Source organism: Ambystoma mexicanum, chromosome 1p (genome assembly GCF_040938575.1).
Source record: "Ambystoma mexicanum isolate Mex_15411 chromosome 1p, UKY_AmexF1_1, whole genome shotgun sequence".
Taxonomy (NCBI): Eukaryota; Metazoa; Chordata; class Amphibia; order Caudata; family Ambystomatidae; genus Ambystoma; species Ambystoma mexicanum.
The window spans coordinates 1,163,797,936-1,163,942,114 of record NC_090921.1 but is presented as its reverse complement, the minus strand read 5'-3'; the positions used below and the strand labels follow the sequence as shown (position 1 = coordinate 1,163,942,114).

General features: G+C 46.4%; 1 protein-coding gene and 2 pseudogenes across 1 annotated transcript; all 3 read right to left on the bottom strand.

Annotated features, from left to right (window-relative positions):
- Nucleotides 1-66,805: 66,805 nt before the first annotated feature.
- Nucleotides 66,806-67,727, bottom strand: LOC138531619 (T-box transcription factor TBX2 pseudogene; annotated as a pseudogene).
- Nucleotides 67,728-69,487: 1,760 nt separating this feature from the next.
- On the bottom strand, nucleotides 69,488-131,277 carry LOC138450717 (reticulon-4 receptor-like). The gene is made up of 4 exons (XM_069604856.1): nucleotides 131,205-131,277; nucleotides 112,519-112,671; nucleotides 77,475-77,726; nucleotides 69,488-70,866 (listed from the first exon to the last, which is right to left on the bottom strand). The coding sequence occupies exons 1-4, from the start codon at nucleotides 131,224-131,226 to the stop codon at nucleotides 70,595-70,597; spliced, it is 699 nt and encodes a 232-aa protein (XP_069460957.1). The 5' UTR covers nucleotides 131,227-131,277; the 3' UTR covers nucleotides 69,488-70,594.
- On the bottom strand, nucleotides 73,666-74,587 carry LOC138563661 (T-box transcription factor TBX2 pseudogene; annotated as a pseudogene).
- Nucleotides 131,278-144,179: the final 12,902 nt, after the last annotated feature.

Here is a 144,179-nt window from a genome sequence, read left to right as displayed (position 1 = left end):
AAATGTCAGTCCAAATGCCCTGTTATTGAGCTCTGATCCTTCACGAATTTCCTGCTAGACACACTAGAGGCAATATTCACAACATTTCCCCACCACAGGGAATGTTTCAGCCCATCTAGATACGTTTAACCACCTGGCAAAAGAACGAGTGGATGCCAGTGTACCTCTAAAGTCTAGTCCCACCAAAGCCAGTCTGCACCCTTGTACACCCCTCAAAATCACTGAAATCAAAGGTTCTACCAGATACTTTTAAAAGCGGTGGAGCAAGGCTTGCAGCTTAGAGGAGCTGTCATCACTCAAGTCCCTGCGTTCCCAACACAGACACATGATCTCTGATGCTGAGTTAGCTTACTGCACTTCCACAATTGAGGCAGCCTCTAGAAGGAGCAAAGCCTTATTCGAAGTAGTCCAGGACTGCTCCAAGCCCACACCTGTCCCTGAGGTGCCGGCTTCACTAGATGAATGCAACAGAATAAACAGCTTCTTCATTAACAATATTGATACATTCAGTCTTCACATTGATGCCTCAAAACCAGATAGAGCCCTGCTAGCCACCCACCCCTAGGCCCTGCCCTCCTGGGCAGACTTCACCCTCCTCTCTCATAAGGATCTCTCAGATACACTTGCTTCACTCAAACCCAGTACTTCCATGGTCAGCCTCCCTCATTAAACAACTCACTGGCCTAGCACTTAACACACTCCTCTGTATTGAGAAATCAACCCTCAGGTAAGGTGCATTCCCAGACATGTTGAAGACAAGTCTCATACGACCCCTTCTCAAAAAACACTTGTTTGACCCAGAGCACCTAGCCAACTACAGACCCATCACAAGACTCCCATTCAGCAGAAAGCGTATTGAGAAAGTAGTTGTGACCCAACTACTTGTCAAAATCGACCAGCTTGACCTCATCTGCGATTAACAGTCTGGCTTCCACCCCAAAGGCAGCACTAAGACTGCAACCATCCAAGTGGGGGATGATGTGCTTCAAATCACCAATACTGGGGACTCGTGTCTTCTAGTCCTCTTAGACCTCTCAGTTGGTTTCGATACTATGGTCGCCCCAGACCACATCTGAACTGTGTTGTGCCCTATGGTCGCCCCAGACTACATTTGAACTGTGTTGTGCCCTATGGTCGCCCCAGACTACATTTGAACTGTGTTGTGCCTTATGGTCGCCCCAGACTACATTTGAACTGTGTAGTGCCCTATGGTCGCCCCAGACCACTTCTGAACTGTGTTGTGCCCTATGGTCGCCCCAGTCCATATCTGAACTGTGTTGTGCCCTATGGTCGCCCCAGACTACATTTGAACTGTGTTGTGCCCTATGGTCGCCCCAGACCACACTCGAACTGTGTTGTGCCTTATGGTCGCCCCAGACCATATCTGAACTGTGTTGTGCCCTATGTGTTGTGCCCTATGGTCGCCCCAGTCCATATCTGAACTGTGTTGTGCCTTATCGTCGCCCCAGACTACATTTGAACTGTGTTGTGCCCTATGGTCGCCCCAGACTACATTTGAACTGTGTTGTGCCCTATGGTCGCCCCAGACCACACTCGAACTGTGTTGTGCCTTATGGTCGCCCCAGACCATATCTGAACTGTGTTGTGCCCTATGTGTTGTGCCCTATGGTCGCCCCAGTCCATATCTGAACTGTGTTGTGCCCTATGGTCGCCCCAGACTACATTTGAACTGTGTTGTGCCTTATGGTCGCCCCAGACTACATTTGAACTGTGTTGTGCCTTATGGTCGCCCCTAGACCACAGTGCACTTAGCCTGTCCCTGACGGCATTTAACCTGTCTCTGATTGCATCTAGCCTACATATGATTGCTCCGTCTAGCCTAGAGGTACCCGACTCTTGCAAACCAACTGCTCGAGCCTAAAACCAGGCCACAATGATACTAACCTTTATTTACCTGTCAGCCTTTTGGACCACAATGCCTAAAGTAAACTACTATCCGAGGCCCACACTACAGGGCTTACCGCCTGTGGATGAAGGACTCTTAACTCCCCCCCTAGAACCCAGCCATCAACTTTCACACTCACTTATTACCCACCAATCACTAACATACCTTCCCTGTGACATTGCAAATAGAAACGCAAAACTACGTTCAAGACTACCTAAAATTTACGAACCATTAGCTAGACTCAATACCTCTTGCAATAGAAGTAACGCTAACATCCGAAACACTCCTCCTGTAAAAATTGACCTCCATCGCAACAACCGCCTAAATAAGCAGCCCAACGCTAATAATAGCATACCAAAAAAGAAAAGTAATGCCACCCAGGCCACAGCAAAGCCGAACATCCAACTGAAGTGCGCCCTTATTAATGCCAGATCACTAATAGCACACGCTACCGAAATTGCGGATCTCATTCAAATAGGAGACTATGACATCTTCGCCATAACAGAAACTTGGCTGCACCAATCTGCAGGACCTGCCCTAATGCTTGCCTTACCCCAAAATTACACCATACTTAGAGAAGACAGAGTCAACTCTCGAGGAGGTGGCCTAGCTATTATTGCTAAAAATAATCTCACCCTGAAAATTGAATCAAGTTCAACGACTAACTCCTGCGAATCATTAACTGCTAAACTCCTCGCATCTCCCTCTCAAACTATTACTATTCACCTTATCTATAGACCACCAGGCCCTATTGGCACATTCGAGGAGGACATTTCCACAATCCTCTCAAACAACCTAAAAACTTCATCCCAAGCTATCCTTCTGGGAGACCTAAACCTAGGCTACAATGACCCTAAAGACCTGCAAGCAACTAATATCACTAATGTCATCTCAGAACTAGGCTTCTCCCAAAAAATCCTACAACCCACACACGAAAAAGGCCGTATACTTGACTGGGTTGCTGACTATAACTGCAATACAACGATTGTCGATATCACCTCACAAATCTGGACTGATCATGCACTGATAACTTTCCTCCTAAATGTTAACCTGGCCCTACCTATTGAAAATGCTCTGGCTCCCCCCTTGCCAACCAGAAACAAAAAACTTATAACTACAGAAAAACTGCTACCACTCATCCTCCCCAGATTAAACTCTCTACCTGACTTATTGGACACCTCATCACTAGTAAATGAATTCAACTCTTCCATGGCTACAGCTCTAGATACTATTGCCCCACTAAAACTGAGAAAGAGCAAGCCCAGAGCCCACCTAAACACCTGGTTTACTCCTCACCTCAAATCTCTAAGACTTGAAAAACGTAAATGCGAATCTGCTTGGCGACTAACCCCAACAGAGACAAACAAAATTACACTCATCAATGCCTCCAAGATTTACAAAAATGAAATAAAGAAAGCAAAAAGAGATAATTTCAACAACAGAATACTGCAGGCCAAATCTGGAACGAAAGAACTATTCCTTATACTAAAGGAACTAGAAAACCCTATTCCTGTCCAAGATAACTGTGACAAAAATAAAATATGGTGCTCGAACATCCAAAAAGCACTAAATGACAAAATTGCCACACTCCAAACAAAAATTGAGACAAAGAAACAGAATATTCCACCCTCAACTAACCCAAGAGGCAAACCACCAATCAGCACTAAACTAGACCATAAATTTAACTTCTCGAAAGTAACTATACTCGAAACTGAAAAGATAATACTTTCACTCAAGCCATCCAATTGCCGAGGCGACCTATGCCCAGCCCAACTAATAAAGGACGCGGCCAGAGACCTCTCCCCATTCATTTCTAAGCTTATTAATGTCTCCTTTGCTTCAGGCACTATTCCAGATAACCTCAAGCAATCCTGGGTCCTCCCCCTCCTAAAAAAACAAACACTGGACCCGTCCATCCCGACTAACTACAGGCCTATCACAACGGTACCCTTCCTGTTAAAAATCCTAGACAGGGTAGCCTACCTGCAGATCCAAAAACATCTGGAGCTGCACCACCTTTTCGGCACAAGACAATCAGGCTTCAGACCCCAGCACGGAACTGAAACCGCGCTCATCGATCTTAAAACTCAGGTTGATGAGCTGAGAGACTCTGGAAAGATGGCCCTACTCCTCTTACTGGACCTCTCTGCAGCCTTCGACCTAGTGGATCATGATGTGCTCTGCACCCACCTAGAATCAGCTGCCCATTTCTCCACACATGCCATCGCATGGATCAAATCATTCCTAACCGGTAGAACTATGAGAGTCTTCTCTACTTCTGCTGCTGCTGACCCTGTATCCATCACATGTGGAGTCCCACAAGGTTCTTGTGTCTCCCCCACTATGTACAACATCTTCACGAAGCCCTTGTTCGATGATCTAGATGATCTGGGTGTTACCTACACTAACTATGCGGATGACACTCAGATTCTCATACCACTTTCAGGGGATTATGAACAAGATTTGGCATTGGTGAACAAGACCTATCTCATCATTCAGGCATGGATGGCCACCCACGGGCTATGCCTGAATGATGACAAAACGGAACTTATCATACTGGGGAACAAACAAAACATCAATAGATTAAAAGAAGAATACTCCTCCTTCGTCATAGACGGCAACACTATCAAGGTGGCAAAAGAGGTAAAAACATTAGGGTTTTACCTTGATTCCCACCTTTCCCTAACCAAACAGGTGAGCGCAATGGCATCCAGCACCGCATATACCTGCAAGCTGATTAGAGCCGCAAAACCATACCTATCCACTGCCAATTGCCTAACCCTTGCTCGAGCATTAGTGCTGTCGAAATTGGACTATTGCAACGCACTATACTTAGGGGCCAATAAACATACGTTGCAAAAGATTCAAACACTACAGAACAATGCTCTTAGAGCTGCCTTAGGAATTCCAAGAAGGGAGCATATCTCAGAGGCTAGAAGACAATCCAACTGGCTCTCCACAGCGGACAAAATCAAACTCAAGACAGCTTCTCTAACTTTCAAAAGTATCAACCATCTAGCACCCAAATACCTAGCTGCTAAATTCAACAGAAAAATCTCCACTAGACCCACCAGAGAAGCATACTCCAACCAGTTAGTGATACCCCCATTTAAACTAAGTACGGCCGGAGGAAACAGCTTCCCGGTCAAAGCTGCCCAGCTTTGGAACTCCCTCCCGCCCGGCCTGAGATCTACCCAATCCTACGCTCTCTTCAGATCTAACTGTATCAACTGGATCAAAGAGAATGACCGATAGTCCCGCCCTACACTAACATAACTACTGTCCTACAGACGTACTATGCACATAATTATATACTCTCTATCTTCCTACTGCATATTTCCTGTACATATTATGTTATATGTTTATTTTATGCACAATGTATATTCTCCCTACTGTCCTGCATTATGTAATTTCTACGATGTATAACCACCACTTGTAAGCATGCGTAACCTGTAAAGTTTAAAGTATCCTTGAACAACGCGCCCGGTTACCCTCGGGTTTGGTACGCGCTATAAACATTAAACAAACAAACAAACAGTTCATCACCAAGTACTCCTCTCTCTCCTCGCTGACAGGATGGGCTTTGCTTGGACTGTCCTAAAGTAGTTTGCATCTTACTTATGCGGTAGGCACCAGCTCGTACAGATGGGTTCATTCAGATCCAACCAACTCCCAATCATGTGTGGGGTTCCCCAAGGTTCCATTCCCCACCTCCAAATAATCTTCAATCTATTCATGGAACTCTTGGGAGCGCTCTTAAATCACTCAAACAAAGCCACAGATCAGTACGCTGATGACACTCTGCTGTACCTTAAGGTCAGTGGCCCCCCAGACATTGCTCTCCTCCGCAAATGCTTGGCTACTACCCAAACATGGATATCAAAAGCTTATTTGTCCTCATTGGTCCCTCTACCAAACAAAAATGTGTGCAACAATGCATGTATGACAAGCGCCTGGAAGGATTCATCCCTCAGTTGTCAAACTGAAACAAATCCCTGGGCTTCTTTGTTAAAAGTAGACTTTCCATCCAAAAGCATAAAGTCAAAAAAGGACAAACCGCATGGCTACAGATCCACATGCTCCACAACATCAAAACCTTCATTCCCCCGAACGAGTTCCATATGGTGGTCCAGGCCCTCCTCATCTCACACATTGATGGGAGAAATGCCCTATTTATTGGGCTTCCAGCAACACACCTGGCCCCAAAGGCAGCACACCATGCTGTAGCCCATCTTGTTACGGTGCCCACAAATTCGACAGTATCTCTCCAATACTGCACACGCTTCACTGCCTCTCCCTCCCTGCCAGGTTCATGTTAAAAACTGCATGCATCACTCAGCTGGTAAGTCAGCTCAGCAAGTTGAGCACTAGCTAAATCTGTGTATGATTGTAGGTCTCGGGTATGAATTCCAGCAAGGCCAACTCAGCCTTTTATCCTTCTGAGGTCGATAAATGACTACCAAATTCAGTTGGGTTATATTGTATCTAAATATGTTTGAAAAAGAGCTATATAAATAATACATCATCATCATCACCTACAAAGCAGTCTCAAACAGAACACCAACATACTTGACAGCTAAACTCAACACCTCTGGAGGCTCTCGCACTTCATGTAGCAAAGCTGGCGCTCAAAGAGAAGACTCTCAAGCAGTCCTCCTACCATGCCACAGCCATCAGGAATTCAATCCCAGTAGAGGCTTGAAATGCACCTACCATACTCCGTTCTAACTAAAAACGTGACTCTTTTAAGAATACCTGTTGTATGAATACAAATCCCCCCCCCCCCCTCTCTCCTTCCACCAACTGTACTGCGTTACTGTATAAAATGCCAAGCCCATTTCTGGCACAATTCTGTTGTAAAGTGCTCCAATGCTCTTTAGCTAGGTTTGCACTATAAGCGGTAAGAAAAACATAAAAAGTCACAATGTTCATAGGTGTGGTTTTGGATACAGCAGTTACCATGATCCACAGGACAGAGTGGACAGGTCCGGGGGGGACTCGCACGCTCTTTGCTTGCAGGGACAATTGCTCCGTAAGAGAATGCAAATCTCTCCCGTTTATGATGTCCTTATGCATATCGTGTATGATATGTTAGTTGCCTTCATTACCATCAGTCTGGATTTCAGGCATCTAGAGGCATGGAAACTGCTCCCCTGAACACCTGTGAAACCAAGCTTGCAAATCTCAACTCCAACTCTCCTGCTGTTCTCATTCTCCTCGATCTCTCCTCTGCCTTTGACATGGTCAACCATTCCATCCTAATAAAACGGCTCTGTGACACCCTTGGCATCACTGACAGGGCACTGCATTGGGTGACCTCTTTCCTCACTAACCACCCTTCCCAGGTGCAACTGGGCCCTTTCTCCTCCACCACCAAATTCATCTCTACATGTGGCTTCCCCAGGGCTCTATCCTATCGCCATAGCTCTTCAATATCTATCTCGCCCCTCTTGCTCACCTGATCTCCTCTTTCTCTCCTCATTTCCAGTGTTATTCTGCTGACACACAGCTTTCCTTCAAACTTCCATCTACTACCTCCTCTCTGATCCATGACTGTCTGTCCGCCATTCAGGCATGGTGTTCAGCGAATGATCTCTGTCTTAATGCAAGTAAGATGGATATCCCCCTCATCGGGACACCTGCACCCTTTTTTCCTCATACCCTCTGGTCACCCTCTTTGGCCCCTCTACCCCCATCTTGTGAGGCCAAAAACCTTGGGGTCAACTCTGACTCTGCTCTCCCTTTCACCCCTCACATCATGGACCTTACCAAGAAGTCCCACTTCCAGCTCCACCTCCTCATAGGGATTCTTCCTTTTCTCACCTTCCCCAAGAAGCTCAATGCCGTCAGAGAGCTGGTCCTCTCCAGGATGGACTGCTGCAACTGCCTCTTTCTCAATCTCCCTCTTTCCTCCCTTCGCCCCCTTCAGCTAATTCAGAATAGGGTTGCAAGACTTATTCTTGCCCTCAAGCCCAGGGAGCATATCTGTCCAGCCCTAAACTCTCGCCACTGGCTCCCGGTGGTTGCAAGGATCAAATTCAAGACCCTCTGCATCATCCACAATGCCTTCTGGGGCCTGGGACCATGCTATCTCCAACTTTCCCTCACTAAATACTCCTGTGCTAGATCCCTAGGGTCCTCAAACTCCAACTCTCTGTCAAACGCTTCTCCAAGCAGAGAGTGTGTGGCAGGCCTCCCTGCTCCACTCAGACTTGAGCCGGTCCTCCTGAAATTCTGGAAATTGTTCAAAACTCTGCTTCTCTCTACCTCTTTCCCTCTCTCCCTTCCCTGCTAATCACTGCACTGCCACTGCGACCGCTGGCCTGATTCTCATTAACCTTAAAGGATCCCAGGCCCTTCTTCCCAGTCAATACCAGCACCCCTCCCGCCACCCACTGCACTGCATTTGTAGGCCCCGTTTTGGCGCCTCCATATCCCACCTTTTAGAGTCGCCTGTACTAGCACTTAGCCTGAGGTTCTCCTGCTGGGCCCTCCCCACCACTTGTCCACTCCTCTGCACCCCCTTCCATCCCCATCCCCTGCACTTCTCCTCAATGCACTCCACATCTGAATGCCACAAGGCCTACTAGGACCACACTGTTTATTTACTGTTTTGCCATTGTTATTATTTCCCCTGTTCCCTTCCCATTAGCCTTGTGGGGCTTTGAAACACATTTCTGCTGTACAAAGCGTCTTACAAATGCGTAATAAAATAAATAGGATTAGTCCTTCACAGCAGGTTCGTATGAGACCTGTTGAGGAATTCCCAAATGCACTCTTGTAAATGGGGACTGTTATGAGGTATTTGCATTAGGCCAGGGCTTTACGTGGGTTGGGGCTAGCAGGGGCTGACAACAAAAAGTGGGACTCAGTCGACAGCCCCCCCCCCCACCCCCTCCCTCCCGTCCCACAATGCTGCAGTGGGACATTATCTAGCGTAAATTGACACTTCCTCTCACGGGTCGGGAGAGCAAGTTTCAATTTGCACGACACTGTGGCTGGCACTTTTGTCATTCATAGCAGTGGCAGCCAACAGCATTGCGGCAGGAAGTGCCAGTTAATGCAACTTCCTCTGGTGACCCATTGTGAGGTTTGTAAGCCTCGCGAGGGGTCACCAGAGGAAGTGGCAGCCCCAAACCCAGGGTAGCATGGCTTATATTAAGCGAATGCTGCTCCGATAATCCAGATACGTTACCATCTCGCATGACAGGATTTGCATGGTCCGGACACTGGGCCAGGCAGACGTTTTTAAATAAGCTGCAATGTGACAGAATAACAAAAATAACAATAATCACGTGATTATGTTATATCTGGGAGTTGAAATCGAACTGCATGCAAATAAATGGTCTATGCATACGTGCCAGCCACTCACATGCTGCCAGGAAAGCACTTTGAGGGGCATAATTAAATTCGATCTTTCTTTGACACCTTTGAATGTCTGACCGTCCGTTATGCTGACTGACTAGGCCAACATAGCTCCTGTGTTGCATTGGACACACTACTTCAAAAAAATGGCCATCAAGTTTTCACCATGCCATGATGTCTTTTAAATGCGCGCCGGGATGCGCGTGTTAGCCCCTCAAAGGACTGAGAGCAGCTGCTGGCCGTCATGCCAGTGATGACGACGAAATCCCAAAATGGAGGAGTCACCCCGATAACACAGGCGGTGTCCTCCTCCTATCCTCCCCAGGATGAAGGGGAGGTGCCCGCAGGAAGCGCGGCAAGACAAGGGAAAGCCTGCGAAAGGGAGCAGCGCGGCAAATCGGGGACAAAGCCCACGAAGGGCAACAATGGAGAGGGGAGGGGCTACCCCCCTTTTATAACGAGCGGGCTTCCCACTGCAGGCAGCATCTAGCCTTGGCAGAGGGACACCCGCCTACCAGCAGAGGACTTCATTTTCGTTTTCCGTTCGTTGCAGAGGATGTTCGTGATGTTCCTGACAAGGTTCCAGTTGCGGAAAGGAAGTATTCCTGAGAGAGCGAAGTTCCAGTATATGTGGGGAAGTGGCGGCTGAAAAGCATAGGTAAGTGGGCTGCTGGTGGCCTGTTTGGCCTGTTTGGGGAGCTGGACGCCTGGCACGAACACCAATGCAGGGAGCGCTGCGCCTCGTAGAAAAGCTGCATGGTGAATGTCGCCAACTTGGGGCAGTTCAAATGAGAGGGAAGACCCGATATGGGTGATTGCTGTGTAGTTTTACTGGTTTATTTTAGCTATCTATTAAGTTATTTAGCGAGCGCGGTGCTGTATAGAAAAGCTGCACAGTGAATGTTGTCGAAAGGGTCATCCGCCATAATGTAGGCAGTTCGAAGGCCGGGGCGGACCCAATATGGGTGGTCATTGTGTAGTTTCAGATGTTTATTTTAGCTACTTATTAATTTATTTAACGAGCGCTGTGCCGTATAGACATGCAGCATGGTAAATGGCGTCGAAAGGGTAACCCGCCATAATAGGGGTGGTCACTGTGTAGGTATGTGCTATGTTATCGTGTCTGCTGCAGAATGTGCGGCGGCAAACATAGTGAAGTAGTGGCGAGCGCGGGGTGGTAAGGCGCCGCCGGCTAAGTTAGATAAGACAGGCTTAGTTGGGCGGGCGTTCCGAGTTTGTGAATGAGAAATGCAAAACTTTCGCCGCCAGTGGTACGTGCTGAGTCTTGGGAGCAAGAAGCCTGAGGGAGAGGCATTGTCCGGTATCTTCCGCGATCTTTTTAGGAGTATGGCATGGGGCACCAAGGCTCTCTAGGAGGGCGGCAAGAAGCCAGAGTTTGGGCTGTTTGTTCGCACCGTGGCGAGGTGTCGGGAAGTTACATTGGGAAGTAGAGGGATGTTTTGAGTTTAAGGGGCCTTTCGCACCGGTACATGGCATTGTTAGAGTAAGGAAGCCTAACATGTCGAATGGCGTATTTAAACTGTGTTAGTGGAAGCACGTGGTTTAGAAAGGTACTATGGGAAGTGCTTTTTCATTGTTTTTGACAAGTCAAGGATGGTCAGTAGTACATAGTTGACAGCTAATTTAAAGAATACGTACATTCGTGTTATTTATGAGCGCATGGGTTACAAAACTGTTGTACCACGCGAAGGCTGCCCTGGTTTAAATAAATGTGAAGTACCTGTTGTCTGTTGACATACCGAGGGGGGCAGGAGTATAACAACAGGCATCGCATTACAACATGCAGGGAATTTATTCCGGGGCTGCTCGTAGAGGGATAATTACGCTGATTAATACTCGACAGCTTGAGTGCCCGTGGAACGGTGCTGCTTACACGGGGACTTAGTGCGGTGGCAGGGGCTTATTAGGAAGTGAGGGTTGCCTTTGGAGTTATTCACGTAAGGTCTCCCTGTATGGCTCTGACAAAGGGGACTGCCCAAGGTGGACTGGTATTCACTGGGCGTGGTCTAATAAGTTTCATTGTGCGTAGATTGCTCCTTTGTTTCCCGTGGGTGCATGGGTAAGGTTTTGGAAATGGGGTCAGGAGTGTAAATGGCCGAAATAGGTGGCCGCTCGGGATCGGCTTTATATGCGGCAGGGGGGGTCTTATTACGTGCAATGGCGGGCAACCGCGTCCAAGTGGCCATGGAGAGAAATGGTTGGTTAATAAGTGGAGGTATCCAATGGGGCTGCAAATTCGTGCCTCGGGCGGAGGGTGCGGCTTCCCTGGTGAACTGGGAACCAAGGAAGGGTGATGAGCACAGCACAGGTTGGCACCCTTGAGCTGTATGGCCGGTGGCGGGCTGAGGGCGACATTACGATGCCAGGGGGCTAAAACAAGCATTGGGTGCTCCGCGGATCTTGTTTAAACATTTGCAGCTCTGGTTCCAGTAGATTTTGACCGTTTTCCATTGTTGGGGTTGGAGGTGTTTTGGGGATTATAGTAGGACGCGGTAGGCTAAGCAGCCAGGTTGATGGGTAAGCTGGTATTACAGGGGTATGATTTGCAGGTCACAGGTTCGAATTCCATCAAGGCCAACTCAGCCTTTCACCCGTACGAGCAGGGGAGTTGCTAGGTCTGGAAAAGACCCGGGGCTACGCTGATGTCAGAACTGTTGGGACTGGGGGCTAGCTAGACTTTTGGCTGTAGCTCCTGAGATTCTATCCGGGGCTACAACCAAAAGATCAGGGGCTATAGCCCCCTTAGCCACCCCCTAGCAACGCCCCTACGTACGAGGTCAGTAAATGAGTACCAATTGCAGTTGGTTGATAGCGTAAGTAAGGAAGGGGTCGGTAAAGCGCGTTGGTTTAAAACACCAGATAAATAACACATCATCATCATTTTAAAAGTGTGCCCTGTTTTTGGTCGCTAGTCATCTGTAGCAGTCCGCATGACAAAGGCGTGGGTGGCATCGGTCGGCTGTTTTGTCTGGTCAAGTGGCACAGCGAGTAGAGCGCTCGCTTGCTGACACAGGTTCGAATCCCGCCAGGGGCCAACTCAGCCTTTCATCCCTCCGAGGTCGATAAGTGCGCACCACACACCGTGGGTAATAATAAGCAGCGCTCAGATACCTGAGGGTCCGTAGCGCTTTAGATTGTGCATCTAGAAGATTCTTCTTTATTCAGCGATAAGGTGCGGTATCACTACCGGGTCACTGCGGGCAGGTTATACAACAGGAGGCATGAGGAATAAGGGGTGGTTACAGGTGATTCCCCAATCAAACTACTTGGCTTGGGGTAAACGGGCTGGATCATGTAACAAGCAGCAGATAGTAAAGTGAGCTGGAGCAGGGTCTCGACCACTGGGGTTCAGGTTGGACATAGAATCGCAGGAAGGTGGCCCTGGGTTAAAAGAGGTTAACTGCATGGCAGGTCCCCAGACCGCATGGGGCATTGGAGTAACTTATGCAGCTGCAGTATAACAGGCTGGTTATTTATTCCAGGGGGGGACCCCTTACCTGGAGGAGAAGTATTCTGATTACGGCATGACAGGGTGAGCGCCGGGAGGGGGCTGGCAGTACCCACGAGGTTATAATGGGCCCCTGGTTACAGGCACGGCGGCAGTAGCATATCGGGAAGCAATAGCTGCCTGGGAATATGATTATGTAGGTAAGAACAGATCAAAGTATATTGCTCCACGTGCACAGGCAGACGTAGGGCAGTACACTTGGTATGGCCAGGTAACGCAAGGTTTTCTTGACACAGGTTGAGTGCCCTCAAGGAAGTATAATGCCATGGTTTCATTTTTGAACGAGGGGTGATGTTACAGCGTGGGCTGGGACAGTCCTGTGGGCCAAAAAACGGTTCTCAAACTGGGTTGTATTAGGTTATTGTTCTGGCCCCATTTCCTCAGGGGAAGAGGACATCAGCAACATTGGGGTCCCACAATTTAGCGAACTATCGTCATGGGGTGCGGGCGAGCAATGCAGTGTTCTGACATGCGTCCGTAAAGGATTATTTCATGTGTACAGCCAGGTTTCAATGTGTGTTAGGTGATGCTTTTATTTGGCCGGCGGGACATCCCGCTAGCAGCGAACTGATTGCGTGCGGCCAGGGGAAATGCAGAAGGCGGCGGCCGTTGGTTTACCTTGTTTAATTTCAACGGCAGAGGTATTACTAGATGGCGACAGATTAAACTGCAGCGCTTTCCCGCGGAACTGCTCATTAGAGGGTTAAGCCTTTCAATTGGGCCATGCTTTACCCGGGCTGAGCGTTCCATAGGGAGCATAGTTTGTGCAATGGCAACTACCACGGGTTGCATAGGTTGGCTGTATTGCCGCTGTTGCTAGAGGCAACTCAGGTCTGCGGCTGGCATTTTTTGGGACATCTCATCATCTGTCAATGGGTCAGCAACACGGTAAACTAATACATTTCCTAGTCAGCAGAACTGTGGTACGCTTTTAACCGGGGCATGCCAAAGGGAGACTGGTGGGCCGAGCTAGCACGAACCTCCCTCTCGCTCGGCCAGAGCCACATAACACAAGAAGTGCCTGGTAGGAGGGGTAACTCTTTATGACAACCCTGGGTTTCAGGGCTGTGGCAGGCAACACGTATTGGGGGAAACCAGTACCTCGGGGGTTGAGGGTTCTGGGGACGGTTTAGGTACCCACAATCTGGGGTAAACCAGGACCTTCTGGGGTGATGAAAGGGTGAGCTTGACTGTTGGGGGCCCAGTGGGGTATACAGCTGTTCAATTTGCTGCCAGGTCAAGTCCTAATAATTAAAGTGGGGGTACTCATCAACAAACAATGTGAGTTTGCATTGCCAGTAATTAGCAGGTCAAGATCTAATAGTGTTTGGAAACACTGGCAGGTGGGCATTCTTAACTCCTAGGAAAGTCATGTCCCGCGAACTGTTTCGCACTTCTCGGACCGGCGCCTCTTGGGAGCCTAACGGCAGGGGCGGCTGGTTGTAGCAACAAGGGATCAGCTTGGCCCAAAAATGAAACGGCGCTCTCCCCACCTACGGACACCTGCAAGGGCAGGGTAGGCTCAAGCACAAAGGGTTGGGAGAGTTGGGCCTACTACGGTCTTGGTGCAAAGGAATAAGGGGAAGCAGGTAACTCCTGCAAGGGCAGGCAGAGGTGTCCCGGAGCAGGGCCGCCCTGGTTAAGGCGGAACATGATGGAAAGGTGGCAGGGGCAGAAGTGTCCTGGAACAGGCCCGCCCTGGTTAAGGTGGAGCGGGATGGAAAGGGGACAGAGGAAGAAGGGTCTCAGAGCAGGCACAATGCGCTTTTTGCAGGAAATATCTGCACAGTGGGGTGAAACAGAGAGCGTGTGGTCAGAGGTGATTCCCAGGGCAGAATTGGGTGGCACGGGGTGCCGGGGATGAAAGGGGCACAACTGCAGGGGCAGGTGTGCAGATTGCTAAGGAAACGGCAAAGCCGGACGTATTGGTCATCCACGTGGGAGGTAACGACCTGACAAGCCTGGGAAGGGGGGCTCTGATGCGGGGGATGATGGCCTCCCTATAGGAATTGGCAAGTCAATTGGGTGAAACAGAAATCATTGGGTCAGAGATAATCCCAAGGCCGGAAAGGAGGGGCGTGGATAATCACATAGCCGTGGAGAGGTCCAGACGAAAGCTAAATGGGGCAATGACAAATTCTGCAGGGGCAGGGGATTTGGCCAGATCAGGCACGGCTTGATTGATGTAATTTCCCCAGAGTATTTTCAGAAGGATGGGGTACATTTGTCACCACTGGGGTTGGGGCTATTCTACTGGATCCTTTGCATAAAAATCCTCGAAATGTAAGGAATATTTTCTGAAGGATGGGGTACATTTGTCACCACTGGGGTTGGGGCTAGTCTACTGGATCCTTTGCACAGAAATCTGGAAATGTGAGGAAGGTAGCAGGGGGGAGCCACAGTGGGCGAAAACCCACTGATGGCGTGGCAGTGTTTGGGCAACCAAACACAAGAGACAGACTCCGGATGGGCCAGGAGAAAGCCGGAAGGGTCTTCGCCCTTCTCAGACCAGCGCCCCTTGGGAGCCTGAACGGCAGGGGCGTCTGGGGGGAACAACAAGGGCTCAGCTTCCCCCAAGGAAACGGCACTCTCCCCGCCCAGGAACACCTGCGTGGGCAGGCGAAGCTCAGGCGCAAAGGGTTGGGAGAGTTGGGCCTATAATGGACTTTTGGAAAGAAAGGGGGAAGCAGGTTATTGGACACGGAGCAGTCGCCGCATCTTTTGAGTTATTTCCACTAATGTGCACATCTTTTGAGTAATTTCCACTAATGTGTACAGTGTGGTTTTATGTTATTGTGGAAAATAAATCTGCTGCCTTTTTATGCCAAAAAACAAAGCAGGACTCATTCTACACATTTCTTGGGGGGAAAGAAGAATGTGTTATTGCTATGTAATGGGTCCAAAATGGACGGATGCACGGGTTATGCCAGTGACGACGACGAAATCCCAAAATGGAGGAGGCACCCCGATAACCCGGGCGGTGTCCTCCTCCTATCCTCCCCAGGATGAAGGGGAGGTGCCCGCAGGAAGCGCGGCAAGACAAGGGAAAGCCCGCGAAAGGGAGCAGCGCGGCAAATCGGAGGAAAAGCCCGCGAAGGGCAACAATGGAGAGGGGAGGGGCTACCCTCCTTTATAACGAGCAGGCTTCCCACTGCAGGCAGCATCTAGCCTTGGCAGTGGGATGCCCGCCTACCAGCAGAGGACTTCGTTTTCCCATCCACCCTACAAACAGGACAAGCAAGGAGGCCTGATTGTCGATGTCGCAGGACGACAGGCGGTGTGGCGGTGTTTGGGCAACCAAACACAAGAGACAGACTCAGGATGAGCCAGGAGAAAGCCGGAAGGGTCCTCGCCCTTCTCAGACCAGCGCCCCTTGGGAGCCTGAACGGCAGGGGCATCTGGGGGGAACAACAAGGGCTCAGCTTCCCCCAAGGAAACGGCACTCTCCCCGCCCAGGAACACCTGCGTGGGCAGGCGAAGCTCAGGCGCAAAGGGTTGGGAGAGTTGGGCCTATAATGGACTTTTGGAAAGAAAGGGGGAAGCAGGTTATTGGACACGGAGCAGTCGCCGCTTCTTTTGAGTTATTTCCACTAATGTGTACAGTGTGGTTTTATGTTATTGTGGAAAATAAATCTACGGCCTTTTTATGCCAAAAAACAAAGCAAGACTCATTCTACACATTTCTTGGGAGGAAAGAAGAATGTGTTATTGCTATCTAATGGGTCCAAAATGGACGGATGCACGGGTTATCGCGGTGGAAAGAGAACAAGTAAAGAGAATAGGAAAGCATCTGTTATGCATAGTACTAGGCACGCTAAATAGGCATAGATGCAGGCATTCTCTGTTATATCCGCCTCACATCTGCCATGTGTGGTGACATGAGGCGCAATAAAGAATCCACCATTCCGGAACGCCAGCAGTTCGGAAAGTGATCAAGCAACTGGTGAGACGCGTGTTCCTTTCCTCCTCACCAAAAGGCCTACATGACAGGCCCAGCACTACCCCGCTCCCTGCCAGCAGCACTGGCGGGGATGTCACACTGGGGGCGGGGGTGAGCACGCGAAATGCACACACGCGTGCACGGCTGACAACACGTTATGATCCTGCTGAATGAAAACAACACAGACATTTTTGGAAACACAGAGGAGCATATCTCCTCTACTTGTGGAAGTAAAACGAGCAATGTTTTCAGCCCATGCTCTACAAAGGCACTTGTGAAGTCACAGGAGGCGCATCTTGACTCCAGGTAACCCACACCTCGCCACAGCGAACAGGTGAGGAGAAGGGGTCACCCATTGCTCACAACCACATGAGTGAGCACACACACATTGGTCCAACATGGCCAGTGGACTATCCACACTGAGGCCCAGCACAACAGCAACAATGGCAGCGTCACTCACGCCACCAGCACCATCACATCAAAACCACAGAGGTGCCACAGCAGCACTACGACCTTTCGGCCCATACACACATCCATCATCAGTAGTGCCTCGCTGGATGATCTGGATTCAAAAGTTTGATATGGCAATGGATTGTAAGGACGTGACAACACCAAGAAAATTGAGATCACACCTTCTGCTCCATGTTGGTGACGACGTGCTACACATCTTAACTCTTTGGCTGTGGGCGATGGCGCAGATGTATATCAACTGGCAAAACACGCTTTGACGGCACACTTTATGACACAATTAAACCCTGATTACGAAACATTCAACTTCTGCACCACAGTGCAAACGGAAGAAGAAACGCTTGATGCATACCACACAGGACTCGGACGACTAGCACTATCCTGCAAATTCGATGACATCGAAAAGGAAATAAGGTGCCAAATAATCAACGGGATGAGCTTGGAAAAGCTGCAAAGAATAGTGCTGGTTGAATAAGGAATCACCCAGGCTGGAATATGGACCCCAGAGGGAGCTGTCACATGCAAGAGCTGCGCAAATGGGTACCACCCTACACAAATTACAAGTTGCACCAGCGACCGCAACAATAGCATAAATCACAAACCGTCAATCACCAAGGGACGAAAGCAGCGAAACCTACAATACACCAGAGTGGCAACCAAGAATCCCATGGCCGACCGAGTGCGGATGGTGTGGAGGAGCGTGACACATGAAAAGCAATTGCCCAGCACAAGGGGCCACGTGCAGAGCATGCAGCAGAAAGGACCACTACACATGCGTCTGCAGATCATCAGGCCCGCCCCAACTCATGCAACTGTAGCCGCCGAAACCTCTCCCCAAGAAGATAAAACATGCCGACACATGTTTGATGGTAAGCAGGGACAACTCTTCAACAGACAAATCCAGGGATGAGCGTGAAGAAAGCATGAAGAAGCAGCAACGGCTGTGGAAGCCGGGCGAACAAGGAGAAGATTCATGATTCACTTCATCTCTTTACTTCACGTCATTTATACCACGCATCCTTGGCCACTTGGGCGTTAGGGCACAAACATAACAGAAACAGCAACATAAAACACAGAGAGAAGAATCCTAATGTAGAGCCAGACACTGTGAATCAGAGCAGGATCTATGCAAAGAGCCAGGTCTTCAATATTTTCTTAAAACTAGTAAGCAGTGTATGATCCTGCAGATCTGGAGCAAGAGCATTCCAGGCTGCCGGGGCTGCAGTAGAAAAAGCTCCCTTTTCCATATTTTTAGATTTGCTTCTAGGAATGTTCATTAAGTTCTGGGGGGCGGCTGTTCGATTTCTTCGAGATCAAGCCTTGAAAGTAATTTGGCATTAAATCGAGCCAGCATTTCATGGTTATTGTTAATAACCGAAAATGGATTTGGGATGCTACGGGGAGCCAATGCAAGGACCTTCTTGCTTGAGAAACATGATTGCGGCGGGTCAATCCAACTACTATTCTGACAGCCCTGTTTTGCACCACTTGAAGTCTATTAATAGTATTTTTGCTAGATCCAGTGAGGAGGCTGCCACAATAATCCATCTTTGATCCCATAATAGCTCTAGCTAGGGTCTCGACATTTGCTTGAGTGATAAAAGGGCGCAAATGAGTGAGCAGTTTAATAAAGTAGATTGCCGAGGAAACCAGATTTCTCATGTGAGCTTGCAAATCTAGATGTTGGTTGAATACTACACCTAAAGTTTTGACTTTCTTCTGTGGTTTGATGATAACCTTGCCAAGATGAAATTCAGAGTAACATGATCCCAGCTTCTTGATAATAGATTGTGTACCAATCAACATGAATTCAGTTTTAGCAGTGTTTAGGGCTAGGTTGTTTTCTATCATCCACTCTTCCACTAGGGAATAAACTCTGTTGAGTTCCTCCTCATCTCAAGAATGGGAGCCTGCCAAAGAGACGACACACTGGGTGTCATCGGCGTAATTGGTAAACAGCACACCCTCTTGTTCTAAGGTGTTGAAAAACAGGGCAGTAAAGATGCTATGGATACAAGAGGACAGGCAGGCCCCCTGGGGCACTCCAAACGATCCAGTCACAGGGTCTGCTGTTGCCTCATCTATGAAGACACGGCTGATTCGGTTGCCAAGAAACAAGATGGTCCATTGAATTGCTTCAGGCGAAAGGTTAGCTACTTCCCCTAGTGTGTCAGCCAAGATTGAATGATTGACCAGGCGAATGCAGCTGACAGTTCTAGGAGCATGAGCATGGAGGCTGCACCCTTATCCATTCTTTCCAAGAGTCTTGATTTTAATTCTAGTAAAGCGGTCTATGTACCGAAACCCTTTCGAAATCCAGATTGACGAGGATTTAAAATAGGATAAGAATCAAGGTGTTGGGAGATTTGATTATAAGCCACACAATCTATGATTTTAAATTAAAAAAGGAATATTCGTTATTGGCCTCTAATTCAAGGGATTGTCAGTAGCCATGCCTGGTTTTTTCAGGATTGGCGAAACCCAAGCTTGCTTGATGTTAGAAGGTACTTGGCCTTCTGAGAATGAGGCATTAATAAAGTTGCAAATGGCCTCCAATAGAGGCATAGGGCAGGTTTTTATGATTAAAGCGGCACATGGGTCTTCCCTACAACATGTAGTTTTAAGTTGTTCAATAATACGGGACAGATCCTGCACTGATATACAATTAAAGGGAAATTGAGGTATCGATGGACGTCTTACAGATAAAGCCTTCCCTATGATGGTCTGCGATATGGCCTTCTTTTGGGCTATATTTTCCCTGATGGTAGAAAGTTTGTTTTGCATAGAGTCCTGTATATCTTGGCACCAAGAGACGCCTGTCTTTATAGAGTGAACTGTGGGTTCAAGGCCAGTTTTGTTTTCTTTTAAAAAGTTCTTTAATATTAGATTTGGCATTTGTTATTTTAGTGTTATGAAAGGATTTTTTTGCCATAACAATCGCTAGTTTATAGGCTTTAGCCATTGCTTTGTATGTGGCCAGATGCTGAGCAAGAGGGTTTTTTCCCCAAATAGAATATGACTTTGTCATCAGAGATTTACTCTTTTGTAGTTCTGGTGTGAACCAATCTTTACTGGTTCTTTCAACTATGGTTTTACATTGTTTTATGGGTGTCAATGTGCTAGTAATATAACTTAGGTTCGCAGTGATAATCTGTGACATGGATGCAGCTGAATCCTCCTTAGAGAACTGTAACCCTGGAGCTAACAGCGGCAAAATCTTCTCCTTGGTCATAAGGTTAGTATTTCTAACCTGAGGACCCAACATGCGTGGGCATTGGAACAAGGAGTATCACACAAAAAAAAGAAAATGCGAAGACCCAAGTGCCTCGTCAACATATAAGGCCAGGAAACAATGATGACGATTCACAAAGGGGCATCTTTGAGCGTGATGCTGACTGACATGTTCTGACGATTCCACAGCCAGAACTCAGAGACCCTACTGTTTGCCTATGGCAGCAAGACACCACTTCCGGTGGTGGGACATTTCAGAACTGTACTGAGTAGAGGAGAAAGGACAAGTCAATCAGAGGTCTACGTAGTTGAGGCCGGCATTGAATGGCTGCTCGGTTGGGGGTCAGCTAAGGAACTAGGACTTGTAAGATTTATGTGCGACATCACTGACTCTACGGACATCACTAACCTGCTTGCTAAACACCCAAGCATTCTCCAAGGCATAGGATGCCTGAAAGACAAGCTGATAAAGCTACATATCGACCCTACAGTTCAGCCCGAGCAATACGCCACAGGAGAACTAAGTTCCACATGGGAGACCCAGTGGCAAAAGAATTACAGGAACTGGAGAAGGCCAGCATCATTGAACAAGTAACCGGCCCAACGCCATGGGTATCCCCGATGGTTGTCACAAAGAAACCCAAACAACCAGGAAAAGTACGGATATGTATAGACATGCGCCTACCCAAAGCAGCCATTAAAAGGGAACGGCACATCACCCCAACTCTAGATTAAATAATCACAGACCTCACAGGGTCCAAAGTCTTCTCGAAGCTAGACCTACATGCTGGCTACCATCAGTTGAAGCTGCACCGTGATTCGAGATACATAACATTTTTGACTCACCTGGGCCTGAGACAGTATAAGAGATTAAGTTTTGTAATATCGTCGGTGGCGGAGGTGTTCCAACAAGCCATCCAGGAGGTAATCCAAGGAATTCCGGGAGTGCTTAATGTCAGCGACGACATCCTCATCCATGCCAACGACAGGGAAGAACACATGCGCTGACCTAGAGATGGTAATTAACAGACTGCAGACAGCAGTTCTCACAATTCACTGTGACAAATGTGAGTTCCTGAAAGAAGAAATACCATTCTTCAGGTACGTCTTCAACATTGAGGGAGTATCTGCCGATACCCACAAGGTGGCAGACATAAAAGGAGCCTCCCCACCAACCACACCTACAGAGGTGAGCAGTTTTCTGGGCATGGCCACATACTGTGGCAGGTTTATTCCTAACCTCGCAACCATGTCAGAACCACTCGGAGAACTCACCAGATCCAACATCAAATGGGACTGGAGCACCAAATGTGAGGAAGCATTTGAACAAATCAAGGCATTGTTGTTGTCGTCGGACACAACCATGGCATACTACGATCCGACCCTACCAACAGAGCTATACATGGATGCGAATCCCGTTGGACTCGGAGAATAACTAGTCTAACAATCACAAACAGGTGAGACCACACCCATTGCCTATGCCTCCCGAGCTCTCACAACAACCAAACAACGGTTTTCACATATAGAGAAGGAGGCCACAGCGGTTCTCTGGGGCTGTAGACATTTTCACATCTATCTTTATGTGCGTAAATTCATGCGAGGTAGATGATTCAGAAGAGACAGAAGAACACATTTGTCAGATCCTCAACACCATGAAGCCTAAGGCGTTCAGCATTGCCGACATTGTGGAGGCCACACAGGCCAACCCATGTTGTGACATCGTGAAGAAAACAATAATGGCAGGAGAATGGAAGTTATTCCTTCACCACATGCATAATCACACGGCAGAGGCAAAGGACTTCCTCACTGGGATGTTCCCATTATGACAGGAACTGTCAGTCACCAGTGAGGGACTAATCCTGAGGGGCACACGCATTGTAATCCCCATCAGTCTACAAGACAGGATTGCCACACTCACTCACGAAGGACATCAAGGAATGGCCAAAACAAAGGCCAGGATACGACACCTAGTGTGGGTCCCCCAAATAGATGCTAAAATGGAAGAAACCATTGCATCCTGCCACCCATGTCAAATAATGGGGGCACCACCAATCCCTGAACCAATCCAGTCAGCCGAGTGAGGATCATCAAGGTGGGAAGCCGTCAGCATTGACTTCTGCATGGTACAGGAAGGGACATACCTGCTGGTGGCTATTGATGACTATTTGCGGACCCAGAGGTGGAGATAATATCCTCAACGGTGGCAGAAACCGTGATCCCAGCACTCGAAAAAATGTTCACCAAACATGGACTGCTAAAGTACTACAGAAGTGACAACGGACCACCAATCAAGGGATGGAACTAAATTTTATTTATTAATAATGTGATACAGTTTATATATAAACTTTACACCTATTTATAAAAAACATAACTTTAACAAGCTTAACAGAAGCAAATAAGCAGAATAAATTATCACATATTACTCTAAAGTAAATTGGAATATTAGTGAATGTATCTTTGACGATAAACAAACTAATTCACTACATAAGGTTATTCTACGGCAGACAGTAGTAATAATAATTTATTATAATTAATAATGACATGAATAAATAACAGTCTAAACATAAAAATGAATGAATAAAAAATAAAATAGGAAAAAAAAAATAGAACTAAAGATTGAGAACAAGGAAGGAGGAACAAAATAAAGACGCAGGTAAAAGGCGCAATGTAGCTGCGAGCAAATAATATTGACCTAGATTGTAATGCCCAGCAGACTTTCGATCCTAAGCCATATACTATACATTACAATACTTTTAGACTGTGTGAATTGACACTGCAATGCCAAAACATAGGTTCCTCAATAAATTCCAGATCGTGGACAAGTTTATCATAGTACAGATGATATCATTTTGACAAAGAAAGTCAGTAGATGTTTTGCTGTTTCGGAGATCTATACATTTTTGCACGCTCTGCAATATCTTTCAGTAGAGGACAGATGGCTATAACTTCCTTTATTTGCTGAGACTGGAAGATGGTCTAATCTCAGGAGAAGGAGGAAGCGTCTGAGTATGCTAGAAGGACACGAATTCATGTAATTCTGTGGGTTCTTAAATGAGTACAGCATATAGAGTACAAACTGATATTTTTTGAGTTTGCCCAGATGCTCATAATTTTCCAACCAGTCCTAGAGGTCGACAAGTTTGAACAAAGATATTTTCGTTGAGTCACTGGTTGCCCTCCATCTAGGAGTCCAACATATCTCTTTATAAAAGCTATCCATTTTCTTTTTAAAGAGGTTATTAGTGGACTCCTTAGAGATTTCTTGATAGATGGAAGCCATTAGCTGATTCGCAGGATTGTTGCTCAGCTTTCGATACATCTTGGCTCTTCTTTTCAACACAATTGATTTTAGCAAGACAAGTCCTAATTATAATCTGATAATCACCATTGGTATGCATTGAGGGAGACCTAGAATCCTGCTCCAAAATGTACCCTCAGCACTTGGAAGCATTTCAGGTTGATGGACAGCTGCACCTCCAAACCATAGAGGACAATAGGACAAGGACCTGTGTGTATAGCTGATGACTCCCCTTATAGTATATCCACAATTCTTGATGGTGAATTGATGGATCAGAGCTATTTGTACAGCTCTGTTTATATGTGATTATATACAGGAGGTGTGGTCACCTATGGCATCGAACTCCACTCCCAGGTATTTATATGTAGAGGAATATTTTATTTCATGATCATGTATGGTCAATCTGGGGCGAGCAAACTTTCTTACTGAAAATACCATGAGTTGAGTTTTGTCTAGATTGATAATTAGGCCATTTTTATCTGCGTATCCCCACAGCGCGTTGGTTGACCTTTGTAACCCACTGAATGTATGATCCAAAATTATGAGGGCGTTGGCATAAACAAGTCCAGGGCAGTGCTCGGCTCTGGTAGTGGCGGGGGCAGTTGTGCACTGCAGATACCGCTGTAGGTATGTCATGGATAAACAAGTTGTACAAGAAAGGAGCAGTCACACAGCCCTGCTTGACTCCCCTATTCTGGATGATTAAATCAGTGATATTGCCTTGGGAATCCAGCTTAAGTTTGGCGGTGGTGTTATGGTGTAGAAGCCTCAAGTAGTAGAGGAGTTCTTCTGGGCAGGCCAATAGTTCCAATTTCAGCCATAGTTTGTCTCTAGGCACTAGATCGAAGGCAGCTCGAAAGTAGACGAACAGGGTGTAGAGTGGCGGGTTGCCATTTTCCTTAGCCCTTATGCGAAGTAGATCTAAAATGATCACGTTTTGAGTAGTTGTATAACCTTTTCTAAAGCCACATTGGAACTGATTCAATATACCTGTTTTGTCAACCAACATCTCCAATTTCTCTAGCAGAAGTGACACAAACAGTTTACCTGTGCAGTCAAGCATTGAGAGTATTCTGTAATTACCGGATCCCATCCTGTGCCCATTCTTGAATATTGGAATTAAGAAGGAGGTTTGCCAGGAGGCTGGAATTTCGCCGGTCGCCATTATTTTATCAAACTGGATTTTTAGTAAACGTGCCCAAAATTCCAGGTTGCTCTTTAGAACTACTTTTGCCAGGACGTTCGGGCCCGGCACTCTAGAAGATTTGTAGCGTTTGATCTTGGTGATTAATAGGTCTGTTGAGACCAAAAACGGGGGTTCCGAAGGTACGGTGTTCGTGGCGCACTGCTCCTCCCCTCCAGATGGAAAATTGCAGGTTAGGAGAAAGTCTGTCCACTGTTGAGCACCAATTGGGTTGATCATTGAAGTTTTCCCGGTGCCCCTGGCTTCCCCCAACAGGCCCCAGAAGCTTCTGATATTCTTAGAGCACATAACTTGGACCATTTTCTGCCAGCGTTCGATCTTCTCCGCTCTTCTCTTTGACATGATCCCGGCACTGTATTTGTTCTTAAGTGACCTGCATATTGATTTATAGGAGAGCTGAGATGTGTGGGAAATTTTGGCTTTGCGAATCGTAGCCCTCAGATCTTGCTTTGCATCTCTTATGCTTTTGTCGAAGGGTTTGCTCTGTTTGCCATCTTTGACTAACATGTTGGTTGAAGATGAGGCATGGAAGGATAAACATGTGGTGATCCTCCTTTCGATCTCATTAATAGACAGTGTGGTGAAGTGTTGAGTAACATAGGTTGACTCTGCTTGCGCGGCCGCATTGTGATATTTTTTTCATGCCAGCTAATACGGGTCCCGGCCTGATTGAAATTCATGTCACCTATGGGTTTCACATACAAGGCCGTCTTATCGGCAATGAATGTTAGAGTGAGTGAGCTATGGTCGCTCCAGTTATTCGTGCTAATACTCATATCTGTGACTCGAGAAGCGATGTCAGGACTAACGAGTACATAATTGAGCGTGCTTTGGGCCCGGCCATTGCTCCAGGTGAACTTCCCAGGGATATCGCTGTGAGTCCTGCCGTTAGTGATTTCCAGATCCCAGCTGTAAAAAAAAGTTCACCCAGCCAAGACCTTCTGGATCTGCAAGGTTATGGGGCGTTTCGCTTGTCGATTTTTATAGGGGGTTGCTGGTGATTCCCTCTGCTCCTACCATATGGCAGTTGAAGTCGCCAGTGGTGATGACTGATTTGTTCCCCGTTATCAAAGTCCATTGAATAAGGAGGTTGTGAAGGGCCTCCTGGATGGCCTCGCTGATAGTGGCGCCGGGAGGATTGTATATAGTGATGAGAAGTATTCTTTCTATAACTTCTTCGAAAAGCCTTTCCGATTCAATGGCTATAATATTATCCTCTTGATTGGTTTTTATTCGGCTTGATTTTGTGGGCTGCCTGACTCCCACAATTAGCCCCCGTAAGGTTTTCCCCTTATTCCTCTTTTGGCGAGTGACTGGTAAATCAGGTAGCCGTTCAGTATGACGGGGGAGGTTAGCCAGGTTTCTTGCAGGCATATACAAGAATGGTCTTCTAAAAGGGAGAGGGATCTGTCAGGGGACAACAGGTGGCTAAACCACGGCAATTCCATGAGACAATGGTATGATCTCACTGTTTTTTAATAGCCAAAGGAAGGGATTGTGTAAGCCAGGACTGCACTCTCTGAATATCGGCAAGCTGAACTTGTTTGCCTATAGGTAAGGGAGAAACTGCAGCATTTTCTACGAGGCCTTTATTATCTGTCTTGGGCCGGCTTGGATCTGCCATTTCGGGGTCAGCATCAATCTCTATATCCACCACAGGTAAGCTCTCCTTATAAGTTCCCATCATTTGGGCAGAGGATAAAAACTTGCAGTGGATGGCTACAACATTGGGGTTTGTCGCGTGTAGGGGCTCAACGTACTCAAAGTCTTCAGATCTGAGAATTCGTAGCTGAGGCACAGAGTGGAGTCTGATCACGAGTTCGGATCTGGTTAACCAATTTCATTTACTTTGTTGGTAAAGGTTTTTGATAATACAAACTCGGTTACTTGAGTGATCAATTTGGTTATCCTTATCTGTAGCAAAAGGTTTGATTTCGTCCTTACCCAAAATAGCTGGTTTGGGATTTTTGTTTGGAGTCAAAGAGATCTTGTCGAGATCGTTATTTAATTGTGAAGATCCCAAATCGAGTAGCTCTTCTGCGTCTCTCAGGGACTTCTTCTCGTTGTCAGGGATGAGCCAGCTGGTTAGTAGTCCTGCACCATTAGCTCTTCGTTCTTTGGCCCTTGTGGCTTTCTTTTTAGCTTTTTTAGTAGGATTCCCCAAAGGAGCAGTTGTAGGCAGGGGGGAAGCCACCTCGCAGGGCTTCTTGCTCATTGCCGCTCTTCTAGCAAGTCTTTGTTAATTACGGGAATAAAACACAGCTGAGTTGCCTGCCATGGCAGAATCGGACTCAGGATCCAGCGCGGGCTTTGTTAGGCCACAGGCTGCTAATGTTGGATTTGTTGCATCCTTAAGTATTGTCGTTCACTGGGCCCCAGGGCACAAGGCTTAGAGTGTTCCTGTGGATGCGACCACACATTTACAGAAGTATTTTGAAAGCAAATTGTAGGGAGGCCATTGAAAACTGTAGCTCTGCCAGAGCGTTTGGATTGGACAGAGAGTTTTCACCATACTCCTTGCTACTTTCGGCAACAGATGCTTCATGATATATGGCTAGATTGGGGGATGCCGATAGTCTACTGGTGTGCTCTTCGAGGAATGAGACTCTGCAGAGTTCAAACCTTGGGGATTTGTCCCTGGTAGATTCATCGGAGGCGGGGTCATTGACCTCTGCATTGGTAGACACAATTCAAGAAGTGAGTTGTTGTCTATATCCCGGTAGTTGGTAATGTCCTGGGGAATTATATTGTTTACAATTTCTGGCTCCGCTTCTTCTGTATTTATAGGATCTTGTCACACTTGCTCACTGGTGGAAAAGAATGTGGTTATTGATCCTTTAGTAAGAGGCTCTTGTTTCTTTGTGATTTAGCTTTGCTCATTGTGCTACCGTTGGAGCTGACGGCTGATTTGTTGTTGCGCTTTCGCAGATTCTAAGTGGATTGTTGGCCTTTCTTAGAAGGCGGAATATAGCAAGCACGCTCAGGTTTCTCTGCGTTGTTTTCCGCTTGGTTTAGCCGGAAAGGAAGACGTGTGCTCTAAACTTCGAACTCTTAAGTTGGGTTTTGCTGTTCAAAGATATTATCCGCAGCCACCAGCTGAGACACAACAACTCAGTTCAGAAAGAAAACAGAACAGCTAAAAAATTACGAAGAACCACAGTCATCAGCTCGTCGCCTTGCCCCCTAACTCAGCAAAGAAGCCCCCACAGAATACAGAAGGCACATGCTTTCACCGGGCAAGAGACAGGTAAAAGCTTGGTTTGTGTCTACTTACTGAACGAGGCTCAGTGTAGGCTCACGATTCGGAGTCGTATTGTGAGGCAGTGCATCCCCCGACAACTGCACCATAGGTGGCTCAGCAACGAGCAGCGAGCCGGGCCCCTCTGCACTCTCAGCACCAAGGGACGAACACCAGCAATCGGGGTCAGCAGAGCAAAGCAGGGAAGAGTCTCGTGTTGCGTGCTACATATTCCTGTGGCTTCCGAACGCCGGCGCTGAGCTCCGAACACACTAGAGGAAGGCACCTTCCAACGCTCAGGCGCTCATCAAGCCATCACTGCGTACGAAATGCAGCTGTTTCCGACAAGCAAGAACTTTAGCATGGAACTAAAGAAATACATGGACAACCTACACATTCGGGACCACCACATCACGCTCAGGTGGCCGCAATCGAACAGGGATGTGGAGAGATTCATGAGGATGTTCAACAAAGTCCTATGCATATCCAGAGCCCAGAACAGCCCGTGGCGAGTAGACCTGTACCAATTTCTACGAAACTGCAGAGTGACTCCCCACAGCTCCACAAACATAACCCCAGCAGATCGCATTTATGGAACAAAAGTAAATTCATCCATACCACATCACCCCAACAGGAGTGTGGATAATCTTGACAGCGAACGCATACAATTCAAGAGAGTAGCGGCATACAAACACATGAGCATCAGGAGAAAGGCAAGACAATCCAAGCACAAGGTTGGCGACCAGGTACTGGTGTTACGAAACCCCACAAAGTCACAGTTAGAGACCCGTTACGACCACACACCATGGAGGGTAATCAGAACTGAAGGAATGATGGTGACAGCGACCCGAAGGCAAGAGACCATTGCCAGAAATGCCTCTTGGTTCAAAAAGGTACCAGAAGAGATGTGGACAGACAGGGAGAGACAGCCACGAGATGATGGTGAACACACACAGCACGCATCAAGACAAATGACTGAGGAGGACATTATGCAAAGCCGTGACACAGGTGACCTGTAAGAAGGTGAGGCAGCGTCTCCTCAAGTTGAGGGTGAGCCAGAAGGGGGAGGAGAATCGGAGGCAATGCCTCGGCAATGGTCCAATGGGTACAACCTGAGGGCATCCCCAGGGGCCTCAGGGAAGTTGAGAGACTATGAGTGGTGAAAACCCATGGGACAATGTTTGAGTTCTCATGTTTGGGTGTATGTACCTGTGCAGGACTAGATGGCACAGGGAACGGTATATGTTCTGGTTCATGTTTTGTTAATTGAGAAAAGGAGGAATGTATATCCGCCTCACGTCCCGCATGTATAGTGAAGTGAAGTGAGGCGCAATAAAGAACCCGGCCTGCTGGAACGCCAGCAGTTCAGGAAGTGATGAAGCAACTGGTGTGACGCGGGTTCCTTACCTCTCCCGCCGCGACAGATCGCAAACATCGTGGTAGTGCGTGCGCTACAGGGTCCAGCGCAGAAGAAAAATAGCCGCACGGCCTATTTCTTCCACCTTGTTCCTGTGTCAAAACCGCCAATGCACATCCTTCACTTTCACACACAAATAGTCTAAAAATGTTCTTATAGTTCGGCGTACCCAAAACTGGAGCCGAGCATAATGCAGTTTTCAATCCATCAAATGCTCTCTGACATTCCTCATCCCACTGCAAAGGCATAACTGCATCTTTTCTAGTCAAATTCAGTAATGGTTTCACAATTAACGCAAAATTACCAATCCATTGTCGGCAATATGAAGCCATGCCTATTATGGCTCTGACTCCTTTTTGTATCTTTGAAATAGGCATACAAGAAATACTTTCTATGCGTTCTGGCGTTAGTCTTCTCCCTCCTTTCGAAAGTAGGTAGCCCAAATAAGCTACCTCCTTTCGATTATACTGAAATTTCTTAAAACTAGCTTTATGGCCATGTGCCGCTAGATGTGACAGTAGTAATACAGTGCTTTCTTTACAAATCTCCTCTGTGTCTGCGGCTAGCAATAAATCATCTATGTATTGCAAAAGTACACAACCCACGGGTAATTCCAGCATGTCTAGCTGTTCTTTTAATGCTCTACTGTAAATACTTGGACTTTCCGTATAACCTTGCGGAATACGCGTAAATGTAAATGATCGTCCTCCTAATGTGAACGCGAACAAATATCTACTGTCCTTGTCCACTGGAATACTAAAGAATGCGTTTTTCAAAACTATTAAACTAAAATATTCTGCTGAAACAGGTATCATTGTCAATATTGTAGTGACGTCTGGCACTAGAGGAAATTACCGATCTACTACCTTATTCAATGTGCATAGATCAATTATGAAACGGTATGGTACCTCATTACCTCCTTTTTTATAAACCGGAAGAATCGGGCTGTTACATGTACTACCTGTGATTTCTTCTATTACCCCTAATTTCACCAAATCGGTAACAATAATCTTCAATCCTTCAATCCTGGAGATTTCCCTCCATTGTATGCCCACAATTAGATGGCCAACCTCCCTCTCACCTGCATAACGTTTGAGATGTGTGCCGCGGGCCCTCCCTGCGTGTTTGGAAGCAACTAGTTTAGTAAGGAAGATCAACAAGGCCGAAACACGTCTGGGGTTCCTGATGGTACTCTTGTTCAGAGGAGAATTGGCTAGCATGTTGGTGCTGAACTGTCCTTGTGGGTGGGACAAAAACTGATATGCAAATGGAGGTTTCTCCTCTGTGAAGGGCGCAGTGAGCTAAAGCGTATTTGTAGACCCCCCTGAGTGGAAGAAATTCCATATGATATGATATGATAGTTTATTTATATAGCGCCTATACACAATGTGTTTCAAAGCAAGGGAGGGAACAAGGGAAAATACAATGACATTCTTACAGGCCATGAACAGTAAGGATGTGAAATTAACTATTGTACTCGGCCTGATGACATTTCAGATAGTGCAAGAGCTAAGACAGATAAGGAATGGAGGGGGAGAGTGGGAAGGAAATGGAAACAGACAGGCGACTACCGTACTAGGCTTGACGACATTTCTGGTAGAGCCGGAGAAAAACAAAAGGTGAGGGAGAGGGGTGCAGAAAGGTAGGGGAGGAACAAAACAAGCGACTTTCATACTAGGCCTGACGACATTTCAGATAGTGCTGGAGGGGCAGTGGGGAGGAAAAAAACAGTAATGGGAGGGTGGAGGAAACAGACGAGGTTGCTATCATATTAGGTCCAGGGACAATTCTGATAGAGTAAGTGCATAGAAGAAAGTAAGGGAAGGAGATGGGAAAAGGGAGAAGGGAAAGGAGGAGAGAACAGAGAGTAAGCAGTCAAAAAGAGTGGAGAAGTAAGAGTGGAGAGCGAATACAATTGCAGAAGTCAGTAGTAACACATAATGTTGCAAGCCAGGATGCAAGATGAAGATGGGAACAGCATGATTCAGGGCCACCATAAGTACAAGATGCAAGGAAGTCCAGCATGAGAGTTGAGAAAGGGTGACGCACCGTGAATGAATGAAGTCCATAAAAGTCAAATCCAGCATTGGCCACAAGACGGTGATGGTGAAACCAGAATGTATCAGGACAGACTCCTGCTGAAGTAGGCTGGAGGGGTCTGAGGGGGAGCAGGGTAGAAGAATCAAGCAAAACAGGCAACACCTGTGTGCAAGAAGGGGGGGCACAAGGGACCATCACAGGGGACAGAGGGGGTAACACATGTTGGTGCATGCTTACCTGCTGTCTGAGCAGGGGGTCGGGCCATGGGTCCTCCTGGTCTGAACAGGTCCAAACAGGAATTGCCCTTTTCTTTGTCTGCCCTTCACTGCAGACGCCCAGGCGAGAGACGCCCTTGATCTAATAGTTAAAAGCAGTTAGGAAGAGGCAGGGCTAAGAAGGTGGGTGGTGCTTAGGCCAGGTGACCTAGATCCACTTGCACCCGCTCCCCATCTGCAAAGGGAAAGAGGCTGGAGGGCTCCTTAAGCAGGGAAAAAGAGCGGCAAGCAGGAAGGCACCAGGTGGCCGGGGCTTGCTAAGGGTAGAACAGGGTAGTTGACCCATGTTTGTTCTCAGTAGAGGGGCTCCCACACTCCTTTATATTTCATCAGTACATTTATTTTATGTTGTTGGATCTGCAGAATAGTAACTAGCGGAGGTCAGCAAGTGGTCTCATTGAACGCTGTGAGCCTACAGTAATCGGTAGCTGAATGGGCTTTCATTTGCCTGGTAAGGTACAAAACAATTTGGGTTCTCCCTCGGGTCCTTTTTTGTTTACATCAGGGATTGGTTTTCCCCTTTTTTTTCTTAATTGCTCATTCTTCAATCCTTGGCACTATGGTGAATGGGATCTGTTCTGTTGGTCAACAGTTGTTCAATCAACCAAAGCGTTTTTTTTTACCCCAGTGACCCGCCGTCTGCTTTTTTTAAATTCTACTCTGTTCTTGTATTTCTCAGAGTTATTTATTTAGCTGCCAACGAAAAATTAAGAGCACAGGAAAGGCTACAGCGGCTGAGGCCCTATGTCTCGTTTTTCATATTGTGTTCTGGTTTTGTAAGGGGATATTTTTGATTTTTATACTGTAAGGAATGTACCAAGCAGACTGTGTTGCGATATTCACTTCGTTATGCAGGCCGGACCACCCTTGAGCATTTGTACATGTTCTTTAGGCCACGCACATCTAGTCTTAGACCACATGCAAGTCATGCTCCCAAATGAGGGCCCACCTCAATTTCTTACCCACTTAAAGCACTGGCCTTGGGCCACACTTCCACAGGCTGCTGGGAAGGGGCAACGTAGAAAAGCCATTCAAGGGACCAAGAGCGAGTCATAGAATAATGACGGATGCTTCGCTTGCCTGCTGTGGAGCACACCTACCGGGGCTGCAGGTATAAGGAAGTTGGTAAGCGTTGAAGGAATGAGCTGCAGATAAATGTGCTTGAGTTGCAAATAATTCGGATGACACTAAAGAGAGTCCTTCCGAGCATTGCAGGAACATGTGAACAAATATGAACCCACAACAGTACGTCTACTATGAACGGAAACCAGGAGGGACTTGGTCCTGTGCGTTATCCAGGGAGACGCAGAATCTATGGAAATGGTTGATGGAAAACGACTTTCAATAGAACATCTCTAGGGGCAGGTGAATATAATTCCATACTCTTTAAGAAGGTGCAATGTTCAGTACCACGAATTGGAACTAGACAGTCTCTTCTTGAAGCAGCTGTTTCAGTATTGGGGAAAGCCAGAGATAGAGGTCTTTGCCACTCCTTCCAACGTGAAATGGGAGTGGCTTGCGAGCAAATTCTTTCATTAGTGCTCAGAAGGGGACTCCTTTTTGATTCCCCGGTTGTGTAGGTTTATTTAGCTTTTTTGCGTATATCTCTGATCCTGAGGCTAGTAGACGGGCAGACGTACTATGAGATATTTGTATCCCCTCGCGGCCTCCCAACCACTGGTTCACAGACCTGCAACAAATGTACATCCACCCATATTACAAGCTTCGAATACTCCCACACCTCCTCACCAGAGAGAAAGGTTTTCATTATTATAATTGTTCTTTGTGTTCTTCACCACAACCTTGCATCACTGCAATAATAATAATGAGGATGCAGAGAGGTGGCATTGTCTACATGTATACATCTGGCAGGATTGCATGGTGGTATTAGGGAGGTGGGGGTCCTCTCCAACCAGACTAGACACATCTGTAAAATGAAGTGAGCAGATTCATCCAGTGGTTCTCACCCCGGCAGATGGATCCCATGTTCGTGTGGCCCAGTGAGCTTCTACTGTATCTTCTCTGTACAGCCAAGGCCCAATTAGCTCAATCTACTCTAGGGGTCCACTTATCGACCATTCGATAATTTTCAGCCGGACAGCATTGTGCGTCTTTCCTATCAGACTCTTTATTCAAGCAGTTTCACTATTGACTGCTAAGGCTTTATCCAACTGTTGCTAAAACGGCCACTCCTTGGCAGCTCAATACTGGTCTGATGCAGATCATGAAGCACACGTTTATACCAATGTGTTCAGCTGCCATAAAGTTCCTGTTTTGGAAGCCAGTATTCATAGTGTCCATAACCTTGTCCAGGCGTGTCCGTGTTATTCGAGCACCCCTGCACACCCCCCGGCACAAAACCATATACAATCTTCCATCATGATAAGGTAGTGCTCGGGACCGACCCATAGCCACCTCAGACTTTCCTACCTTTTTCCAATGTCACTTCCCTTGCAGAGAAGATATTACACAGCCTGGATGTCGCAAGGGCACTACAGTACTACATGGTCAGGACTGAATACTTTTAGAAATCTGACCAATTGTTTGTTTAGCTTGGCCAGCTTGGAACGGTTCTGGCATACTCCAAGCAGGGAATCGCCAGTGGTTATTGGCAGGAATCCAGCATTGTCCCAGTTCTGCTGGAACAACTATCGCTGGTGCAGTCACAGCTCACCCAGCAAGGGGCCAGGCAGCTACCACTCCTTTACATGTTAATGTTAAAGGATATTTGTACCGTGCATTATCACCACCGGAGTGGTCCCCTGGTGTGCAGAGTACACATACAAGCGATTTGTCAAGTTGCCATGTGGAGAACACTGCACACCTTTACTCAACACTATTGCTGGGACGCCATTGAGGAAGCAGACCCAGCTGATGGCTAGGCCGTCCTAAGTCATCTGTTGCTATGAAGAAAAAAAACATAAAAGGACAGAGAAAGCAGAATGGAATGATAATAATTTGCCAAGATTGCAATAGATTGTTACATTGCTTTTGCTGTACATTGGTTATATGCATGCTATCGCTTTTATCTTGCTTTTTGAAAGTCATATAGCTCTGGTCATTCTGAAATATGGACTGACAAGTGGACATGCATTGAATGCATTGACGTATCTGACAAATGTGCATGTAATTTGCATGAGATTGCATGTTGTTGATTGTGCATGCGTTCTGTGGATAAAGTATAGCGGAACCCTCAACTGTAGACAGTTGCCATTGGTGTTGATAGATTTATGCTATCCCTGTTTCACTTTAATACAGCAGGGTGCTGCCCAAAATGTGGTCCAGTTGTGTCATAGTCAGCAGTCCATGCTACACTTGAATACTTCAAACTTTTATGCAGTGCTTTATATGGAAAAAAAAGAAGTGCAGGTACTCACCAAGCTACGAAGCCGGACATTCTGGTGCATCGCTTTCTGCACCGGCTGTTTCGACGCTGCACCTTGGGCACAGGTCCCTTTCAGAAACACCCTGTTGTTTGCATGCAATGCCCAGTGATATTAAATGATATGCCAAGGAGCACATACTTTGGTAAAGCAGTGTATCTGAAATCTTTTCACACATACTTCCAGTTTGTTATGCATTGTGTTAAGAAAGTATGAATATCTATATTAAATTGGACTTTCTTTTTTGCGTATCAAACTAGCAGATATTATAGCTGTAAACTAAGCTTCAGAGGGGGATTTTTTTTATTTTTGCTCGTTTTCATTGCCTAATAAGAAATTTCAGTCAAAAACGTTCCATCACAACTCCAATTACTTAAACATGTACATATTAGAATAGGCACAACAAAACATCTTAAAGTAATTTCCAATGCTTTCCAAATCAATCCCTGCTCCATCAAAGGACACCAATGGTAACAGGTGAAGCCCACTTAGCGTGACTTGTGTGCTGAGAGCACAGGAGCTGCATGTGGGTCTCTCCTTTTGATCTGCAGGGTGTGCCCTGAAGGAGACATTATGGGCACTGCGGGTGGTGGAGACCGGAGGAGGGCGAGAAAGGGCGCTGCCCTCCCCAGCAAAGGCTGCAGAAGCTTAGTCCTTTACGTTGTGATAAAGTGAAATGAAAAGCTTTAATTTTCACCTCGCAACATTCTTGAGTACGGGTACTCTATTTCAAGTATTGAGAAGTGCAGGTACTCAAATGCTGAAAAATAAAAAGTGCAGGTACTGAGGACTGGCCCATTAAAAGCATTGATTATATGTCACTAAAAAAGTTTTCTCTGCTAATAATGGAACAGTCACTTGAATTTATAAATACTGATTGCATGCAAAGAAATGTTCTTTTACTTCATATCTGTCCATGCTATGGTCTGCTGAATGGCTATTCACCCCCCACATCGCTTCAAAGCAAGAGCAATGGCAGAAGGTGCTATGCAAATAATAAGTAACTGCATGATATATGATGCAGCCCCGCAAGCATACCTCGTTCAGAATTGCTTGTTAATTTAGTCTGAACATGGGAATCAATGAAAAATCAGATGCCTCCGAACACAGCGGTTGCTTACCTGCAAGTCTGATTCTCCAGCATTGCTATCTTTCACAAATTCACATGTGCTATTATCATCCCTGGACCCCCTATCTTTCCTCTGAGAGGCAGTGTATGCTTGATGTTGGCGGTATCAAATTCTGAGGTGACCACCAAAGAGCAGAGATTATACGGTCAGCCTCATTGGTGGCAAAATGGTCTGACATAACAAGGTCGATAGGTGGTTAAGCTTTGCTTAGACTTCAATGAAGGACTATATGTCCACACTGAAGATTCCCACCCTGACGATGGGGAGTCATTCTAAGCATGTGAATCTGTGAACGATAGGATCTTTGCTTTTACCTTGTCAACCAAAGAGCGCAATAGCTCTTGTATGTAACATAGCTATGCACGCTTTTGTGTGCCAGCATGGCTGACTTTCTCATCGAACTCGCAAATGGATGAACGCATTCTAATGCGCAGACCCTGTCTCAACACGTGAAGAAGAAACTATCCTTTAGTCCAGAGGTCTGCCACCCACAGCTCTCCTCATATTTGGACTATGGCACCCAGGAAACCTCACACTTGACTGTAATGGCTAGTGCTGATATGAGCTGTATTCCAAAACAACTGGAGAGCCAAAGGATGCAGAGCCCCTATTCAGTCTTGCGTGACAGCCGGATGACTGCCTAGCATACTCTGAATGCAAAGGGGAGAACCAACCACTCTCCTTTCCAGCACCCTTTTTTTCTCCATTTCATTCATACCTAATGCTTGGCTTCTGTAACAACAATTTATGCAATTCTGCATATTCCCCAGGAATTGCCAGATCTCCGGAAATACGGTAACGTTTACCTGCTCAGCTTACCGTCATGGAGCAGCAGGTCATTTTTAAGAATTCGAACCTCATGACTTACTTATTTCACTCTCGTCTGCCCTGTCCTCCCACCAAACCTGCCCCGCCCCCTTAAGCACACCAGGGCCACAATAAAAGAGGGACGAAAAGCCAATTCTTTAGAGTATGGTTTTGAAAAGTATACAGTACGTTTTTCACAGATATGTCGGTCTATACCCGGCACCCACAGCGCCAGAGGCCCGCATGCCGATTGGCCCTCTTCGCCTGCCTGCTCCTCCTCTCCTGCCTTAAAGGGAGATGGGGCGACTGCCAGGTGTTAAGAGTGTTCTTGTAAATGAAGCGATCACACGACTGTCATCTTCTCATTATCTGGTTTATTAATAAGGAGAGTTCCCCACTGCGTCCGCCGCCCGCCTTCCTCCAGCTAAGTTCAAATCAAATCTTGGCTTGAGGAACGGGCCACCGAACAGCAGAATGTGAAGGTTGTATTAACCTTCACATTATAACATCTCCCCCCCTTAACACAATCACCATCATTAGATACAAAGGAAAAGCGGAGAATGAAACAAAAACAAAACAAAACATGAAATGCAGAATCACAAAAAAAAACTGCAAGTGAAAGGATACACGTCGTCTCATCTTCATTAAGTCATTGGGTTACATTGGTCTATATGTAACCTGTTCAATAATAATAAATGAAGTCTTCTTTCACCCGTGGCACTCTTCTCCTGGATCTCAACCCTGGGACATCATTGTTCATCAGGTTATTATGGTATGCAGTTTTGGATGATGTAGATTCTTCTTCCTCCATCATATCTTTCCTCTCCACCATGATGTTGTCCTCCAACATTTGTTTCACTCTTCCACCCGTTACAATAATGTCATCACATGACCACTTACTGCCATCTTCTAGTGTTACCGATTTATTTGAACAGTTCACTACTCTTTGTGGGTGACGATATTTAGATTCTCCTTTCAAAACTCTCCTGGGTTCTTTCACCCTGATCCAGTCACCCACCTCAATCTTCATCTCCTTCACATGTTTCTGTTTATCATAATATTTTTTGTATTTCTCTTGTTTATCTTTTACCCTCCTGACCACTGCATCCATGTCCACAGATTTATTCTTCTTCAACGGCAGCCAGGCTGGTCTCAATCTGTTTGTAGCAACTCTTCCCCTCATCATAGTAAATGGCTCTTCCTCTGTCGCGGAATGTGGCATGACTCTATAAGTCACCAAAGCTTCTTTAAGAGTCTCTCTCCAGGGCAAGTTATTAGCTACAGCCAGTTGAATGGTATCTTTAATAAAGCGATTCATCCTTTCCACCAACCCGTTCCCTATGGGATGGTATAGAGCTGTGGTTCTGTGCTTAATGGCCCTTTCTTTAAGAAACTTCTGTACTTCTATTGACATAAATTGTGCACCATTGTCCGATATCATCTCTTGAGGTTCCCCTTCTCTATTAAAAATTTCTTCCAGAAATGTTTTAACTTTCATGGCTGAAACTGACTCTTCCATTATGCCACATTCCACCCACTTTGAAGTGTAATCCATCAACACAATGATATAGATTTTGTAAGGTTCTAATATTTCAAATGGGCCTGATATATCAACAGCCAACTTCGTCCACACTGAGTCTGGTATCGTTACAGGCTGTAACGGTGTGGCTCTAGTCAGTTTACCTTTGTCACTCACTGCGCATGCAGAACATTCTTTTACAATGTTTTCTAAATCACTCCATATATTGGGTCAACAAAATGTCTCTCTGACTCTTCTTTTAGTCAGGTTTCTTCCTATATGTCCTTCATGCACTATTTCCATTATTTTCTCTCTTAAACCCAAAGGTGGAACTATACGATCTCCACGGTATATACACACCTCATCGCAAGACATTTCATCTTTCTTGCCTTCCCAAGAGACGATGTTTTCTGTTACTTATCTCCAATCACTTCTAATTGCCCTTCTTAGTTGCTCTTGCTCATCGTCCCTCTCGCTAGCCTTGACCCATTCTTCTTTGGAAAAACTAGGGTGTACTTGTGCTATCACACAATCCATTTCCATCTCCTCTTCCTTGGCCACTTTATTGGTTGAGGAACATGGCAGGCCGGATAAGCAGTCAGCAACTCTGTTCCTTTTGCCAGGGGTAAAACTAACTGTGAGATTGTATTGCATTATAATTAAAATCCACCTTCTGATGCGTGGAGACATCAAATGCAAATTCTTGGGACTTAGGATGTGTATGAGGGGCTTGTGATCCGTTTTAATTTCAATGGGACTTCCCCAAATCAACCCTTTAAAGTGCTCTAAGATCCACATCACTGCCAAAGCCTCTCTTTCAATTGTGGAATAATTTTTCTCCGCATCCTTTAATGTCCTAGAGGCAAAAGCAATCGGGACATTTATTCCATGTTGAACTTGTTCCAATACACCTCCTAAGCCCACGTTACTTGCATCAACTGATATGATGGATTTGGCTCTGCAATCAAACATCTTCAAAACAGGGGCCTTATTTATTGACATTTTGATGTCTTGCAGTTCTCGCCTGCATTCAGGTGACCAATCAAAATTCACACCCTTCTTCATCAAGCTCCTCATGTGGCTCGTCCTGTGCGTGTAGTGATCAATAAATTTGGAGTAGTATTCCGTTAATCCCATCAAGCTCCTCAGTTGATCCTTATTAGATGGGTCAGGCATTTCTAGTATCGTATTTACAAGACTTTCTTTAGGCCTTATCCCTTCTGCATCAATGCAATGACCCAGATATGTTACTTCCTTCTTTTTGATTCTACATTTCTCTATTTTCAATGTGAGTCCTTTTTGTTGTAAAATCTGTAGAACACCTACAAGTTTGACATCGTGGTCTTCTTCTGGTACAGCTGATATCAGAATGTCATCTTGAAAAAAATAAACACCCCTTAATCCTTCAAAGAGGTACTGCATCAATCTTTGGAATACAGCAGCTGCGGATGCCAATCCAAATGGCATCCTTTTAAAGCGAAAAGCACCTAAAGGGGTTATAAAAGATGTGAGGTGCCTAGACTCTTCTTCCAACACCACTTGGTGGTATGCAGAGGATAGATCGTGTGGTGAAGTATCTAGCTGGTTCCATAGTGGAGAGCATCTCCCCTATGTTAGGTAGCGGGTGACGATCAACCCATATATTGTTGTTCAAATCTCTTAAGTCCACACACATGCGAATTTCTCCCCCTGGTTTCCGTACAATCACAATAGGGGACAACCATTCAGAGCTCTCTATAGGCTCAATAATGTCTTGAGAGCACAGTCTTTCTAACTCCTTCTTCAAAGGTTCACGGGTACCAACTGGTATATTCCTTAATTTATGTACAACAGGCTTTGCTCCCTTTTTTAGAACAATGCGATGCTTGAAACCCTTGAGCAAACCTATTTGGTTATTGAATACGTCTGGAAAAGACTGCACCAAACTGGCATCTGAATTGCAGCATTTATCTGTGACACTCATGATGGGAATATTTTCTCCCGGATGGATTCTGATTTTCAAAGCCGCTTGTTCCCACCAGCCAACTATGGCAAACCCCTCGCGGGCAACATATAACTTGCAATATGTTTGTCTCCCTTCAAAAGCCAACTGGACCCACACATAACCAAGAATGTCAATGGGAGACTTGCCATAACCCGTCGCTTTGACTCTGCTGAGACATAGATCCTCACATTTTTTTTAAGAATTCTATGGAATGTGTTTTCATCCACTATGGTATATGGGGATCCCGTATCCACCATTACTTGTATGGTAATCCCATCAATAGACATTGGTACCCAGGAGCCAATATCATTTTCTTTAGACGAAAGAGTTAGAATTTGCACAACATCATCCATTTCTTTGGTGACTGCTACAGTATCATCAGAACCATGTGTCATTTCCACAGCTCTCACTCCCATCATGTTGCTCCTAGTAGGCTGGCGATAACCCCTGTTGCCACTCCCCCGCAAGGAATTCCGTCCTCTTCCTCTGAAATTTCTACACATTTTTCCGTAGTGACCCATCTGGCCACACTTGAAACACTCCATACCGTTGGCTGGACAGTCTCTATCCGGATTCACATGTTTGTGCCAACCACACCTACCGCAGTTGCCTTGGCTCCATGGTTGCATCTCCTTACTTTGTCTGATGCCCTTGTTCAGATCCGATCTTGCCAACTTTTTCACCATGGCAATTAAAGTCTCTTCATCTTTATTCAATTCATCACTTACTACTGCCTGAACAGGGCCTTTGTCAAACGCTTCTTGCTTACTTTGCACCTCTCGCATGCACTTGTCACCCAGCTCGATGGAACGTGCGATGTCCAAAGTCTGTTCCAAAGACGGATTCTTCGCCTGCCAAAGTCTTTGTTGTATTTTGGGGTCAGCAACATGAAGAACAATCTGATCTCTCAAATACTCATTTGTTAACCCAGTAAATTCACATGTAGCTATGAGGCCTCGTAGCGTCGCTACATTCATGCAATGGACTAATTTTTCAGTTGTCTCCTGGTGAAAAACCTGTACCTTTCTAACACCACATTAGTCTTATTTCCAAAATGTTTGTTTAATTTTAACAATGCAATATCGTATTTCCTTGAACTGGATGAGGAATCACCAGAACTACTTGCAGTATCGCCACTATCAGGTAATGTCCGAAAAATTCTTAAGGCTTCAGCCCCAATACAACTGAGAAAGGTGGCCTCTTTTGCATCATCACTGAACTTGGCGCCGCCAATGGCCTGCATGTAGACTTGGAAATTGTCTAGCCATTGTTCCCACGATAAGGTAGGAGTCCCAGGTTGTGGTAAGAACTTCTCTGGCGCTACTATGTTTTGCATGGTAAAATATTGGAAATGCCTTCTTCCTTTCTCAGTATCGTTGTTAAGATTTCTTGTTATGTCGTTATCTTTTTATAAAGTACATGCACTTTCCTCATATGTACTTAATCATTAGCAGTTAAAACTCGGTGGTGATGAATGTGTTCTGCCACAATGTACTTAATCCACTTGTATCAATGTCATTTGGCACTCAATTATCCTGACACATAAATACTTTTGTGTAAGTTGGCAGACTATGAATTTGTTTTATTATGGATGCTTGTTATATTGTTTCTACGTATTGTCTATCGTTGGTGCAACTCACCAGACACTGCAATACTATGCATTGTCGGAATCACGCTCGTTTTTTTTTTTTTTTAAATGGCGGCACGTACAGGACGCTGCAAGGTCCTTTTCTCTAACCACGTTACACCGTGCCTCGCGCTGTGCGAATGCAGTCACATCAACCGAAACTCTAACTGGTTTCAAAAAATGCTCCACTTATTTGCTAGGTATTCTCATAACTGTACTCGTTAACTTACTTTCATAGCACCTCTTGTTATTTCAAATTCGCATTCCTATTGTGTGCCTTTGTTCGAGCAAGATCCTTCTTATTTCGTGGATGTATTGCCCTTATCATCGGTAGTTGAAGGTTCTGTCCGCCCGCTCCTTATACAATCACGCCTCCGGAACTCTCCTTCATGTGAGGCAGGCGGCCATCCTCGTCGCCACTTGTTAAGAGTGTTCTTGTAAATGAAGCGATCACACGACTGTCATCTTCTCATTATCTGGTTTATTAATAAGGAGAGTTCCCCACTGCGTCCGCCGTCCGCCTTCCTCCAGCCAAGTTCAAATCGAATCTTGGCTTGAGGAACGCGCCACCGAACAGCAGTATGTGAAGGTTCTATTAACCTTCACATTATAACACCAGGCAAAGCCGCTGCAGGCTGGGCGAAGGCAGAGGGAAAAGGCCTCATCAACTCTCTGCAGCTCTTAGCTGCCGCTGCCGACTGCCATCACGGCCCGCAGTAACCTTCTCCCAGCCTATCAAGGTAAGCGACCGACACATAGAATGCGGCCGTTCTGCAGCCACCACCCACCTTCTGTCACCCAGTCAGCAACCCCCCCCTACATTACCTCCTGCCCGCGAGAGCGACACACCTAAGTGTGCATTCCACATGTCTCCAAATCCTGTCTAGATTTTTCAGGAATGCCCACCTGTCCTCAAGGATCACTTCCACACCTGGCGCACGGCGCATCACCTAGCCTAGACCCTATCTACCCCTGTCACATGTGACCCAGCCAAAGGAGTTGTGCAGAAGGACGCACACCACCATGTCACTGACACAGCACCTACCACGCCCTCTATCCCTAAGCAAGCCGCCCATAATAGCCACTGTGCAGCATGCCCTCCCGCCCCAGGTGAAAAGATCCATCTGCAAGCAAGAGAAACATTCCTCCCTCAGCAGCTCTACTCCAGGAACACTACCTACCCTACCCATGTTGCGCTTGGCACCCTGCCCAATCCTCAAAAAGGTGCTTCAGCCATTCTGCCTACCATAACATGCCCACCAGCTGCCACCCAGACGGCATCATCATTATCTAATGTTGTCATTGGAAATACTCACACCCAAATGTTGCCTCCTGTTACTGCCCCTGTGCTGTTTCATAACAGGAAAGTTGCACCTCTTGAGCGAAGGGCCCCTTTGCCATCACCCGCTCATGTAGCCTTTGTGACACATGGTCAAATTGCAGCTCCATGTGTATCGCTTATTCCAATGGCGCCAAATGCTGATGCCCACATTATGCCATCTACTGTGGTACCTAATCTGCCTCATTTTATGCCATCTGGCGATGCCCCCATTATTTCTCATAGCCAGAGTGCTGCTCCTCATGATTGCTTTGGCCTAATACGGTTAATAATGATTTGCCTGTGCCCAATACAGCTATTGATGATCTGCTTGGTCCAAATAGTGTGAATTCTGATCTGCCTTCGCATAATACTTTGAAAGTTGATTTGCCTGTGCCTAATACTGTTATTGATGATCTGCTTGGGCCAAATAGTGTGAATTCTGATCTGCCTTCGCATAATACTTTGAAAGTTGATTTGCCTTGCCTAATACTGTTATTGATGATCTGCTTGGGCCAAATAGTGTGAATTCTGATCTGCCTTCGCCTAATACTTTGAAAGTTGATTTGCCTGTGCCTAATACTGTTAATGATGATCTGCTTGGGCCAAATACCAATAGTTCTATACCTAGTCCCACCCATAGGGCTTCACCAAATGCTCCTCTCACCTGTGCCCTTATTAATGCCCGCTCTCTCCCTGCCCATGCATTGGACGTTCATGATCCTTTCACTAGTTGCAACATTGACCTACTGATTATTAGTGAAACCTGGCTCACCGAAGCGTCCGGCCCAGCCCTGGCCCTCGCCATCCCACCAGGCCACTCTATTTTTAGACAAGATTGTTCTCATTAGAAAGGTGGAAGGTTAGCTCTTATTACTAAAGAGACCATCCCTATTAGAAGGGAGGCAGGGGAACTTGGCCATAACAGTGATTATCTTCATCTTAAAGTTAACCTTTACCCTAACTGCACCATTACCCTCCATATTGTATATCGACCACCAGGACCAGTCTCAGACTTCCAAGATGGCCTGATTCACTCTGTCTGACAATCTGAAGAAATCCTCCCAATCCATTCTCCTGGGAGATCTTAACCTAGGCCTTAATGACCCAAACGACTCTGTAGTGATGTTCTTGAGTTCGGTGACATCATAGTCAGGTCTTGGAATGTATTGTCATGAATACGTTCATGGTGTTCTGAGAGGGACTGTTAGGTATTGGGAGTTGAGAGCTGGGAGTGCTGGATGGGTGTGGGGAATCCCAGTGTTTTCCTTTCTATCGTCCCCTATGTTCATGAGTTGTGCAGGACTGGACATTAAAGAACATTTAATTACCTTATCTGGTGTACGACCCACAATACTTCACTGGCGACAAGGATGGGATGGTAGGGCGAGCTGCGACATCAGCGCTGCTGGGGGAGTGCAGCAAGACAGGGACACCGCCCCCAATGCCCCAGGCTCCGGACCGTATGAAATACGGGACGATAGAGGGCCTGGGAGTTTAGGCGCAGGGTGGGGGGGAAACGGCGCGGAAGCAGTAGGGAGGGGTGTCCAAATGGCGCTGTCATGATCTCTGCTTCCAAAAGATCAGGACTTGCCCGACTCCCTTGGAAGCAGACCCATAACCCCGGTTCCGAGTGCCAGCCAGTCCCAATTGGGACCTTTTGGACCCTGTCCTGGCGCCAGTGGCACCAGGCTCATAAAGATGCCCAGTCCCAGCGCTGGAAGCGCCGGGCTCATAATGCTTGGGTGGACTTACTTGCAGCAGACCATGCTGCTTACTTACCTGCCAGTTGAACCCCTGATCCTCTTCTGTTTGGGACTACTTTTCCTGTTGGGTGGGGCAGGAGCCACTCCCTAGGTTCAGAACACTGGAACTCTTCTGGAAAGCAGGAACTCTTTTCTTAGGCGTGGCTGTGGAAGGAGACACCTAAGCACTACAGGAGGCTATTTAAACCACACCCGATGGATGAATCTTGCTTTGCGTTATTCTGCATTCTCTGCAGCAGAACGTTCATCTTGTCTTCTGCTTCTGATCCTGGGCCTAAGGGAACAAAGGCTTACCATCCTGGAATCCAGTCTTCAGCAGCACCTGTAAAGACAAAGAAAGAACAGGTTAGCACTACGGTCTTCAGTGGCAGCGCATCTCTTACCTGGTCCATCGGCTGTCACCAACGCCTCGCGCTGCATTCCGGCATCTGAAAGACAAAGGCTTACCTACTCTTCGCATGCTCCGGAGGTCTTCGCACTGCATTCCGGCATCTGAAAGACAAAAGCTTACCAGCTCTTCGCACGCTCCGGAGGCCTTCGGCGCTGCATCCCGCATCTGAAAGACAAAAGAAGGTGCGTTTAAAGACATTGGGCAACTTTATTACTCACGTGCCATTACTCCTTCCCACGCCGAATCCAGTGGGTATTCCAGCACCCTTCAGCTTCTCTAAAGCTCTGAACTTGTACCTGCAAGATAAAAGGGACAGTTAGTGCGCATCGTGAAGCAGGCTACAAGCGCTTACTTACGTGCTTCCAGGCGCTTCTATTCCTCACGCGGGTTCGATCCTCAACTCTCATCAGCCCGCCATCGGCCATCGCCGGAACCCTGCAAAACAAGAGATATCATTACAAAAGACTTTTAAGACATTTGAAGTGCCCAGAACTTACCGTTTGTGCAGTTAACGACAGACAGCAGTCCTCTGAGGTTATACCTGCCCAGCACAGATTTACAGAAAAAGGTAATCTCTTGTTATCACGATTCTTTAATGGAAAGACATCCCGGTATGACCAAGACCTCGGAAAAGATCAAGCGCTACTTCTGGTGGCCGTCTTGGAAAAAAGATATCAGAGACTTTATAATGTCCTGTGGAGTATGCGCCCAAAACAAGAGTCAAAAGGAAAAACCAGCCGGCCTCTTACGCCCTATTGACATCCCGCCTCGCCCTTGGCATACGCTTTCTATGGACTTCATCACCGATCTACCTCCATGCTCCGGATAAAATACGATCCTAGTAATCGTGGACCTATTCTCCAAGATGGCGCATTTCATTCCACTCAAAGGCTTACCAACAGCAGCAACTCTGGCCCGAGAATTTCTCGAAAACATCGTCCGACTGCACGGTTTTCCTTCAGTTCTAATTTCGGATCGAGGTAGTCAATTTACTTCTCATTTTTGGCGAAGTTGCTGTCGGTCGGCTCAAATTGATGTGAGACTTTCGACCAGCCACCACCCTCAAACCGACGGACAAACCGAGAGGACCAATCAAACTCTGGAACAGTATTTGCGCTGCATGCTACAACAGACTGAAAAAACTTGGAAAGATATCCTTTGGATAGCCGAATATGCCTACAATAACTCTGTCCACTCGGGAACTGGGAAGACCCCGTTTTTTCTTTTATACGGTAGTCACCCTCGAACCTCGGAGTTGGATCCACTCCAAGATCTTGGAACACCAGCAGTAGACCACCTGCATTCTACAATCACCCAAGCCTTTAAGGAAGCCGTTTCTCACCTTCAAAGGGCTAAAGAACAATACAAGAAAGGAGCAGACCAACATCGGAAGGAAGCCCCCCAATATCAAGTAGGAGATCAAGTCTGGTTATCCACCAAATATCTACCTCTAAAAGGACCACGCACATTCAACCCAAGATACCTTGGTCTCTATTCCATCACTACCATAGTAAATCCAGTAGCGGTCAAGTTTGACTTGCCCCCTCACATGAAGATACATCCGGTCTTCCACGTCTCTCTATTAAAACCCGTGCAACCTCAAACCCGACTAACTACATCTCCAAAACCTATTCTAGTTGATGGAGAACTCGAGTTTGAAGTCAAAAGCATCCTGGATTCCAAGATCTCCAAATCTAAACTATTTTACCTGATTGACTGGAAAGGCTACGGTCCCCAAGAAAGATCCTGGGAACCTGCAGAATATGTCCACGCGCCTCGTCTAATCAAAAGATTTCATCGAACATTTCCTAACAAGCCCAAACCCCCGGAGAAGCCCGGTTTGGGAGGGGCCTTGAGGGGGGGTGCTGTCATGATCTCTGCTTCCAAAAGATCAGGACTTGCCGTACTCCCTTGGAAGCAGACCCATAACCCCGGTTCCGAGTGCCAGCCAGTCCCAATTGGGACCTTTTGGACCCTGTCCTGGCGCCAGTGGCACCAGGCTCATAAAGATGCCCAGTCCCAGCGCTGGAAGCGCCGGGCTCATAATGCTTGGGTGGACTTACCTGCAGCAGACCATGCTGCTTACTTACCTGCCAGTTGAACCCCTGATCCTCTTCTGTTTGGGACTACTTTTCCTGTTGGGTGGGGCAGAAGCCACTCCCTAGGTTCAGAACACTGGAACTCTTCTGGAAAGCAGGAACTCTTTTCTTAGGCGTGGCTGTGGAAGGAGACACCTAAGCACTACAGGAGGCTATTTAAACCACACCCGATGGATGAATCTTGCTTTGCGTTATTCTGCATTCTCTGCAGCAGAACGTTCATCTTGTCTTCTGCTTCTGATCCTGGGCCTAAGGGAACAAAGGCTTACCATCCTGGAATCCAGTCTTCAGCAGCACCTGTAAAGACAAAGAAAGAACAGGTTAGCACTACGGTCTTCAGTGGCAGCGCATCTCTTACCTGGTCCATCGGCTGTCACCAACGCCTCGCGCTGCATTGAGGCATCTGAAAGACAAAGGCTTACCTACTCTTCGCATGCTCCGGAGGTCTTCGCACTGCATTGCGGCATCTGAAAGACAAAAGCTTACCAGCTCTTCGCACGCTCCGGAGGCCTTCGGCGCTGCATCCCGCATCTGAAAGACAAAAGAAGGTGCGTTTAAAGACATTGGGCAACTTTATTACTCACGTGCCATTACTCCTTCCCACGCCGAATCCAGTGGGTATTCCAGCACCCTTCAGCTTCTCTAAAGCTCTGAACTTGTACCTGCAAGATAAAAGGGACAGTTAGTGCGCATCGTGAAGCAGGCTACAAGCGCTTACTTACGTGCTTCCAGGCGCTTCTATTCCTCACGCGGGTTCGATCCTCAACTCTCATCAGCCCGCCATCGGCCATCGCCGGAACCCTGCAAAACAAGAGATATCATTACAAAAGACTTTTAAGACATTTGAAGTGCCCAGAACTTACCGTTTGTGCAGTTAACGACAGACAGCAGTCCTCTGAGGTCAAGAGGCCTGCACCCTTATCCAGTGAAGAAACTGGTTACGGCACCCTGCCCCGAGGCAGATGGAGAGCTCGGCGTTCACTTACCTAAGGTGAGGGTGTTAACCTTTGGGGTTCTACAGGAGAAGAGAAAGGGAAGAGGAGAGAGGCACCCAATAACCCCAGTTCATTAATCCCATATTTTCTATCTGCAGACATCTTACTCTTCGAGTCAGACATACAGTGCACAGAGGTCCAGCCCAAAGAGCCAACCGTGTGTTACACATCACCTTTGAAGATACGGCATTCACCCAGTCAAGACCGGCGCCTCTGCGGGAATCAGGTGAGCGTTACAGGCGCCCCGCAACACAAAAGGAGCAGGAAGGGCAGGAAATGGCACCTGGGGAAGGTGCGAGAAGTAACGGCAGGGGGCCGGGGTAAGCCCGGCCCCCAAGGGCAGAACAGAAGGGCTCAGGGGTATAAATAACCCTGTTATAAGGAGAAACAGGACAAACCAGGTAAGGAGCTCACCTCTCTCGGGCAAGCTCCTAGGACCTGGACAAGGGGAAAGAAGGAACATTTACCACCCAACCCACCCTACAAGGATAAGGGACGAAGGAGGAAGCAGGCAGGAGCCAGAACGCCGAGTACTTTCTTTCAGTACACAGTCCAAATAAGTCGTAGGCGGCATGTGCCCAGGAACGGAGGCCCAAGGGTAACAAAGGCTCGGAAGGAGCCTTGGGCAACTCCAAAGCTGGACACAAGGTGCCCAAAAGCTAATGATGGTGTTATTGTTTTTTGTTATGTATTTTCTGTACTGTTGTAGGTGACGTTGTGTGGCTACGCTACCGAGGGCTTTCACAAAAGTAGCAACCAATCTACCTGCCGAGTTCTGCCCTTGGTGAGTCTCCCAGATTGGGGGCTGACATGGAGGAAGATATGTGGGAGGAGCGCATAGTGTCCCGTTCGGGACGAGCCTGGCAAGAGAGCCTTTGTTCCAGGCAGATGACATTCCGGAATATCGTAGCACCGCCGGTGTCCCAGAGTTGGAGAGGGAGCTGAGTAGGATGTACACAGCGCTCCGGTCGGGGATGCAGAGAGGAAGAGCACTTCTTTTTCCTTTTGATCCTGAGCTGTGGCAAAGGAACATAGATAGAAGGGGCAACAGTCTGTGGATGTCCCGACCCAGGCCACAAGAAAGGTGGTCGCAGGAGGTAGTGGGGACTGCATTTATGAGTGGTCCTGCAGAGGAGACAATCAGTTGTGTCATACAGTTGGTTTGGGCTTTTAGTTCACAAGATGTGCCCGGAGTTAACTTTCCTCGTACACTGGTGGCGTCAAGAGCCAGTGGGGGGCTCCAATGCAGTCACATGGACAGCGGTTGGTGTGCCTGTGGAGCGTGCCCTGCGCATGGCGTGATCGAGGTTGCCAAGTGCGTGACCAGGAAGGAGTTTTCAGATGTCAACAGTGCCCGCAGAGTGTACTTGATAGGTGACGGAAGAACAGAGTTTGTCAGCAAAAGCACCAGTGTTGGACGAATGAGCCTGGAGAGCTGTGCGAGAAATAAGGGGTGTCCTGGACACAAAGAGGAGTGTCGTGAGAGGACGGAGTAATCTCTGGTTTGGCATGGAGTTGCCAGTGAGTGCAAATTTCTAGATGCTGCGTTGTGGTATTTTCGTGACCCTGGTGATCCTGGTTAGGTTTCACGAGGGAGGTACGTGTCATTGGGCTTGCAGTGTTGTTGTGTGAGTGGTTGTGGCCCACGTTTAGGGGTGTAGGATGTATCCCCGGGTTGGTGATTAGCAGGTAAAGTTGTTTCGAGTCCGTTGTCCGTATTGCGTGGTGTTATGTGGTGGCCTCCGTTCCCCTTTATTAGTCCTTATAAAAGTATTGTGTAATGTTTAGGGTGCATGCATCACGTTTCTTTTGATTAATGGGGATGGCACTTTATCATTAACAATTGGGAAACATAGTGTGGTTTTCACATTTCTCTGGGAGACTTTGAAGAAGAATGGTGGGAAATTGCACTCATCTATGAACATGAGGGTGCGGGGGAGGTGCTTTGGGACATGTTGCTGGGCAGAACATGAGCATTCTTTCAAGATTACGGGTTTGGGACATGTTGCCAGGTGGGACATTAGCAGTCTTTCATGGTTTCGGGGTTGGGATATGTTGCCGGGCGGAACATAAGCATTCTTACAAGAGTTCGGGATTTTGCTTTGAGTTTGCATTCATCTACAAACATGAGTTCCTGCGAGAAGTGAAAAACTTTGATGAAATGTCTATTATATGTTTTGTGATTTGTCAATGTTCCATTATGGACGTAGTGCGCATTGTTTGTTTCCTATTTCGAGTTGCGTGTGTGAGCATCAAGTGGGGTGTTCTGTTTGTTCCATTTTGTTGAGTTTAAGTGTATGCGAGTGTGGTGTAAGGAGTTGAACAATTCAGATAGGGTTATTGTTACATAAAGTGGGGCAGTAGTGTGTTCTGCCATTTGGCACATATTGGTTTAGGGTTGAGCCAGCTTAAAGCTCTGTTAAAGTATTACTGTTTGCGTTACAGTTAGTTCCCCTTTGGATGAAGGGTATCAGTTGCGAGAACTGGCATTGTGTGATGTTCTCCAGGGTTGTAGAGTGAGCAAGGTTATGCCCGGAGTAGGGTTAAGCTCCACGGAACCATTTTGTGGCGTGTTGTGATGTTCTCCAGGGTTGTGGAGTGAGCAGGGTTATGCTTGGAGTAATGTTCCTACTCTTGGCGTGTTGGTTCTGAGTAGGATGTGTTTATTTACTTTCCATGTATTGAAGGTGGGTGATCTTGGTGGAACGGTAGCGTCGAAGAGTGCGAGATGCCAGCTGTATGGTGAGTCGGGTGTTGCAGTTAGGTTGTGACAGTGAGTGGCGGTGGATGTAGTGTGTAGGATTGTTTTGTTTCTTTTGGTTCCCTTACCGGTCTGTAAGGCACTGTTGTTGCTCATAGAGGTATACAGTGGGTGATCCTGTCCGCTAAAGTTGAGGGTACTGCACGTGTTTAGTGGGCAGTAAATTCTTTAAAACCTTCCTGGGTTTCTTATATCAGGCTCAGTAGATCCCTAACATAAGGTGAGAAAACAACCTTAGACAGTTAAATAGGTTTTAGTAAAGGTAGCCTTTTTTATTTTTTAAGTGGCTTGTTTTGCAATTTTTTCAAACATATAGAGAAGACACTTCAACTCAAAGATTCGAAAAGAAATCATATAGAGAAGACATTTCAACTCAAAGATTCGAAAGAAAATAGGCATGTCAAGGCGCAGGAGTGCACAATGAGGAAACAGGATTTAGCATTTTCATATTTCAATCTACATGCCTCTTAGTAGCATCATGTTTAGAATACAATTTCTTAACATACAATACTTTTTTTCAAATTAATTGACATTTTCTGTATGAAAAAGATACACATTTTCTGTATGAAAAAGATACAAAAGTGATAGTGATGGCCAGCTAGTGCTGATCCGAGACCGAGAGAGACTGGTCCGACGTCTGTTAATCAAATAAAGAAAGTTCTGTGTGTTCCTGAGCTGTGGTCTTACAACAAGCTGCCCTTAGGAGCACTGACGTTTCGATTGATAAAAGGTTACAATCTTCATCTGGGGCCTTAGTATATTCAGGTCTCCCTGGGGGAAGAAAAGAAAGAAAGAAAGCCCACTTAAGGGTAGGGTACCAGAGTATTTCTGTAACTCTCACATGGTGTAGAAGGAAGTATAGTTAAAAGGCACTGCAGTAGTGCTGTTAAAAACATATTTCTATGAAGGGCTGGAGGCCCTAGCAGTCTAGCAACTGACCTGTTCCCTGCACCCTGGAGCAGTGTGGAACCTCCTGTGGCTCCAGAGGTGAGTGGGGGTCCAATGAACCTCGTGAGAGTTCTGGGGGTCCAGTGTAAATGCTGGTTTTAGTGGGCAACCTCGAAGTGATCCGGGTGCCTGGAGGTGTACCCTGCGGTAGAGGGGTATAACAAAAAAATTTGGTATAAAAAATGGTGGCCACCAGTTAAGATGTGTGGGTGGCTAAAAGTTTACAGTGGGCGGACATGAAGGGATTCATGTTGTAGCCCGGGGAAGGGACTATATAATCTGGGGGAGGCCAGCCTGGGTTAGAAGGAGGGTCCTCATGAAGTCTCACCTGTATGGTTTGGGGTCAATGCACGGTTCGTCTGCGTATGCCGTGCTCGTGTTGTCTGGGCTGTAGTCCGCAGAACACTGAAGCGAAGCTGTGTAGGGTAGTTATAGCTACGCGTGCGCGGACAGTAAGTGCTGGCTGTACTGCGCATGTGTGAAGCCTTGCCGCTATAGTGTGTCACTAAGGCGCATGCGCACAAAAATCGGCAACCAGGATGGAGCGTCCTTAGTGACCAGGTGCGGTACGCCGTTTGTGTATGGTTAACGCAGGCATGGCGACCAAAGGTATCTAACAGGTGGGGGCTGGGCCTTTAAACACATGTGCTCTGTGAATGTGTGGTCTGTTAGTACAAATGATAATATACATTGTATTTGGGTCAGAGTGACCGGCGCAGGCGCACATGTGTGGCCCTAGGTTCCCAGGAGCGGTGCGGGGACTGCTCTTGTGTGCCACTACAATGGGTGTACCGGTGATGTTACAATGGTCCATGGCAGTGTGAACTGAGAATATAATCTCAAGGATGTTCACATACTGTTTTGGTAGTCCATGGGGGAAGCTTCGTTGAGCCCTGCGGTGATGGTTTTAAGTTTAAATATCCACCAGGATTCTTTGTAATTTAATGAATTGGCAATGTTGGTAGTGCCTATGACCCGGTCTATAACCCACCATTTGAAGGAGTCAGGTGAATGTTGAAGTTCCAAAAAATGGGATACCAGGGGTGCAGAGTGTGTTTTGCACCTGATCCTGGATTTATGTTCACTGATTCTTTTGTGAACTGGTCTGGATGTTTGGCCGACATATCTGAGTTTGCAGGTGCATTCTATCAGATAAATCACGTTGGTAGTTTTGCAGTTGGTAAACTGGCGGAGCTCCCATTCCTTGTCTCCTATTTGAAAGGATTTCATTTTCTTAGTTTGGTTGCAAGCCTGGCAAGTGCCACATGGATGGTGCCCTTTGATTTCTCTCATGTTCCACAGTGTTGATCTTGTGGTTTTCCGTCGAGTTCTTGCATGCGTTAGGAAGTCTTTCAGGTTTTTATTCCTTTTGAGGGCCATTCTGGGTAATGGTTCGGCAGGTAGGCTGAGTTGGACAATGGGCCAGTACTTCTTAATCATACTTCTGAATTGCGAGGTATTGGCTCCAAAGGTTGAAATACAGGCCATAATTTTTTCTGTCCCTGGGTTGTGTATTTTGGGAGTGAGTAATACCTCCCTCGGCGTGTAGAGGGCCCTTTTCATTGTGTTTTTGAGCAGTTTTTTGGGGTAGCCTCTTGTCTCCAATTTCTGTATGAGCAGGTTGGCATGAAGTTTGAATTCTTCTGTATTAGTGCAGTTTCTTCGGATTCTCAGAAATTGTCCGTAAGGCAGATTCTGACGTAGGTTTTTCGGGTGGTGGCTGTTGTAATGAAGAATGGTGTTCCTGTCTGTTTCTTTTTTGAACATGGAGCACTTAAGGTGATTGCTATCAACACTAATTTTGAGATCCAAAAAATGAATACTCGTGTTGTTATGTTCCATGGTAAGTTGCATGTCCTCTGAGCAGTTGTTTATCCATGTGAAGAAGTTTAATAATTCATTATTCTCTCCTTCCCAGATGAAGATGATGTCATCTATGTATCTTCGCCATAGAACGATATTTTCTTTAAATGGATTGTTGGTGTTAAAGATGAAGCTGAGTTCATACTCGGCCATAAATATAATGGCCATGCTTGGAGCAAATGCTGCACCCATGGCGGTGCCGCAGATTTGTAGGTAGAATGTTTCATCGAAGCTGAAGAAATTGTTGGTGAGTGCTAGCTCTAATAGTTCCACAATGAAATTTATGGGTACTCTCCTTTGTGTCATGTGCAGGGTCAGATGTCTTCTGATGCATTCAATAGCTTGGTTTTGTGGTATACTTGTGTAGAGACTTTTGATGTCCATCGTGACTAGTTGGTTTCTGTTGTCGTCAAAGGGTTGGTTTTCAAAGGTTGTGATGGTGGTCATGGTGTCTTTGAGGTAGGACGCAGTTTGTTGACAGAGTGGTTTGAGGAAATGATCTATAAACTGACAAATGGGCTCCAGAATGGAACCACAGCCTGAGACTATGGGTCTCCCGGGTGGCATGGTGCTGTTTTTATGAATCTTAGGGAGTGCGTAGAAGGCTGGGTTATGCTTGGAGTAATGTTCCTACTCTTGGCGTGTTGGTTCTGAGTAGGATGTGTTTATTTACTTTCCATGTATTGAAGGTGGGTGATCTTGGTGGAACGGTAGCGTCGAAGAGTGCGAGATGCCAGCTGTATGGTGAGTCGGGTGTTGCAGTTAGGTTGTGACAGTGAGTGGCGGTGGATGTAGTGTGTAGGATTGTTTTGTTTCTTTTGGTTCCCTTACCGGTCTGTAAGGCACTGTTGTTGCTCATAGAGGAGCTGGTTCATGCTCAGTTGTGGCAGAGCTGAGGTTCTGGGGTGGTAGCCCGGAGCGAAAGGAGTGTGGGCTATTGATGATTGTGTTGATTACTTTAGTGAGCATTTATTGAATGCTCAAGTACGCTTGGGTGTGGCAGGCCTGAGGTCCCGAGGTGGCGGCTCGGGACAAGTGGATGTCCTTATTCCAATTTGGTGGATAGTGCTGTTGGTGCATTTGGTGGGAATAGATTAAGTATGGCTGGATAGTATTCCAAGGGAGGTTGCATGGATATTGAGTATCTTTAGGGCTACTGGCATTTAGGTGGTCTGGTTGTCCTGTGGCGATTCCTTTTGGTGTTGGTGCTGTGTTTTTCTTCACATTGTAGGCCGCTTTGTGGTGAATATTTGGCAGATTGTGTACGTGCATGTATAGTTGAATTTGTGCGGGTCACAGTTTCTCCCTTTGTGGTGATTCCAAGGGAGGGAGATTTGTGGTGACATCACAGTCAGGTAGTGGAATGTCATGAATACGTTCATGGTGTTCTGAGAGGGACCGTTTAGTATTGGGAGTTGAGAGCTGAGAGTGCTGGATGGGTGTGGGGAATCCCAGTGTTTTCCTTTCTATGTCTCGTGTTCCCTACCATGAGTTGTGCAGCACTGGACATTAAAGAACATTTACTTACTTTATCTGGTGTACGACCCACGATACTTCAGACTCCCAAGCAGCCTCCCTTAACAAAGCCTTATCCACCTTAGGGTTCATTCAGACTATCACAGAACCTACTCACACTAAAGGCTGTACCCTTGATTGGGTTGCCCACCATAACTGCTCCCTCAGGGTCACGGACATCTCTCCTCTTCCTTGGCTTGACCATCACTCCATTCAATTTGAAATTAACACCATGAAGGGATCCGACCAGCAACAGACCCCTCTCCACCTGGCACTTACAAGAAGTACGTGTCAGCTCACTAAGGAAAAGCTCAACGCTTACCTCCTAGTGCCGGCCTTTCAGGCCCCTTTTTCTAGTGACCCAGAAATTCTTGCAGATGCCTTCAAAGACATCATCACTCTAGCAGTCGGTCCCATCGCCCCACTCACCCAACGGAAAGCTAAGTGTTCCAAGCATTCCAACGCTTGGTTTTCCCCAGAGCTTCCCAAGAGCTTCCTGAGCTACGTGCTAGGAAAAGGACAGCGCTCTCCCATTGGAAAGTAAACCCCAATGACTCTTCCAAGTTAGCGTTTAAGATTATCTCCAAAGAATATAACTTGCCATAATCAAAGCAAAAGCCTCCTCATTTAATAAAAGCATAGCTAATGCTAAATCAGGCACCAAAGACATTTTTGCTTTCTTCAGGGAGTTGGAAACACCTACTCCCCCCCCAAACCACCTGCAGTTCACAAAAATGAACACTGGAGTAATAATATCCAATCTGCTATGCTAGATAAACTTAACACCTTGCAAAATAAAATCCTTGCCCATCAATAGGCACTCAGCCACCAAATTTCTGAACTACAAAGCAGGATTGCTGGTGACTCCCCGCCCTTCGCTTTCAAGAAAATGAGGGAACAAGAAGTCATCACCCTCCTTAAGTCAATCAAACCCTCCTTTTGCAAACGGGATGCCTGCCCGGCTTTACTTATTAAAGATTGTGCCCCCACCCATGCCCCGTTCCTTACAGCGTTCATTAATTCCTCCTTCCAGTCAGGCCATGTCCCTATTGGTCTCAAGGAAGCACGGGTATGCCCTCTCCTCAAGAAACCAGCACTTGACCCTACTGTCACAGGGAACTATAGACCCATCACTACGGTTGCATTCCTATTAAAGATTCTCGACAAAGCAGCTTATCTGCAATTTCAAAAATTCCTCGAGGTGAACAACCTGCTCGGGCTCCGGCAGTCGGGATTCCGTCCAGGACACGGCACCGAAACTGCTCTTTTAGACCTAAAAAATCAAATGGACGATTTCAGAGATGCGGGCAAACCCGCTCTCCTTCTACTCCTAGATTTTTCTGCAGGTTTTGACTTGGTGGATCATAATACCCTTTGCCACCATTTCTCGTCCGCTGCTAGCTTCTCCCCTAGGGCCATTGTTTGGATCCCCTCATTTCTGCAAGAAAGGGTTATGAAAGTCTTTCCTGACTCAGCCTGTGCCCATCTAAGCAACATAAAATGTGGAGTCCCACAGGGCTCCGGCATATCACCGACCCTTTATAACCTTTTTACAAGGCCACTGTTCCATATCTTGGATGCCTTGGGCATCACATACACCATTTATGCTGAAGACACGCAGTTCCTCAACCGCCTGACCGGTGACTATGAGGCCGACATGGTAACCCTTACCTCCATATACTCCACCATCCAAACTTGGATGGCAGAAAAATGGTTATGCCTTAACAGTGAAAAAAAAAACTTCTGTTAATTGACATGTGCGCCAACGGTGTTTCCGCACCCATTTTGTCTTAGCCATATCCCCCACCTTGTAAGTCTGACGGCCTCATTCCACGAATGGCGGAGAACCATGGCGCTATTAGCGCCATGGTTCATGCCGGTAAAATAACGGCACCGCCTTGGCGGAATGGGGAATTACCGCCCCATTCCAAGGTTGGCGGGGCAGTAATTCCCCCTTTCACCATTGCCCTTCCACATTTTCATTTTTGCCCCATAGGGCATAATGGGAATGGGGAAGGCGCTAATTACGGTACCGCAAATTGCGGTACCGTAATTAGCTCCCTGGGTCCCTTTATGGGTTGGTTTTTAAGGCCTGCAAAAAGCAGGCGTTAAATTCCCCAACCCGCAAAGGGACCTCGTAGTAAGGCGGTAAGGATTTACCGGTACCGGTAATTTACCGGTACCGGTAAACCCTTACCGTCATCCGTGTAATGAGGCCCTGTAAAACAATAATACAATTAACAATACTTCAATACTTTGCTTCTTTGTATGTCACTTCCATGACACTGTAGTTGATACTCTCCAACTTGTCACACTAACTATGACAAAATATGTAAAAACAATCATGCAACACTGCCTTTTGTCACGGCTTGTCCGTGTACACTATGCACAACAAACACAACAAGACAATTACATAACGACAACCATTAAACATATCACATATAACATTTAACATAAATCCTCCCTACCTGTCCCCTTTATCCTTGCAATGTTTCCCTTGGTACACTAGGCCCTTCTCTATTTCAATCCCTAACACATTACCCCCTACCCAAAAAAAAAGAAAAGAATGAAGCGTTTCTAAATTCTACTCCGAGTCTTCCCTTTATACAAGACTCATACTTATTCCACTTATTTTCCTCTTATATCCAAGAATAGTCGAGATAGCACTATGCAGCGCCGCCTTCCACCCCCTCGCACAGCTAGGTTCCAGTACTCCTTTTTCACCTTGTAATCTCCTTAACTCCTAATGGCCATATGTAGAAAGAAAAAGAGAATAGATTAAGCCCACAAGCTCTCTCGTAACTATATTAACCTTTACTCTCCTCTAATCCCCCTTCACTTCATCTGACTCCATGTACTACATCTGCATCCCTCCCCTAGCTTCGTTTAGCATCGCTCGCACTTGATACTCACGTGTCAGTCTTGATCCGAGAGCCTCTGGACCCGGTCTGTCAAGGCGCTGCTCCGCACTCAATGGCCGCACCCAGCTCCGGCGAGCAATACGGTGGGTTTTTTCAAAGCCGGGACCCGTACCCTCTCGCCCTACTGCATGCGCACGTCTAGGTGTACCAGTTGCCATAGGCGGGCAACTCTTTTGAGGGGGCAAGCCCTGGGTCTCCACTGTGGCCGGGGACGTCTCGTGCCAGAAGGAACGAAAAGATCACTATTGCATCGGGGTCACCAAATGAAAGTGAGCGTCCCCCAAAAATGCAGTGATAATTCCCCAATGGGAGTCAGTAATGGACACACCCCAGGAGGGAATGAGACCAAGACCAAGTGCGGGTGAAGGTAAAAAGTAAAGTTTATCCAAAACCAAATAGGGCAAGCAGAGAACTCTGCAAACTCCGAGAGCACTCCGCCCAAACATCAGAAAATGCACATTATATTACAAAATCACGTCATCTATGGCGTGTGCTATAGGGGATATATTGAATTATGGTCATTGGACGAAGGGGACAGGACTGTATCCATACTGTATGGGTGGTGTTCCCGGATTGGCTGGCATAGAACTGGTTACTTTGTGGAGAACGTGGCCCAGCTGGGCTCATCTGGGTGGGGTGCAGGGTTAGGCGATGTCCAAATCATGAAGATATATACTTTCTAACATTTGCCTTTGTGGCACACATACCTTGAACATTATTTATACATTTTGGCATATAAGAATTATATCACTGGACGTTTGACCTGGACGATAAAAGTGAGTACATGGGTCCAGGTACCTAATCTATTCACAATATTACGTTGACATATTCATCAAACATTCCTTTAGAGCCCATGAACAAATGGTTTATTGTTTGTTATCGTGAAGGGAATATATTGCCACACATGGTATTAGTTGTCTGGGGTGGTACACTGATGAGGGGCATGCAACTGTTACATCAAAGGCTTTGGGGCGAGGGGCTTTTTGCCTATATTTCTTTAAACAGAGTCTGTGGGTGTGGGGCGGGTTTATGGAGACATTGTATGACAAGGGGCAGGGGGTGGATACTTGGTGCAGGCTCAGCAGAAGGGTGAGAGGTTACATTTGTTAAATGAAGGCATCAGTAAGACAAGGGCCTTTAGCCATCAGTTCAGCATGAGGGGGAGCATGGTGCGGGCTAAGTGCGCGGTGCTGCTAGAGAGGGCAGAAAAGGCCCTGATGCTTGTTAAGCTTGGTTCAGTTCAATTAGGGGGTTTGTACGGGAATCATTAGAATGAGGTAAAGACAAGTTATTGCCACGTCATTTACAGCAAATAATAAGCAAGCTCTGATTACATTGTGTGCTATGCCTTTGCATTTATCATGATCATCGTGCTGCAGAATGGCTCTATTTACATTAGCCTCGTGACCTTGCCATTTATATTGAATCTTATACCATTTGAACACATTTGCGAGTATACATAGGGCCTCATCACGAGTTTGGTTGTAACCCATAAATCCGGCGGTAGGGCTGTTACCGCTGGATTTAAGGGTCCGCCAAATCAGGGCTTCGGCGGATTTCTCCCCAGCTCTGAGCTGGGGGGAAATCCGCTGAAAATTCGCGCTCATACTGCCGGCGGAATCCGCCGGCGGTATGAGCGCGAAATTTCCCCATTGAGCCCAATGGGGAATGGGGCATTCCCGAATGGGCTCAGTGGGGAATGGGGATTTCCAAATCCGCCAAACCCGTGATCCGGCGCTAATAGCGCCAGTAGGTTTGGCGGTAGGGCAGATAGAGCCAGTGGTATTAGCGCCGGTGTTGCCGCCCAACTCGTGATGAGGCCCCCAGTATTGAAAAATCAGTGAGCATACGGACCATACATTTTGCATCATATCGAACAAGTCACTTAGCATGTTATACATTAGCGAGGGTCTTTGGTAAGGAACGATGTATAACCAACAATATAGGACCTAGACATATGGATAATACGTTTATGTTCATTGCAATTGATTTAGACATGTTAATAAATAATCGTTCTGTTGCATCTCTTAGAATCGACCCCTTTATACACATCCACAGAAGGGGATATATAGCCATTAGAGAGGGGATTAGCATTGTGGGTGAAACAGGGTGGCACACAGTTGTAGGGTACGTATCTGTTACATCAAAAGAGGTGAGAGGTTGGGGGGTTACTCACAGTATATATCTTAAATGTAGGGTCTGCAAGTGATGAGACATGTTTGTGGAGATGCATTGTTCTTTCCAGACCCAAGCTTTTACCTGGTCATTCACAGGTCAGTGATGGACGAGGAAGACGAAAGATACATTGTTTGACTTGTAGCTTGTTCGCGCCTAGTCTTCCGTGAGAACAGGACTGCTTCAGGGACACGGAGGTGAGGAGGTGGGGGGAAATAACTGTCTCACTGTGTGCGTTTTCTCAAGGGAGAGCTGCAGCCCTGCTGGCTGGCTTTGCTATGAGGCCTGCTTTAGTATGTACAAAATGGAGTCAGGGTTTGGTAAAAATGGAGTCAGTAATCGGCCCTCTGAATGGGCTTTGCATCTATATGTGTCGTTCCGCGGCTGTCCGGCACCTCTGGCCACAGGCGCATGGGCAGCCGTAGAACGAGCATCATCTACAAGAGGGTCGGAATGGAGGGGAGGGGCCTAACAGACCTTTCCTCCCATACACCAGCTATACCAGCACCCAGTGTGGTGAGGTTGTCAAGCACCTAGACTCTGTGCCAGAACGTACATGGTCCCACTTGCGTAAAGTTGCAACAGAGGGGAAGCAAGTGTCACAAAATATTCTTAAGAATGTCCTGCACTGTGCTGACTCCTCAGGAAGAGTTATCGCAGAGGGAACACTCCTCAAAAGACACTGATGGCTCAGAGACTCGGGCTTTAAGCCAGAAATGCAGGCAGCCGTCATTAATATGCCTATTGAAGAGACTGTCTTTTTTGGTAAGGCTGTGGGTGAACAGCTGGAGAACATGAAACCATTAAAACACTAGGTCAAATTTCAAACAAGCCTTTTGTAAAAGGAAGAGTATTTAATATGCGCCAGACTTTTCATGCGCAAGGCTTCAACACCTGAAGTATAACAACCTTCTAAGTCTTCGCAAACCCGGGTTCAGACCTAGACACGGCACGGAAACAGCCCTTCTGGAATAAATAAATCCAGATGGATGAATCCAAAGAGAAAGGCAACTCGGCCATCCTCTTACTATTGGATCTCTCTGCAGCATTTGATCTTGTTGATCACTATATCCTCACAGAACACCTACCTCAGCCGCTGCATTCTCCACAAATGCCTCCAATTGGATACAATATTTTCTCTCAAACCGCACAAAGCAGAGTCTTTGCACCCTCAGCATTCGCGGAGCCAAACCCTATCTACTGCAGTGTATCTCAGGGCTTGTGCGTCTCTCTGACGCTCTAAAACATCTTCACAAAGCTCCTCTTTGACCGTCTTCATAACTTGGGTGTCACCTACACGAATTATACAGATGACACCAAGGTCCTCATTACGCTCCCCTGATGCGATGAAAATGATTTCAAACTGATTAATGAAATCTACCTGGAAATTCGGGCGTGGATGGCTGCCCACAGCCTATGTCTTAATGATGATAAGACGGGGCTCTTGATCATTGGATCCCAAGCACGTCTTAAGAGACTTGACACACGGTACACGACCTTCAACATTGACGGGAACACCATTTAAGTTGCCAATGACGTTAAAACCTTAGGCGTCTATCTTGGCTCCACGCTGTCACTTAAGAAACAAGTGAATGCCATTGCCTCATCGACAGCTTACACAAATAAACTGATCACTGCCTGCAAACCATATCTGTCTGCCAACACCTGCATCACGCTAGCCCGGGCACTTGTCCTATCAAAGTTGGACTACTGTAACACTCTTTTCCTAGGCTCCTCAGAACTGAACCTTAATAGATTCAAGGTCCTTCAGAATAATGCCTTGAGATCAGCATTAAACTTCCCCCGATCCAACCACATCTCCACTATCAGATGGGACTCTCACTGGCTACCCGTGCATGACAGAATTTCAGTCCGCACCTTAGTTATCACGCATAAATGTTTGTCTAATACTGCCCCTCAATACCTGACTGACAAATTCTCTAGAAACCATTCCACCAGACCTACTAGATCCATATACTCACACTGCCTCAATATTGCAAAGTACAAATTAAAAACGGCTGGAGGTTCGAGCTTCCCAGTTCTGGCTGCCAAATGTTGGAACTCTCTCCCTCTTACCATCAAAGCTGAACCGTCCTTCTGGTCACTAACACTAAAAGGACAGAGGTAACTCACAATCCCAATCTGCTATAACTTTTGTAGTCCAACATCTGTCATAATGTATTACTGGCTCTCTCTCTGGTGTTGTCATCCAAAATGTAACCGCTGGTGACAACTCTATGCTCTTACATGTATTATATGTATTATAATGTAACTCGACCAATTTGTAACCTTTGGTCGTCAAGTCTGACTTTATTTTGTACGCTACCTGTATGTTTCTGTATGTTTCTGTAACTCCTTCATAAGCTTAAGCACCCAGTTACCGCAGGTTTAGGTGCGCTCTACAAATATTAAACTAAACTAAACTAAACAGATCAAACCAATCTGGTTCAGGAATATCTGATACCTCATTTTACAGCCCTCAGAATCAATTGACTTCTTACCAATATCAGTGGAGCGGGTTTCGCCATGGTTGGGGGCGAAGCAGGGTTGCAGCCTCTATAGGCGCAGCAACCCCTGCCGCCAAATGATGGCCCAATTCACATTCCCTCCCATGCATCCCCAGTCAGTCAGACATGGATTGTCAACTGATTCCAATTTTGCTATTCTCTTGCTAAGATAGTGTTGCCATGTAAGCCTATTGCGCACTCAACTCTAGGTACAGGGGCTACTCTAGCCTTCATAGAAAATGTGCCCCTAAATGCCTTTTGCAAGGTTGCCACTTTCAGTTCAGGTACAGACTTTCACCCAACATTTCTGTCTAGACACGCATTCCAAGGGTGATACACAGGTAGGAGAAGCCGTGTGTAAACATCTTTTTGCAGCGCTACCTTCAAACAATCCGCCTCCTTCTACAAGTACTGCTCGCTAATCTATCCAAAGCAAGTGATTCTAAGCAGATCCACAAGACTCAGAAGGGATGCATTCCTCACCGTAATCATATTTCTGATGCTTGTATCTGCTTAGATCCACATGCGCCCACCATTCCTCCCCTCTTGGAGTTGAAGGCTCATGGGAAAAACATAGATCTTTCACACCTCATGGTCTCTACCTATACTCCACGCTAACAACTTACGCTCCCTCTTGTCTGGAATGAATAATCTAAGGGACCTCGATGTGTGAGGGGTCATGGTTACAGTGGACGTCACACTAGGGATAGTATTACACACACGCCCTGTCAACACCCCTTTTCTAACTTCGAAAAACTTCATGTGCAATACTCTGCAGCTTCCACTATATGATGGCCAATGCAAAGCATGGGAATCTAAGCAGATATGAGCATCAGAAATATGATTATGGTGAGTAACGTATCCCTTACACGTGGAGCATTCATTTATAGTACCTATCAACTCATAAAATGTGTAATGTTATACAAATGGTTTTTACTTAATAAATTAGTAAGCAATTGCAATACTTCATTTCAGGGAAAATACCTGATCCACCTAAATATATTTCAGGTATTTCAAAGATAATATAAGTAGATGTAGTAGTAGTAGTAAAATGCAAACATTCTTTTCTAGAGGGCAAGTTTTATGAAAAATAATCTCATATATAAAAAAAGGACATGCATTGTGATGGAATCTATGCATGCAAAGTTTGGTTAATATACAACAAAATAAATCAGTTAAATAAATGTATAGAAGATAAATGAATATAGAAAGTTAATATTTAATTCTAGACATAGTAATGATGTTGCTAATATTCTTAGTAATTTCTCTTGAAAATAACATGATTTTGTATTCAAATATAACAGATTTCCTTCCAAATTACATACATGCATATATACTATTTTTCTTTGGAATAATGTCTGTATGTAACTGTATACTGTATGTTCCATTTTAAGAAACAAGGGCATACTACATTGTATTGTGTAAGTATGTAATATGTACATATTCGATATGTAACAAAGCAGAGTTGTTATTTAACAAAATGTAATAATTCAAACCAGTGATGTCATTAATGATGTCACCAGTAATGTCATCATTGTGGTCATACGCTGTGCAATAAGGGGTGCAAAGTTAAGGTGGACTTGCTTCAAATGCAAGTGCTGAATTTCAAGGGTTTTGTTGCGTCAAATTTGATCACCTTAACTCTCCCTTAGCAAAGGTTTTTTCACTGAGGATAATAAATGTTTATATTTTGCACAAATTGCGTTTGTGATAGGCACCCCTTTCACAATGTCCCCTTAGTGCAATTACAATGGATGGCCATCATGCTATGAACATCACTACTTTATCAAATAGATTTTACGTACAAAAGACTAATCTAGCTACTGTACAAATCAATAGGCATTTTCTTAATATAAGACCAATGAATTGATCAGAATTATGGTTAACCACTTAATAATTAAAACACAATGGATATACCGGAATAATATGATGATCTTGTCTACAAATGATCACAAGTGGATAATACATGTTTCTATCTCTTTCAAATCATTGGGCCTCATTACGAGTTTGCCGGTCCAGAAACAACAGTACCGGTAAGCTTGCCGGTACCGTTGTTTCCAGACCGTCAAACTATGAGTTCTGCGAGCAGGTGCCTTCAAGCCCACCAGGTCTGACCTGGCGGGAGGAACGGCTCCCGCTCACAGACCTTGACGGATGCACTGGCACTGTTGCATCTGTCCTCCCTATTCCCATCGAGTCCAATGGTACTCGATGGGAATGGGTATTTTCTTTTTTCTCCCCAAAAAATGACTCTAGCGGCAGTCGTACCAGTATTTTCCCGACATGGCTACCGCCAGAGTCATAATGAGGCCCATTGTCATGTTACATGCACCCACACATGTTTTAAACTTGCACTGTTATCACCTACTCTTGATTTAATTGCAAAGTAACTTCCAGCCTTGACAAAGTGTGATCCCTGTCAAACGTGTGTCTGCACCACTTGCTTTATGTACATAAGTCACACCTCCAATAATGTATACCGTCTCACATGGGTACAATGAAACTCAACGAAACCAACTTGTCCTAAATCTGGTAGCTGGCATATATGTGCAATATATTGTATTCCTTACCCCTGTTTGATGCAACCCTGCACAAGGTATCAGGGTCGGAATGGGACAAGAAATAGGCCCGGACACCCAAATAAAAGTGGCCCACCCCTCGCCTAAAAAAAAGTGGCCCTCAAACCATCATCCGTGAATCGTGTCAATTCACGACTATCCCAAAAACTCATACCTGGATAAATTGCCCTTTGCAACTGTGAGACACTTTGTAATTTGTGCCCGGGACCATTGTATGCCCCAGTCCAACCCTGGCCCCATCATGGTCGTGGAAGCGTTTTTTGAAGGCGTCGCCCCCACATAATAACACGGTTTCGGATGGTTGAAGAGCCATTTCAGTGAAATTAAACCATAGGCTACCCCTGCCACCCCCCAGAGGTAAGCTGCCCGACATGGGCCAGGTTTGGGCGCTCGCCAGTGACATCAGCTGCTGCCCCACTGAATGAGGAACAGGACACACGCTGTAGATTATTTTAATGTGCAAACTATCAAACAATTCTGTCATTCAATACCACCAGCAACTACACAATACGTGCCAATGAGGATAACAGTGATTATAGGCACGTTTGGAATATTGACAGCGCACACTGTATTAATCATAATACACAGTGAAGGCAAGCACTTGGGTTATAAAGGAGCCTTGCGAATGCGTAATATAATAATTGCCCCAGTCACGCCATACATTGGCACAGCGCTATCGCCGATAGTCCCCTCACTTGTACATATGGAAGTCATATTCCTGAAAACATCCCAACTCTTGAAAGCACGGAATGCCACTCGATTGCGGGTACTTACAAAGCCGTGTTTGTCGGAGATGTTGGTGAGCTTCAGTTTGTGGAAGACCACAGGCTTGGCCATCCACTGCTCGCCTGTGGCTGTGCTGTCCAGGTGGATGTAAGTGCGCTTTGGCATCTCGGGGTCAGCCTTGCCGGCCACCATCCAGCACGAGTTGTGGAACTTGTAGCGGCAGTAGTCGGCCGCCACGATGTCCATCAGCAGGATGTACTTAGCCTTCTTGTCCAGGCAACTCACCCGTACCTTGAAAGGGGTGGGACAATGCGCGTGCAGGACTTGGTGATGACCATCTCGGTGCACAGCTTGTGGAATTGGTCCCAGAGCTCCTTGGACTGCAGTGTGATCTTGGGGTCATCCTCCACCTAGTCATCGGGCTCCAGTCTCTTGAGGGAGCACAGGCGGGCGGCGGCCGCCTGCTGGTGCAGATGGTGGCCCAGGGCCGAAGACCCTGAATGTAGGCCAGCCTCAGACAGGTCCTTACAGCTCAAAGACCGATTATCGGATGAGGAGCGCTGACCCCCGTCCTAATTGTGCTGACTCCAAGCTTGGGGCGACTCTGGCGCCCTGCTGGTCTGTTCGACAGTCCTTGTGTGCACCCTGATCCCCAGGGTGTACCAGGACAATATTCACTGTTCCTGTGTCTCACTGGCATCTCAGGATAGCCCAGGGTTTGCTCTTCCCAGCTGCGGTTCAGCTCCCCTGCTATTGGCTGGATTCCTCGCTTCCCGGATCTGTACCTTGGGGTCCCCGTCATCTGACCAGGTACCAGGCTGACCTGTGATCCTCCTCCCCAGCAGACTGGCTTCCTCTGCCCACAGGTATCCGTGCTCTCTCCTACCACTGTGCTTGCCCTGGGTCTGGTGCAGGCTGGCCCTCGACTCCGCTTGGTTTCTGCTCAGCTGCGGGCTGGATTCTTCTGTGCCAAAGGCTTGTGGCTTGTGCCAACATGTTTCAGCCTCAGGATCGGCCCGCCCAGTCCACTCCCACCCTCCCGCCCCCAGCCCAGAGCGTTAATGCACAGAGTGCACTTGGAGCCTGCCTGGAGGGAAGGTAGAAGCAATTTGCAACTGTTGCAAAGGCGCCCGGGCCCGGCCGGCCCGGGACTCATGTTACTTACAATTCACTGGGAGCGGGCTGGGCTGAGGCAGCCCCGGCCCTGCCCAGCCCGGCCACTCCCAGTGTTTTATAAAATAGTAACACTGCTGGCGCCATGGTGTCGTGGCATTTGGCTCAGGGGATGCCTACAGCAGGCACTCTGAGCACCGTGGAAATCAATGTAACTTACATTACTTAAAGTAATGGAACTTACATTAAACCAAACCGGCCCAGGCCTGGGCTTCAGGAACCAGCGCCAAGGGCCTTGCCCACCTCAAATGATTTTGGCTCAGCTACGGGCCGAATGGCCGACGGCCCAATCCAAGCCTGCGAGCTATCAAGTGAGAAGCTCCTCAGACTCTGCACCACTTGCTGCCCACCTATCTGCATGCATTTCAGAGGGCAGTGCAGAAGAAGCCTTTTTAGCCCTCTCTCTTCTCTGCACGCTTGAACATCATACACATGCTGTGAGCGGACAGCAACATTTAAGAAGAACAAATGGAAATAACAGATAATCATTAACCCAATCCCAGCTGCAAAAAATGTGTATCCGGAGCAAAGAGACCCCACCAGGAAAGAGATGTAAGTTAGATTAATCGAAGTAACAAACAACAATAGGAAGATGGAGAAAGAAAACAAAATGGTGGAGGTTTCAAGTAGAAACCCTGTGTGCCAAAAGAGAGGAAGTCCATGTGTAAAGGAGGAATTTAGCAAACATAGATTGGAAGAATTTGAACTTAAATCCTGCACATCCAATGGAGGGGGTTGCTGTAAAATCCACTCTTGCCATTTACCCCCAACATGTCCCCAACCTCTGTGCTTCTATTCTGGCCCCCGCCTCCTTGTACAAAGAGAGGAAATGCGATCTGTTGGTGCCACAATGAGCAAACGTCTTGGTAATTCAAATAAGGATCTTGGTTTGAATTGCCTACTGCAGCGTGAGCCATTCACAGCTTACTTCACACAGATGAAAGCTAAGAATGTACATTGTCAACACACCATCCCAGAATTGCCTTCCACATAGCACCAATGGTGCATTCTCTCTCTGCCAACCATGTTGGCCTTGTAACCAGTTATCAATACGTAGATTCGTCTTACCATTCCAATTTTTTAGAAATAGTTTCTTGCTGGCTTCCACACCCCAGCTCATTCAGGACTTTTTCAAATCGGGTAACTTACAGACATCATTGAAAGAAATCACATTTTTTGAAGACCAAAGATATGTATGTAACCTTTCTCCTTCCAAAAGGATGTGTACCACTGAGCCCTCTGCATCGTAGAAGAGGTGGATCTTTATCATACAACGAATGCCCCCAATATACTCCCACCACACACAACTGAACCCACACACTCTCTGCCATGTCCAGCATTGATGTATCAATTCAATGGATTCATCCCTTTGGTAGGAAAGAGCCGAGGAGCAGTAAAATAACATTTTATTATAGTAATGGTGGCTCATGTGGAATGGGTGGCAGAGGAGTTTGCAGTCTGCGCTATAGTGGCCATTTAGAGAGGCATTTCCTCAGACTCCACTTTGTTACAGTTGGAAGTGTTGAGCAATTGGAGGTGCTTGCATTGCATACATATCCGGTTGATTACGTCAAGAGCAAATGACATTGGGGGAGCATAGTCAACCAATTACACAAAGGAGAGGTGAGAGGTTGTGCACTGGTCCATAAAACAGAGGTCTGCAACCTGTTGTGGTTCTCTAGATATTTTGGCATTTGAGCCCAATGATCCCTCACCATTGACTATGATGTCTAGGGCTGATGGGAGTTGTAGTCCAAAACATTTGCAGAGCTGAAGGTTGCGGACGTGTGCCATGAAGCAAGAATTGGGATGGAGGGCCATCAGAGAAGATGCCGTATAGGTGCAGGCTTACATGATTACCGATGGGAGGGGCAAGAAGCAGGCATCTAGAGGAGACTGTATCACAGGCACACTATGGCAGGCCACAGTGGAGGGGAAGGGGAGTGTTTCAGGTGCTGATAAGGAGACTGCAAGAAACAGGTATATGCTCCATGATGAAGCAGAGATCTTAGATTTAGGATATTGGGAGGAGGTCTTCCTGAGTCAAGGCAGGGGAGTGATCTTCACAGATTAAGGTTAGTCATGAGATGTATGTTTTTAATAGCCAGAGGCAATAGGGGAAAGTACTACAGATGTGATACTGCCCAATAAGTTGCAGTGAAGCAGCCTCTTTATGTCAGACAAATGGGATATGGTCAGGGCCTGGTATCAGAAAAATGTGTGGAGTGAACAGCGTGGATGGCCCTTGTCAGGGATCCTTTCGGGGGAAAGGATAAGCGGAGGACCTATCCTCTGCTTTCATAGCCATCTCTTACATTATCTCTATTCAGCTGTGTTCCCCATCCCCCACCACTAACACTCCACGTCCGCCCTTGTGAGCTCCAGGAGGGGTTTCCCCTTCAGGGTCTCAGGGCTGGCGCAGGTAATGTGCATGCCATCTGCCAACTTGGTGTCCATCTTTTTCAGCCAGAGCTGCAAAGGGAATTATTTGCAGGTTCAGTGCCAGGGATTCCCACCTTGGTAGAGCTCCTCAAAAGAGGCCTCCAGGGGTTGCAGGTGGTCTGCCTCGAGGGTGCTCAGCTGGTTGTAGCTCAGGTCCAGCACACTCAGGCACTTCAAGTTGGAGAAGGTCCGCAGGGCGATGCTATCAATCTTATTAGCAAAGAGGTAGAGGATATAAAGGTGATCCAGACCTTGGAAGCTAAACTCGCTGAGAGCACCAACGCGGTTATTGACAAGGAAAATGGAGACGGTATTAGCAGGGAAACCTGGAAGAGAAACAAAAGGTTGTGATCAAAGCAGGCCAGTTATTTCCCCCTACACAGAGAGCAGTTCTTTCCCTCGTGCACATATTCTGCAACAATATCTAGACAAGCAGTGCACATCAGCCGACTAGTTAGCACCAACCGAGCCGTGTTGTGGCTGCCTCTCCCATAAAGGAGCGGAGATGTGATTTAAAGGGATGTTTAACCTGAAAACCTGGGTTTTAGTATCTGCTTCCACACTTGACCACATGTTGCGATCTTCTGGGAATTACTTTATCTCCCTGCACCTTCTTCCCATGGTTACAGTGGACGTCACACTAGGGATAGTATTACACACACGCCCTGTCAACACCCCTTTTCTAACTTCGAAAAACTTCATGTGCAATACTCTGCAGCTTCCACTATATGATGGCCAATGCAAAGCATGGGAATCTAAGCAGATATGAGCATCAGAAATATGATTATGGTGAGTAACGTATCCCTTACACGTGGAGCATTCATTTATAGTACCTATCAACTCATAAAATGTGTAATGTTATACAAATGGTTTTTACTTAATAAATTAGTAAGCAATTGCAATACTTCATTTCAGGGAAAAAACCTGATCCACCTAAATATATTTCAGGTATTTCAAAGATAATATAAGTAGATGTAGTAGTAGTAGTAAAATGCAAACATTCTTTTCTAGAGGGCAAGTTTTATGAAAAATAATCTCATATATAAAAAAAGGACATGCATTGTGATGGAATCTATGCATGCAAAGTTTGGTTAATATACAACAAAATAAATCAGTTAAATAAATGTATAGAAGATAAATGAATATAGAAAGTTAATATTTAATTCTAGACATAGTAATGATGTTGCTAATATTCTTAGTAATTTCTCTTGAAAATAACATGATTTTGTATTCAAATATAACAGATTTCCTTCCAAATTACATACATGCATATATACTATTTTTCTTTGGAATAATGTCTGTATGTAACTGTATACTGTATGTTCCATTTTAAGAAACAAGGGCATACTACATTGTATTGTGTAAGTATGTAATATGTACATATTCGATATGTAACAAAGCAGAGTTGTTATTTAACAAAATGTAATAATTCAAACCAGTGATGTCATTAATGATGTCACCAGTAATGTCATCATTGTGGTCATACGCTGTGCAATAAGGGGTGCAAAGTTAAGGTGGACTTGCTTCAAATGCAAGTGCTGAATTTCAAGGGTTTTGTTGCGTCAAATTTGATCACCTTAACTCTCCCTTAGCAAAGGTTTTTTCACTGAGGATAATAAATGTTTATATTTTGCACAAATTGCGTTTGTGATAGGCACCCCTTTCACAATGTCCCCTTAGTGCAATTACAATGGATGGCCATCATGCTATGAACATCACTACTTTATCAAATAGATTTTACGTACAAAAGACTAATCTAGCTACTGTACAAATCAATAGGCATTTTCTTAATATAAGACCAATGAATTGATCAGAATTATGGTTAACCACTTAATAATTAAAACACAATGGATATACCGGAATAATATGATGATCTTGTCTACAAATGATCACAAGTGGATAATGCATGTTTCTATCTCTTTCAAATCATTGGGCCTCATTACGAGTTTGCCGGTCCAGAAACAACAGTACCGGTAAGCTTGCCGGTACCGTTGTTTCCAGACCGTCAAACTATGAGTTCTGCGAGCAGGTGCCTTCAAGCCCACCAGGTCTGACCTGGCGGGAGGAACGGCTCCCGCTCACAGACCTTGACGGATGCACTGGCACTGTTGCATCTGTCCTCCCTATTCCCATCGAGTCCAATGGTACTCGATGGGAATGGGTATTTTCTTTTTTCTCCCCAAAAAATGACTCTAGCGGCAGTCGTACCAGTATTTTCCCGACATGGCTACCGCCAGAGTCATAATGAGGCCCATTGTCATGTTACATGCACCCACACATGTTTTAAACTTGCACTGTTATCACCTACTCTTGATTTAATTGCAAAGTAACTTCCAGCCTTGACAAAGTGTGATCCCTGTCAAACGTGTGTCTGCACCACTTGCTTTATGTACATAAGTCACACCTCCAATAATGTATACCGTCTCACATGGGTACAATGAAACTCAACGAAACCAACTTGTCCTAAATCTGGTAGCTGGCATATATGTGCAATATATTGTATTCCTTACCCCTGTTTGATGCAACCCTGCACAAGGTATCAGGGTCGGAATGGGACAAGAAATAGGCCCGGACACCCAAATAAAAGTGGCCCACCCCTCGCCTAAAAAAAAGTGGCCCTCAAACCATCATCCGTGAATCGTGTCAATTCACGACTATCCCAAAAACTCATACCTGGATAAATTGCCCTTTGCAACTGTGAGACACTTTGTAATTTGTGCCCGGGACCATTGTATGCCCCAGTCCAACCCTGGCCCCATCATGGTCGTGGAAGCGTTTTTTGAAGGCGTCGCCCCCACATAATAACACGGTTTCGGATGGTTGAAGAGCCATTTCAGTGAAATTAAACCATAGGCTACCCCTGCCACCCCCCAGAGGTAAGCTGCCCGACATGGGCCAGGTTTGGGCGCTCGCCAGTGACATCAGCTGCTGCCCCACTGAATGAGGAACAGGACACACGCTGTAGATTATTTTAATGTGCAAACTATCAAACAATTCTGTCATTCAATACCACCAGCAACTACACAATACGTGCCAATGAGGATAACAGTGATTATAGGCACGTTTGGAATATTGACAGCGCACACTGTATTAATCATAATACACAGTGAAGGCAAGCACTTGGGTTATAAAGGAGCCTTGCGAATGCGTAATATAATAATTGCCCCAGTCACGCCATACATTGGCACAGCGCTATCGCCGATAGTCCCCTCACTTGTACATATGGAAGTCATATTCCTGAAAACATCCCAACTCTTGAAAGCACGGAATGCCACTCGATTGCGGGTACTTACAAAGCCGTGTTTGTCGGAGATGTTGGTGAGCTTCAGTTTGTGGAAGACCACAGGCTTGGCCATCCACTGCTCGCCTGTGGCTGTGCTGTCCAGGTGGATGTAAGTGCGCTTTGGCATCTCGGGGTCAGCCTTGCCGGCCACCATCCAGCACGAGTTGTGGAACTTGTAGCGGCAGTAGTCGGCCGCCACGATGTCCATCAGCAGGATGTACTTAGCCTTCTTGTCCAGGCAACTCACCCGTACCTTGAAAGGGGTGGGACAATGCGCGTGCAGGACTTGGTGATGACCATCTCGGTGCACAGCTTGTGGAATTGGTCCCAGAGCTCCTTGGACTGCAGTGTGATCTTGGGGTCATCCTCCACCTAGTCATCGGGCTCCAGTCTCTTGAGGGAGCACAGGCGGGCGGCGGCCGCCTGCTGGTGCAGATGGTGGCCCAGGGCCGAAGACCCTGAATGTAGGCCAGCCTCAGACAGGTCCTTACAGCTCAAAGACCGATTATCGGATGAGGAGCGCTGACCCCCGTCCTAATTGTGCTGACTCCAAGCTTGGGGCGACTCTGGCGCCCTGCTGGTCTGTTCGACAGTCCTTGTGTGCACCCTGATCCCCAGGGTGTACCAGGACAATATTCACTGTTCCTGTGTCTCACTGGCATCTCAGGATAGCCCAGGGTTTGCTCTTCCCAGCTGCGGTTCAGCTCCCCTGCTATTGGCTGGATTCCTCGCTTCCCGGATCTGTACCTTGGGGTCCCCGTCATCTGACCAGGTACCAGGCTGACCTGTGATCCTCCTCCCCAGCAGACTGGCTTCCTCTGCCCACAGGTATCCGTGCTCTCTCCTACCACTGTGCTTGCCCTGGGTCTGGTGCAGGCTGGCCCTCGACTCCGCTTGGTTTCTGCTCAGCTGCGGGCTGGATTCTTCTGTGCCAAAGGCTTGTGGCTTGTGCCAACATGTTTCAGCCTCAGGATCGGCCCGCCCAGTCCACTCCCACCCTCCCGCCCCCAGCCCAGAGCGTTAATGCACAGAGTGCACTTGGAGCCTGCCTGGAGGGAAGGTAGAAGCAATTTGCAACTGTTGCAAAGGCGCCCGGGCCCGGCCGGCCCGGGACTCATGTTACTTACAATTCACTGGGAGCGGGCTGGGCTGAGGCAGCCCCGGCCCTGCCCAGCCCGGCCACTCCCAGTGTTTTATAAAATAGTAACACTGCTGGCGCCATGGTGTCGTGGCATTTGGCTCAGGGGATGCCTACAGCAGGCACTCTGAGCACCGTGGAAATCAATGTAACTTACATTACTTAAAGTAATGGAACTTACATTAAACCAAACCGGCCCAGGCCTGGGCTTCAGGAACCAGCGCCAAGGGCCTTGCCCACCTCAAATGATTTTGGCTCAGCTACGGGCCGAATGGCCGACGGCCCAATCCAAGCCTGCGAGCTATCAAGTGAGAAGCTCCTCAGACTCTGCACCACTTGCTGCCCACCTATCTGCATGCATTTCAGAGGGCAGTGCAGAAGAAGCCTTTTTAGCCCTCTCTCTTCTCTGCACGCTTGAACATCATACACATGCTGTGAGCGGACAGCAACATTTAAGAAGAACAAATGGAAATAACAGATAATCATTAACCCAATCCCAGCTGCAAAAAATGTGTATCCGGAGCAAAGAGACCCCACCAGGAAAGAGATGTAAGTTAGATTAATCGAAGTAACAAACAACAATAGGAAGATGGAGAAAGAAAACAAAATGGTGGAGGTTTCAAGTAGAAACCCTGTGTGCCAAAAGAGAGGAAGTCCATGTGTAAAGGAGGAATTTAGCAAACATAGATTGGAAGAATTTGAACTTAAATCCTGCACATCCAATGGAGGGGGTTGCTGTAAAATCCACTCTTGCCATTTACCCCCAACATGTCCCCAACCTCTGTGCTTCTATTCTGGCCCCCGCCTCCTTGTACAAAGAGAGGAAATGCGATCTGTTGGTGCCACAATGAGCAAACGTCTTGGTAATTCAAATAAGGATCTTGGTTTGAATTGCCTACTGCAGCGTGAGCCATTCACAGCTTACTTCACACAGATGAAAGCTAAGAATGTACATTGTCAACACACCATCCCAGAATTGCCTTCCACATAGCACCAATGGTGCATTCTCTCTCTGCCAACCATGTTGGCCTTGTAACCAGTTATCAATACGTAGATTCGTCTTACCATTCCAATTTTTTAGAAATAGTTTCTTGCTGGCTTCCACACCCCAGCTCATTCAGGACTTTTTCAAATCGGGTAACTTACAGACATCATTGAAAGAAATCACATTTTTTGAAGACCAAAGATATGTATGTAACCTTTCTCCTTCCAAAAGGATGTGTACCACTGAGCCCTCTGCATCGTAGAAGAGGTGGATCTTTATCATACAACGAATGCCCCCAATATACTCCCACCACACACAACTGAACCCACACACTCTCTGCCATGTCCAGCATTGATGTATCAATTCAATGGATTCATCCCTTTGGTAGGAAAGAGCCGAGGAGCAGTAAAATAACATTTTATTATAGTAATGGTGGCTCATGTGGAATGGGTGGCAGAGGAGTTTGCAGTCTGCGCTATAGTGGCCATTTAGAGAGGCATTTCCTCAGACTCCACTTTGTTACAGTTGGAAGTGTTGAGCAATTGGAGGTGCTTGCATTGCATACATATCCGGTTGATTACGTCAAGAGCAAATGACATTGGGGGAGCATAGTCAACCAATTACACAAAGGAGAGGTGAGAGGTTGTGCACTGGTCCATAAAACAGAGGTCTGCAACCTGTTGTGGTTCTCTAGATATTTTGGCATTTGAGCCCAATGATCCCTCACCATTGACTATGATGTCTAGGGCTGATGGGAGTTGTAGTCCAAAACATTTGCAGAGCTGAAGGTTGCGGACGTGTGCCATGAAGCAAGAATTGGGATGGAGGGCCATCAGAGAAGATGCCGTATAGGTGCAGGCTTACATGATTACCGATGGGAGGGGCAAGAAGCAGGCATCTAGAGGAGACTGTATCACAGGCACACTATGGCAGGCCACAGTGGAGGGGAAGGGGAGTGTTTCAGGTGCTGATAAGGAGACTGCAAGAAACAGGTATATGCTCCATGATGAAGCAGAGATCTTAGATTTAGGATATTGGGAGGAGGTCTTCCTGAGTCAAGGCAGGGGAGTGATCTTCACAGATTAAGGTTAGTCATGAGATGTATGTTTTTAATAGCCAGAGGCAATAGGGGAAAGTACTACAGATGTGATACTGCCCAATAAGTTGCAGTGAAGCAGCCTCTTTATGTCAGACAAATGGGATATGGTCAGGGCCTGGTATCAGAAAAATGTGTGGAGTGAACAGCGTGGATGGCCCTTGTCAGGGATCCTTTCGGGGGAAAGGATAAGCGGAGGACCTATCCTCTGCTTTCATAGCCATCTCTTACATTATCTCTATTCAGCTGTGTTCCCCATCCCCCACCACTAACACTCCACGTCCGCCCTTGTGAGCTCCAGGAGGGGTTTCCCCTTCAGGGTCTCAGGGCTGGCGCAGGTAATGTGCATGCCATCTGCCAACTTGGTGTCCATCTTTTTCAGCCAGAGCTGCAAAGGGAATTATTTGCAGGTTCAGTGCCAGGGATTCCCACCTTGGTAGAGCTCCTCAAAAGAGGCCTCCAGGGGTTGCAGGTGGTCTGCCTCGAGGGTGCTCAGCTGGTTGTAGCTCAGGTCCAGCACACTCAGGCACTTCAAGTTGGAGAAGGTCCGCAGGGCGATGCTATCAATCTTATTAGCAAAGAGGTAGAGGATATAAAGGTGATCCAGACCTTGGAAGCTAAACTCGCTGAGAGCACCAACGCGGTTATTGACAAGGAAAATGGAGACGGTATTAGCAGGGAAACCTGGAAGAGAAACAAAAGGTTGTGATCAAAGCAGGCCAGTTATTTCCCCCTACACAGAGAGCAGTTCTTTCCCTCGTGCACATATTCTGCAACAATATCTAGACAAGCAGTGCACATCAGCCGACTAGTTAGCACCAACCGAGCCGTGTTGTGGCTGCCTCTCCCATAAAGGAGCGGAGATGTGATTTAAAGGGATGTTTAACCTGAAAACCTGGGTTTTAGTATCTGCTTCCACACTTGACCACATGTTGCGATCTTCTGGGAATTACTTTATCTCCCTGCACCTTCTTCCCCAGACATGCAAAATTGAGAACTATTACAAACCTGTGAATCCTCAGTACCAAGCGATGCATAGGAAAAACATTTAAATGTTGAGCTTGGTGTAGATTATTATGGTCCAGTGTGTGCTCTTTTTTCCCACCTGTGTGCTCAAAGATTTCACCTGTCACTGCTGCCTTTCTCAACCCCAGCTCACCCACATTAGAACCCCTCAAGATGATGGAAATGACTCTTGCCCTGCTCTGCCACACTCATATGGAGTAATCTGCAGCCGGCTCCAGTAGTCCATATTACCCCAGTTTGACTACATTTCAACAGCAAATTCTATGCAGATCCCTTCACACCAGGCTGCTACAGTGGGGACTGGCTGGCAACTCCAGCTGAATGTGATGCTTGAATATTGTGAGCAATGGCACATAAAAAGCCTCCACCAGGGGCCAGATTACAGAATCTTTGCACCCTGCAAGGGCAATTTTGCACGGCATTGGCACTAGGGAAAAGTGTGTCCTTGTGCAAAAAACATTGTGGCAGTATTAGAAAAGGTTTGCACCATGACAAGTGCAATTACCTCGTGGTAATTTACTTAGACAAAATTATGTTGTGCTATTTTCTTGTTTTTAAAAACAAAATGTATTGTTAAGGTCGCCCTACCCCTCCATAACCCTTAATTCAATGGAGGCATCTCACCCCATACCCTTCAAGCCATCCCCTGGCGTCAACTTTCCCGCATCTCCATACCCCTTAATACATATATTTTCGTAGCTTCACTATAATTGTATTGACGTAAATTACCACCTTGCAATTTACTTTGATGAAGCAATAGTACACAAGAAAATGAAATCTCCTCTAGTACAAAGGGATGGCTCATTTTAGCAGAACACAGGTGAGGATACACTGCAGGTATGTGAACTTCACATTCACACTATTGAAAGTGTTAGATATACTTCTGCACCAGGGACCAGAGTATGGGGCTATGGGTTCATTCTAAATGGAAATAATTGTAGAATAGCCTGTGATTTAGAATGCGAAGGAGATCCATATAATGATTGGCAATTATTCAGCTTCGGTATCACCATTAATCTTAAACAATGTGAAGTTTATTTGTGGTGGAAAAGTAAACGTTTTCCAGAAATTAAAGGTGCTTTTTGCTCGGCTCCTGCTTTGTAAGAACCATATCAGATACGAAGCTGTTTGAAAACTGATCTTTCAAACATTCAAGTAGGTCAAGTATTGTCAAAAGTACATTCATAGTTGAAACATGCCCACTTGTTGCGGTCTTCCCTATGAGATTGCATGCTCTGGAATCTAACTATGGCATCTTTGATTAACAATTACCTGCTATAGAAGACATCGGTGCTCATTGTCAACAATAGTTGAAAGATTCTGACCAACCATTTGAGTGAACCAAAGAAAGGACTCCTCGATTAGATGGCATCAAGAAGTCGCCCAAGCGGAGGATTTTGCGCTGTACAAGACCATGTACCCTTACATTACATGTTGTTTAACCTTAACAGTACTTTTCGTCCTAACGTAAAGAAAAGGAGAGGAAATGCCTCGCCATGACCCAAGGTGCAGATGACGACAAAACAGAAGAAATCAGGACCGCTCAAAAATGGGTAAGGTATTTTACATTTGCTACACTGCATGCACGCCAAGAAACCACTGTGAAGCTTGAGGCATGGAGTGGTAACACTGGAGGCCAGGAAACCTTATGTTGTTCATTTTATTTTTTGTATTTGTAAAGCGCACTGCAGCCCAAATGCATCGAGGCGCTGTTGCAAGCAAGAGACTTAGTTACAGGTGCAAGGGATCGCTCTTTGGTTAAATTGAGCAGAACCTACGCAGAGAGTGCAGACAAATATTGACATGTACAGAGTTGCATAGCAATAATAGCAAGCAGGCATTGCGTTTACATTTCATTAGGAAAAGGAAGGACAGGCGATGGGAGCCAGCCGGGGATTCTGAATGCATCTGTGTACAAACAAGCGCGCTTTAATGACTTTCCTAAAGGCTAAGTGGGATTCCATGCTCCTAAGGTGCGGAGGAAGGGAGTTCCATAGCGTTGCAGCCATGAAAGGGAAGCTGGAGCCTCCAGCCCTAAATGTCACGGTTTTGGGAATGGTGACCATGTTCGTGCATGCAGATCGTGTGGGTCTGTCAGAGATGGGCTTAACAAATCTCTAGGAGAGGTATGGCGGGCCTTGTTTTGAAGACATTTGTGCGTGATAGCGAGGGACTTGAAGGCGATGCGCTCCTTAGCAGCTGCATTGGAATCACTATGATATGATGTGGCATTTATAACGCGCCCATGCACAAGTGCTTCAAGGTGCGACTGGGCAAGGGAGGGGAATAGAGGGAGGACAGGCAACGATCCTACTAGGCCAGGTGTCATTCAGATCGTGCAAGTGCATGGGAAGGGGGCAGGGACAGTGCAGTACAAGATGATAACAATAATTAACAGCCAGCATGTGGCAAGTGCAATACAAGATGATAACAATAAGTGAGTAGCGGCCAGCACGTGACAAGTGCATGGGTAAGTGCGGACAACAGGTGTCAGGGGCTGGTAGGGGGACTGTAGTCATGTCCTGGACTCCTGGTACTACATGAAGCCTGCAAAAAACATTTTAGACTCTACGAAGGGCGTGTTTTCAAACTTCTCTCTTCAAAACGCCTTTTAAAACAATATCAGTAAGTGTAGGACACCAGCAGGGTGGTCCTTAAGCATATCTGGGCCTAACTTAATGGTTACATGCAAAAAGGATTTTTTTATTTCGTCTTTTATATGCAACTCTCACAATGTGTACTGTTTCCAAAACCGTTTTATGCTCCCTGTTTCCAGGAGGATTACAGTCTTTTAGATAAGGCAGGCATTCTAAACCCTCAATCCATGCACACTTTCCCTTCGGCCAAGCAAATTTAAAGTGCTCCTTTTTTTCTTCATTTGGAGAATGATCTGTACTGTGGCTTTCTGATGAAAAAGTCTGTGGGACTTCGAAAGCTAATGCTTTGTTCCATGTCTGCATAGTACGTTCAGTGTGTGATTGAATAAAAGGGGCATTTGAGATATTGGTCTTGTGTAACCATGCAAATGAAATGCTTTTAACTAAATAAAAGTATTTTATTGAATACAATAAGAGTCAGATATCAGATTGAGGCTAACCATCGAAGGAAGGATAAACAAAAGAATATACAAACTCAGGAAATGCTTGCGGAGTCCTGAGTGCCTCACAAGATAAAGAAGTGGATGATTAGGTAAAATCCAGCAGAGTGGGTGTTCATTTTGGCAATATGCTCCTCGACTTCGGGCCATTACTACATAAGGTAATGCCCCCTGGCCCTCAGTTACAAAGTTAACGAAGGCCCCGGGGGAATTACCTTATGCGGTAATGGCCCGCATTGAGGAGAATATTGCCATTAGTACCCCGGTCCATTAGACCGAGGTACTAATGTTTTCCGTGGCGTTCCGTGGCAGCCATAGTAAACAAAGAAAATTGCCGCCATGGAAGGGCAAACGGGATTACACGTAGTCCCTTCTCCCCTTCCATGGCGGCCAGTCGTGGGAAGAACTCCGGCCGTGCGGAGCTACGAGCCTTCAGGGGCAGGTAAGGCTCGGCGAGGGCCAATGAGCTTGCGTTTTACAAGCTCATTGACCCTCGCCGGGTACTAGCCTTTGGAAGACAGAAATTAACATTGGTAGGCATAGTGGACTGTGGTGGAAATGTGTCATTACAAAGACTAAACATCATCATCATACTTGCTGTTAGTTCTAATACGTTTTCTTTTATACAATAGTCTGTATACCCACCCGCCTTGGGGCTGCTATTGTTCGATTGTCCTCTACCTTTGACAGAGTGCAAGTTCCCTTGTCGTGGGCTGCTAATGTTGCCATTGAAATGCCACTTGTTTATTATTCTGATTTCAGCAAGCATGAAGGAAGTAACAGGACTTGAAGGGAGTACCCATGCTTCTTGTCATCGCTTGCCAGGCAGCATATCAAGCAAGAGGTTGTGATCAGGATGAAAGGGTGAACCAGAGACATTGGATCCCTTAGTTTATTTGGTGCAGGGCTGGAGGGGGTGTATCTCTGTTCCAGGCCCAAAGAATCCTTATGATGGCCCTGATTTCATCTTCAAATTTAACAGCTGCATGGAGACTTAGAACTAGGAGCACGCATGGAAGGCAGAGTCCTCTGTGCATGGAATTACAAGGGGATCTGAACATGGACCTGGCAGCAATAAAACAGCAACCGAGAGGGCAAGGGGGTAGTCACAGAGGAACGCAACGAGCAGTGGGCAGGAAGGGCCATAGAGGCATGGATTGGGGGCCACAGAGGGAAGTTCAGGGGATGAACAGGAAGTAGAAGAGGCAAGGAAGATGTCTGGGCAGAGAGGGATATGAGGGCATGGAATGAAGACTATGCAATGAGGCAGCGCTAAACATTGGCTGGAACCAAAAGGTCTGATTTTCATTTACTCTTCAGAAAGATAATCCATAGTAGAGGTGGGGCACTGCTCGTGGACAGGTCTGGGAAGGTGATTTTTGTTTTTTTCCGGCCCATGACAGGGATTCAAACCTGTGTGCTCTACATAAGGCATAGCTGCCATAAATAACCCAATCAGCTATGCTTCCAAGACACCTTTCCATTAGCTTATTTTGACTGCCTGTTCCCAAACCACCACACACTAGTACATCCAGAGTGATCAGTGCTGGTCTTCTGTGATTAAACATGATTAGCTTTAGATCGCTGCAGGCATAGCTATGTGTGGGTAATGGGGGTGGCTATGGTGTTTACAATGTCACTTTAGAGGTGTGAATGGTGGGGGATTATAGAAGACGGGAGGGGTGCATAAAGCCGCATGCTGTGGATATCAATGAAGCAATGGTGACCATAAGATGAAAGTTCTTTCTGTCCTGATAGCACAGTGCTGTGGGGAGAGACAGGGCGTGTGTATTGGGGAAAAAGTGAGTGTTAGGGTTTGTGGTTGCTGGGGTGTAGAGGGGGAAGCCGGGTGTTTGAAGAGTGAGTAGTTCTGTTACTTTTTTTGTACACTTTGACCGCTGCACGGAGCACAGAGGTGCACAAGTACACGGGGTAGTTACTGATTGATATGCTTAGGCAAAGAAGAGGCTGTGACATATGTATGCAGAGGTGTACAGACAATGAGCGGGAGTGACTAGAAATACACATGGGGCTCAGCAACTTTGATGCTAAAACACAATGTATTACTCCTTTTGCCGAAATACACTGCAGTGGTTGAAAGATGCGTGACGGGGGCCAAATTAGAGGGTGAGGAACAAGGAATTGCCACGTCCTAAATAAGGGTAAACATGATCACATAAAAGTGCATCCTGCTATGTTCGGAAACGATACATTTCAAACAATGAAAAGGACTTTACAATGGTCAACAGAAATAATGAGGACATTTCCACTAAGAAATTATGATAATGCAGATTTAGAACCAGGTATTCCCAAACTAGATATATTAACTGCATGAAATTTCGTCTGTATTAGCGAGTGAACGAGTGTGGGATTCACGTCTCTTTTTTGGAGAGGAGTTTGATATTCAAAGACTGAGTTCCACCCACTTTGACTTTTATTCAGAGAATATCCATTAACAGAAATCATCTACATCACAAAATACTAAAACAAAATGGCGCTTAATCATAATACACCCTTAAAATACTCTGAACCTTCTTCTAAATGCCACCTTTACAAAACATCATTCAACAAATCTTCATCGTTACAAATCATGAACAAGATAATGGCCTCCGAGCATGGCCGTATATTATTTTTAACACAATGTGGCTTGAGCCATCTCTTTCTGAGATCAATAAAAAACTTGCAATTAATAAAAAGTTCTTATATCCTCATCTGTGCCCACCCCACAACCACAGATCGTAGCTGAAGTTCATTCAAGGTTTCAAAGGTAACACATTTCGCCTTATCATCAAAGTTGACCTTCTGCACTCGGGGAACTTCGGATGGAAAAATGTAAGCAATGATCAAGACCATAGAGCAATGTTTATGATGCACCATGCCAAGAAAAGCGGGCAGATGGGACCCTTGTTGTGGAATATGCACATAATAGAGCTTTAAATAAATAAATTGGGGACTCCCATTCGTCTGCTTGCAGGTTCCTCTTTCCAACTATCCTCAAATGACTTCCCTCCAATTGTTTAGTGCCTGCAACAAGAGGTGTTAAGAAGCGTATTCTACAAGCTTGAGTATAGGCCTTTGCACATTTACAGGATGCTAAGTGAAATTACAAGACGCAACTAAATGCAAAAAGGGCACCTGCTTCGGTATACGAAGTCAAAGATATAGAACTCAGTACTGGAAAGTAGTCTGTGCATCCTGTGGACCACAGGAAATTGCAGCCTGGTTTTGTGAAAGCATGTCCTATTGAAAAAGCTATCAATCTCTAGACCAGGAGAGCTGAACAACCACACAATTTGTCAAGTAATCCTTGGATTCATGTCTTATTGTTTAAGCCTGCTGGATCTTACAAGACTTTTCCAGCTCTTATTAAAGATTCAGGAGATTCACGGTTCATGAGTTTCAGAAAGATGATTTTTCCAACTGAATGTGAAAGGGGAATAGCCCTGGAGATTCCAGAGGGGCTAACCGTTTGATTACATTATGGTATTCCCTCCAGTTTCCACATCCGTTGACCTGTGAGGAATGGAGGTGGGGAAGATTTCTTGAGCAGTGTGTTGATGTTGGCCGGAAAAGAAGACTTTGAGTCAATCCCAGCCCACCAGTTAAGTACTTGACTGTGATGAAGGTGGTGGGAAGTCCCATGGATTGCTCAGACTTTGCCAGTGAATCATGCAAGAGCATCCTTTGTGTTGTTCTGCTTGTGCCAAAGCTCCTTACCAATCTCAGCCATGACTGGTGGTGCCGTTTTACAAAGGGAGACACATTTTGGAGTTTGTGTGGAACTGCCAGCAGCCTGCATCTAGACCTGTGGTATTTAAACTTTTTTTAATGCCGAGACCCCTCCGCCCTCCCCCTTGAGTGAAAATATTGTTTCTGGGCCCCTTCCATAGGGGGCACAAAGGATGTCCAGGGAGGTCCCATGCTCCTTAAAAAAGTATTAAGGTAAGTACTTTTAATAGAAAATATAAGCAGTAGAAAATCTGCTTATATTTTATATTACAAGCAGTCATCTTAATTCCTTTTTAAAGAGTCTGGGGCCCCCTGGATCTCCTTCAGGCCCCCTAGTTTCAAGACCACCTGTCTAGATGGTTTGGGTCTATTTGACCTAAAACATTTGACCTAATCACATTTGATCAAATTTATTTGACCTTTTTTTCGATCTAAAATGCGGGGAGAGACCCCCTGCAAACCCCCCACTCCCCCTCAACCTAAGCTATACCCATACCCACCCCCATATATATATATATAAATATATATATATATAAATTAATCACTTATGCTAATACCGTCTAGACACAGAGATGGTGCTTCGGCCATGCAGAGCCCAATGATGGTAAAGAGGAGCTGTGGAAACTTTGTGGAGCAGAGGGCCATGTCTTGTTTATTTTTGCGATGCTGTGCCTTGTTGGACTGCGGTTATGAGATGTCTGCTTATGGAATCAGCAAGTATTGAGCTTGCCTAATTACTGGAACATTGATCTATTGCGAAGCACTTCCATGAAATTGGTAATACGAAAAAAGTGCATGCTTCCTAGGCTGGGCTTCCACTGTGGTTTCATCTCACAGATGGGATGGCCAGGAGGGTACTGGAGGTGGCTGGTCTTGGCAGGAGGATGCTGACTCAGAGAATTATTGCTGAACTAAAGCTACCTTCAGACTTGGGGACATCTGCGTTGCAGTTGAATGGTGAATGCTAGCTAACTGTACTGTAAAATGTCAAGTGCCTTTTGATACCCGAAGGCGACCAGGTACTCTTTTATAGAATGGCTCATTTGTGCGTGTAGATTGTTGCTGGGTAGGATTACTAAATGTTATTATCTATTTTTCACGGAGCATGGACCCCAAACACTGTGTGTGTACATTTTCCCACGGTATTCACTTAATGCGCTGAAAAGATCTGAAACAGTTGGCTAACTGCAAGTTTATTTTAGCAATGTAAATGGGAAACTAAAGCAAATGGTTTGACATTATTTAGTTAATCTTTCAACTTACTTTGCTAAAACATAACTGCAGATAAACGTTTGCTGAGCTTTTTGTCAGCGCACTAACTGAAAGTTTTCACTTCATTTGCTGAGAAATTCTCCATCAAATGTCCCTTTGCTGACTTTTATGCATGCATTTTGCTGGTTTTGAAACATACCTTTACACACATTATTTACTGCGAATGTACTAATTGCATTTGTTGTTCAATTTCACAAAATGTTTCTAAATCTACCCAAATTGCAATAGTTAGCATCCAAGTCAAATGACCCAATTTCCAACATCATTAGTTTAAACCTACTCAAAACTTCTCTCACACAGATGGTATCAAAGATCACCTACACAGCAGAGATTTGATCATGATGGGGTAGATGGATTAGGTCAAGTAAAGGAAGGAAGAGGGAAGATCAAGAAAAGACATGCAGTAAAAACTAGTTTGAGGCAGACATGCTTTCAGGGGGGTAGACATGGGCACAAAGATGCATGTTACAATGCCTTTATTAAGCTTTTGAATGGAGTTTGGAGACTTCATAGCTGGCCCTAACTCTATAATGGGAGTAGTCGTGACCATCAAATTAAACTAAAGGATGTCAAAGACAGTCTTTCAAAATAATAAAGGTGTCCACTTCAAACTTAATCTTGCCCTCACTTAATTGTACAATGATAATGTATACGGGGTTAGGTCAAACAAAAGAACGTATCAAAAGAAAGTTAGGATGGCAATGGAGTTGGATAACACTTCCTTCCCCAAGCTTGAATAATAAGAGTTTGTTATGAACTTGGTTAGTTAGTTCACACCTTTGAATGAGGCACAATTCTTCCATGCTTCCCTTGTCTGGGCTCGGAATTCACACAGTTCAACAGCTTACAGTTCACTCTGGCTTCCCTCGCCTGGTCTGCTATCAATTTCTCTTCAAAACACAGTTTTCTCGGGTTTCCCTCGCCTGGTTCGGCATCACATGCACAGTATTTGCCAGCCCTGTGCTGGACCACTCTGTCAGTGAGGCTTTCACACAATCATGCTGCTGGCACCTCTACACTTCATAACACAGTAACAGAGACTTTCGTAAACATACAGTATCTTAGTCGGACCTGTTTGGGACCACTCTGTTACTAAGGCCGTCTACGCAGTTTGTGCTTCTCGCATTATATTTCATTTGGTCTTGCCCCCTGGCCGTGTCTTTCACAGTCCTCACTTGGTCAGGCCCAGGGCAGTGTCTTTCACAATTCTCCACTTGGTCGTGCCCCCGACACTGTCTTTTATAATTCTCACTTGTGGGTCCCAGACCCTCTTCTCAATTCTCATTACGGGTCCCAGACCCTCTACAATGATTCCATAAACATAACAGTACTTATTTCATTTTGGCTCGTACTCGGAGCCCTCTGTAATTCACAATCTCAAAAAGTCTCCCTTTACTCATGTAAACGCACACACGGCCTCGCCATCACTTTGTTTCTTATCACACTTTCATCAATGGACAATTGAAGCGTTCATCTTCATTGAGTCCTTCGCCACACACGTGTCCTATATTTGCAACATTGTATTTCACTCGCACCTTTCACAAACCAGGCTCCCTTCTGCTTTGAACTCACCGACTGTGTTTCTCTTTTTCGCTTGTTGCGTGTCAAAGCCAGGGTCTCCTACACTGCCCCTCCGACACACCTGGACCTTCTCACATGCGCAGGGGAACGAGCACCTATGCCAGGATTTCTCTTCGAAGTCTGTTTCCTCAAGCAACCCCTTTCTGGCTCCTTGGAAACACGGCTCCCTCGCCATGCTTTCTGCAGCCTTTTTACTTCTCAGGCCCTCAGCGTCTCTGCACTTCGTTCTCCGCTGACAGATTTCGGGGTACCTAGGTGACCCAGTTCGCCAGCCTGTGAAACCTCCAACTCGTGTTCCTTTGCGGGCTCCAACTCGCTCACCGTGTGATTCTATGTTCCACCTCTTATACTCTGGGTAGCCGTCAATGTGTTTCGGGTGTGCGTGATTATGACTGAGTGCCTGACCCTGCCTTTCACAAACCAGGCTCCCTTCTGCTTTGAACTCACCGACTGTGTTTCTCTTTTTCGCTTGTTGCGTGTCAAAGCCAGGGTCTCCTACACTGCCCCTCCAACACTCCCAGGCCTTCTTACATGCCCAAGGGAACAAGCACCTACGCCAGGATTTCTCTTTGGAGTTTGTTTCCTCAAATGATCCCCTTTTGGCTCCTTGGAGATACGGCTCCCTCGCCATGCTTCCTGCAGACTTTTTCACCTGTCAGTCCCTCAGCGTCTTGGCACTTTGTTCTCTGCTGACACATTTCGGAGTAACTAGGTGATCCAGTTAACCTGCCTGCTCAACCTCCAACTCGTGTTCCTTCTCGGGCTCCAGCTTGCTCACCATGTGATTCTATGCTCCACCTGTTATACTCTGGGTAGCCGTCAATGTGTTTCAGGTATGCTTGGTTATGACTGAGTGCCTGACCCTGCCTGGCCTCATTACCGGGACAGCACCATTGCATATCACTAGTGGTAATCTTCCTAATCTCAGTCTTCCTCTTCCTCGTCCCAGTAGTTGGACAGACACCGACACATGGACAATTGAAAATGTGTTTGGAATAAAGTAAATTAGAAAGACAGAATTTACACAAATCCAAAGTCAATATGGGGAAAGTTGGAGTAAATATTATCATCAGCAGATGAACATTAATGAAGAAGTTGAAAGGCAAAATCTGTACAAATCTCCATATATGAGATCTCAATGTGGGGACAACTGGAACAAGTATTGCCACGAGCAAATAATTGCTTGTGAAGAAGTTAACAGACAGAACTTGAACTAGTCTCCATATATGAGATGCCAATATGGGGGAGGTTGGAACAAGTAATACCTAAAGCCAATGAAGTATAAACAGTAAAGGAGTACAACTGTGTTATACATAAAGAGAAAGACAACACTGTAAGAAGTACTGGTGAAAGAAGCACATCAGGCAGTGGGCCTTTGGGAAAAGGATACCTGGCAGGGGAGTATATCAGGTAATCCATATAAAACATATGAAAGAAAAAGACATTGGGCCTCATTACGACCCCGGCGCTAAACCATGGTGCTATTAGCACCATGGTCCATGCCGGGGTCCGCCATGGTGAATGGCGGAATTACCGCCCCATTCCAAGGTTGGTGGGGCGGTAATTCCCCATGGGCCCTTCCCCATTCCCATTTTTGCCCCATAGGGCTCAATGGGGATGGGGAAGGCGCTAAGTACGGTGCCGCAAATTGCGGCACCGTACTTAGCACCAAGGTCCCTTTGCGGCACCCTACTTCAACGGCTGGTAAAACCAGCCGTTAAGGTCGGGTCCTGCAAAGGGACCTCGTAATTAGGCGCTAATAGGTTAACGGCGCTGCAGCCTTTTACGGCGCCGTTAACCCATTAGCGCCTGGGTCGTAATGAGGCCCATTGTGAAATTATACCTGGCAGGAGAGTACACCAGGCGATCACGCTAAGAAGTTGTTGTGTAGAAGAGACACTTTTGCCATCCTTAAAATGTTGCTGTGTAAGAGACACATTTGCTATTCTTCAAAAGGGACTTTTTCCCATCCTTAAGAGAGTGTTGTGTAAAAGGGACATTTCTGCTACTATTAAGGAATCATTGTTTGAAAAGGACACTTTCACTATCCTACCTGAAGTAATCCAGGGGAAGGGAACCAACCCCTGGGTTCAAAGATTGTTTGTTGAATTGCCATATTTGCTTTTACACACTTTTCAATAAATCAAAATCAGATACACTTACCTTACACCTTTAATTCTTCATAGTGTGAGAGTCAGATAAGTTTTGGACATAAGGACAATTTGCATAATTTTGACGACGAGACAGACTGTGCTTTAGTTTTCGTTTCCTAGGAAGGGAAACTCTCTTTAGGATAGGGACAGAAAGGTCTTTAACCAACCCCTTTCTGGTAATAAAGATGTCTAATGTTGAAAATATTGCAACTTTGTGCCCGCCTCCCATTTCTGACCCCTCACAATGCTGACACAACGCTGCATGCTGAGTGGGCATTTACCTATTTTGGTTGGGCTTGGCCACCTCAGGCCCTAATCTCTTTATGCTTATGATACTTGCGCATTGAATTTGGACAGAAGAAATGTTCTGAGTCAAGTTATAATAGTAGGTTAAAGGGTGTGAAGTCCACAAAATGCCATTAACTTGGAATTTCTCTAATGTTGCGAAGCTCCTCCAAAGTTTCAAGTTCTGTTAGAATTAAGATATCCACGTATCTCTAATCAGAGTGCAGGGTCAGGTAGTAGGCATGCGAGTAAACTCTTTGTTGACCATTCATGTAAAGAACTGGGGCCCACATTAAGGAATCTGAGGTGTGGGTGGGGTGACTCTACCCATCTGAGCAGCTCTAAATAGTCTGACGAATCTTGCAATATCGTCACTGCTTCCCTGGAGGAAAGCTTCTCTTAAATGGCCAGGGAAAGGCAGAAGCTACCTGACTCTGACCCTGGGGGTGGCTATATGTGGGAGGACCATGTGGGGGGAAGACAAACTCCAGGGAGGAAGAGTAAGGACATTAGGCCAGAATGATTATTTTCCTAGTTTCCTTTTTAATAACCATGTGTCTTTTCTCCATTCATTTATGGCATATTGTGGGGTGGATAAATAATCTCCATTGCTTAATGGTCACCAGTCTTATGCATACCTCCCCTTTAATGCTGAGATGAGAAAGAGCAATGGAGGAGTAAAAATCACTAGAAGCGGTAAGCCCACACTGCATTCTAGTTGGTGGAGAGTGTTAACAAGTGCTGGGACTTACATACATCCCTTTTAATAACACTAAGACAACAAGTACTGAGACTTACGTACACCATCTGCTCATTTTTAACACTGAGAGGAGGAAGAGGGATGGAGTGATGAAGATCACTAGAAGTGTCAAGCCAACGCTGTGTTCTAGTCATTGGAAGATGTTAATAGGTGCCGGGATATTTAAGTATGGAACACCTTAACAGAACAAGCGAGTCAGCCCTCCTAACGCTGTTTGGGAAACGGGAGGAAAGCAAGCTGCTCACGGGAGCAAAGAAGCTGGCAAGGATGGCATCCAAGGAAGTCAGGCAGAAGAGTGTTAGCCGTCCTGCCATCCCGAGCAGGAGGGGCTGCTGAGCAAAGGAGAAGGCCAGGCAGGAACTGAGAAGCTGACAAGACGCGCTTCCAGGCAGCAGACAGACAGCAGAGGAAACAGTGAGATGCAAAGGATGTCGAAGCCGCCACAGAAGACTGGTAAGCCCAGAGAAGGAGATTCGGATACCGGGGCGCTTCAGCGCTGATGCCACGTGCCGTTAGAAAAGAGCAAAAACCTGCAAAAGGGAGCCGGGACATTTAACACAGTTGGAGATGGTTTGGGGCTTGACATATGAACGATATAGTTACTTGGATATTAGGAGAGTGTACCAGGCACCCAGCAAATCTGGGACTTGCACCAAAGTAGCAAAATAAACCCTGGCGTGAGAGTAAATCAGGCAGTGGAGAAACGGCGATGAGAACACCAGAAAATGTGGAGGAAACAGGGGAAGAAATCCCCCTTTTTGAATTGTAGACCAAAAGGGAAGAACCATACTCCTATCTGAAAAGGGCATCAGAGGTCCACTGTAAAGTGTTGTGGAAACGGAGAAAACTCAAGGGAAGAGCCATCGGGATTGTGAAATCAAGAGAAACAGAGAAAACTCAAAGGAACCCCCCCCCCCCGGGAATTGTGGAATAAAGAGAAAGTGTTGTGTAAACGGAGAAAACTCAAGGGAAGGCCAACCTTCTTGGAATTGTGGTGTTTGAGGTCGGACACAAACTGGGAGACCCTCAAATTTTTAAATCTTACTGGGTGAGCTACCAGTCCATCGGTAGCCACTAAAGAGTCCATTGGCCTTGACCTAGCTAGTAACCAAGAGGAAATAGTACAGACAGAATATCGAGTGTCACTCCCCATGGTTTTAAGCCCATTTCCATCCCCTTTCAATGATTCTGAGAATAAAGGAAACACAGTGGAATGAGTATAGGTTAGAGGTTTCTAAAACGAGCCAATTCAAACCATCAAACAGTTAATCCTAAAACAGCTAGGCATCCCGATGTATAAACGAAAACGTATCTTTAAGGGACAGCCTTTAGTTGATGGATCTGTCCAGCGCACTACTCCATTCTACCTAAAAGTACATTAAATCTGGTGGTACAACATATCCCCCTTTTGGTCCCTTAGATATAACGCCTAGTTTAAAGAGGTCCACCATCACCCATAATAAACTTTCTTTGTTTGGATTTCCCCAGAGGAAACAACACGAAACACCCCAAGAAGAAACTTCCCCTGCAGAGTTGGCCGAAGATATAGAGACAGAGGGGGATCTTAAACAAATTTAACAGGAAATGTTTTCCTTTTCATCTCTTCCCATACCATCAAGCAAATCCAAATACTTTTCTTTAAAAAAAAAAAAATACAAAGAACCAATATGGCCACCATAGAAACTCTATTAAAACGTTTAATCACCCATCAAATACAGGTGGAAGATAGGTTGCAGACTAGGCTAGGGTCACTTGTTTTGGTCCAACAACGATCAGTCCTCCCTAATGGGGTTTCACAACAGTATAAAGAAGGAGAAGATCTGGGAACATTTTACTTGTTTTTAAGAGACTAGCTCAACATTTTCGGTGGGACAATGATTTAAAAACCTGTTACCTGGGCCCTCTATTAAAAGGAGAGCTACATATATCATGTCAGATCTTAAATCCACTAAGAACAGCCTCATTTGAGGTTATAAAAAAGGGCTCTTACAGAAGGTGGGCCAGATTGGAAATGTTCACAAGCAAAGGTTGAGGGAAATCCACTTGTACCAGGGAGAAACACCAGTGGAGTTGGGAACGAAAGTTCATAATAAGGTATCCCTCTGGTTAGGGAAGAATACACACCCTGAAGTCCCAGAACCCCTGGCTTTAGAGCAATTTATTAATAGCTTTCCCCCGCCTCCTTTAAAAGGCTGTTCTTCAGTTAAATAAGCCTAATTTGGCTACTGCCATGAACACCCCCCAAACCTTTGCAGAAGCTAATAAATATCTAAAAGCAGTGCATAGGCTTGAAGAATATAGAAGGGATACACACGTTTTACCTCTTACCTTCTATTATTCAGAGGAAAAGGAAACTGGTAAAGAAAAGGTATTAAAATCAGGGATCAGAGAACTGGGAAACAAAGAAGAAAGACAAGAACAATATTTCCCTCCCAAAAAAAGAATAGACTTTAGAAGTGATGAAGGAAGGAATGTAAAGGGGCCAATAACTGTATAATTCTCCTGTTCCCAGAAAGGCCACATGATCCGACAATGTCCCTCAAATAGAAAAGAGGAGCCAATGGAGATCGGATGTATGGTGGGGGAAGAGTGGGAAAAATTGAACATCTTACAAGGTGAACCAATAGAAACAGCAAGTAATTTTGTACTGTACTTCAGTTCCCTTCAAATCACATGAATCGTTCACAGTAAATGGGAGACAGTATTGTTGAGTGTTGACTCCAGCAGCAAACAAACAGCTGCGTAGCCAGATGTAGTACAACAGATGAGTTGAGGATGGGTAACCCTGTGAGAGTAACTTGTGTCCAGCGTGACCAGGAGATCTACCAAAGAACTCCTGTAGTCATCCAAATCCGGGAACAGACTACGCAAATAAACTCTGCTGTCATCCCCAGCTTACCAGAAGATACCATCATAGGTATGGACTTCCCAAACTTTAAAAGTCTCATAGAAGAGATTAATAGCTCCTCGACTAGATATTCCCCTTCAGACTCATGGGAAGATGTAGAATTTACACATAATCAGGCTGTTTGGGATTAGGACACTAACACCAAAAGATAATATACAACACCCCAGGAGGGAACTACCTTTTTAAGGGGAAGGGTAAGTGACGAAACTAGCAATATCGTCACTGCTCCTTGGATGGAAGCTTCTCTTACATGGCCAGGGAAAGGCAGAAGCTACCTTATTCTAAGCCTGGGGGTGGCTATCTGTGGGAGGACCACGTGGGGGAAGACAAACTCCCGGCAGGCAGGCAGGCTAAGGACATTAGACCAGAATAATTCTTTACCTGGTTTCCTTGATAACAACCATGTGTCTTTCCTCCATTCTTGTATGGCATATTGTACGGTGGACAAGGAATCTGTTGTTTACTGGTCACCAACCTTATATGCATTCCTCCCCCTTTAATACTGAGACGAGAAAGAGAGATGGAGTCATTAAAGTCACTTGAAGTGGCAAGCCCACACCATGTTCTCGTTGGTGGAGGATGTTAACAAGTCATGTGACTTACAATCAACCCTGTGAGTCTAGAAATTACCCTACCAAAGCATAGATGGTATATTATGTTGTCCGAAAACCAATCGCATCATATGCCCTACATCGCCAAACACAGAATTGTCAGCATAACCAGCATAACCATAGAGCGTCCATTTTGTGTCCGCAAGATCCGCCATTTGCTTTTCCTTGCCTTTCTGTTCAAGAACACTTTGCAAAATGTATTTCATTTCATTCTGCTCTTACACGAAGCAAGGCCACAAGTTACATGTTGAGAGACCAGCCCAGACAGGAATGCCAAGCAGTACAGAATACATTGTTTTCCTCCCTCACAAGTCCTTGAAGGCGAGCACAGAGGCATTTAATCACCAAGCCAGGTGCCGGCCGGTCTCGCTGAAACTGCAGAAACAGGCCGTTAAAGGCATGAATTGTACTTTCCTAGCGGCCCCCCTTTTGGGGCCTTCTTAGATCAGGCTGACCCCTAGTTCACGAATATAAACTGCTTTGGAATGTGTCTCTCCTACGAACACAGTTTGCTCGTTAAACAAGTGCTTTATGTTCTCCATAACAAAGAAGCATGTCTGCTTACTGCAAATTGCAACTGTTGCTAAACCAAGTAATATAGATTAAGAAATAACGTGTCATATTTGTCATAATTGTCAATCACCGAACCCTAGCTCAAGAAGATACATTATGGGCGGTTTTGATGTGTCACAAACAGATTGTACGATTGTTTTTTGTATATATGATACTTTTGTAGAATGCTCACTCTCTTGCGTCTCACGAGGTCTGGGTGACACACGTTGCGAGACGTGAGATCCAGTCGGCCGACTGAGAATATTTGCTTTGCAATAAACGCTAGTTATTGGGAATTGAACCTCGTGTCTGTCGTATCAGTTCGTGTATGGTGATTGTGCCTTGTTTCCATGTGCGAGGTTCTTCAGGGCCTAGCAGTACAACTCCCCCTTTATTTACACTGAGACGAGGAAGAGGGCTGGAGTGATAGAGATCACTAGAAGTGGCAAGACAATACTGCATTCTAGTCGTTGGAAGATGTTAAAGGGGAAATGCACTCAAAAATGGTATTGTCTCAAAAGATGGGCCATAATGAAAAATATATATAAAAAATATTTTTAAAGAAAGTTCCTATGTAAAATGTTGAGCAAATGAGGCTCAAAGATAAAAATTCCAAGCAGTAGGAGGCATCCATTTTGTGAAATGAATGAGCCTCCTGTGCTTGTGTTAAGCTCTGCCCTCGCGGCAATAATGAAGCAAAAGCTCCCTGGTGGGAGCTTTTGTTATTACAGCCAGAGAGCAGAGACAGCAGTTATGATTTTTCCTGCCGAGTGCTGCAGTACTAGTAAGTGTTTTTTTTTTTTGGGTATGCTTTCCCGTGCTCCCCTGAGCTGGGAGGTGAGACCTCGATGCACTGCCATATACCTATAGCTTGTGCGTCTCGTACTCCTACCTGAATTGGATATTAATGTGTGCTCCTACTGCCTGAATGCACAGCGGTATACCCGTGCGCACTAAGTGCTACATGCCTTCTCCACCCTCTCTTCTGTTAGCGTGTCTCCAAGCGTAACACAGCATACCAAATTAACTGTCATCAGCCGCCAGAGCTATTATGTGCGCTTACAGGGTGTTGCATTACCTAGCCACATATTATATCAATAGCGGTTGAAGCACCAACCGGCCTGAACTTGCCCTCTCGATATTACAGAACGGGTACATTTTCCCGCTCATGCCTCATTGTCTACCTCAACTGCTTATATAATGCACAGTACTATGCTATTTTGTTTAGTATTCTACGCACGCTAGATCACTACTAATTGCTCCTAGCCCAACTAGCCTGATAAGAAGTACGCTACTTGAACCACTGTATTGTCGTGAACCATTGCAATATAACCGTCTGCAAATTGGCCACATATTATGTCTAGCTACCTACAGCTAACCATTCTCTTGAGCTGGTATATTCACGTGTGTTACCGGTACCATGTATTTATTGCACTTGTTATGTTTCAGAATTACGTCTGACCCCATCTACCTATAGTGAAACCCAGGCCACCCTCACATTGCTCAGACCAATACGACATTGATAGGTGTGCAGCTATGTACCTGTGCAATTAGATTGAACTAGCCATGCTGCTACTTCATCAGTCGCTAGTTTACATTTTAAAATGCATCACCTATTGTGACCTGTCCCTATTAGTAGTCACCACAGCCAAACCTGTCCTGATACCCATGAACACTCTAATGAACCTCAGTGTACCTACCATTCGCCTAACCATGGCAACCAGACCCCCACCTTCAGCACTCATACCACCATCAACTTTCCTACAACCTTATTTGTACCCTGAACCTCACCATCGTCAGAGGTTACCACTGCCAGGTATACATACTGACCTCCTGGCCCAGGCTCTAACTAATCCGCCTCTCTATGCCACTTTAGTTAAATCATCTACAATCCCACCTCGAGGCAACACCACTCATCAACCACATCAACTACCCACACCTACACCATTGACTACCACTGCTTGCCCTATACTCCTCAGAAATCACAGACTTAGTTCTAGATTTATACAACAACACCAACACCATACCCCGATCAACAAAGACTCTATCGCACCACCACCACAGCTAACTCAGCCACGTCACCCAATGTGTCCAAAAACAGCAGCAGGTTACCCACTGCTAAACAAAACAACCCCATACCCAGCAGTAAAGCTGGTCTCATCAATGCCAGATCATTACCTGCTCATGCATTAGACACAGCAGACTTTCTAACACTCCATGATCTTGAGTTCATTGCCATTATGGAGACTTGGCTTCATTCAGCATAAGGCCACTTACTTGCCCTTGCTAATTATTCTATCATCCGAGTGGATAGAGAGGCCAGCACTTCCAATGGAGGAGGCATTGCCTTCATCTATAAAACTACACTAGGCCTAAACATATCAGTCTTTATCCTGCCCTGGGGCAGTGCAGCACCGAAATGCTAGGCAATTCTCCTCTGAACAAGAGTACCAACAGCAACCCCAGACAAGTGTTTCGGTCTGGTTGAACCTCATCAGTAGGGTGTAGCTGTGCCTCTCTAAGAATAGTGAGCAAGGGGTCCACGTCTGGATTCCACTTTGGGTCTCACCCTTGTGGTATTGTATGCAACAACAGCAGAATATGAGGATACCAAATATCATAACCAAAATTGCAATTAGTTTCCATCCCCATGATCGTAGCAGTTCCCAAAACCATGAACTTATATTCAGATTCCAACCACCTATGGGAACATGAATTTCAGAATTTAGGACATGCAATTTCTTAATTGCTTCAAATATCGTGGGGGAGGAGTCACTTATAAATACACAGCACACTGACCCCAACAATTTGCATACTCCTCCACGATCAGCCAAAATTATATCAAGCATCATTCTATTTTGAAGTGCAATTAACCTGATTGCTTTTTGTTCCAGTGTCATATTATAGAGTATATCTGTTGTACCCTGGACAGTTTTCTTATATTCCATGAGTTTATTGCTTGTCCCCAAAATGGTATAAAGGATTTTGCTATATCCCCAATGATCTGTCCTGTGGTATCATCTCGTCGTGGCCGAGATCTAGATAATTTTGCTATTTCAGAGGTTTTGGAAAGAAATACACTAGGTAACAGTATTCGTAAATAACAGGTCCCTTCCCAAGTTCTACGTAACCATGGATAGGCCTGATCGCCACATATAAACTAGACAGAACCTCCTATATATAATGGTTTTTCTTCTTGTTCAAGCACAGAAATATTCATGCACCTAGTGAATGTTCCCACTGGATAGGAACCCTTTTTCCGTCAGCAAAATGGGACAGAGCGTGGACTATGATTAATAGTATAGGAGGAGGCAAAGCATCTTTATTTCCTACCGGAGCCATTTTAAAGGTGATTAGGGAGGGGTAAGGCCTAGCGAGCCTATCTACTGGACTTGTTATTACCGGTTTTATTTTGCTTCTGCTTGTAAATACGGAACAACCCAACAGTTCCAATACCAATCTTTCAAATTCATTTATGTTTGTTCCATCAAACTGACCAGTGAAACTATCATTCCATTTTCCAAAAAATAGTGCTCTTAATGATGCATAACAGGCGGTATTAAGAGGCAAAGGATGTACATACCAACCCATTCCTCTTTCACCGTGCTGGGGTAAATGGGAACAAACCCAACAATTGGACCTATTCAAGATAGGATGGGTCATATTCATAATCAGTAGCAATGTATTGTTATCATATCCTTTTCTATGTTTCACTTCTTGTGAAGGGAGAGTATAAGAGAGCACATGTACTGGGCTGCTCATGGTAGGAGCATTGGTAGCAGTTAGGAGAGAGTTTAAGGGATGAACAGTTTCTAGATACCAAAATATTGGGACCAGTGTAATCAAGATGCAAAGCGGTATTATAATCATTAGCATATTATTCTTTCCGAACCAAGTCTTTCTTGGAGTAGGCTTACTCTCTATATCATCAACAGCATCAGTGCAGGAGGGAGCAGGGGCAAATATAGGCATTGTCTGTAATGTTTATCTCAGGAAACGTTTTTCAATGTCCATTGGGGAAAGTTCTCCACAGCAACACACGTTAGCAACAAACGTTCAGGCCAGTCTAGGCTAGCCTTCTTATAGATGATAGCAAGCTGATGTTAATCTCCAAAGAGCTCCAAAAAGGCAGGAGCAAGTATCAATTTTATAGTGTCGGTACCATTTGCCCCCACTTGTCAGCGCTAGGTTGCAAAGACCTTCACTTTCAATGGTAGCACCGGGAAACCGCATGCCAGAGCTTTCAACTTGATACCGCTCATACGCTCCTTTTCCCTAGGCCTCCGTTCCCAGCTTCATCCGTGAGCTAGGAACAAAGGCAAAACAAAAGCTGATCACTTCCGATTTTGTGAACGTAGACTGTACCTTACAGCTCCAGGTACGGTATGATCGATGAACAATGCACTCTCATTTGCAGATGCAGGATCAGTGCCAACTTGTGATGCACTGCGTGATGATGATGAGGCAGTAGTAGGACAAAGTTGAGGCACTTTGGCCTTTCGATCTTCATTGCAATCTTCCCAGGCCCTTTCTCCGGTTTAGGAAGTACTTCTGACAGGGAACTGGTGATGTTATCTTTGTGATCAAGTACAGCTGTCTTGCTTTCGACGTCGGGATCATCAATCTCTTTCTCAAGTGGCAGAGGAAACGGAAATCTTTTTGTGTGTGTTGTGTGGATCCAGTACTTGCGGGCATTCACTCGGACTGCAGTCTGCGTAACCAGTAGCACCTGGAAGGGTCCTGTCCAGCGTGGTGCAAGCAAAGATTTTCTTTCAAAATGTTTAACCAGAGTCCAGTCGCCAGGCTGCAGGCAATGTCCTGGGCCAGTATATCTGACAGGAAGAGCCTCCTGCACCTGCTGATGAATCAAACGCAAGTTTTGAGTCAACTGTTGGCAATAATCAATAAGTAATGGGTATTCAATCTCCCTGAACCGTTTGGGTCAGTGCACGTTCCAGACATTCGCTGGTCGCCCCATCACGATCTCGTAAGGGGAGAGACCAGTCCTCGTCTGTACAGCTGTTCGCATGCAAAGTAAAGCTAGGGGTAGTGCATCAGGCCATTTCAAATTGCTCCCTGCGCAGATTTTACTCAGCTTGTTTTTCAAGATACCGTTTTGGCGTTCTACCAAACCGGCACTCATCGGGTGTCTGGTCGAATGGAATCGTTTATCAATTTGGAGACCTGCGCAAATTTGCAATATCATGGCTGCAATAAAGTGTGGCCCATTGTCTGACCATATGACACGGGGTAGCCCGAATCGGGGAAAATATTCTTTTAGCATGGCTTTAGCTGTGGACATAGCTGTACAATCTTTCAGGAGATAGGCCTCTACCCATTTGCTGAATGCGCAGACCACCACGAGGACACACTTATAGTTTTGGCACCCCTCCATTTCTATAAAATCAAAATGGATGACTTCAAATGGCATGGTCGGCGGGCCAAAACTTCCTACTTGTGTCACTGTTCCCTTTCCAATGTTATGTTGTAAACAAGTCATGCAATTCTGAACCAATCTTTCAGCAGTTTTTCTAATGTGTGGATTCTGCCATACAGAATCCAGGTGTTGAATCATTTTTCTAGCACATATGTGTGTCAGACTGTGGGCCATAGCGACCATGCCCATCACATAGGCATTTCGCAACATCCATCGGTTATTTTGTTTGTCCACCCAACAACCCTCAGAATCTAATTCTGCTGGACCCTCAGACCAATTTTTTATTTCATCTACAGTAGCTTATGCTTGGATCTCCTTAACTGTTGCAATTCCATTTTCTATCATGCAGGGTACTTCTTCTATTCTTTCGACATACATTTTTGTGTGTGAATCAGTGGCAGTTTGTTTCGCAATTTTGTCGGCAAATGCATTTCCCTTTCCAACATTACATGTTACTTCTTTATGTACTTCGCATTTCATTATTGCTAATTGCTTGGGAAGCGCAAGTGCTGACAACAGTTTCACTATCAAAGTGCCATGTTGGATTTTGGTTCCGTGTAATGTCAGGAAACCCCTTTCAACCCATAATTGGACAAAATTGTGTACCACCCCAAAGGCATACTGGCTGTCAGTATATATGTTTACATTGAGGTTTGCAAAAATTTCACATGCTCTTGTTAACGCTATTATTTCTGCAGCTTGTGCTGAGTTATATGGGATTTGTTTGCTTTCTATAATAGGTTTCAGTGTAGTGATGGCATTAGCAGCAGTTGATGTGCCATCTTGTAATTTAAATCAAGAACCGTCACAAAACAGTTCTCCATCTGCTCTTTCTGTGGGGTGTCAGTTAGGTAAATTCTTCCTTTTGTCTCTTGCTCAGTAACCATTAAGCAATCATGGGGGAATTGTTTTCCACTCCCTTTCTCATTTGGAGGAGGCATTAACTCGGCCGGATTTAAAGCGCAACATCTCTTAATTTGGATATGCGCTGCAAATAGAACAATTTCATACCTTGTTAATCTGGCCGATGTAAGATGTTGCGTCTGTGTTCAATTTAAAAGAACGTCCACTGAATGAAGTACCATTACAGTTGAAGCGTGACCTAAAACCATTCCCTCGGTTTGTTTTACTGACGCAGCAGCTGCAGCAATAGCTCGCAAACAACGCGGCAAAGCAAATGCAACAGGATCCAACGTGGAAGAGAAGTAGCCGTATGGTCTACTTTTCCCCCATGTTCCTGAGTCAAAACAGGCAAAGCACATCCATTGTTTTCATGCACAAATAACTTAAAACTATTGTCGTAATTTGGCGTGCCCAAAACTGGAGCTGAACACAATGCAGCTTTGTGCAGGTCAAATGCTTCTTGAAATTCCATGTTCCATGACAAAGGTAAGGTAACATCCTTCCTTGTCAATGCCACTAACAGTTTCACGATCATTGAAAAGTTAGCGATCCACTGCCTACAATATGAAGCCATGCCAATTAAAGCCCTGACTTCTTTCTCTGTATTTGGAATAGGCATATCAGAGATGCTTTCTATTCTTTCTGGTGTCAATCTTCTTCCCTCCCTCGAAAGGAGGTAGCCCAAGTAGGCCACTTCCTTACTGGAATTTATTTGCGATGCTTTGTTTCCATGCGCTGCTAAATGTGTCAATAATGCAACTGTGCTTTCTTTACAAATTTCGTCTGTGTCTGCTGCTATTAATAAATCATCTATGTATTGTAGTAATACGCAACCTGCTGGCACTTCAAGCATATCTAGTTGTTCCTTCAATGCTCTACTGTAAATACTTGGACTCTCAGTGTAGCCCTGTGGAATTCATGTGAATGTAAATGAACATCCTCCTAGTGTAAAAGCAAACAAATATCTACTATCGGGATGCACTGGGATACTAAAAAATGCATTTTTCAAATCAATTACACTAAAATATGATGCAGAGGCTGGAATCATAGTCAAAATTGTAGTTATATCCGGGACTAATGGAAATTGCGGATCAACCACTTTATTCACTCCGCGTAAATCAATTATAAAACGGTAAGGTATATCATTACCTCCTTTCTTGTAAACTGGAAGAATCGGACTATTGCAAATACTACCAGAAGTTTCTTCAATTACGTTTCTTTTAATTAAATCTGATACAATGCATTTCAAAGCTTTTTCTCCATCAGTCGAAAATGTATATTGCGGAATACGCAGCAGTGTAATTCTTTCTTTCAGAACAATTTTTACTGGCTCTTCTTTCAAACAACCAACATCATTATCGTTCACTGCCCATATACAAGCCGGTACTTTCCTCAATTCGGTTGGTAGTGGCATAGATGCAAATTGTGATACAGGAGTGTTTTGTGGCGAAATTGTCAAATACACTCCATCAGGAGAACAATAAATGACTGCATTCAATTTCTTCAACAAATTTAATCCCAACAAATTTTCGCCGCAATTTTTCGTCAAAAGATATGGGCAAGACTCTGTGAATGGACCTAGTGTTATAGGTACTGGTTGTGACACTGGAATAATTACTGGCATATCTGAGAACCTTACTGAGACATTTTTATGCCCTGACAGTGGTATTTCTGTAACCCGCTGATTGTCAATTGAACATTTTTGTACACCTGTGTCCACTAAAAAAATGTGCTCCCTATTCCCTACCTTCATTTCTACGTAGGGCCTTTCTGGTCAACGGGAATCTGGTTCCAACCCCTGTCTCAGGCTGTCCTAGTAGAACAGTACATCGTCAGATGTAAAGTTGCCAGAGTAATATGCATTGGACTGATTGTCAAAAACATTCCCACTATTTGTATTGTTTCGTTGTTGATTCTGATTACCCTTATTTTCCTGAAATTGTGGCGCCTTTTGGTTTCTATTCTGTCCTTGTATTCCCGGACGATCTCTATTCTGTCTTCTCAGAAAAGTCCCATTTCTATTCTGTATATGCAGGCACTGTGCTCGCCAATGGTTTTCTTGTCTACAATAGGCACATTGATTAATCCCTATTGGACCTCCCTGCATATTGGACGTTAATGCAAATTGGACTCTTGACGGTGCGTTCCCACCACCTCTATTATTGTTAGCTACTTGCTGTAACAATACTCTTGTTTTCAAATGTCCTTTGTCCCTTAGTTCCTTATCCTTTTCTGAATTTACTCTGTTCTCATAATATTGGCCCATATGTAATACTTCACTTTGTGTTTTTGCTTGCCATGCACTTTTAGATGTCATTATTAACTTTGGATTTTCGGTAACAACCCTTGCACAAACTTATCAACAAACAATCTCTTCCCGGGTTCAGTACGTAGATCTTGACCACTAAAATCTGCAAATACTTCTTCAAACCAATTAAAATAATCCGTCGCTCCTTCCTCTTTGCCCTGTAAACAAGCCGTCAATTTATCCCAAAATATTCTTTTTTCAGGCACTAAAGTTTTCAATTTCTATACTATTCGCGATGGCAAGGCCAACATTACTTACGGTGGCTTTTCTCCAGCCTTTCTCTCGCTATCAATTCTAATCAAATGTTCCCATATATCGCCTAGCACCGGCGCGTCATTTATATTTCTAACCTGTTTCCATATGTCTACAGGAAGAAACACAGGAAACAATCAATGTCACTCAATGTAAAAACAGATGAATTCAAAACAGATTCAATTTCTTTATAGAATCCTGCCGGGTTTTTCCTAATATCAGGGATCGTCTGCTTTATAGTATTTACCTCTTGCCTAGAAAAAGGGAGATCTAAAAACTGTTCGATATAATGAGCTTCTATCGTTTGCGCTGGAGCTCCTGCACTGGCAGCAACCTCTACTTTCGGGACAAACGTGGGAGGCACCTCCCTCATGGGTAATTACAAACTAGATGATTCTACATTCGTTCGTCTATTAAGCAACAAAGCTAAATCAAGTGAAAAAGCAGTCGTTCCAGTTTCAGGCGAAAATGCTCGCTTATAAATTGTCATTAGATCAGGGGGACAACATATTTTATTCTTCATACATTCATCCTGTAGGTACTCTACCATAACCTGTAATACCTTTCTCTGCATTTCTGGTGTATACTGACTAAACGTATCATGCACTTCAATTGGGGAGATGGCGGCCTCCGTAATCCATCTAAGCGCATCTCGCGTACAAATTCTCATCTCTTCACTAACAGGTTTCAACGGTGGTAAAAACCGTTGCTGGACATACGACATATGCGGTTTATCTTTTCTCAATAATTCTTTATGCAATCGATTAAGTTCTCGCTTAAACACAAATATTCGGCCCACTTGTTCTCGTACTTTCATCGCATTATCTCGGAAATTCGAAAGGACAACCAAATCACGCAACTCTTGCGGTACCACTGTATCGGTCAAATCACTCCATATTTTCACAAGATAAATTCCCATACATTCTAACAATACCTGCTGTTCACCAAGGCCTCTATGATCAGATATGGAACTTTGCACAGCCACTTCATTGTCACCATCAATATACGTTTCAGCCCATTCTTTCAGTTCTTCTTCCGTTCCTTTGCTAATCATGCTACGAGTCTGTCTAATACTTCCTTGCGCAGGCCGCATCTCTGTCGAACTGCCTGCTAAAGTGCCTAACTCATGCTTTGAAGGCGGTGGAGGAAATGATGTCACAGGCACAGGGGGAGAGGAACTGCTTTCTACGGGTGCAGATGGAATAACGGGAATGGGAGGTACATAAGGAGGAGGTGCAACTTGGTCAGTACTTTGCTGTTCATTTCTTCGCTCATTTAATATTTTGTTTATTAGTTCATCTGATGTATGCAAATCTTGCTGGGGATATATTTTCTGTACATCTAATTGGAAAGCCCTGTCCATGTTCCTAAGGGCTTCTGTCTGCTGATGCTGACATGCTTTCTCTACATTTGTTTTATGTCTGCGCGCGTGTTTCTCCCTACTTCTCAAATGGAGATTAGCTTCCTTCCTCCAGTCTCTTACAACATTGAACGCTGCAGGTCGGGCCTTTTTGCGTAGCAATACTGATACTAGGTGTTCTATGCGTGCTAATTCAAAGCTCCCATTATTAGGCCACTGAAGGTCTGATACACGTCTGGTCTGCCTATGCCAAATCGCATTAAACACTATTGCCCCTATACCATACTTGATATACATTTCATGTGCCGGCGACCCTTAGGGTGGCACGACCTGGCCAGTTTCCAAAGAATGTCTACCGCAGTGAAAATACACTCACTAAACATTAAGACAATTTCCCAGGCATGGTTAATTCTTACCCTTTTCTTACCCTGGGCGTTTGAACTTGCAAGTGCAACTCTCTACCAATATCAGGACGTTTAAGAATCGGGGCACGACTCACCTGATCAACCAATTCGTCATTCAGGACGCAATTCGCCTGTATACAGATGCAACCAAGAATCGTCGTGACTTTGTGTCTGGCTCCATCTGCCTCGTTCCAGGACCCTCGCTTCGATGCTCTCTGGGCGCTGCTCGTCAATCAGGGATTGGCTGTGTACAGATCTGCGGAGGAGTCTCTCATCGCTTCTACAGGGGTGCCCCGAACACCTTCCGATCCCAGTTCGACGGCTTCGTCGTCAACTTGTTTTTGTCTTCCTTCAACTTCAATGTATACGATGGAGAATTAGTGGGAGGCCATAAAGACTGCATATGGAAACTAAGGAATAATAACCATATACTAAAATGACACGTCAGATGCAATGTTTGTTTTCCAAACAAGTCTGGTTTATTTCAAAGGTTTCTCAGTCGGCCGACTGGGTCTCACCGCCTCATGACATGTGTTCCCAAACACCGTGAGATGCAAGAGAGAGCGAACAGCGCTCAAGCAGCAATATATATATACATTAGGCATATCCTTTGTTAAGGCAATTCGACCCACCCTCACACATGTCATACAGGCTAGGGTTCAGTGATTGACAATTATGACACGTTATGACAAGTCTTCATTCAGCCTAAACATAGTTATTTTAGCAAAGGCAGCATATACAGTTTTCTGTTATGAGGAACATGGAGCTCTGGCTCGGCAAGGATATCGTGTTCCTAGCAGGGAAACATTCCTTACTACGTTATCTGTGAGTTTCGGCTCATGAGCTAAGGGTCAAATAGTTCTGAAGCAGAAAATACCACTCTCCGCGAAGGAGCACTGCTAGGAGAGAATAATTCTTGTTTAACTGCCTTTTACAACAGCGCTTGCAAGACAAACTGGCACCTGGAGTACTGATTAGATGCGGCTTCTGCTCGACTTCAAGGACTTATTGAGAGAGAAAAACAATGTATTTCTGCACAGTTTGACATTCCTGTCTGTGTTAGTATTTCAGTGTTCAAGCCGTGGTCTCACACGGTGTGTGAGTCTAAAACATAGAATACATCTGCAAAGCGTTTTAACAGTTAGAGAAAAACCAAATGGCCGACATTTCACAAAATGGACGCTCTTTGGTTACATTAACGATTCTAGGATTGCAATGTTTGTCACATGATGCGATTGGCTTCTGCCGAACATATTATACATATCATTCGACTATAGGGTTTCTCTTCACTATTAAAGAGGTTGAAAATATCATTTTGAAACTCAAACATTCCAACTATCAGGGAGACACTTGTCCATCCCCACTCATCAAGTAGGCTGCGAAAGAACTGGCCCCCTTCATTACTTCCGTCATCAACGCCTCATACAAATCTAGTATTGTACCCAATAACCTAAAAAACACTTGGGTACTCCCATTGCTAAAGAAACCAATCACTAGACCCGAACAACCCTTCAAATTACAGACCTATCGCAACGGTTCCATTCTTGCTAAAAATACTGGACCATTCAGCCCATCTGCAGTTATAGCGACAGCTTGAATCTAACAATCTGGTTTTTGACCCAGACATGGGACAGAAACAGCACTCATTGACCTTAAGACTCAAATCCAGTCACTGAAAAACAAGGGTAAACTAGCCCTGCTTCTTTTACTTGATCTATCAGCGGAATTAGACCTGGTGGACCATAATATCTTATTTAAACACCTCTCATCTGCGGCACACTTCTCGGACCAAGAAAATACTTGGATTAAGTCCTTCCTTAACAACAGATCCATGGGAGTCTTTGCACCCTCAGCCTCTGCCATACCTACACCAGTTACATGTGGGGTTCCTCAAGGGTCATGTGTGTCCCCTACTCTCTACAATGTGTTCACAATGCCCCTTTTTGATAAACTTGCCTATCTAGGAGTTACATACACAAACTATGCGGATGACACCTAGATACTCATCCCTATCACTGGCGATCACATTGTAGACAATAAGACCCTCAATGACATTTACCTCATTATACAAGCATGGATGGCGAAGCATGGACTCTGCCTTAATGATGAGAAGACGGAGCTGCTTCTCCAAGGATCCTCAGCCAACCTGAACAAACTGGGAGCAATATTGACTCCTTCAATATTGATGGAAGCGTAATTAAAGTTGCCAACACTGTGAAAACAATAGGAATATACATTGATTCCACACTAACGCTAAAGAGACAAAATAACACAAAAAAGGTAGCATGCGCCCCTCTCTCGAAAGAACACGGCATGATAACCCGTTCAGTGGTTTTTAACCACTTTGAGAGTTCGCAGCCATCTGCTTTTTGCTCACTGTACCTTTCACAGATGGGAAATATTAATTTACATATCAGTCTTTGTCCCGCCCACATGGGCAGTCCAGCACCAAAATGCTATGACAATTCCCATCTGAACAAGAGTACCAACAGCAACCCCATACACGTGTTTCAGCCTTGTTGGGCCTCATCAGTGAGGTGAAGCTGTGCCTATCTGAGCACAGTGAGCAGGGAATCCACGTCTGGTTGCCCCAAGGTAACTTAGGATGACCAACCCCAAGTTCCTTTCAAAAATACAAAAAAGGGAGCAGGCGTCCCTCTCTCGAAAGAACACGGCATGATAACCTGTTCAGTGGTTTTTAACCACTTTGAGAGTTGGCAGCCATCTGCTTTTTGCTCACTGTACCTGTCACAGATGGGAAATATTCATTTGCATATCAGTCTTTGTCCCTCCGACATGGACAGACCAGCACCGAAATGCTATGACAATTCCCCTCTGAACAAGAGTACCAATAGCAACCCCATACACGTGTTTCAGCCTTGTTGGGCCTCATCAGTGAGGTGAAGCTGTGCCTCTCTGAGCACAGTGAGCAGGGAGTCTACGTCTGGTTGCCCCCAGGTAACTTAGGGTGACCAACCCCAAGTTCCTTTCAAAAATACAAAAAAGGTAGTAGGCGCCTACAGGAGACAAACTAACGCCTTGACGTCGGCCACAGCACATACCTGCAAGCTCATCACAGCATCCAACTGCATCACAATAACCAGAGCACTAGTGCTATCCAAGCTCGATTATTGCAATGCACTTTATCTGGGCACTTCTCAACATAACCTCAACAAAATGTAAGTTATGCAAAATAATGCCGCTATCAAATGGCTTAATATTAAGCAAAGAATTGACACCAAAACACTGTGCCTCACTCAAAAGTGTTTAGCTAATGAAGTTCCCATATACCTCTCCAAGACTATTTCCAGACAATTGACTACACGGCCCACTAGATCAGCCCAATCGCACTGCATCACCATTCCACGCTTTAAACAACAATGGGCAGGAGGGGCCAGCTTCCCAGTCCTCGCAGCTAAGAAATGGAATGCACTCCCAGTCTCACTGAGAGAGGAACCATCATTCCTCTTCTTCCGGGATAAGGTCAAAACCTGGCTTCATGAGCAAGACCTTTAACTTGTCGCAGAAACAGCTATGCCTATTGCATGTAATTACCATCCGATGTACATGTGTAATTTTATATTTATAACTTTGCCCACTCTCTACTGTCTACTGATGTATTCATTATATGATGTATCATACTGTTGACTGATGTATAACTGTAAATATTTCTGTATTTCACCTATATGCTGTACTCCTTTCTGTCTGCTTGATCTTATAATGTATGAATAGCGCCCAGATGCCTCCGGCCTCAGTTGCGCTCTACAGATAAATAAACTAAACTAAAGGTAAAGTGGTAGTCCAGGCAACTATAAATACAACACTGTTGTATTTATGATTGCCGTGATTTTCTTTTTAAGTCTCCCGAGCTCCCCCGAGCAGGGAGAGCCCAGGAGACTTAAAAAGAAAACCACAGCAGTCATACATACAGCGCGGTTGTATTTATAATTGCTGTTATTTTCGCTTTGAGTCTCCCAGGCTCCCCCGGCCCAGGAGACTTGAAACGAAAGCCACTGCAATCATAAATACAGTGCTGTTGTGTTTCTAATTGCTGTGGTTTTCTTTTTATGTCTCCAGAGCTCCCTGGGGGAGCCTGAAAGACTTAAAAAGAAAACCATGGCAATTTTAAATACAACCACGTTGTATTTATGATTGCTGTGGTTTTCTTGAGCCCGGGGGAGCTTGGGGAGCCTGTGAGATTTCAAAAGAAAACCACAGCAATTATAAGTACAACGTTGTTGTATTTATGATTGCAGTGGCTTCGTTGTAGGAAAGTCCAGGCAATTATGAATACTTCGCTGGCATCCCTGGGCTTGGGGAGCACAGAAAACGTAAAATTAAAGTGAAGGCAATTACTGAGGCAGCCTCCCATCTTCTTGTTAAGCCCTGCTCTCTGGCAGCAGTAAGCAAAAGCTCCCAGTATGGGGCTTTTGCTTCACTATTGCCGCAAGAGCAGAGCTTAACATGAACAAAGGAAGCTGCTTCAAATCACAAAATGGATACCCTCATGTAAAATCTTTGGTCCTCATTTGCTCAAAATTGTACATATTAACTTTCTTTAAAAATATGTTTTATGTATATTTTTGATTATGGCCCATCTTTTGGTACTATAAAAATGTTGAGTGAACTTACCCTTTTACTGCTGCCGGGACATTTAAATATGGAACACCTGAACAGAATGACAGAGTCAGCCCTCCTGACGCTGGTTTGGACATAGTAGCAAAGCGAGCTGCAGACCGGAGCGAAGAAGCTGGAGAAGACGACGCCCAAGGAACACACCTCCGAGTGTTCGCCGCGCTGCCATCCCGAGCAACAAGAGCTTCTGACTGAAGGAGAAGTACATGCGGGAACCAAGAAGCCGACGAGACATGCTCCCAGGCAACAGACGGACAGCAGATGAAATGGTGAGTCTCGAGGGATACCGAAGCTGCCAGAGAAGATTGGTAAGCCCAGAGAAGGAGATTGGGATACCGGGGCGCTTTCAGGGCGGATGCCGCATACCGTTAGTAAAGAGCAAAAACCCACACAAGGGAGCTGGGACTTTTAACACAGTTGGAGAAGGGTCGGTGGGCCAACATATGAAGGATATAATTACCTGGATACAGAAGCGGATGAATGTTAATGAAGAGTGTGAGCCTGAGATTTGCACTTGAATATTGAGAGGGTTCAAAAAGCCCTTGCAGGAGAGTAAACCAGACACTGAGCCAGTCTGGAACCCACACCCAAGTAGCAAAATAAACCCCTGGCAGGAAAGTAAACCAGGGAGTGGCGAAACAGGGCACAGACTCCCAGAAAGTGCAGAGAAAACAGGGGACGAAATCCCCCCCTTTTTTAATTATGGACCAATGGGGAAGAACAATACCCCTTTCTGAAAAGGACATCAGGGGTCCAGAGAAAGAACTGCAAAGTGTTGTAGAATCGGTGAAAACTTGAGGGAAGAGCCATTCTCCTTGGGGTTGTAGAAATATCCAAAAGTGACATTGAGGATAATCAAAAGTACACTAGGGGAAGGGAAGGTCCCTTCTCTGGTGGAACTTTATCTATTTATTCACCTTGGAGACTTTATGTTTGAAACTTTGGAAGGAAGCTGCAGGTGTTCAGCCAAGAGACATTGGGCCTCATTACAAGCTTGCCGGTCTGGTAACTACGGTACTGGTAAGCTTGCTGGTACCATAGTTACAGGACCGGCAAACTACAAGTTATGCTCGCAGGTTCCTTTTCATCTGCCAGGTCGGACCTGGCGGGCGGTCCGGCACCCACAAGCAGAGCATGTCGGATGCACCGGCACCATTCCCATTCAGTCCTATGGAGCTCAAATGGGAATGGGGAGTAAAGGTTGCCGGCCCCAGGCAATGGGGAAATACAGGTTCCGCCAGGGTTGTAATGGCCCTGTATTTCCCCCTTGGCAGGGGCCGGATAAATTTGCAGGTTTGGCAGCAGCCTTCCGGTTTTACCTGCAAGGCTACTGCCAAACTTGTAATGAGGCCCATTATATTGAGTTAAGTGTGTGAGGGTCAGTTTAGGATTTTGGATACATCCTGCTTTAGACATCCTGACACAGACGTTCCTTAGTATTGTTGAGGCAGGGATACCCCTTTTAGAGTTAGGGATAGGTAGGATTTCACCAACCCCTCTTTATTTTCATAATAAAAAACTTTATTCATTACAAAACGTGTTACTGTGTCTGAGTCTTACTCTTGATCCCTCACAGTAGGCAGATCTAAAGTATACACAGGGATTGTGAATACCCCATTGGTGAATACTTAGGACAAACACCTGGGGGGAGGGAGGTGGGTAGAATAGAAGAGAGGTTGATGTAGTAATCCTGGTGTCTTGGAATGGTGCAGTGGTGATATTAAATTGTGAGGATTTGGAATTTAAAAGAACAATTGGACAAATTTGATTAAATATTAGTTCTATTAGTCCAGGAGACCCGGTCAGATAGGGATTTAAATCTGGAAGATTATCAGACATTGGGCCGTTAAGGCACTAAAAGTCAGCAAAAGGGGCAAGTCTGATGGCCCGGATGAAAAACAATAGAGGTCTGGACCGATGATCCTAGTTCTATATCTCAAATTTAGCCTCCAATTTTGGATTGTATGTTTCTGCTTGTTTGACTAAAGACTGTGGCCCACTTTTCTGGACTTACAGTGACATCGGCATGGGGGAAATGATGGCAGAGATGGTAAAGAATGCCATTGGGCATCACACACCAATGCAAGGTAGACATACACTTGATGGGAAGCACATGAATTGAGAAAGGTAGCACTAGCCCAAAGGTGTGTGGTCTCCACTGCGCTCCATCCACCTGTCCCCCAGAAAATACCACTAGCATTACCTTTTGGGATGGCAGTGATTTTGCTCGGCTCCCCGGTGGAAGCCCAACAGTCGGTAAACACCTTCTTGCTTCCTACTGGAAAGCAGCTGCAGCTTTCTGGGCACTGGAGCCCCCAGACCTGGACGGAGAGCAGGAGAATGGAGGAGAGGGCCGCTGAAACCAAATAAAAACATGAATAGATCTTAAAGACGTGGAAATACTTCTGATGGCCACCAGCCACATGCACTATATGTTATCTTGCATTTTTATAGCGCCTACTGACATACTTCATGGTGTCAAAGCGCTTTTGCCCATCAAAGTCGGGTAGATAGTTGGAATGACACAGAGGGATAGATAAGGTGCGAAGGAAGGCATGTGAATGAAACGCTGGAAGTGCTATGTGTACAATTGGACCGAATGTATTGTATCATGGGACTCAACTGTATTCTATGGAGTGCAGCGCTGAAAGGAGAGGGAGCTGGAGAAGAGGCATTTGCTGTGCCAGGTTGTATGTCTGGAATGTACTCACTGCATAGTGAGCTGGGGCATGTTGAAGCCACGCCCAAGAAAACACAGGCGACAAATCCCTTCTACTTACTTTCCTAGGGCCCCCAACAACATTTGGGAGGGGTGGTATGGCAGAAATACTACATTTGACAATGTTGCAACAGATCCCCGAAAAAGCAAGCAAGAAACCCTCAAATGTCCTCATTTATTCATGGCATGGTTACCAAAACCCTATGTGTGCAAAGTGCTTAAGAACACCAAGCTTGTCTATGGTTTGCCATGGCCAGACTGCTGAGCCTTCCAGTGCCATGTTGAGCAAAGGCATGTAGGAACCATGCCCAAGAAAACACAGCATACAAAGCACTTCCATTCACTCCCCTGAACCCCAGTCGCCAGGTGGGAAAGCTGAAAGGAAATATGGGCACATTTAACTGAGGGTTTGATTTCAACCATGGATTCCTTGGGAGCAAAATACCCTGTTCGGCCTTCCAGGAGGTTCCTGAGTAACCAAAAGCATAGAAAAACCTGTATACCAAAAGCAAAGAGGAGCATGTACGCCAAAAGCAAGGAGGAGCATGTGTACCATAAGCAAAGGGGAGTCTGTGCATCATAAGCAAGGATGAGCATGTACATCAAAAGCAAAGGGACACATATGCACCATGAGCAAGGAGGAGCATCTACACTGTAAGCAACGTGCAGTGTGCACACCAAAAGCAAGTAAAAACGTGTATGCCAAATGCACGGAGGGGGTTGATGCACCATAAGCAAGGAGGAGCATGCACACCATAAGCAAGGAGGAGCCTGTGCACCATAAGCAAGGAGGAGCATGTGCACCATAAGCAAAGAGGAGCCTGTGCATCATAAGCAAGGAGGAGCATGTATACCAAAAGCAAGGGGACACATATGCACCATGAGCAAGAAGGAGCATCTATACTGTAAGCAACGAGCAGTATGTACACCAAAAGCAAGTAAAAGCATGTATGCTAAAAGCAAGGAGGGGTCGATGCACCATAAGCAAGGAGGAGCAGGTATGCCACAACAGCAAAGATGAGCCTATGCACCATAGGCAAGGAGCAGCATGTGCACCATAAGCAAGGAGGAGCCTGTGCATCGTAAGCAAGGAGGAGCATGTACACCAAAAGCAAGATGACACATATGCACCATGAGCAAGGAGGAGCATCTACACTATAAGCAACGAGCAGTATGCACACCAAAAGCAAGTGAAAACGTATATGCCAAAAGCAAGGAGGAGCATGTACACCATAAGCAAGGAGGAGCAGGTATGCCACAACAGCAAAGATGAGCCTGTGCACCATAAGCAAGGAGGAGCCGTGCATCATAAGCAAGACGACACATATGCACCATAAGCAAGGAGGAGCATCTACACTATAAGCAACGAGCAGTATGCACACCAAAAGCAAGGGAAAACGTGTATGCCAAAAGCAAGGAGGAGCAGATATCCCATAAGAAAGGAGGAGTCTATGCACCATTAGCAAGGAGACGCGTGCAGAGGAAAAGGAAATAGTGGCTAATATATATGCCATAAGCAAAGGTGAGCATGCATGCCTTAAACAGGGCGCATCATGCATGCAAAAAGCAAGGGGGAGCATGCATGCATGCAGTAAGCAAGGTGAAGCATGGAGGAGTGTGAGGAGGTCGCAGAGGAGAGGCTCCCAGGTCTCTTCAGGGGCACGGCGTTTCTGCTTCTGTGTGCCTAGAGGGCAGCCCCGGGCCCTTTGGCTGGCTGCATTGAGAACTCTCAGGGCAGGTCTGCGCAGAGTAGCAAAGCATATAGTGGAACTGTGCACTTTTGCAGCTTGTGGGACCGATGGGTCATTTTGTTCTTGGAGCCTCGCCGTGCTCTATGAACCTTTGGTCATTCATAGTGCCCGACAACCTGGTGGGTAAAGTAACACCACCAGGGCCAAGCAGCTGAGAAAGCAAGTTTGGGCTGACTGCGCTTTGGACTAAAAACCGTCGTTGCTTTTCTGCTGTGAATGAATTTGCAGGTAAGATTTTAAAATATTCTGCTGCTGTATTCGGGTAACTCCACATTGCGCGCTTTACTTTCAGACGGAGAAAGAGGGAAAGAGAGTATGATAAATGGCGGGAAAATGACTACAAGCCAAAGACACACAGAGAACATGAGCTTACTCGAGGGACAGACGGCATGAGAGTGGGAGGAGCAAAGCCTGCCATGAATCTATAGGTAGGAGGATTTGAGAAGAAGAGGGAACAAGGGAGACATAGAGAGACGGGGTGACTGGAGGACCTGAGAGCATGAGTTGAAGGTACAAGAGGAGGGACACAGAGTCGCTGATCGAGGGTGTTGCAGGTGAAATGACAGAGGACGACCTTAAGGATGAAAGGGAAAGGGGACTGCACGGGAAGAAGGGAGGAAGAGGAGGGGCTCCTAGGGCCCAGGAAAGTCATTAAGATGCAGAGTGAAATAAAGAGAGGTCACAGCCGCTGCATATAGGCACAGAGCACCTGTGATGAATGTAGGGGGGAGTGTGTAGAGGCAGATAACTTGTACTTGATCAGTGATGCAAATGGAGCAAAAGAAATGCAGGTACTCGCCAATCTAGGCTTTAAATGCCCGGGGCACAGAAGGTGCAAAAAGTTCTCTTGCCGGGGCCTTGCTGGGTTTACCCAACACAGTTCTATAAAATTCACGCCGTCGCCCGCCAAATCGCTTAATTCTCTATTTTTCTCACTTTTTATGTGTCTTTCTCTTTGTGTCTCAGTATCTATTTGCATCACTTTCTGTTAGTCTCTCTCTCTCCCTCTCTCTCTCTCTCTCTCTCTCTCCACTTACCCCCACTCCAATCTTATGTTCACCGTTTCTCTCATTGTTAGTCACTTTTCTCTGAACTTGGGACTTGAGACCCTGGCACAATGAAACCTTACAATCAGTGATTCTAACCAAAAGTTCAGTATAATGGTGTACTTTTAAGTAATTCACTTTAAATTTGATTCTAACAGCCTAATACAGTCACCTCTCAAGGATGTCCATCAATCACAGACTGATTCTTTCCTGTTTTGGCACCAATATTGTGATGGGAAAAAGTTGGCAGGCTTGTTAGGGCCCCCCTCTCCCCAATTGCACCACAAAATGCAAATGCATGGTTATTCAGACGAACCCCGTGTTTCATTCAATGCATTCTTTGAACTTCGTAGTGCACTCGTAAATGCATCCTGCTATATATATATATATATATATATATATATATATATATATATATATATATATATATATATATATATATATTATTTGAATTTATAAAGCGTGCAATGGCCCTGACACATCGTGGCGCTGTTACAGAAGATTCATGCAGGATTCACTTAGGTACATACAGAGATAACAGTATGGTACAGAATAAAGACAGGGCTGAGACATTTACAGACATTGAGACGATAAGGAATGGTACGTTCCAGAGGTTACATTGGAACTGCCTGAACTACTTTCCTAGTTGAACAGCTTGGTTTTTCAGTGCTTTGCGGACAGCCGTGAGGGAGGTTTCCTTCCTGATAGGAAGTGGCAGAGCATTCCAATTTTGGGAGCTAGCACAGGAAAGCTCGCTCCTCTTACTTTGGCTCTCTTAAAAGTAGGGACCGTGAGCTGGTGTGGGTATTGGGGCCGCTTCGGTCTAAGTGAGTTTTCCCAGTGAATTATTTCGGACAGATACAGGGGTGCAGAGTAGGATAAGCATCTATGGGTGATAGTGAGGGTCTTGAAGAGAATACGCTCTTTAAGCCGGTCAAGTGGCACACCGAGTAGAGCGCTCGCTTTGACATAAATGCCAAATTGTTATTATTATTATTATTATAACTGGGAGCCAGTGGATGTTTCGTCTGGCTTGGGAGATGTGCTCCCTCCTAGGAATGCTTAGTGCCGCTCTAAGGGCATTGTTTTGGGTGATTAGCAGTTTATTCAGGTTTTTCGATGAGGTGCCTAGGAACAGTATGTTACAGTAGTCCAGCTTTGCACAGATAGTGGCTCGGGCAATGGTAAGGCAGTTTTTTGAAGAGAGGTATGGTTTGACTGCTTTAATGAGTGCAGCTGATGAGGAGATGGCGCTGACTTGATGTTTCATTGAGAGGGTGGCGTCAAGGTATACACCCAGAGTTTTGACCGCAGCAGAGGCCGTGATTACGGTATCCTCAATGCTGAAGGACCTGTATTGACTGTCGAGTCTACCTGTAGGATTTCTGTTTTGTCTCCATTAAGACACAGACCGTTGGCTGCCATCCAGGCCTGGATGAGGGCATAGGTTTCACTGAGGGTGGCTGATCTTGTTTATAGGAGCTGGTGAGGGGGAGAATGACTTGAGTATCGTCAGCATAGTTTGTAAATGCTATGCCATGCTCATCTAAATCATTGAAGAGGGTAAGGTGAAAATGTTGTAGAGTGTAGGTGAGGTATATGAGCCCTGTGCGACTCTGAGGTGGATGGGGGACGGGACAGCACAGGCCTGATCCGAGAAAACTCTCATGGCCCTTCCATCAAAGAAGGAGGTGATACAGGCTGTGGCTTCCTAGGAAAAATGACCGGCTTCTCTGAGGTGTCTGCAGAGGATCTTATGGTCCACTAGATCGAACACTGCAGACAGGTCACGGAGAAGGAGCAGCGCAGGCTTGCCTTTGTCCATTGTTTCCTGTCATTGGTTCTTAAGGTCAAGTAATGCTGACTCAGTACCATGAGGTGGACGGAATCCGGATTACCTTTTCACCAGGATATTGTTGGTTTCTAGATAGTTCTGGATTTGCAAGTATGCAGCTTTATCTAGAAGTTTTAGTAAGAAAGGCGCAGTCGTAATGGGCCTCTAATTACTGGGTGAGTCAGGGTCAAGGTAAGTTTATTTTAGCAGAGGTCTAACCCATGAATCCTTAAGGGAGGGAGGGACGGAACCTGAGGCGAAGGATGCATTGATGAATGCTGTAAAAAAAAGGGCTAGTGAGTCTGCACACTCTTTTATGAGGTTGGCTGGACAGATATCTCCTTTACACAGAGAAGGCTTAATATGTTTCATAATAGTCATGACTTCAGTCACTTCTCTGAACGCAAAGGGCTCTATGTTCTTGTTAACCTGCGTGACGATTGGCGCCAAGGGCATCGTAGCTTTGGGCAAGGCGTTGATTTGGGAGTTCATTTTATTCTGGTGGGTGTTAATTTTGTTGAGCATGACAGTTTGAATATTATTGCACTATGTGTCATTTTTCACTGTTTTTTGAGTGTTAGTTGGCGATACGGGCAATTCCCTGAATATTGCAAACAGCTCTTTTGACTCAGATTTGGAGTTAGAGATTCTGACATTGTAGGCTGAGGATTTTGCTAGCGTGATGGATTTTTGTATTGTTTGGCAATGGTTCTATAGGCCTGTAGTGTGGAGTCAGTTGGACAAGATTGCCTTTTTGTGAAAGCCGAGTGCTTAGTGGACCTTAGATCACTTAGCTCTTGGGTAAACCATGAGTTGGCATGTTTATTGGTTTTGGCTCTTTTTCTCTCTAATGGGGCAATAGCTTCTATTGCTTCTTTAAGAGTGGTGTTGTAGAGTTGTACCAGTTCCAACGGGTTGTTGGAGAAGGGGGGTCTTAGGGCTGGGGCCTCTAGAAATGGCACAAGCCTATCTTTGGTGAGGAGATGTGAAGATCTGGCCATGGCAGAGGGCATAGGTGAGGTAGGTTTAGGTGATGATCGGTCCATGGGCGTGGGTTATTAGAACTGATGTCTGCTAACTGTCGCGCAGACGAGAGGCACTAAGCAGGGGTGCCCGCTGTCCCCTCTTCTGTATGCCCTGTTCCTAGAACCCCTCCTAGCGAGGATACGACAACAGCATCTAATCAAGGGGGTGCAGATGGGGGTGCTGGAGCACAAAACCATGGCATTTGCCGACGACATGTTGTTGGCCCTAACGGACCCCACCAGATCTTTACCCATGCTCATGAGCGAACAGGAGGAATTCGGAATCATCTCAGGCCTCAAAATAAACAAAAGCAAGTCAGAGGTGCTGAATTCATCAGCCGACCCTGTGACTGTAGTAAGCCTGGCCTAGAAACAAGGAATGAAGCTAGCACAGGATAGTATAACCTACCTCGGAGTTAAAATCACCTCCAAAATAACACAACTGTGCACAGCAAACTTTCCGAAACTACTTACCCACTTGCAAAACCTATTGACAAGATGGACGCCTCTGTCAACCTCGTGGTGGGGGGCGAATTTCAGCAGTTAAGATGACAATTCTCCCTAAAGTCTTGTACTATTTCCAGTCCCTCCCAATTAGGCTCCCCAGGTCATTCTTTCATTCATTAAACAAGATGATATCCGCATATGTGTGGCAACACGAAAAAAGAGAGTGGCAATGGCCACGATGACAGCGGCAGTGAATGAAGGGGGCCTGGCATTTCCACATTTTAAGCGGTATTATGAAGCGGCGCAACTGCGGGTGATCAGGGAATGGGTGGCTGACTCCCCACAGCTCAAATAGACAATGCAGGACATAGCTGTAGTGGGGGGCCCGCTCTCGAATTTCCTATGGTCCCACAAAAAGTACAGACATGTAAATACCAGAATAAGCGAGATAATGAGCGCTCCTCTCAATGCATGGGACTCAGCAGTAACGAGGGGAAGCTTGACAACACACCCATCCCGGTACACACCGCTCTTTCACAACCCTGACTTCCCACCGGGGATGGAGCCGAAGGCCTTCATGTCCTGGAAACAGACAGGCTGTACGAAGATTGGTGATATATACAAAGCCTGGTCACTTAGGTCGTTCGAAGACTGTGTCCTCGAATTAGGAGTGGCGAGGGCGGAGAGGTACAGATATGCCCAACTGAGCCATTGGTTATCCACCCCGATCAATGAAGAGGCGGGAACAAGAGACCTCACGAAATTTGAGACCTTCATGATAACAGACCCAGACACGCGCAAATTGATATCCAACCTATACGCACATCTGAACTCGCAAGGGGAAGAGGTTGTGTGGATATACATGAAGAGGCGGGAGGCGACACTAGGGATGGAATTTCCGCGATCCCACTGGGAAGAGATATGGCGAAACGTCATTAAACTGACAAGATCCATTCACCTGAGGGAAATGTGGCAAAAAGTACTGCTGCAATGGTGTCAGGAATCAGGGTTGGCACAGGCGTGGAGTGCTAAAATACGCCTATTGAGACATTATCTGCTGGAAGGAAAAAGGAAACTACAGTTCCCAGCATCCTTTGTGTTATTTTGTAGTTTGGCCCATGCGCGCCTTGCCAGATGTACTGCATCAAGAATCAAGGCAGCTTAAAGGCAGGCAACGTCGGTGGGCAGGTGTGGCTTATTGTTGATTTGAAGCAGGAGGCAGGCGGCCGCGTTCGGCAACAGGAGGAAGGCGTCCGCGTGCGACAAAACGAGATGCGTGGGGGCAATATATTTCTGAACTGCTTGGAATGATTTACCGCCATTTCAATATTTGTCTGGGAAGTCCCGCGGGCTCCCCAGACCTAAGATAAGTAACACCCTAATCTCTTTGAATTCAATCGGTGTGAAAAACCAAAGTGTGTTTGTTACTCGTATGTTACAAGAACTTTGCCAATCTTGTGTTGGGTTAATGTAGGAAGTACTGCATATGGACAACGACATTTCACTAGTTCCATGAACTAAAGAAATGCATTTATGTTGTATGTTGCTAACGCTGCCCGAAGGGCCATGTGTATTGTCTAATAATTTTGGGAAGCTTTCCCTTATGTGTGGTCATATTGCTTGCTTATGTGTTGTAAGAGCACGATATGTCAGAGCAGGATACAGTACACGTACTAAGGTGTGCTATTCAGGAATCAGGTACATGTTAATAGTGCAGGTGATATTTCTGTTCATTCTATGTGAGATAGAGTAGGGTTTTTCCTGGTGTTTCCCCATTCCCATCCACATTAGGAGTTTCCTTACCCTCTTTCCGGTGTTCCTAACTTCCCCTCCCTATCCACAACCTCTCCCTAACCCCTCTTCCCCCCATTGGCTGCCACGTGGCGACCTGTTTCCTAAATCAGGCTCCTGTGCCAACCACGGTGGGAGGGTCGAGTTCATTCGGCTTCCGCGGTTCGGGGAAGAGTGTCGATCTCTCTTCCTTCCAGTTAGTGTGATTGTGACAAATGGCATCTAACACCAAAGAGATTGAAAGAAATGTACCCCAATACAGATGGACTATGCTGGCGAGGATGTCTCCAGGAAGGAGATTGGAAACATATCTGGAGGACTTGCCCACTAATAACAACCTTCTGGAACAGGTTCAAGGCTCAAGCCGGGAAAATGATCCAAGGATCAGAAAATCTTGGGGACAGAATATGGCTGGCAGGCATTTGGGACCCCACACAAAAAACGCATACTAAGCGCCAGCGGAAAGTAATCATGGTTCTGGTAGCGGCATCATGGCTAGTGATAGCCCAAGGTTGGAAGCAACAGACGCCTCCTACACAACTCCAGTGGCTTAGAAAGATATGGCACTTTGTAACTATGGAGTGGATGTCATGCAAACTACAGGGAGCCACTGAGAACTTTCAATTGGACTGGGGCCCGGTTCTCCAATACTTACAGAGTGACTATATGCTTCAGTGGTACCCCCATAACATTCGCATCCTGAATATGTTCTAAAATTGTAGTCCTGTGCTGATTGCAAATGACTGATAGCCGTGTGACAGCCCCCTTGTGTCCTTGGGGATGAAGGGGGATGGGGGTAGGAAGGTAGGGGGTATGTTCGTTTTTGAAGTTGACATATGTTGTAACTAAAAATCAATAAAAATATATAAAAAAAGAACTGATGTCTGCTGAGCAGTTGTGATCAGCAATCCAGTCTAATATGCGATCTTTTGTGTGTGTTGGGTCGGTGACTCTTTGGATAAAGCCCATTTCAAGAAGTGCTTTGGCAAAGGCTTTGCCTTGCTTTTCGTTTGTTTCATTGAAACCCAGGTTGAAGTCTCCTAGCAGGAGTGCTCTAGTATTATTTTTTAGATTATCTCCTAGAAGGTGTATGAGATTACCCTGGAAGTATAGCAGTGGGCCAGGGGTGCGGTAGATGATATGGAGATTTATTGTATTGTTAGGTGATAGGGATAGTTTAACGGATAAGGCATCACAGTTATCAGCTACTGAAGATTTTATTTGTCTGGCATCCAGGGCTTCCTAAAAGATGAGGGCAACACCCCATCCTTAGTTGGTGGTTCTGTCCTGGCGGAGGATGGTGAAGCCAGGTGGGAGGGCAAGAGAGATGGCGGGACCAGGGGCTTCATGCAGCCAACTTTCTGTGATGGCGAGCACATGAAGGTCCAGGTCTGAAATGAAGTTGTGGATCTCGATGGCATGCACTGGTAGGGAGCGTGCATTAATAATAGCACTTTGGAGTTGGTTGGGAGAGGTTACGGTGGTGTATTTCTTTGGGATGTGGTTTGGTGGTGTAATGTCCTTGTCGCCGGTTGGCGGGACAGTCGGCCGAGGTCTGGGTGTAGGCGGGGGGTTTGGCTTGGTGGCTTCAGTTTGTGAGAGGATGTGCTGTGTCCAGAGCGGGTTCCTAGCAGTTGATTTCTTATGTGAGTAGGCCTGGGACATGTGAGGAGCTGAGGGCATTCTGGCGTTCTATGTGAACTATGTGTGTTATTGGGTAAAGGGAGAGTGAGGTTGTGGGCTGCTGTTGGTGTCCTGGCATGTGGGGCCAGAGTGGCGCTGAAGAGCAGTGTAAGGAAGTGCGTAGGCGGAACATCTTTTGAGTTAGGCAGTTTGAGATCCATGTTAGAGAGCACACAAATAGCCAAATGATTTTCAGGACAGTGCTATGGGTGTTCATGTAAAGCACAATACAGCAGATGGATAGGCTTTCAGATGCAGTGGAGCAGACTTGTGGACTACATAAAATCATGTTGGCAGGTTCTTGGTGATACCCGGAAATACAAGTAGGCACAGCTAGATGGGCTAGGCGGGGGCAATTATCAGCAGATACACCATTGTGCGTAGACCGCACCACAAGGACCACAGCGAGGTAAAGGTAATGCAGTTCAGCACAGCAATTGCCTTACAGTAAGGTCATGAAGTTAATCACAGCAATTACAGTAGGGTATAAGTTAAGCAATTAGACACTTTGGTCACCGTGGTGAATAACAGTGAGGTGCAAGTAGAGCGGTTAGGGGCAACAATCATAATACATAGTATGGATGGGTGCAGGGTGTGATTGTAAAGCGGGGCGCAATAATGAAGGCAACACTGTGCACAATAACAAGGTACAAGAAGGCAGTTGGGTGCACACAACTCACAGTGGGGTACCTATAGTGCAATTAGATGCAGTAGCGGCAACAATAACAAATACATCTACACAATTGCTCTTTTTTAAAGCTCTATACTCGAACTAAACAAAAAAAAAATAAACAACAATAACTGCATTTTAAAGCACTAAGCTTACATACGAAATCTGGGAAATGATGAAAAAGTTTACAAATAAACTATATTATCAAAAAAAAAAATTAGATGCAGTGTTTGTACTGAGGTACAATCAGTGTGCAACAATGGGAAGGGAAATGGGGCAGTCGAGCACAGTAATCTACGGCAGTCCAAGTGTTATAAATGAACGTCGGCGGGCAAGATGCGCTTATCTCCGGGTGTTGTTGGCACGTACGCCGCGCAAAGGTTTCTTTTGGAAGGAGAGGCGACAAGTTTAGCAGCTGCAGCTTGTTCCTGCGCTGGGATTAAGTGTGCCGAGGGCAGAGGTAGGTTGGATACGGGAGGCAGCGTAAACTGATCAGAGTGGTTTGCAGAGCGTGTGGCTGGTAGTCGGGAGGGGGGCAGGAGCAGTCGGGGAGAAGCGAATGGCAAAGGCTAGCACACGTAGGTGCTTATACAGGCGGGCAGGGGGTCGGAAGGACCAGAAGGGTGGCAAACTGATAAGGAACAGTCTGCAGAGATAGGTAGGTATGTTCATCTGGGCAAAAACAATGCGTGGCGCTTCGCGTGTTGCATGGCATGTGCATGGTATGAGGCATTTCCATGCATTCCTATGGAATCCGCCATATTGTACCAGTTGCTAAAAATTGGCAGAGTCCATAGGATTCAATTGCATATCGCCATCCTAAGAATCAGATGCTGGTGGACGTGCATTCCTTTTCGAAAGGTGGAGTGGATGGGGTGGTGGGAATGTTAGTTTTGTTCTGGGACCCCACCCTAACCAGTGAAAACCTTGAAAATGCCCTGGAGTGAGAAATGTGGTAAAAGCAAAAAACATGTGTAAATCTTTTATACATGTTTTTTACTCTTCATTTACTGATCTGGGAGATTGGAAAATGACCCCTGAAATCTGTCCCACTGTTAGGGAGGATTTCTTTTCTCTGGACTCCCAATGTTTGCATATAAGGCACAGTGGGAATAAATGATTTTCCCAGGATCACACATTTTGCTTAAGTGGTGAAACCAGAATTTGAGCAGAGTCAGCGATTTAAGGACTTGGCCACATTTCTTCCTATCTATAATTAATATAATTATTTGTTACGGTTTGGGTTTGAAAATATTAAATGATATTTAATTCCTCTGCATTTAAAAGTACACACATTACGTAAGACACTAACCTGATAGGAATAATTTTAGAAACATGCGGAGCAAAAGTAGGCTTGTAGTTTTATTTTACCCATCCTGCTGAGGAAGATCACAGTAAAGGCCTACAAAAGTGAGTATGTTTTTAAACCCGTTTTGACAGTTTAAGAAAATTGGTTTTAAAAGCTACTGCTGCCCTTGCTGCTCACGGCCCACTACCACTGACTACTGTTCCTTGTCTGCCGCCTCTGCTACTGCTGCCCCTGCTGCTCCTTTGGCCTCCTCCACCTGTCTCCAGTGCCTCTAGCTCCCGTGGCCCCCACTACTCCGGGTTCTGCTTGTCACCTGCGTCCTCTTTCGGCAGCAGCCCCCACAGCTTTTGTATCTGTGGCCACGGCCCTCGCTGCTCCTGGGTGCTGCTTGTCATCAGTGTCCTCTTTCGGCTGCAGCACTCACAGCTTTTGAATCTGTGACCACGGCCCCCGCTGCTCCTGGGACTGCTCTGTCATCCTCTGTCCCAGTACCTGCTGACTTCCGACACCACAGCCCTCACAACCTCTATGCCTCTGTTGCCGTAGCCTGTACTGTTCCTGAAGCTGCTTCTTGTGACCACTGTGTCCTCTTTCAGCTACTGCCCTCTCGGAGTTAGTGTCTCTGCGGTCGCTTCCCCTGCAGCTCCTAGTGACCGCTCTGTCATTCTGCCCCAGTACCCGCGACCACCCTAGGACCACAGCCCCCACAGCCTCAGCGCCTCTCCTGCTGCAGCCTGCACTGTTCCTGGGGCCGATTCTTCTTCACCTCCTATTACTGTGTCTGCGACCTATTTCGGCTGCAGCCGCCTCGGCTTCAGAGCCTCTGTGATAGCGGCTCCTGCTGCTCCTGTGGGCCACTCTGTCAGCTGCTCACATCTGTTCCTGCGACCAGCCGGGACTGCAGCCTCTGTAGCCTCAGTGACTCTACTGCTGTGGCCTCCACCGCTCATGTGGACTGCTCCCTCAGCCTCAATAAGCAGTTCCTCCACCACAGACTATCACTCCCTCGACTTCTGCAGCCTCGGCCCTCGCTGTGATCTGTGTCTTGCAATTTCGGTCTTGGCAATTTCAATCTCCATCTCTCTACTTACCCTTCCTCCTTTCCTCTCCTATCCATCCTTGACTCCCATCTTCTCTCTCCTCTCCCCTCCCACTCACCAATCAGGCTCTACCATTGACCTCATCTTTACCTCCTCCTTCTCTGCATCTCCAATATCTTCTCTACCTAACTATCTTTCTGACCACTCCTTGCTCTCTTTCTCCCTCACCCCCCCTCGCCCTCCCCTCCTTCCCCTTCTTCTTCCACCCCCTTCCTCAGGCATGATCTACGCAACTTCAACCCTTCTCTCTTTCTTTCTTCCTGCTCCTCTTCCCTCCCCTCTCTCTCCCACTTCCCTTCTCTTTCAGCCACGGAAGCCTCATCCACCTTAACTTCCTCCCTCTCCTCTACTCTTGATCATCTTTACCCTCTTTCCTCATTCCGCCCTTCTCGCCGACCTGCTCAGCCCTGGCTATCATCTCATGTTTCCTCCATGCGCCGCCTTCTTAGGCGCCTTGAACGTTCATGGATCAAACACCCTACCACCCCCAACCAAACTGCTTACTTCTATTATCACCCCCTCTATGACTCTTGTCTTAACTCTGATAAACGTACCTACTTCTCCGACCTTCTCCACTCTCAGACCTCTCACCCTCGCCGTATCTTCCAAACCTTAACTCGACTTCTCTCTCTGCCTACCCCCGATCACTCCATTGCCTCACCCCCCTCTGCTTCTGATCTTGCCACCTTCTTTTCCAACAAAGTCCTTAATCTCCGACACACTATACTCTCCTCCCCTTCTTATTCTCCTCCTCCTCCTCCCCCCTCTTCCATGTCCTCATTCACCCCTAACATTCAATCTGAAGTTACCCTCCTCCTTTCTAAAACCCACCCCACTGCCTCTGCCTCTGACCCCATACCTACCTCCCTCATCCCCGAAATCTACCCCCTCTTCATTCCCTATATCACATCCCTTTTCAGCATCTCTCTTTCCACTTCCACCTTCCCCACTCCTTTTAAGCATGCGACTATCATCCCCATTCTCAAAAAACCTACTGCTAATCCCCATCTTGCATCTAACTATCGTCCCATCTCTCTACTACCTTTCCTTTCTAAACTCCTAGAACGCATTTATACTCTCAACTCTCTACCTTCATCTCTAACCATTCTCTCCTCCCCCCTACCCAATCTGGTTTCCGCCCTCTTCACTCTACTGAAACTGCTCTTACCTCTGTTCTCAACTCGCTCCTCTCTGCTCGCTACTGTAAGCATTCCTCTATTCTGGTCCTACTGGACCTCTATGCTGCCTTTGACACTGTCGACCATCCTCTACTCCTTTCCACTCTCTCCTCATTCGGCCATAAAGACTCAGTTCTTAACTGGTTCTCCTCCTATCTCTCTAACCGCACCGTCTCAGTTTCTTGGGGTGGCTCCACCTCCCCAATCTCTTCACTCAACCATGGAGTTCACCAAGGTTCTGTCCTTGGCCCCTTTCTCTTTTCGCTGTATATTTCCTCCTTTCTCCTTTAATCCCCTCCTTTGATGTCTCACATCATTTCTATGCTGATGATACTCAGCTCTTCCTCTCTTTCTCCTCCTTCTCTCCTGACATCCACCATAAACTCTCTTCCTGCGTCTCTGCTATTAAATCTTGGATGTCTTCTCACTTCCTTACTCTCAATGCAGATAAAACTGAACTCCTTTTCTTCCCTGCCAGCACTCTCCCTCCTCCCTGCCCTCCTCCTTGCATTCTTTTTCCTCCTTCCCAACTCCCCTTCTCTCCTCATGCTCGTAACCTGGGTCTGGACATTGACACCCACCTCTCTCTTTCTCATCACATTTCCCTCACTGCCAGATCTTGCCGTTTCCACCCCTACAACATCCGCAAAATTCGTCCTTTCCTAACCTTCCAAGCTACTAAACTCCTCATCTCCTCCCTCCTCTTCTCCAGACTTTTCTACTGCTTTACTCTTCTCTTTGGACTCCCCTCCTCTCATCTCTCCCCCCTCAAATCTGTCTACCACTCTGCCATTCGCTCCCTCTGCTTCCTCTCACCTCAGAACTCCATCTCCTCTTCTCTTAACTCACTAGGCTGGCTCCCATTCCACTCCCAGCTCAAATGTAACTTCCTCTGCCGAGTCATCAAAGCCCTCTATGGTCTTACCCCTCTGTACCTCTCCTCCCTTCTCTCGTTCTATACTCCTTCTCGGTCTCTCCGTTCTGCAGATCTCTTCCTTCTCTCTACTCCACCTCCCCCCTGTGCCCCCTTCCGTTTCCGCTCCTTCCAACTTCTTGCTCCTTTCCACTGGAACTGCCTTCCTCTTCTCGTCCGCTACATCAACTCCTATCCCTTATTTCGCACTTTTCTAAAATCCTATCTCTTCCACTCTCCCCATAGCACCAATTGTTTCCTCTCTCACCAACCTACCCACCTCCACCCTCTCCTCCTACCTTCTGTCCCTCTATTAGTACTAAGCCTCATCATAAATGTAAATTGTTTGTTGTACCGTTTTCTGGTTTAGATTCATTGTTAACTGTTGCTTGTTGTATTCACGTGTTCCTCTTGTAAAGCGCTTTGGATTAAGGCGCTATATAAATTAAAATAAATACAAAAATACAAATACAAAATGGTGTTCAAAGTGAAAGAAAGTGCAAAGCAGCGTAATGTCTCCAGCTAGAGTCTTTGTTTCACACAGAATACACCTCTTAAAGGTAGGGTTGGACTGGCCTATCGAGAACTCTGGAGATTTCCCAGAAGGACTCTGCACCCTGGGCCTCTTTTGTGTGCTATTTACAAATTTTCCCATAAGAAAATGGCTGGGCTTACTGAAAATGTGTAATATCGGGAAAATGAAAATTATTTCCAGGGCCTCTTTTTGTTCCCAATCCACCCCTGCTTTAAGGCCTCTAGTTCTTCCCTTCCTAGGCTATCAAAATCTAATCACCCCAGTTATTGTAATGCTTTGTAGGAACAAAGCAAGACTTCAGAGGGAGCTGCTGTACTTGCCTGCTTTGAAGTTTCACATCAGAACATGTGAACACCGAGCTGGCAGAAGGAAATATGGGACAGCGGTAACGTTACTGGGTACTGGTACTCTCCTCAAGCTTGGAGAAGTCCAGGCCCTTAATACCGGCAAAAATAAGAAGTGAAGGTATTGATAGCCCACCTGTACCAGCTACTATTGCAAGGTCTAAAAAACTACTCACCATGGACAGAATTCTCCCTCTCCTTGAAATCTCAGCTCTAGTACTTCCTACATCAAACAACCCTACAGAACTAGTAGAGCCCTACAATGCCACACTTAAAGAGGTAATAGACGCTGTAGCCCCATTGGAAAAGAAAAGTGCCAAGCATATACTTCATGCTAACTCATGGTTCACTCAAGAACTTCTAGAGATACGAACCGCCAAACGGGCATCAGTGACCACATGGCAAACAAGCCCTTCCATGTCTACACGAGATACCTATTTGGCAGTTGCGAAACAATACAAAAAAGCTATTTCCACAGCCAAAGCGTCTGCCTATAGCACTAGAATTGAGAAAGGTTACTCCAAATCCAAAGAGTTATTCGCCATTTATAATGAGCTGACTATCCCACCTCCACACAACCAAACGAGAAAAACAAAACATGGTGCAACAACATTCAACATGCCATGTTAGACAAAATTAAAACACTCCAGAAAGAAATCAAGACACAATTCGACAACTTGCCTTAGGTCGCTTCACCTATATCAAGGCCCTCTGCCACCCTGCGAGCCTGAGGTGGCTCACATGGCATAAACACTCCTAAACCCTTTACATTTATGGAAGTAACAATACCTGAAGTCCTACTGATCATGAAGCATATTAAACCATCCCGCTGTAAAGGTGACATATGCCCAGCTAGTCTAGTTAAAGACTGTGCGGCAGCTCTGGCCCAATTTGTCGCTACCTTTATTAATGCCGCCTTCGCTACGAGTACCGTCCCTCCCTCCATTAAAGAAGCCTGGGTTCGGCCGCTGCTAAGGAAACCTACCCTTGACCATGGCTCCGCCAACAACTACCGTCCAATCACCACCGTTCCATTCTTGCTGAAAATTCTGGACAAGGCTGCCTATCTGCCGATCCAGTCCTACTTCGAAGCACACGACATCCTCAGCAAAAGACATTCTGGCTTCCGTCCTCATCACGGCACAGAATCAGCCCTGCTTGATCTTAAGAATCATCTACTTGAAGCCAAGGACAAGGGTAAATCCTCACTCCTCCTACTCCTGGATCTCTCGGCTGCCTTTGACCTGGTAGACCACAAGATCCTGTGTAAACATCTCCCAGACACTGCACATTTTTCCCAAGAAGCAACCACCTGGATTACATCCTTCCTGGAGGGCCGAGCCATGAGGGTCTTTTCTGATCAGCCATCAGCCACTCCATCCCCCATTGGGTGTGGAGTCCAACAAGGATCCTCCACCGCCCCCACTCTCTATAAGCTCTTCACTCTTCCCCTGTTTAACGACCTAGAAGAGTTTGGCATTGCCTTTACCAACTATGCCGACAACACACAAATTCTTCTCCCGCTATCAGGTGACTATGAGCAGGACCTCAACACTCTCCAGAAGACATATGCTCGCTTCCAGGCCTGGATGGCAGCATATGGGCTATGTCTAAACGGGGAAAAAACAGAAATCCTACTGGTAGGCCCCAAAGAGTCACTAAAAAAACTAGACAACAAATATCGCTCTTTCAGTATTGAGAACACTGTTATTACCGTCTCTGCTGCAGTAAAAACCCTTGGTGTATACTTGGACTCCACCTTATCAATGGAAAGACAAGTCAGCGCCATTTCATCATCTGCTGCCCTTACGACAAAAATCATAAAAAACAGTGAAACCCGACCTATTGCCAAAAAACCACTTCAACATTACAAGAGCTACCATTGGCACAAAGCTGGACTAGTGTAACATCCTACTCGTAGGCACTTCTGCCAATAAAATCAACAAACTGCAAACCACGCAAAACAACGCCCTTAGAGCAGCCCTAAGTATCCCTAGGAGGGAGCACATCTCTCAGGCGAGAAAAGATGCCCATTGGCTCCCGGTCAAAGAGCGCACAATATTCAAGGCCCTCACAATCACACACATGCCTCTCTCAGACCGCCCCATTCTACCTAGCTGAACGAATACATCAGGTGCCCGTCCTCAGACCAAAATGAGACCAATAGTCGCACCTACTTTCAGTCCCGGCATTTAATAGAGCTAAAGCCGGCAGCCTCAGCTTTGAAGTGCTAGCCCCAAAAGCTTGGAACGCCCTCCCACTCAGCCTAAGAAACGAAAACCAAGCTATTCAACTAGAATGTACCTGATTGTTTCTAAGGTTGTTCCTCTGGAACCATAGAACACCTCCACAACATCTTTTACCTGTAATTCTGCCTTCTGAAGTATCTGTCTTAAATTGTATCTAAGTGAATATACTGTAACAGCGCCATGATGCCTCTGGGCCGCTGGGCGCTTTATAAATCTAAATAAATAAACAAATAGAGTTCCAGAGAGCCTGTGAGGGATGGGAAAACAGTGGTAGGGCGAGGTACAGGCATTTTACCTTGTGCCAAAGTTGGTGCCATAGTAGACGGTCCTGTCAGTGCAGCTGCTCCTGGTCCTGCTGTCGGAGAACTGTCAAGACTCCCTCCTGAATTTCTGGTTATATTCAGCTGAATCGTTTTAAACCAATCGACTACCAGTTGGTTCAGCGCTCCTCCCTCCACACCGAGTTCTTGCAAGCTCTGTCATGCGTCCAAAACACTATGAGCAATTTCCACTGATCCCAGGCTCAGACGCTGTCTGCTAGCAAGAAGAGGCGTGTTGTGTGTTCACAGGTAGTGCTGGCGAGACTCGACAGCCAGGATCTCGGCAGTGTGTGAGCTTAGGGCAGCACTGTCCTGCCAATGCTGATATATTGTCACAGGAATTATTAGTTTCCAACAGCAGTGCCTGGCCTGTGCTGTAGAGCCAACATTAGTGTGGGTTTACTTGAGCAGTGCCATGTACGTGTCCAGTGTTGGCCCCAGGTCTCCCAGTGCCTTGTGCAAGATTTTTGGGTGCGCCTCACACCATAGTAGCCTGCGTGTGCTTAGTAGGCCCAGAATGAAATGCCATGCCACAATAAAGCAGTCTCGCCATATAATAACACATGCCATGCTTTATTTATCATAGATGCCCAGAAAAAAGGCATTATTGCACCCCTACCCTCATCCCCCACCCTCCAAAATCACCTCATCTGCGGTTGGCCCAGCAGAAATACACGCTCACACTCATTTACACAACATTGCCTTGCTCATTTACTCAAACCATTCACTCGCGCACATATGTACCATACACTTGCACCTATGTTCCACACACTCGCACATTCACATGCGCTCTCAGCCACCAAAGCACCATACACTCACCAATTCCCACACTACATAACACACCCTTGCATCAGAGCGCATGCACTCCAACTTCACAACGAAGACAGATCTTTTCTTTCTGACGTCAGTACGCATGCACTCTCACTTCAGAAAGCTTGACGGGGCGCAGGGCCGCCTTAATTGGTGATGCAGTGTGCCCTTTATTTTGTGCACCCTTGTGTGCCCGCAACGCTTGATCGCCCATTAAACCGGCTCTGTACGTGACACGGGAATCCAAAAGTGTGAATCTGTACTTGACCGGGCTGTGTCACTGATTTTGGTTTTGGGCAGTGGGTGCTGGGCACTGCACTTTATAGGATCTCTAGCGGCATGAGCTTCCTCTCAGCATTGCCGGACCAGATCCAGGCCACACAAGCAGTAAGGCTCCTCCGGCGGTGAACTGGCAGTGTTTGGGGTCTTCAGCAGTGCAGATTTTCTTCCTGCAATGTCCCATCTTTACTAAGGAATCCTTGCAGTGAAAACATCCTAAAGTGGCTCCTTCCAGCCATTCCCTGTCAGTTCTATATAACCCCAGCTGTGTTTACTTTCTCCACTAGTGTTCTCTTATTGCTAAATGAAGCTATAGCACTGACAGTTCTATACGAAACTTTGATGTCCACGTGATAGGGATCACGTGGGCGAGGAAATAAAGTTGAGGAAGAAAGCTTGCGAAAGGCATTTCGGCTCTAGCATCATAGCCAGCGTCTCTGTGCATTTGTTATGCGCAAGCCTGCTGCGCGTCCCGTGTTCCAGGCCGTGCCTGGCCCCACAGCTCAACAGCCCCCTCATCACGCTGGCAACGAGGATGGGGAATGGATAGCCACCCGCTGTGGCCCCAACCCGTAACAGCAAGTCACACTGACCCGACACCACGCCCCAGGCACCCCAGGGCCAGCTGACTTGTGTTGTGCCTTCACCAAGCGGTGCCTGGGGGTTGGTGGAATGCCGGAGACAAGAAAAAAAAGTATGTGCGCTGCATGCACCACGCTCCCGCAGAAGCGGCATCCCTCACTGCCTGCGCATCAACAGCAAGCTGGAACTCCCATCCCTCGGCCCAAGGCCCCAGACAGCACACCTGCTACGGCCCCATCGGCAGTAGGCACACCACGTGCCAGGAAGCCCAAGCTTCCATAATACAAGCATTTCAAGGTCTAGGACAACGTTTCTGGCCCCAGGCCCTCACAGCCACGAGTCACTGCACCGCACTGGCCCCTAAGCCTCATCCAGTGGCTCCACCAGCAAGGAACCACCACACAACACGGCAGCTGGTGCTGTACCCATCACTGGCCGGGCCAGTGCCAAAGCTATTGGCAGAACAACCCCACTCAGCAAGGAAGAACACCAATCCAGCAAGGCTGCTATGCAGCGACAGCCAAGGCAAATCTGAGGGGACAGAGACGCTTACCAAGTGCACGTGCCCTCCCGTGCACCACACACCATGGCAGATGACACCACAACGCCGCCGAGCCAATAGGGCCAGAACCCTGACACCAACACGTGGTTAGAAACCATGCAAGGAATTTCTATGCAGCCTTTTCAGCCTTTTGGCCCCCGTGCAGGACTCCGCTGGGAGCTCTGGATCCAACAATTTGAACTGCGCCTCAAGGCATGCGACATTACCATGGACGAAAATGAAAGGACATTCCTTATGCTTAACCTTGGCACCATGGCGCTTAGGCTTTTAAACGCACTCCTGAATCGGGGCACAGAAGATGCCTATGAGACAGCGAAGGCCGTCCTCATGAGAAAATTCAAGCCCCAGGTCAGCCCAGACTTTGAGCGGTTCAAAATGAGCCTAGCCAGACAACGCCCACAGGAGAGCATCAATGACTTCCATGGCCAGCTGCGGGAGATGGCCATCAGCTGCGACTTCCCGGACGACAAATTTGCAGTGAGGCAACAGGTTATACATGACCTCTCCTCGGAAAAACTACAGAGGTCCATCCTGAGACGAATCTCCCGTTAGACACCATCCTGACCATGAGGCGACAATGAAAAAGAACAGAGGAACACGTGGCAGAAATGGAGCAAATGATCAGTCACCTGCCACTAGATACAGAGACAGCACGCAACAGCCTGACCACCATCAATACCCTGCGGCAGAACAAACCACAACAAGGGCAGGCAGCAAGCACGCTCAGAGAATGCCTGTGATGTGGCAGACAGCAACACAAAGGAGAACCCTGTTCAGCATACAGCACCACGTGCTACAAGTGTGGGAAGGTCAACCATTATGTGTCGGTATGCCTAAACTCCCACAGAGCCAAAGACCACTCGCCCCAGAGGTGAGCTCAAGACTGGAGGACAGACATGAGGTCCAGGAACACACAAACGTTCCGCCCAAGGCAACCCGACCGCCGCCAGCTGAGACAGCCCGACCGGACCCGAGACACCCGTAAAGGACAGGCCCGAGCAATCGAGGGAGAAGACACAGACAACAGCAGCGGCGATGACGATCAGTCAGGGAGGGAATAGTAGTCCCCAAATCGCACTAACCAATACTGCAACTCCAGCCGGGAAAAGGCTCACATGATATCAGCGATCAAACCGGCACACAGCAGGCAGACCAACAATGACAGATCACACTGCAGCTGCACAGTCACCATCGGAGACATCCCAGTGACAATGATGATTGCCACAGTTGCCACAGTGAATGTCATGCCCACCACAAGTTTCGAGAAACTCGAACCCAGACCACCCCTGCGGCGAAAGCGGTACAGCTATTGGCGTACGGATGCAAGTCGCCCCTCCCAGTCTTGGGGTACTTCAAAACCACACTCTCACACAATGGGAAGAGCTGCAGGACTCGCATCTATGTAGTTGATGCAGGAAATGAGACATTGCTCAGCTGCCGAACCGCAGAAAGACTAGAACTGATACTGTTCACCTTCACAATTCAGTCCAAAGAAATTGATCACCTACTAGCCAAACACAGGAAGCAATTCCAAGGCATCAGATGCCTAATGGGAGGAGAGTAAAGCTCCACATCGACCCCACGGTAGAACCAAAGGCGGTTTGACACTGAAGAGTCCTGTTCCAATGAGGGCAGCAGTAGAAGCGGAGCTGAACAAACTTGAAGACCTCTGGATTATCGAGAAGACCACTGGGCCCACACCCTGGGTGTCCCCCATGGTGGTGACGGCAAAACCCAAACAGCCCCAATCGGTGCGAATATGCACCGACATGCGCCTGCCCAACGTGGCAATAGGGCGGGAAAGACATTGTGGACTTGACAGGCGTCACTGTCTTCAGCAAACTAGACCTAAGGTAAGGGTATCACCAAATCCGCCCAGCAAAGGACTGAAGGTACATCACAACGTTCTCGTCACATCTTGGGCTGAGAAGATACCACCGGCTCAATTTTGGAATCTCGTCGGCAGCGGCCGTTTTCCAACATGAAATACGCGAAGTGCTTCAGGACCTCCCAGCAGTCACTAATGTGAGCGATGACATCCTGGTCTATTGCAAGACCGAAAAGGATCACAACAGCTGACTAGCAGCCATCCTACAGTGACTGGAAGAGTCAGGGCTAACACTACACAAAGAAAAATGTGAATTTGGCAAATCCACACTGCGTTTTTTTAATAATCTCTTTAATGAGAAAGGGGTATCTACAGGCACAGGAAAGGTAGACAACATTAAAAATGCTCAGGTCCCCACCTCGGCAACTGAAGCCTTCAGCTTCCTAGGTATGGCAACATACTGCGGGCGATTCATCCCCTACCTGGCCACCATTGCCACTCCCCTGCGAGAGCTCACAAAGGCAAAGACGACATGGGAATGGGGAGCGACCCAGGAAAATGCTTTCCAGAAGATCAAAGACTCGCTATCCAGCGAAACCATCATGGCGTTCTTCGACAAACAGAGCTACTGGTGGACGCCAGCCCTGTTGGCCTCGGAGCTGTCCTCACCCAGACCAACCGAGATGGAACAGTTGTCTCCATCGCGTTCGCCAGCAGAGCTTGAAACTATGCACGTATAGAAAAAGAGGCCCTACGCATCATATGGGGGTGCAGGTACTTTCACATTTACATTCTGGGACACCCCGTGAAGGTACTAACGGACCATAAACCCTTAGTGCCGATATTCAAAGTGTCAGCATCGCCCCCTCCAGCGAGGATTGAACGCTGGATGCTCCAGCTACAGCAAATCGACCTCGAAGTACAATACCGAGCCGGTGCTGACAACCCTGCAGATTTTGTATTGCCACACCCCCGACCAGCCACAGCTACAGAACGCAAAGCAGCCAAGGAGACAGAGGAGCATGTATGCCAGATCATAGCCTGTGCCAAACCCAAAACAATGAACATTGACGAACTTGGGGAAGCAACAGAGACCCCTGACTCCAAATGTCCCAGAAGGCGATACTAACCAGCGAGTGGAAAACGTTCCTCACTGCTGTCGCCCACAGGATGCCCCAAGTGCAGGAGCTGATACATGCCCTATTTGTGATACACCATAAACTGTCCTTGTCTCTCTAAGGCCTCATCCTTAAGGGACATTGCATAGTAGTGCCCACCAACCTCCATGAGAGAGTGCTCCAACTCATGCCCGAGGGCCACCAGGGAATCGTAAAGAAACAAGCCTACCTCATATCGCGAGAAGGGATGCTGCAGATATAGAAGAAGGTCATCAAACTTGTGGAAACCTGCACAGCGTGCTTAGCTACCCGCAGGCCCGGACCACCAGAGCCCATGGCCTGTCCCCCAAGAAGCGATGCCGCTGGGACACACTAAGCATCGACTTCTGCACAATCGCCAACGAGGCCTACCTCCTGGTAGCCATAGATGAGTACAATAGATACCTGGAAGTCGAGCCAGTCAATTCAACAGATGCAGCCTCGGTCACAACAAACAGCGCTAGAGAAAATGTTCGCTGTCTACGGCATACTATCATCGATAAAGAGCGACAACGGCCCACCGTTCACAAGCAAAGAGATCAAACGCTTCATCGACGACATGCGCCACCACCACATCACACCATGCTGGCCCCAGGCCAACGGTGATGCAGAAAGATTTATGCCATCTATTAAAAAGTCTGTGAGGATCGGGAAAGACAAAAGACAACCGTGGCTACCTGAACTATAGCTGTTCCTTCGATCTTATCGACAAACCCCACACTCGGCCACCCAGGCCAGCCCCGCAGCCTTGTAGTTTGGGGTACCCATCCAGGTGGGATTGCCACTCCACCACTTGTGGCAACCCCTACAAGTAGACTTGGAACAAATGGAGCGCAGGAGACAGGAGCACAATGCAAGGGAAGACAGGTCAAGAAGAGCCACACCCAACGACCTCCAAGTAGGAGAGACAGCATTAGTGAAGAAGCAAACACCAAGGGGAAAGATTGTCCTCCACTATGAGTCTCTCCCCTGAACCATCACCCACCGAGAGCATGGGCTAGCCATGGCCACACAAGGACCTGAAAGTTACCCGGAATGTGTCTAATTTCAAGCGTACGCCACACACCCTGTGGGAGGAATCCCAGGAAGACAGAACCCCTGTGAGGGCCCTTCCCAGTCGACTAAGCCTACACGACCAGCGAGAGAACAGAAAGAAACGCCTAGCCAGGAGACCCCTGCACCTGAGGACAATGTAGGGGGCCGGCCCGGATCAGGAACCCCACACAGGGAGCGAGGAGAACGATACTCATTCCAAAGGCAACTGGTACCCTCCACTAGACTTCAAGGATACATCCTGAACGGCGTCTATAGTCGTGCGTGAGTCGGACCGCCCAGGACTGGCGCCCTCACAAGCACCATGAACGACTACCACAACATTTGAAAAGTTCATATGTTTGTTCATTTTGTTTGATTGTTTGTCCAATTTGGGCAGGGATGTGATGTCCATGTGACAGGGATCACGTGGGCGAGGAAATAAAGGTGAGGGAGAAAGCCTGTGAAAGGCATTCTCCGCTCTAGCATCAGAGCCAGCGTGTCCGTGCATTTGTTACGTGCACGCCTGCTGCACGTCCCACGTTCCAGGCCCCGCCTGGCCCCACAGCTCAACGGCCCCCTCATTACAGGAACTAGCCGTTTGTGATTCCTCCCACTGTGGCCCTGTCAGTGGGTACTATAGGACTTCAGTGCGACAGGACTCCAGCAGTATAATATACTAACTGATAAAGCCAACGGCAGCCGGCCAAGAGTGCCAATACTAATGGCTAAGGTGGTGCTACTGCCCCATAGGGACCTACCAAAAGGGCTATATCACCATTAGCAAACTGAGGTAACATCGAGGGTGTTATGAGAACTACTTTGACCAAATAAAACTACAAATAGGATGGCCACCATGGAAATGGCAGCCAGGTTCCAGGAGGAGCTCCTCTTCCATGTTCATGGCAGATTAGTCAGGGGTAAGCGGGAGGGGAGCTGGTGAAGACCAGGATCAGCCTGCACCTTTTGCAGGAAGAACGCTTAGAACATTAGACAAAGGCCGCCATCCGAGCAACCCAATGGCTGCTAATGAATATTTCAAAAGTTTTTATTTTTTATTTTATTCTTTTGCTTATAGCGGGAACTCAGCTCGAGAGCAGCAGAGCGCTTTGCAACAGGAGGAAGCCTGCATTGGGCTTAGCATTCTTTACAATACTGTTGGTGGAGTGGAGGGAGGGCTTTTGACTCGTCTGGCAGGTTTTGTTAAAAGATCCACATTTTTAGTGTTGTGCCACACAGCAGTTCCTGTCAATGCAAAGGAAGCTGGCAGACTCCGGCATTGCTTATTGTTTCCCAGCTGTAGCCATACAATATTACAGGACCACAGCAGTGTTGTTGTCGGAGTTGTTTGGCTCCAGTAATGTAAGCTTCCTCCCAACAGTGTCCGGCAAATACTGCAGGAGCCCTGCAATGTGTGAGCTTCCTTCCACTCGTGAAATTCCAGTGCTCTGTGACCTCATTAGTGTGAACTTCCTCCTAACTATGCCTTGCCAGAAGAGTAGGATTCTGGGACATGTCCCTTTTTACTTTGCCACAGTTTCTTCCCCACAACAAAAGTTCAGCACTGGAACTTTCTCACACTTTACCTAAATCAGACTTTTACTGAAACGTGACTTTTGTCAACCAAGTTGGCTAGAAATGGAGTTAAGACATGAGACATGTCAAAGAATCATGAGAAGTAAAGTTTAGGTCAAAGCAAAGTGTGGCTAAGTTATAGTAACACAGTTATGGTGTGAAGACGTGCTGCATGATGATGTAAATAAAGTACATACATATATATGGGGCCGGTGTGGGTGACCTCTGGACTCAAGCAGTGTGAGTTTCCTTCCCGCAAGGCCATGCCAGTGTTATAAGATTTCAGTAATGCAGTTAGTCCTGCCGGGAGTGCCCAGCCAGTAAAGGAACCCCAAGTGACCTGGTGTAACATCCACCTCGAGATTACTTTGCCTGCATACACCCTTTTTGAAGAGTGAGATCTCTCTTTTTTGACCCAATGGTTCATGTGCTGCGATTGATTGGACAGGCCAACACAGATGAGCCAAACTGGTATATATGAGTAAGACCATGTATGCACAAAAGAGCTGTCAAAAACACATATATTCATTTCATTCTCATTTTAATAATCCAGGTTGTAGAGATATCGCGAGAGCGCGTGCTCTCGCGAGATCTCGTCGCGTACCAAAGCTCCGCCCCCGCACGCTCTGCACGCACTACGGGACGAGCGGAGGACGCGACAAGGCGCGTCCTGCTGAGCCCTCCTCACACGGGGCCCGCTCCTGTTAAATCTTGGACACAGACAAGAGGTAGCTGCCTCCCAGCCTCTATAGGCCCGTTGGCCTCTGTTATTAAAGCACACATATTGTGTGCATCCTGCATAAAACCTGTGATAGAATAAATACAGCGGTTACAAGCTCGGAGACTCCTGTCTTCATTTCAAGCATTTTACAACATAATTTGGCGACGAGGATCACCACCAGAACTCACTGAAGAGCATGCAAGGAGCAACGCCACCGCCACCCTTTCTCCAAACTCCAGGTAGGCCTGCCATCCCTTGGCCACAATGGCAGCCCCTATTCACGACATATGTGGAGGCCCTAGGTGGGGCAGGGTTCTCAGCGGCGAGGCGCAGGGCCATGTTACTAAATGTCCTGGGAGTGGAAGGTCAAAGAATATTCGAGAGTCTCACCCCGATACCGGTGGCTGACGACAATGATGATGTTTTCAAGGAGGCAGTCAGGAGAATCATAAAAAGGTTTGCCAGTAAAGAGAACACAGTGCTCCACAGGATACGGTTTTACACGCGAAGGCAAGAAATGTCTGAACCAGTAGACGATTACGTCACCAAGCTGAGGGAATTAGCAGCGCTGTGTAATTTTGGCAACAATGCGGAGAGCCTCATATGTGACATGTTGGTCGTCCACACTAACAGTCGGAAGGTCCAAGATAAATTTATTGTGGAAAAGGAACTGCAGTTGGAGAAAGCGATCGAGATCGCCAGAGCAGTCGAGGAAACGGCGAGAAGACGAAAGGAGCTTACTGGGGCCCAGAGTTCTGCTGAAATACAAGCTGTGAATTTCCATGCAAGAAGAGAAAGGCCGGCAACCGACACGAGAGAAAGGAGAGGGAACAGGAAAGAACCCCTAAAGTGTCACAGGTGCACCAGCACGAAACACCTGGCGTTTGACAGGGAGTGCCCAGCCAGAGACAAGGAGTGCTCCATTTGTAAACGCATTGGCCATTTCTCCAGTGTGTGCCGGTGGAGGAACAAGAAAGTCTCCAGCCTTAATGCAGATCGCAATACAGAGAAAGAATCATCCTCAGAAGATGAAGGAAGACCCACAGTCATCATGGTGAACAGCACAAGAGCAAGGAGAGAGAAACCTCACTGCATGATCAAGATTGATGGCATGGAAACAAGGGTCATGGCAGATTCAGGTTCGGATCTAACGATCATTCCCCTTCGCACATATAAGGACATGGTGGGAAAAGAAAAGGTGCAAGTGCTTATGACGAGGCACAAACCCACGGTTTTTGGAGGGGCGTCAGTAGAACTGTTAGGTTACATCAAAGCCAAAGTAGAATTCAAAGGAAGGGAAACCACAACCAGGGTCTACTTCAGTCACGAAGGCCCAGCAGTGCTAGGGTGGGACGACCAAGACAAGCTAAAAATTAGACTGGATCCAAGCACCGAAGATCAGGTCCTGTCGGTCAGGGTGACGAGCGGACCTGTCGTCAAAAGCGACTACCCAACACTTTTCTCGGAGGAGCCGGGGCACATTAAGGGCTTTCTGCACAAAATAGTGCTCAAAAGGAATGCGGTCCCTATAAAGCACCGAGTGAGGCCTGTACCAGCCACGGCAAGGGACATCCTCAGAAGTCAGTTGGAAAAGATGAAGATGGAGGGTGTCATCGAAGAAATCGAAGCATCTGAATGGCTGAGCCCGGTCGTGCTTATAAAGAAACCCCAATCACAGGAACTCAGAGTATGCATAGATCTACGCAGTTTAAACTTGGAAGTCATCACAGATAACTACCCCCTTCCAAGCATAAATGAACTCATTCTGTTAATGAAAGAAGCCAGAATATTTTCAAAACTGGACATGAGGAACGCATACCACCAAATACAGCTTCATGAAGAGTCGAAACCCCTCACGGCATTCATCACTCCATTTGGCACCTACCAATTCACCAAGATGCCATTCGGGTTGTCATCAGCAACATCGGCTTTCCAACGCATGATGGATGTCTTGCTAAGGAAAGTTAAAAACGTGGTGTACTTTCAGGATGACATCCTCGTGTACGCGGAGGATGAGCAGACGCACGACGCCACGTTAAGAATTGTCCTAAACAAGCTACAAGAAGCAGGTGTGCGGTTGCGGTATGAAAAATGCTTGTTCAGAGTGAAAGAAGTGGAATACTTAGGGTACAAGATTTCAGAAAAGGGTATAAGTCCCAAACAGAATCTCATGCAAGCAATCATTAAAGCACCGGACCAAACAGCAAAGAGGAAGTAAGGTCATTTCTGGGGTTGGCTGAATACTATGCGAAGTTCATACCGAAGTTTTCCGAGACCACGGAACCCCTTCGCGACGTACTCAAAAAGGGCTCGGAATTTGTATGGCAAGAACCCCAAAGGACGGCGATGGTAAATATAAAACAGCACATCATAGAAGCCCCGTGCCTTCAACCGTTTAATCCGGCGTGGGTAACAGTCGTAACCACCGACGCCAGTGCTTATGGACTGGGAGCAGTGCTAACACAAAAGAAAGGTGACACTGAACATGTGGTGGCCTTTGCATCGAAGGCTTTATCGGAAGCGGAACAGAACTATTCCACCATTGAAAAAGAAATGTTGGCCTGCGAATAGGCGGTGGAACACTTCAGGACGTATGTATGGGGCACCAAATTCAAGTTAGTAACTGATCATAAGCCCCTCATCCATATGCTCAGCCCGGGCGGCACAAAAGTATCCACACCCAGATTGGCACGCATTGCAGCCAAGCTGCAAGAGTACATGTTTGCGATCCAGCATATCTCAGGTTGGAAAAATTCACAAGCTGACTGCATGTCGAGACTGCCGGAGGGTAAGGATAAAGCCACCACGTTCCTTCATGGAGAATGCATAGTTGCATCCATCATGGACTTGAGAGCGCCAGATTACCTGGAACTCAGTGAGAGACACTGGGAAGAGGAAGATGGGAAAGACCCCACCATGGCCATGATTCGCAAATGGACCAAGGAAGGTTGGCCAACTGAAAAGGCGTTGCCTGAGGACATGAGACCCTACTGGAAGGTGTCGGACGAACTGTCTGAAACGGAGGGTATAATTATGAAATCAGATCAGATTATTCCTCCCACAGGAATGAGAAGGATCATCCTATGTAGAGCCCACGCAGGCCACTTGGGAAACACCATGACCCGACGCAGAGTGAGAGAGGCTTACTGGTGGCCATCCATGGACCAGGAGATTCGTTCGATGATAGAACGTTGCCATGAATGTCTCAACAGCGACAAGAGACTTAAGGTTCGCCAAGCACCCCTAATACCCACGGAAATTCCAGAAGCCGTGTGGTCAAAGCTTGGTATTGACTTCATAGGGCCTTTGGAAGCAATGGCACCTGAACACCGGTATGGCATAGTACTGGTTGATTATCTATCCAAGTGGGTGGAGGCCGCGTTCGTCCCGAACATAACCACCGCAACCGTTATAGAAGTACTCACAGAAATCTTTCAGAGGGAAGGCCTCCCCAAGGAAGTAGTTACAGACAACGGAGTGCAACTAGTCTCAAAAGACATGGAGGAATTCTTAAAGAGGAACCACATAAAACAAAGAAAAGCTGCCCTATATCACCCCCAAGCCAATGGCCTTGTAGAAAGGGCAAACAGGTTCATAAAAGGCGCCATCCAATTAGCAACGGCTTCGGGCATGGACCCGCTCAAAACCACCAAGGAGGCCATAGCGGCCCACAGACTCACTCCAAATGGAATCACCCGAATATCCCCGTTCAAAATGTTGAGAGGGAGGAGTGCGGCATCCACGCTGATTCCACCATGGTTGTCGAAAATACGAGAAGATGAAGTGGTGGACATGGCAGAAGTAGTCTGGAGAATCGAAAGCAACAAGTCACGCATGAAATTATAGAGTGATAGGAGAAGAAGAACCAAGCAAGCGTCCGACATAGGAAATGGAGACTTGGTAAAGATCCAGTTGCCGAAGAAAGATCAGGTCACAGGGTCTCGGTTTAGCCGACCCATCAAAGTGATTCACAAAGGAACAAATCATGTTCGCACGGAAGACGGGCCAGCGTGGAATCTTGAAAGAGTGGCACTATACCAGAAGACTCGCGGGAGAGCGAAGACCCCAGAGAGATCACGAACGGGAACCGAAAGAGACTACGGAGCAGGTGAAGAACGAGAACCAGAAGGAGACGACAGAGAGAGGGTGGAAACCGAGGTTGAACCGGAAGCACTGGGTGCAGATCCCGATCAGGAGCAACAGGAGAATTGCACCCGAACTGATGATCGGCCCAGAAGAGAACACAGAAGACCGGTGAGATATAATGACTATGTTTTACAGTGATTTCGCTGTGCATTGAAAAAGGGAGATGTGTAGAGATATCGCGAGAGCGCGTGCTCTCGCGAGATCTCGTCGCGTACCAAAGCTCCGCCCCCGCGCGCTCCGCGCGCATTTCGGGATGAG

Bases quoted from the DNA above. Each gene is read 5' to 3' on its own strand.
- LOC138450717 (XM_069604856.1), bottom strand. From the start codon at position 131,226: ATGGCACCAACTTTGGCACAAG. The intron at 112,672-131,204 runs GTAAAATGCCTG...ATTTGGTTTCAG, and splicing joins GGCACCAACTTTGGCACAAG to CGGCCCTCTCCTCCATTCTC. The intron at 70,867-77,474 runs GTGGGAATCCCT...TTTCTCTTCCAG, and splicing joins TTTTGAGGAGCTCTACCAAG to GTTTCCCTGCTAATACCGTC.